Raw genomic sequence first — 137,771 nt, forward strand, 5'->3', positions numbered from 1 at the left:
ACCTGAGTGAACATTGTTTGCTGGGTAAAAGAAGAAAGAAGTATTTCTATGAGTATTCATAGATGGGTCTTTTCATACTTGCAGAGTTTTGTATTTTAGACAAAGCAAAAAAAAATATTGCTTGGTATAGAAAAGGCATTGTGAGTAGTCTTATATATTTTCGGGATGTCTTTGACATTCATCATGTGGACTTAGATTGTTAAATAAAGTGTAACACATAGTAGAGCGTGATTAAACAAGAAACACATGAGCCACCGTAGTGCAAAGAGATTATTACTTAAGGCAATTTGCTATCTGGAATCCAGAGAAGAACAAGAAACCAACAAATAGTGGAAAGTTAAGGATGTCCTTTTATAGCCTACAACTTTCTTTCAGTGCTCCCGTCAAACCTTCCCTTTTTCTTTAAGCATTTACATTTGGGCATTTGGCATACGCTCTTATCCAGAGCGACTTACATTTTATCTCATTACACATCTGAGCAGTTGTGGGTTAAGGGCCTTGCTCAAGGGCCCAACAGTGGCAACTTGGTGGTTGTGGGGTTTGAACCTGGGATCTTCCGAAACATAGTCCAATGCCTTAACCACTGAGCTACCCCTGGCCCCTGCATATGCATTGGCTGGATAGTATGAGGTCTGGCGACGTACCAATGGCAGGAACGGGAACCCAGATCAACAACCTAGAGCCACCAAACCGACTGAGCCACCATTTTTAGGTACTATACCAGAATTAAAGTTAGTAAGATTTGCATTTTTTCTACCTGCGGCCTATATGCTTCCTAAATTCACAGCTGAACATTATAGAAGTCTCATTAAGAAATCTGCATGGAGTTTTTTTTACTGCTGTCTTTACCAAGTACCACTAGTGGGAATGAAACTACATGTGCTTGGGCTCCATTGGGATTCTGAAGGCCAGGGTCTAAGGAGACTCAGGACATTAGGGACAGTGTTCCAGTCCACCGCTAGCAAAACACAAGCAAAACACAGCTGTGAAAGAGCCTGGAAAGACTAATTAGCCTTCTCTGCATGTCTTTGAACTGTTGGAGGAAACTAGAGTATCTGGAGGAAACCCACAAAGCACGGAGAGAACTTGCACACACCTGAGGTGGAAATTAAACCCCTCGACTCTGGAGGTCAAAGGCTACAGTAGAGTACCATAAAGCTCCCGTGTGGCACCAGAAGTGTGAGGATGTAATTTCAACAATGGAGGACAGAAAAGTCAGAATGGAGTCAGTGGAGGAAATGTGAAATCAGTGATTTGGTAAATATTTGGGGCAATGAACATTTTCTGGAACCTCATCCAGAAATAGAGTGGCATTTAAGAACTTTTCAAAGGAAATGACAAAACAAACATGGCTTCAGTGCCAGGAAATAGTAAACAACCCTAGGTCTAAGTCAGGGGTATAGGCAGGTTCGGTCCTAGAGCTGCAGTCTTGCAGATTTTAGCTCCAACCCTAAAAAAAATCACCTGCCTGTAGCCTTCATAATCCTGAAGACCTTCATTGGCTTGTTCTGGGGTGTTTGATTAGGGTTGGAGCTGAACTCTGGCTCTCTAGGACCGAACTTGCCTACCCCTGGTCTAAGTAAAAACATGAGCAAAGACAAATCGATATGTGCATATTGATGTGCACATTAATAATTATGAATGTGAAGCGTCATGACATCTGACCAAAATATAAACAAAGTGGCTTGTATAGTGAATGCCTTTTTCCTGAGTTAGCCTAAGATGATGCGAAAATGAAACGCATTCAGCGGAAACCATACTTAAAATTTTTTATTTGAATCATTCCCTGGTTAACGATAGGTGCAGTGCAATACACTCTCCTGGTGCTAGGTGTCAGCAGTGAGCAGTAGCTCCCTTTCAGCCATGCTATCACTATGGAATAGTCATATATAAATAAAATGATAAAAAGAAATAAATGATATAAGACTTTGGGTTAGATGATTTTGCTAGAGTTTAATGTTTGATGTGTGATGTTAATTAAGTTAGATGTACAGTAATAAATGCATGTACGGCATTCTCAGTACATAATGGGATTTATCAAGAAGCGATGGGGAGTCTGTGTGATTTGGTACGTTTTTGTTAGTTTACAGTGAACGCACACTTTTAGGAGGCGACACAAACTTCATGAACGACACTACACTGAAAAGAAAACCATGACCGCCCTCCGCCTTTCAGTTTCAACAAAAAGAATGGACCGAGGGTTAAAATGCACTTCAGGGATTATCCTCCTAATATTTCTCCAGATTACTTATCCAGCCAAAAAAAAAAAAAAGTTCTCACAGCTCAGTGACGATGCCGGTTTTTTATTTCAGATTTGAAAGTGGTAATTGAAAGGCTCGCTGGTTGAGCGCGCTGTGATTGGCTGAGTTGAAACTGAAAGCTTTGCACGGTAGTAACAATGTAATAACTGCTTTATAATATATATATGAAATATTAACACTTTCAGGAAAAACTGCGTACTTCGGTTACGCGGTTTTGTTTGTTGAGATATTTCTGTGTGTGTGCATGAGGAGAATGTGATATGACCTTAGCATGAATAAAGTCAGAGAGGATTAAGACTGTGTGTGTGAGAGAGAGAGAGAGAGAGAGAGACTTTTTTTTTTGACTTTTTACAATCCTTTATTTTACAAAATTTGTTGTATAAAAATAGAATGAGGATAGATTGATTAAAAATGAGAGAGAAAATAGATAAATAAATAAATAAATAAATAAATAAGACATTTTTTTAAACATTGTAATTATTCTTTTAAACATACATAGTTATTGTGTTTGTTGGGTTTTTTTTGTGTTCTTTTTTCAGTTTAAGTTTGGTGTAAAGATTAGTTCATTATCTTCTACTGAACACAGGGTCTCTCCACAACACCATATTGTTTTAAACATGTCCATGTCTTTCATGTTTTTGTAGAAATTGAAATCGATTAAAATTCTTGATTTAATAAGTCTGGAGAAGATCTTTTGGGGGTCACAGTCTGTGCTTTGTGCCAACTTATTTTTTCTGCTTATATATATTGCCATTTTGGCTTGACCAATGGTAAAATTAATAAGCTGGCATTTAAAACTCTTTCTTCGGACATATTTAAAACCAAGAATAAAAAACTGGTGATTAAAATCTACATGCAGTGGTAAAAAAATGCGTGTTAAAAGGTTAAACAAGGGCGACAATCTGGAACAATGTATAAAAGCATGAAAAACAGTTTCTCTCTGTGAACAAAAGGGGCATTCTTGTGTTATTTCTGGATTTAAAATAGAGATAAAAGAGTTCACAGAAACAATTCCATGTAAAATCCTCCATTGGAGGTCAGCAAACTTTCTGGTTAATGGTGGTTTATACAGTGCTCTCCACTCTGGTTTAATATCATTATTAAAACCCAGTTCAGTGCGCCATGGGGTGTCCACCCTCCCATTCAGTTTTTTCTTGTTTAAAACCTTCACACAAGCTTTGTACAGAACCTTACCAGACACTGTCTCAAAGTTCATCTCGTCCTCACCCTTGTGCTCCAGGAGGGGGCCGCCGTATCCCTCTAGGTCTGGAGTTATGATCAGCTGTGGAAAGGGTTCCTCTTCTGTAGAGCTGGTCTCGTTTCTTGTATATTCTATCAGCTGAACTCGTTCCTCCGACGTTAGGGTGGTTCTCCATCGATGCAGGAGTTGGTTGGCGACCCGTTGAGACCGGAGTCCCATGTGTGCTGCCAAGTCCTCTGCTCGAGACAGGTCTGTTCCAGTGATGTTTACCAGCTGCCGGAGTGTCACGATCCCTGCGGAGACCAGGGTCTTGGATAGTGCTGGGGTGGTTTCACTAGAGATGTCTAGATGTCCTCCACAGACTAGGGGCTCCTCCAGCAGCCAGTGTAAGGTTCTGTTTCCTTTTGCTTGTTTTTTAAAAAAGTTCCAAATTTTAAAAAGTCTTTGATAAAAAACTGGTAATCCAGTCGTGTCCAGTGCTGTGGGGTCCATTAAAAACAGAGATCTGTCCAGTCCGAGTCCTCCCACCGTGCGTAGGAGTGTGAAGGCTGCTGCTCTCCATCCTTCGTCACTGGCACCGGTGAGGAGTCTCTGGATGAACTGCAGACGGAAGGCTGCAGTTCTGCTGGCTAGCTGCACCAGGCCCTGACCTCCTTCCTCTTTAGGCAGGTGAAGCAGGCTTTGTGGTATCCAATGCAGTTTGTCCCAGAAGAAATCTACCAGTAGGGCCTGTATGCTCGCTAGCAGGTTTGGTGGTGGGTCCATACATGCCAGTTTATGCCACAGGGACGATGCTGCTAGGTTGTTGATGACCAGCACTCGTCCTCTGTAAGACATTTTTGGGACCAACCACTTCCATCTGTTCAGTCTGCCTTTTATGCCTTCAACAATACCCTCCCAGTTTTTGTTTAAAAACTCAGCACTACCCAAGTAGACACCCAAGTATTTAAAACCGCTCTTTTTCCACATTAAACCCCCTGGTAGTGTGGGCTGTTCGCCTCCCCATTCTCCTACTAAAATAGCTTCGCTTTTGTTCCAGTTGATTTTAGCCGATGATAAAATCTTAAAATCTTCTAAAACGTCAGTTAAAAAAGTCACATCCATCTGTGTGTTCACCATTACAGCTAGATCATCAGCATAAGCTGAAAGACAGGTTAAAATATTAAAATGAGGTATATTAAAACCAGAAAGCTGATCTCTCAGTTTGCATAAAAGAGGTTCTATTGCCAAGGAATATAGCATGCCTGATAGAGAGCAGCCCTGTCTAATGCCTCTGTGTACTTTAAAAGGAACACATAAACCACCATTAACCTTCAGTACACTCTCAATGTCACTATACAATGTTTTGATCATGGCTGTGAAACCTGGGTTGAACCCAAAGCTTTCCAGCACCTTCCACAAATATTCGTGTTCAACCCGGTCAAAAGCCTTTTCCTGGTCCAGCAAAATAAGACCAGTCTTTAAATCCAAAAGTCTAGAGACATCCAAAATATCGCGAATTAAATGTATGTTATCAAAGATAGACCTACCAGGCACGCAGTACGTCTGGTCGTGATGAATGATCTGCTCCAGTACCTTTGTCAGTCTTGAGGCTAATGCTTTTGAGAGTAGTTTGTAGTCAGTGCACAGCAGTGATACCGGGCGCCAGTTTCCCAGGTGCGTCAGGTCTCCCTTTTTTGGCAGTAAGGTCAGGACAGCCCTCCTGCAGCTCACCGGGAGCTTTCCTCCTTTCACGCTGTCCTGCAACACCTCTACTACATCCTGTCCTATTACTGACCAAAAAGTTTTGTAGAACTCTGCAGGGAGACCGTCTATACCTGGCGCCCGCCCGTTCTTCAGACCTTGGAGAGCCTCCTGAATCTCTGCCAGCGTCAGTTCTGTTGCCATGTCTGTGGCCGTTTGTTCTGACAATTTGGGCAGATTTTTTAAAAAGGTCTCCTCCATTGCATGTGCTTCTGACCACTCACTACTATACAGCTTTGAGTAGAAGCTGTTTGTCTGCTTGCGAATTTCAGTGGGCTCTGATACGAGATCCCCTGATTCTGATCGCACAGCATGTATGATTCTTTTCTGTCCATTTTTTTGTTCTAGACCAAAAAAGAACTTGGAAGGAGCATCCATTTCCGTAGCATGTTTAAAACGTGAACGAACCAGCGCCCCCTGTGCTGCAGTGCCCAGCAGGTCGTTCATTACGGCTTTTTTGTTTTTGAGGCTTTCAATATTTCCTCGATCTCCTGTGGTCTCCAAACTCTGGAGTTCCACTATTTCGGTCTCTAGAGCTCTCATTGATCTAACAATGTCTTTTGTGACATTAAGAGTGTACTGTTGACAGAAAACTTTTGTTTGTGCTTTAGCTAAGTCCCACCATTGCTGTAGAGAGCTAAAATCAGCTTTTTGTGATTTAAGACTGGTCCATAAATAAGTAAAAGACTCAATAAAATTGGCATCTTCTAAAAGTACAGTATTAAAATGCCAGTAGGCACTCTTAGGTTTTAGGTTTTTCCTACTGACTGTACACTGCACCATGCTATGGTCGGAGATGCCTACTGGGGTAATAAAACATTTCGTAAAATAAGACAGTTGATGTTTAAAACAATAAAATCTATCGAGTCTAGCCAGAGAGAGTGTGTTATCTACGGAGTGGGCCCAGGTGTACTGTCTTTGTTTTGTGTTTAAGTTTCTCCATATATCACTTAAGTCCTGGGCCTCAATCATCTCCCACATACGTTTACGGGAGGCCATGTGAGGTTCTTTATGGTTTCTGTCCAGATTGTCGGTTGTGCAGTTAAAATCCCCACCCAGAATTAAAATATCAGCAGAGTTACAGTCATTAATGACGCTGTTTAGTTTGTCTAAAAACATCATCCTCTCTACTGCCTTGGTGGGAGTGTACACACAAATAAAAACAAAAACTTCATTCTCATAAAAAGTTCTCACTTTTAAAAGCCTCCCATTTAAAAATTCTTCTACTGTATAAGAGTTCGGTATAAAATTGCGAGCAAAGAGCAGTGCGACTCCAGCACACAGTGGTGTGTTGTGGCTCAGAATTGCGAGCCCGTCCCACTCTTTTGACCAGTCCGCAGAGTTTTTGGAGTCGCTGTGTGTCTCCTGCAGTAGAGCCACATCGATGTGTTTCTGTTTTAATAGTTCGTAAAGTTTTGCTCTTTTTTCATATGTTCTTGCCCCATTAATATTTAAGCTCGCAATGTTTATTCCATTCATTAAAAGGTGTATAGATAAAAAAAACAGTCTTATATATAAGAAAGAAAACATACCAGTGTCCAGCGGAGAGGAAAAATCACTCTAAGAAGTCCTCCTCAGCGAGTTCTTTATTTATTTTAGTGATCCATTTCTTTATCCTGAATATTTCCCGGTCAATAAAAGCTTTGTGTTTTTTGTAGTATTTGACGTCGTGAATGAACTGTCTCTTGTTTGGGAAGTGTTCTTCCAGTTTGATTTTTGAGCCTCCTTTTGTTTTTTCTAAGAAGCTGTGTATGGACTCCTCGCTGTAAACCACTGGCATTCTTTCTTCCTCAGGAGTGAGAATCAGCACAGAGTCCGATATGTAGCCGTCACTGTCTGATTCTGTTTCGGTGTCTTTTTTGGGGAGTTTTTGTCCTCCTCTCTTGTGGTCTTTTTTCCTTTTGGGTGTCTTGAAGAGGGGCTCCTCTTCCATCTCTATGTCCGCCTCGTCCCCCTGCGACAGTGCAGTGGCTGCCGCTTCCAGTTGGCGGCTCTTCGCCCTTGTACCCATCGCCGAGAGGACGGGTGACTCCAGCACTGCACCCGAGCCCTCTGAGACCTTATCATTTGTGTTCGGCCTCGCCGGTGCCGGTTGGGTCACGTTGGGTTCCCCTCGGTCCGGTTTAGTCGAGCATGTTGCTTTTGGTGTCGATGTTGTTTCAGCTGGCTCTTGGGTTGCAGGCTGGGCTTGGGATTTATCTACTTTGGGCTCTGGTTCGGCAGCATTTCCGGGTCCCTCGGCGGGCGGCCGAGCCGTGGTCGCGGGGGGAATGGCCACGGCCGGCACGGTGATGTCTTGACCCGGTCGCACAGGAGCATCGGGATCATTCTGTCTTTCAGGACAGGCACGGACAAGATGGCCCATTGCACCACATTTAAAACATTTTATATCTGTGTCTGAGGAGGCGAATATGTTATAGTCAAAGTTTTCAACTCTGAATTTGAAAATGACGTTGAGCTCTTCAACACCCTCTTTAAAAATCATAAAAACAACTCTCCTGAAAGATACCAGGTGTTTTATCAGAGGGGATTTACAGCCAAGGGGGATTTTCTTTATAGGGGAGACCAGGCGTCCGTATCTGGACAGTTCTGCTGCTATCACACTGTCAGATATAAAAGGGGGGACATTAGACAGGACTACTTTCTTAGCTGGGGAGCTCAGGGGAGAGACCAGTATGTGCTCGTTATTAACACTGATTCCGTTTTGGACAATTTTAATCGCTTTATCTACACTATTAACAAACACAACAACAGCACTGTTCATTCGGGAAGCAGAGACGATGTTCTCATGTCCCACCACATCACCAACCGCTAACACACACTCCTCTAAACTCGCCGCGCACACCACGCGCACACCGTGCCGGCGAGTCAAACTCTCATACCGCTGTGTGTCCGGAGCCGCCATGCTCCAGCAACACACACACACACACACACACACACTCACTCACTCACTCACTCACTCACACACACTCACTCACTCACTCACTCACACACACACACTTACACACACAAAAAAAGTATATAAAGCCAAAAGATGTAATAAATGGCGAAAGAAAAAATGCAAAAAAAGAAAATTGGCAAAAAGCCAATCGCTCTCGCGCGCTCTACACGCCAAACTCGCTTCCCTGCCACACCGCGCATGCGCAGAGAGACAGAGAGAGAGAGAGAGAGAGAGAGAGCAAAAGAGAGAGAAGGGTCAGAGGGGGCAACAACAGCTTTTGCAGATTGTGGGGGGGGTGTTGTTAGGGGGTAACAGATGCTGTCTTTGTGGGACGTGGTTGGAGGGTAAAAACCTTTCCTGCCTTAGAGACAGCCAATGACTCTGTGTGCGCGTGTGTGCACGTGTAGTAAAAAAGACGAAAATCAAATGAACGTCTGCTGTTATTGCGTTATCCTCAGATGCCTTCACAGTAAAGAGTATTAAAAGCGTTTAAACGTTCAGGACGGACTTCCAGTGCTGCTGAGTCAGCGTCCTAAAAAACTCGGCAATGTGCCTTATTCAGAACGATGCCACACCAGGAACTGTTTTTGTACATTAGGTTTTGTGCCCTATAGTAACCTCAGTTTAATATATTTTTTCTGCTGTTTTTTCTTTTTTTACAGAAATTCATAAGACCATACATCCTTCCTGATAAAGACACACAGACGTTGCTTTTCTAGATCAAAGTGTCAAAAAATGTATTTCTTATTTTATAACAGGGATATTGTTTTTCCAATTAATTAATTAACTTTTAATTGGCTGTGTCGCTGATAACACTTCAAAGCATCAGTTTTAAAGTTGACTGTATATCATCAAAGTGTAAAGTTGGCGTGTTTGTACATTAAAGATATTTTCAGAAAAAATAATTTGGTGGGATGTGAGATGAGTGATAGAACACATCAAGATGGTTTTTCGAATTTTTTGGTTGTTTGTTTGTGCATACATCACGTAAAAACTACTGAACGAATTTAAACGGGATTTTAACAGGTGCATTTGGCCAATGCCTTGACTTATAGATAAAGATATAGAATAAATATGATAATTGATCATTCAAATTCTAAATGGAAAACGCCTTTATATCATTAAAAATATCAACCTTAAATGAATAGTTCATCTTAAAATTCAACAAATGGTGCTGTACATTTTTTAAAAACACGTTAATGAGTGTGCAATTTATTCCTACACAAATGAACTCGCGGGCACAGCTAGTCTCATATATAGCGTCATCACTTGAAATAAACCTACTTATATGTCAGTTTAATAGATTTCTTGTTAATTTCCATCTGTTGGTCTACACTCACAGATACACTACATAGAGCATGTACTGTATACACACATAAAAGATGGAGAAATAAAAAGATTTGGAGGCAGAGAGGATGATTGACAGGAAGGTTGAAAAGGGAGAAAAGAGAGAGAGAGAGAGAGAGAGAGAGAGAAAGAAAGAGGGAGAGACTGCTTAGCCTTGGGGAGCATCATGTTGGAGATTAAGCCTAACATATGTCACTAATCGAACCACAGCTGTTCCAAATGTCAAGTGTGTGTGTGTGTGTGTGTGTGTGTGTGTGTGTGTGTGTGTGTGTGTTCATTAGTGGCAATAAACTGTTTGTATGTGCGCATATATAGACCTCAGTAGAATGACAGAAGTGTCCTAATTAGTCCTTTGTGTCATGCGTTCTTTGAACCACACACTTACCTTTACAAACGCTTTTATTCAACCAATCAGCATCATCCTGTAAATCCTAAACCACGCAAACACACGAACCCAAAGGTTCCTGAATCAAAAGTAAGACATCATTTTAATGCCGAGCAAAATTAAAGTCTCCTGTCTCAGATTTCCAAAAAAAAAAACTCTCCAACTCAAATAATTTGAATCAAATTATATTTTCTTTTGTATACGGGACACAGAATCAAATCAAAATTTATGACACATTCAAATTTTGAATCACTCCCCTCCACAATATTAATATTTTTATTTGCTTTTGAGTTTTGTTCTTTTTTTATTTATTTATTTATTAATTTTTGGTGAATTATGCACCATTTGAACACAGCACGCTGACAAAAATATACAAATAAATACATTTGGTGGAAAATATAAGTAGTAACTGTATAGACTCATTATGGAAAACCTAGAGAGAGAGAGAGAGAGAGAGAGAGAGTGGTTAAACCTCCACAGGTGAGGATGTGTGTAACAGGAGCTTGAGGAGGAGGAGGTGGTGCTCTCAGTGTGTGGGTCCAGCTGGTTCTTCACGCTGAGTGGCACGAGCGTGCCAGACCACCCTCTGCCCTGGGGAATGCTGGGTAGCACCACCTGTGGCCTGTTGTCCTTGTCAAAAATCTATAGTACGTGACCAGCATCAAGAACTACAAAGACGAAGACGGACTAGCAGAAGGAAAAGCGTACACACACACACACACACACACACACACACACACACATATACAGTACACAGTGTGTAAGGGGAAGGGATGCTGAGGGAACATCTGGAAAAGTGACGGAACATCAACCTCAACTCCAAACACACACACACACACACACACACACACACACACACACACACACACACAGCCAACAGGCAGCTTAAATACACTGATCATCTATAACATTATGACCACCTGATTAATATTGAGTGGGTCCCCCAAACCGGTGTGTTTCTGACACTTTTCTATCACAACCAGCATTAATTTTTTCATCAATTTGATCTACACTAGCACTTCTATTGGATTGGACTACACGTATTGCTCCCCATGTGTATGATTGAGACTTGTCCACCCAGGACCCTGTCGCTGGTTTACCAGTTTTCCTTTCTTGATCACTTTTGGTTTGTCCTGACCACTGCAGCCTGGAAAGATCCCACAAGAGCTGCTGTTTTGGAGTTGCTCTGATCCAGTCATCTGGACCGTGTCCAGGTCAGCCACCTACTTCCATCACATCAAGTTCAGGAAAAAGGGTTCACTTGCTGTCTTATACAGTATATCCCACCCACTTCCACTGTAGCTATGAGAAGGCTCAAATTGTGACGACTAGACAGCTGGATCGGAGCAACTCCAAACCCGCAGCTCTTGTGGGATGTTCCTGGTCTGCTGTGGTCAGGACGTACCAAAAGTGATGAAACCGGTGAACTGGAGACAGGGTCATGGGAGGATAATTAGGCTCACTGATGCACATGAGGAGTGAAGGCTGGCCTGTATAGACTGATACAATAGAAGCGCTAGTGTAGATCAAATTGAGAGCAAGATTAATGCTGGTTCCAATACACAGTATGACTGACTATCTGATCTGTTATCACCCAGGTGAGGATGGGTTTCCTGTTGGTTCCTCTTAAGGTCTCTTCCTATTGCCATCTCAGGGGTTTTTTCCTTGTCGCCGTCTCCCTCGTCTTGCTCATCAGGGACAAACCCATTTTTCACGTTTTATACAAACTTCCATAATTTTTTTTTGAATAGTGAAGTTGCTTTGCTACAATAAAAAATGTTAAAAGTGCTATGCAAGTAAAATAAAATTGGACTGAATTCAATTGAAAGGTGTCAGAACACAGTTCATTACTGTCATGGTGGCAAAAGCCGGGACCTACTCACTATTAGGCGCGTGGTCATAATGTTATGGCTGGTCAGCGTATTTACAGAACACTGTTTCAACACTGATGTTAATTTGATGTATTTTCATTAATTCTGTGAGACGATAAGCATGTCCTGTGATGATGTCACAGGGAACAGTTACAGTGGCATTTAAAAGAAGGATTTTTTCAAAAATCTAAAACATTATTGAAAGCAGGCCAATAAATCCATGTCCTTAATTTCCTGTTAGCAATGTTAGCTTAAGAGCTGCAGTATATACGTATATCCCTGACACTCAGAACATCAAAGCATCAACTACTTCAGTTTTATGTTTTCTGACTCTTAGAAAGAATTTGTATGAGATTAAAACATTGATGAGGAAAGAATTTTAAAAAAAGATACGTGTGCCTTGACTGACACACTTCACACGGCTAAGCTTAGCATGGACTTAGCATTAAGGCCAGAGATTAGCAGGACATTGTGCTATTGAGTTTCTCTCATCTTTCTACGCTACAAAGCTTTTTTTTCTTCAGTTCTTCATTCTTCCTTCATCTTTCTTCTGCTGAAGTGGAAGCCGAGGTTCACGGAGTTGAAAAAAAAAAAAAAGAAGTCAGGCTTGAGTTAGAGAATTCATTCCTTAAGTGCTTTAAAGTACAGCCAAATTCAAATTCAAATGTTATTTGTCACGTACACAGTCATACACAGTACGATATGCAGTGAAATGCTTATACGACCGCCAGTGACCTTAAAAAAATAAAAAATAAAAACGTATACGTAAGAAATAAATATGAATAAAAAGAAATACTAAAGAAAATAAATTTAAGTAGTAAAAAACTGTATAATTAAACTGCATAATAAAAATATTACAAAATATAGAAATATAGAAGAAAATTTATATATATATATATATATATATATATATATATATATATATATATATATATATATATATATATATATAAAAATGTAAAAGTGACAGTGGTTGTGCAAATATGCATGAAAAGAGACTTATTAAAGTGTCTTGTGCAATGGTCCAGATGTATAAATATGTACTGTAGTGCAAGTGTGTATCCATGATTGTCCATGATTGTCCATGATTGTCCAGGGGGGCTAGGGCTAGGTGACCCCATGAACCCAGTGTTATACCAGTTTATTATAATTGTGGTCTTCCAGGTATCTCATGATCATTTTTGATAAAATAAAATAAAAAATGTTTGGTTCGATGAAAAGATTCAGAATAAAAGAAACAGAAACGTATTATAGGAGTAAAAGTAATGACTGTAATATTTGTGAAGTTGGGATGTGAGCATAAAAATTATTTTTTCTAAAGATGTTTGCTAACAAAAGTTTAATAATCTCTGCTTTAATGCATTGCAGGTATATATAAAATAAAAAATACAAAGTGCACCACTCATTAAGTGCCACCTAGTGGTCTCCTGAAAGAGCATGATAGAGCCATGCGTGAAATTTTATTTTATTTATAATAAAATAAGGGAAACCCTAAACTATTAAATTGTGCAGGTCAGTGATTGCCAGTGATACACAAGAGCCCTAATTTGGAGGTCACACTGTTACCGGTTGAACTGTCAGAGGGTGTAGGGCTTAATCAATATCACTTTAGAATAAACCTTAGGTCCAGTTGGCGGACCTCACTGCTCTTATCTCTTGTGGTTGTGGCCTTTCCGTTTACTGTTTACGATTTTTACATAAAGTAAAAGTGATACCTTAGGATAAATGGTACAGAAAATTTCATGCGTTTTTACCAAAGGGTGTATTAAGTCAAACTGGGACTTTTGCTTGTGCAAACAATGGAGAACATACAATATGACACAGATATGGGAGTACAATAAAAACTATCTTTTTTCTCTATATATAATCCCCTGCTACACTAATGCATTTATCCCAGTGATTCACTAGTGCTTAGATACCATTAAAGGTAGAAATAACTCCCAACCGTGTTTAATGTACGAGTGGTGTTGGTGAATGATTGTGTCTACAGTTCACACAGACAGATGTGTCTTTCCACAAGCTGGAGACTGCAGTGGGCTCTGAGCCATCGTGGTCAAGATCGTCATTCACAGACATACAGTCTTCTTTAAAATATTTGCACCATATAAATATTTCGAGGCACCTAAGAGTCTCATCATCGTACTATGCTGTAGATGTCAATCAGTTTTTCACCTTCATTCACCAGAAATCATAAGTCCCAATTTGACTTGAACGCCTATCATAAATCGTCAAGCTGAAACCTATGAGCTAAAAATATGTTTGGGTTGCATAAAGCATCATAAACAGACTTTTAATTTATATGGCAGACTGATAGAAAAAAGTAAATGATATTGAAGTAAATAGTAATAAATTCAGAGATATAGTTAACTAGGTTACAATACACTGTTTATGATGTATCTCTTATTGTATTGTGTTAAGCCAGTTAAAACAGAATTCTGGTTCTAAGCAGTTTTATAAAATGCCTAATAGAAAATGCCAAATAACTTCCTACGCAGTTAAATATATATTGGAACTGCACATGCATTCATTTACTCATTTTGACAAAGATATAATAAGCCATATTCTCAGCTTTAGAAATGAATGGTGAATATGAGCCTCCTCCAGCAGGGGGCAGCAAAAGCAATAAATCACAGAAATACTACGGGTCGTGTAGAACAGTCAAATCATTCAATTATTAATGCATTAATTGTTTTAATATAAAAAAGGTTAAATAGAAAATTTACAACAGATGTTGTATGATGGGTACAACAGATTCAAGCACAAATTATGTATTCCTAGCATTTTACAGTGTCATTTTGTATCAATAAATCATTTAATTGCAATTAAATGATTTATTTTGCTTAAAACAGTAAAAAAAAAAAAAAGAAATCATGAAGCACTGAGATTTCTTATGAGCTGTGAGACCCTAAATCACCTCTGTACACTGTATGTTACAGTTGGTCAGCGCTCTTTACCTTCTCAGGGGCTTTATGAACTGTTTTAATTATAAAGCTATTACTAGGCTATTGCCTGTATAATTGTGTGTATATTGAAGAAATATAGTAATAGTTATGTACATTTTACATTGTCTTCCTAAAGTTCCAGCTTAATTTGGTAAAAACAAAAGTGTTTATGTACGCCTCTCCTCATACATAGAACAATATGAGCTTATAAAACTGTCACTGGTTTCTTTGAGCAGACGTAAAGCTTTATTGCAAGATTTCTGTGCACTGTATTTTTTACTATTTCCCTTTTGGAATATTTTTATTCTGTTACTCAATAATTACTTTAAAGGTTGTTATGATATATTTGTGTTACTTTTTACTTGTTTTATATTCTTTGTCTGGAACATGTGTTGTGTTGCTGCCTGTTCTGACCATGACAGCTTTATACAGTAAAAGAGATTTCAATCACAGTGAGGTTTTTCCTGGTAAAATCAAGGTTGAAATAAAATTAGCATGAAATAAAAAGTCTTGAGAATGAATGAGAACATTAAAAATTCTTTGCAGCATTTTATTACCTCACAATTAACCACATTTAGAAAGAAAGGACGCAACAATTCTTTCTTGGTTTTTTTTTTGTTTGTTTTTAAATGGTTAGAAAATTAGGTTTTTAAAACTTGTCTTAATATAACTGAATTCACAATATTTGTTGGAAGGAAAATTCGGGATCGCCTTTATTTCTTTCTCCTCGTAAGCTGCAATTTAAAAGTGGAGACAAATTATAGTAGAGGAAAATGAATTCAGTTAGTGAATTTGGTTAACATGTTAACATCCAGAGTCCAGAGAGTGTAAACACTGAGCAGACGCATTAATATATCAAATATCCCTAAAATCAAAAATAGACGGAGACGTTGCAGAAAAACTTCATTACTTTCTAAGAAAAAGCCCAGTCTGAGTTCTCAGCTTTTTTAGAAGTGACTTAATACGTGCCTTAAAAAAAAGGCAGTGCAATTATCTAGCACAATATTAACATATTTGTAAGATAGGACATATTCTATATATTCTAAATTTTATTTGTCATGTAACAATCATAAAAGTGAAATGATTATACTACTGTTTGTGACCTAAAAATGGAAAGATAGAAAGGAATAGGAAAATAAAAACATATTTGACTGCAATAAAAGAAAATAAGTCAATTTAAAAAAAACAAAAAATTGATACATTAGGGTTTCAGAATTAATAATAATAATAACATCAGATGTCAGAGACCATATACGTACAAAATCCAATTTACTCACCACACTTCATATATACAGTACAGTATATGAAGTGTATATATATGCACTAAACCCAGACCTGACTGAGATTTAAAATCATCAGGAGTGTTATAAATTAATGTACCCCTGCAGAACCAGGATTGAGGTGCACGTTACCTGAGAGCAGTAACAGCAGCATACTGAGACACTTTTGTCTACTACAACCTTTTGTTCTGAACACCCTGAAGAACACTGAGTGTCATGCCTATAGTTTAACTTCAAGTAACACTGAAATTGATATTGTATACACAGTTTACACAAAGGATAAAACTATTGATTTACTATTGTCTTAAACAGATACTCACATTTTCCCGCTAATTATCTTCTTTTTTAAATTTTTGAGCCTCTTATTAAAAATTTCTATTGTTGCTTATGACACACTTAAAACTTAAAAAGTGTTGTCATTTGCTTCATAAGCTCTTTTTTCACAATGAAATTCAGAATGATGCTGTACTAGATAATTAACCTTATCCTGCTCGGACCCAACCTTTATTATAATTTAATTCCTACTCACTGTTACTGTCTATAAGGTGCAAGCAAGGCAAAACGGGACTGTGTCGTGTTATTCTGCACAATCAAAAAGGACAGAAACATGAGACGAATGAAGACAAAAGAGACAGATCAGATATAAATTAGACAAAAAAACATGAGCAATAGACCTGTCAAATGTACAGAAGAGCTCTATGTACATATCATTTAAATAATAATAATAATAATAATTAGACTTTATTTTCTCAAATTTATTCAGAATGTATACAACCCATCGGGAGTGTTCGTAAGAGTCAGGAGGTGCATGAGTCCTACTCCGTTTAAGACTGCCAACAAGGTGAGGCCACGCTTTTAAACAATGACATCATGGAAAATTTTCAGCATAACCAGTTTTGTCTGAATGCTTTGCACAATTTCACTACAGTTCTTTTTTTTTATTTTGGTTAAGGTCACGATGGTTCCAGATCTAGATCCCAGGAACACCAGACAACCAGACATGAGGTGAGAATACAGTCTGAGTGTGATGCCAGTCCATTTAAAGGCACCCCCATTCTGCCAAATACACACACTTAATCACTCCTAAGGGGAAATTAATCCTAGCCATTTTGGATAAGGGGGGGTGGGGTGTGTGAAACTGGAGACTGCAGATGAAACCTAGTTGGACCTTAGGAAAACTTGTGACATTCCACACAGTAACACAAGCTCAGTATCCTGGAGCTGCGTGACATAACATATTGCATCACTATGCCACCCTGTAAAAATTCATTCATTCATTAATCTTCTATACCGCATATTCTGTACAAGGTGCCGATCCACTGCATGGCACACGCATGCCAATTAACCTACCCTGCATGTCTTTGGAGAAAACCGGAGAACCTGGAGAAAACACACCAAGCATGAGGAGAACATGCAAACTCCATGCACACACAGACCCCAAGGCATGAATTAAACCCTTGACCCTATATGTGCGAGGACACAGTGCTACTACCCCACTACCCTGGAAAAGTATTGGATTTAATTTTTGCTTGCTTGTTTTGAAATCAATTTATTGTCTGACTTTTTAAAGCTTTTTTTTCAGCAATTGAAATATCCTGTTCATAACCAATATTTGCCATCTACTAGACTTTGACTTGCTGCCTAGCCAGCTATTGGAACTGATGTCGAACCTGGCATTAGCAAAGAAAACTTTGATAGCATGTGAAGATCATTACACCATACAGTTGTTACAGGATTAATGACAGGTTGTTTTTTTTTTATTGATTGGATGTTTTAAACTTTTACAGTCATCAGGCAAAGAAAACAACAAGGACACAGGCTGAAATTACTTATTGGAATTATAGGGTACGAATTGTAAAATGCCCTAATAAAACGTGTGGTGAAACACCATTATGTGTAAAGAAATAGGGTTGGGGGAAAAAATCATGATTGACCTTTACCAGAGATCACTTAAAGATTGCTTGCTTAAAATGCATTGTAAATTAGAGCTATGTTTAAGAGTGACTGTAAGAGCATAAATAATGGGACAAGAACTCAGGAATGGGACTAAACAGCTAAAATGTGGCATAGAAGAGCGATATATATATATATAAACTTTTTTTCAATCATAGCATGCATATACAGTGGCAAGAAAAATATGTGAACCTTTTGAAATTTCATGGTTTACAAATATAATGTGCCTTAAATAACAACACAAAAGAATATCTGATCTTTCATGTCTTTATTGAGCCATAAAAAGCATAAAATCCTCATGGAGCTAGTGGAAAGGGTTTGTGAAAGCTTGACTTGACTTAAAAAGTAGATTGAAGACAGGTGTCTTGTTAAGAAGGAGACTTGTTAAGAAAATGAGTTTGGAGATGTGGACTAGAGCTACTTTGACTGATTAAAAACCACTTTTCTGAGTTTGCTATGCAAAAGAAGAATATGCTAATATGAGCCATGCAATGTCAAAAAGAGCTTTCAAAAGATCTATGGTCAAGAATTTTACAGAGTTACAAAATGATTTCAAATACTTTAGAAATTCACCAGTCTACAGGTAGGCAAATGGAGACACTTTGAAACTGTGGTTACTCTACCAAGAACTGGGCGCCCAGTCAAATGACCTGAAGAACACAACAAAGACTCATCAGTGAGGTAAAGAAACAACCCAGAGGGAAAGGGGAAGATTTGAAGGCATCATTGAAGGGATCAACTGGATAACATCTGTGTTCTCAAGTCTTCAGCACATAAAATGATGAACAAGTAGGGTGTCCATAAAAGAACACTACAAAGGAAGCCTCAGCCTTCAAAAAAGGATATTGCTGCACGCCTGAAGTTTACAAAAGAGCACATTGACACTCCACAGCAGTATTGGCAAATGTTTTTATTTAACTAGATTTAAGATTTAACTATTAGAAGGAATTGTGAGAAGGTCTGTAAGTCAGCTGAAACTCTGTAGAAGTTGGATGATGCAACAGGACAATGACCCAAAACACCAGAGCAAGTCCACAACAGAACGACTTTAGAAAAACAAAATTCACCTTTTGCAGTTGCCAAGTCCGACTCCAGACCTCAACCCAATAGAGATGTGACGGAACGACTTGAAGTGAGTCATACACATGAGACGTCCAATATGACAGAGCTAAAGCAGTTCTGCCAGGAAGAATGGGCTAAAATTCTATACACAGCTATAAGAAGTGACTGGTGGAGGTTACTGCTGCCAAGGGGAGGTCAACCAGTTACTTGTTTAAAGAGTTTACGTACTCTAACCACTACCATTTTTAATATATATGGGTTTCTTCAATAAAGATTAGGATGGTGTTATTATTTTAAGCACATTATATTTGTCAATACCCTTGACTTAGATGAAGATCAAATCACATTTTATGACAAATGAATGCAGACCATGAAATTCCAAAAGGCACAAATACTTTCCCTTGCCACTGTATCAATTACTGATTTTATAATTTTCAAATCTATCGTTATATCTAAAATGTAAAATTATATTTTGCTTAGTGAAAGTGGTATAGCAGGACCATCCGTCTTACCATCAGCCCTTATCTTCATCTCTCACATTCCTTTCTACAATACTTCTACTTCCTTGCTATGTTCTCTTCTCTCATTTCCTCATTTCTTTCCTCTATGTTTCTCTCTCTTTATATATATATAGACACATAGGACACTTAGCTCAATAAGGACACTTAGCTTAAAGTCTGTTCATGGACTTCAGGATTCAACACAATTATTCCTCCTTATTAAATAAAAGGAAACCTGAACCTGCTGGGCCCAAGCACCTACCATTGCAACTATATCCCAGACACCCTAATTGGGAGACCTCTGTCAGTCCAGATCAGGTGCATCAAAACCACACGGAGCACTGGGCCCACCAGAGCTGTATGCTCAGTCCACTGCTGTTCACTCTGCTGACTCACAATTATGCAAATATGCACAGCTCAAACAACATCATTATCTAAGTTCACAGATAACATGACAATCGTCAGTCCTTTGAGAAAGAATGACAACCACCTGTTATCTGACAAAAGGTAATGGAGCATTCAGGCCCACGCACACCGACTGTGCAAGAGTGTTTTTTTCCACATGCCATCAGACTACTCAAAACCAAGGGACTGGAATGACACACACACACACACACACACACACTCTAATGAACTCTCTTCAGCTGGCTTGTACACTGTACTGTATTGTCCTGTAATACAGTTGCAAAGCAGCATGTTAAGTTACACTTACTGCATTTAATATCATATAGAATTTTTTTTTCACCATACGTTCTTCTACTGCTTTTTTCACTTTTTTATCAGAATCTTCATCCTTGTGCTTTCAGGAGACCAAACAGGTGAAAGTTCGATGGAACGAGATCAGGACTATAGGGACTGAGGATGCTTTAAGACCTCAATAGTTTGGGCAGAAGTGTGCGGACGTGCATCGTCATGCAAGATCACAACGCCCTTGGATATCAGGCCTCTGCGTTTAATCTGAAGTTTAAACATCTCACTGTAATGTGCACCGTTGATTGTTTACTGTTGACCTTTTTTTTTGATAATGTTCCAATACTGGCCCTTGCGATTCCCAGAAAACTGTAAGCATTAAGGAATTTTCCAGCTAAAGTTTATCTCAGTCGAGAATTGAAGATGTTTCAGTTCCATACTCTGCTGTTTACTCTCAGGCTAATAGTGATGATGTCTTGTCACCAGAAATTATTCTCTATTCCCAAACTTTTACCTTCCTTAGAGCATCTGTCCAAATTTTCTTTGCAAATATATAAACGCTACAGTTTATTCACTTCTGTGAGTTGTTTCATCACTAGGTACAATACACCCTCAGACCACTTTTTTTTTCTTTAATTAATCACACTTACAGTTTTCTGCATGTTACTCTTTTTTCATGCAAATCACAAGCGGGATATAACATGTTTACACCCTCACAGCAGTGACTGGAGGGACAGGATCCTTGAATGTAAAGAAATGATCAGACAGTGCAGCCAACAGAAGGTTTAATATAGTGGATTCTTTTGTTCCTACTATGTTACTAACCAAACTCAAAAATCTGGTCATCTAGTTTCCCACTTTATCTGTCAAATGTACTGAAGTCGAAAATGAACTCCTACCATAGTCCCCAGTTGGACTACAGAGGTTCCTGGATAGATGGAGTGAAATGAAAGTCTTTGCAACACATCCAGAAATTCAGTCTCGTTCACTACTAACAGCATAACACAACTTATCTTCTTGACTGTTTTGTTACTTGTTGTAATAAAGAAATATCTGTACAACCGACAACTAACAGCGATTTTGGTTTTACATTATGGAGATGCACATTTTAACACAGTGCTGCACATGACTACTGTATATGTTTCTGCAAGAATATATTGTTACATGAGCCACTTCTGTTCTATTTTTGTTGTTTTTTTAGACATAATATATATATATAGTGTTCTTTAATTATTTATTTTTTATTTAATATTTACTAGTCTTGTGTAATAAAATACTTCTTTTTTTTCTAAGTTTCTGAGCTAAAAAAAGCACGGAAACCTCTGACCTTTTACGCAACGTCTCATATTTTCATGTTTATTGTACCCAGATTTCACACACCACCACTTCTTTACACAAAACAGCATTGTTTCAGGTTTTTTTTTTTGAATGGACACCAATCAAAAGCAGACATCTTTTTCAGAAAAAGGACTCCCAGAACATGATACAGCCTATTGTCATCTCAATGTTCTGTAAACAATAAGTTTCCTGGTGCTGTAACACGCAGTCTCGTCATTTGAAACCTAAAACTAGAACAAATCTATTACATTCTGTCCACAAAGTACGTAGATTTGTGACTCAGCATAAAAATGGGGAATTCTTAAGGGACTTAGCAGGCATATATATATGGCAGGTGAAAGGCTTAGTACCTGCACAAGATCCTGAAAAGACAGCAGTATGAACTTTCATATCAAGGTGGAGATGTTGGTGACGGTGGCTGTACTGTATCTTGCGTTTGGTGTGAGTGATGGACGGGTGCTAAGCAAGTGTGAACTTCAGGACGATCTGAACTCAACTCTACCTGCAAACCTTTTGGCCAAGATTCCCAACCTGGTAGCCAAGAGTGAGTAAAACATGAAACATACAGCATATGCCTAAATGTTGAAATTGCATGGCTATATATCACTTTATCTGTGACTTGTCTCATAAACAAGACATTTATAGCAATGCTAATATATATATATATATATATTAGTGCTGTCAATCGATTAAAAAAAAATTAACTAATTAATCGCACAATTTTTTGCAATTAATCGCGATTAATCACAATTAAAAGACTGAAACTTTTTGGATATGTAAATGTAAATAATTAATGTAAACTCAAGACAATGAAACTATTTAAATTCAAATATGATTGTTTATTGGAATTTTTGTTTAACTTGTAACACAGATTTTCTCATGTAAACAACATACCTGCAATAAACCATCAATATTCTCCAAATTAACTGTTGGCTTGAAAGCCATATTTATTACATAAAAACACAGGTATGTGCCATTTGTGTCATTTGAATTTCAAAACAATCAATGCAATTTACATTGGCGAGGCCCTGTAGAGGTTGTTTCGGTGGGGTGTTTTGCTTTTAAGTGATATGTCAAAGACGAATTACTTCTCTGGTATTTAAATTCGGCTTTGCAAAATGTACAGATTACTTTTGTTTTATCCACAGAACCATCTGGCAGAGTTTTATACTGAAACTTTCCGTCTAAAAGTCCTTCCTTGGTCTTATTCATACTTCTTTGCACGTTGAACACACGTCGGCCACAACAGGAAATAAAAAAAACTGCAACCGCGTTAATTGCGTTAATTTTTTTTAATGCGTTAAATATTTAAAATTAATCGCATGCGTTAACGCACTAATTTTGACAGCACTAATATATATATATATATATATATATATATATATATATATATATATATATATGAAAATGACTATCCTTCCTACTCCCAGTGCTAGTGTTGCTTGCTAATCAAAATCTCTTCCATACATTTTTCAGTTGTCTGCTTTGTGAACTTGAGCTCTCAGTTCAACACCAGCACCATCACTTATGTTAGCTCAGTCCCTGGAAGCAAAGGTGCACAAAAGTGCAGACTTGCCGAGGGGTCAAGCAGTGAGGAGGACAGTCAGGAAACCACCCAGGTGCCTAATACTGGTTTCAGTGCTTCAACAGTCACGCCAGTCACTTCAGCCCAAGGTACCAACCCAACCAGCAAAAATCGTAAGAGACGCAACGTCAGATCTGTAGAGTCAAGCAGTGAGGAGTCCAGTGAGGAAAACATCCGGGGGCCTAAAAATGGTTTCAATTCTTCAACAGTTAAGCCGGTCGCTCAATACCTGGGTAACAACATAACCAGCAGTATTGGTGTTAAAGCACGCAAAGGCAGGTCTTTAGAGTCAAGCAGTGAGGAGTCTAATGGGGATGACAGCAACTCCTCCAGTAGTGAAGAACGGAGAAAAAGATCTGCACCTGGGGCAAGCAGTGAGGAGTCTAATGGGGATGACAGCAACTCCTCCAGTAGTGAAGAACGCAGAAAAAGATCTGCACCTGGGGCCAGCAGTGAGGAGTCTAATGGGGATGACAGCAACTCCTCCAGTAGTGAAGAACGGAGAAAAAGATCTGCACCTGGGGCCAGCAGTGAGGAGTCTAATGGGGATGACAGCAACTCCTCCAGTAGTGAAGAACGGAGAAAAAGATCTGCACCTGGGGCCAGCAGTGAGGAGTCTAATGGGGATGACAGCAACTCCTCCAGTAGTGAAGAACGCAGAAAAAGATCTGCACCTGGGGCCAGCAGTGAGGAGTCTAATGGGGATGACAGCAACTCCTCCAGTAGTGAAGAACGCAGAAAAAGATCTGCACCTGGGGCCAGCAGTGAGGAGTCTAATGGGGATGACAGCAACTCCTCCAGTAGTGAAGAACGCAGAAAAAGATCTGCACCTGGGGCCAGCAGTGAGGAGTCTAATGGGGATGACAGCAACTCCTCCAGTAGTGAAGAACGAAGAAAAAGATCTGCACCTGGGGCCAGCAGTGAGGATTCCAGTGAGGAAAACATTCAGGGGCCTAAACTTGGTTTCAATTCTTCAACGGTTAAGCCAGTCACTAAATACCAGAATAACAACGTAACCAAGAAATATTTTGGAGGACGCAGGTACAGGGCTGTGGAGTCAAGCAGTGAGGAGTCCAGTGGGGATGACAGCGACTCCTCCAGCAGTGAAGAATACAGAAGAAGATTTGTATCAAAGGCAAGCAGTAAGGAAACCAGTGAGGAATTCATCCCTCTAAATAGTTTTAAATCTTTAAGAGTGATGCCAGTCACTCGTCCTCCTGCTAAAAACAGTGGTAAAGGTTTAAGAAAACGCCCTGGCAGGTCTGCAAAGTCAAACATTAAAGAATGCAATGAGAAGAACATGTGGACTTTGTACGGCTTGTTCCAGCTGCCTGATCGTATCGCCTGTGCCTCTGGGGCAAAACCATCCCTCAACCTCTGCAATTTGCCCTGTTCCAGTGAGTATATGTCAATTTCATATTCCTTTATATGTGGCTATCACCATTTTGACATGACTGAAAATAATATAAAAGGCCTGCTTGTTGAAAAACATATGTGATTATAACACCAGTGTGAATAAGTTTTGTAAGATTCTGATTTGCAAATTTTCTTTTCACAGGTCTGCTTGATGACGATATCAAGGATGACATCACCTGTTTTGAGACCATCCTCAATAAAATGTGAGTTAATGTCAATTATATTAATACAATTTCAGCAATACAAAAAACAAATATAACAACCTGTGTAGTTCTCTGCTTTGTGCGTATAGGGGAGAACATTGGAAAACTTGAGTAAAACTTTCAGAAAAACTTATTTTTCAAGATAAATCTAGAACCCTTAAAGGTGAAAAGATTAGACGAAACATTTCCATGCATATTCATTGTCGTTCAAGATTCAAGATTCAAAGATTCAAAGAACTTTATTAATCCCAGAGGGAAATTGCTCAATGATCATGAAAAAGGTTGAGTGCTGTTTGTTGTCAGTTACTACATTATCATAGCTACTTCTTCTTAAAGCACTTTGATTCATTGTACACATCTCTTCCTTTTTAGGTCAAAGTACTTGAATAAATTATCAGGCTATAATTTATCAACAATCATTGTGGTATTAGCTTGGTGGCATGGTGGCATAGTGGTTAGCACTCTCACCTTGCACCTCCAGGGTCTGGGGTTAGATTCCTGCCTCGGGTCTCCATGTGTGTGCATGGAGTTTGCATGTTCTCCCTGTGCTTGATGGGTTTCCATCGGGTACCCTGGTTTCCTTCGACAGTTCAAAGACATGCAGATTAGGCTAAATAGCATTCCCAGATTGCCCATAGTGTGAGAATGTTGACTGGAGGTTTTTTTATGATCATAAAAATGGGAATACTGTAAATCCAATGGTAATCACTTTTGGCCTCCACAGTCCCTAGTTGGACTACAGAGGTTCCTAGATGAATGAATAGTTGGATGGTGTTTGCTTGCTTGCTTGCTGATTAATAATTTGTGTTTCACTGTGCTACAGCCTATCAGAAGAAAAACAGACCGGGCCAAATAAAGAAATTTTCAACAAATTGTAAGTAGACTGTTCATGCATGGCCATGTGTATTGAATCCTCCATATTCTCCCAGGAGAAATTACAAGTTGTGAAAAAATAGTTTACCTTAAAAAACCCTCCCATTTCTTGCTGCGTTTCATAATTTGTCATCTCTGTTGCAGACGTGCTTATTTCTTCAAGAAGGAGTGCGAGAAAGAGAAGGATTCCTCTTTTTCTACTTGTTAAAGCAGACAGAAGGTCTAGCAAACATCTCGACTCAGTTCTACTCAAAGAAAATTACTTTTTTTAGCTCCTAACATTTGACTTTTTGAGGTTATGGCTACTTACGAAGTGAATCACTGATGTCCCATGTCCTTCTATTATTTCTCATGTCTTCTTCATTAGCAATTTATTATTCCTGACTGATCAAGGTTTATGATGATCATGGAATTTAAGAGCTGTCTCACTTCCATCATAACTGCTCCGTTATAAACAATTTTATTAAAACGGCTAACAGGTAAGGGGAAGACTGTTGAAGTAAAAGGATCTCAATTGGCACAACATTGCAATTCATTTGCAAATTACACAGACACACACACACACACGCACACAGACATATACACGCACACAGATTTAATTTCGCCGACTAAAACAAGACAAAGAAGAGAGAACTGCTCTAAATCACCAGACAAGTGTTAAATTTAAAAAGAATATCCTACTAACTTGATGTTCGTTTCTGTCTTTTCATGTTCTTCTCATATCTAAAAGCATAAAAAATTTGTTTTGTTTGAATAAAATCTGACAAGACATTTATGGACTGATTTATTCATATTTTTTTTAACCTCAGAAACATTACACATCAACCCAATACTCCTGTATAAGCATAATTAATTCTCTAATTTTGCTTCCACTGGTGAGCCCTTGATCAAGGCTCTTAACCCTCTCTGCTGCAGGGGGCGCTGTACCCTCCCTCAACACGTATTCTGACCCCAGCTGCCTAACTGGAATACGCGGAAAAATCATTTCACTGTGCTGTAACATTCACGTGACAAATAATTTAATTATATATCAATATATTGGGTTTTTTTGTGTGTTTTTATTAAAGTGTGTTTTTAAAGAACTGACACAAAGAGATCTGCCGCAGAAGCCTGAAGTCACCTTAGATCCAAAACCATTTGACCATTATTTGTTTCCTCTACAGGTGCATGTTAAAGCATTCTAAAATAAACTTCAGTAATCTTACATTTAAGACTGGCATATCGGAACCAGACAAAAATGCTGCTTTTGTTGTATTAATTAATACACAAGAGAGAAATGTATCAATTTTCAAGTTTCGACTCCGTTTAGACCTTACAGTACATATCTAAAACATCTTCATTATTGTAAACATAACCCAAATATCCTTTTAAGCAAACTAATATAAGTATGGTGTAAAAGACAGAATGCACAGTGTATCTTATTAGTTGCGTAGTTAAAATAATTTTTAATATATGCATACCTCGCCCATGAATCAACATATGATATGTTTTGATATTAAAAGAAACTACAATCGACATTTGCTGTCTTAAAGAAAAAAACGAATCAATATCCAAGACACAAAGAACGATTCTGCAGAAGAACTAAGTATTATTGGAATACATTGCAGTAAACATGAAGAATAGTTACAGAAAGTCAGTATGATTGTGGTTTTATATGAAGGAGATAAAGCTGGCCATTTCATCCACATGTGGTAAAGTAAACCGAGGGGTCCACAGTCAGACACTCCTGTGTGAATATTTTTTCTATCCTGTGAAATACAGCAAAAGTTCAGTGAGAAAGTGAAGCCTCAGATACTTAAAAATAATAAAAATTAAAAAGTGCATAGACCTGTACATACAAGTGTGTTGTGTTTTGGGGTAAAGCTCAATTTGTTCTTGCTGAACATTACCAGGTTTAGCCTGACTCGGAATAACATTGTTTTTGGTCTATTCTCACACGTTGTGTTCATAATGTTCTAAAACATTATGTTCTAATGCATCCTAATACCTATTATGTGGTTCTTTGTGCTTGATAATCCAAGGTTAAGACCTCGAACCTGATCTTACTGCAACCCTAACCCCTAACCCTGAACGTACTGGTGCTGGAACACACTGAACAATAAATAATGTGTGTGTGTTTGTGTGTGGTTGTGTGTGTGTGTGTGTGTGTGTGTGTGTGTGTGTGTGTGTGTGTGTGTGTGTGTGTGTGTTTCATAACTTACTTTAAGTTAAGCAAAACCCTCAGGCAAGCGATGTCATCATTGATGTCATCATCAGTCAGAGCTTTTTTTAAAAAAAGAAATAAGGCAATTTTAGCACATGCGCGACTACTAGGTTGATAGATGTTTTAAGCAAAATATATTTCAAAGAAGGCATCAGCAATATAATGAACTCCAACTAGTTAGAAACAAAAAGACTTTCTCATCAAGTTTCACTTTAATTATCATAAAACATTGCAGGTTTGTATTGAACTGTTATAAATTTGTGTTGAAATTTTTTATTTCTGTAGAGGTCTCCTTTCCTGCATGTTATACTATAAGGGGCAAAAAAATAAATTATTATTGCATGAAAAAAAAGGAAAATATTTGCTCAAATTATGTTTCCAAAATGAGCACGTACATTCATGACATTTTTTCTTGTTTAAAAAAAAAAAGGTATAACCCAAGGAAAAGCCCATTCAGCTCATGAAATAATAAAACTTGCGGGCGACTTGGGGCAAGAAATTCTGCTTCATCCTCCCTACTCCTCGACCTCGCACCCAGTGACTTCTTCATCCTCCATCATTTAAAGAAAACCACTTTGTGGAGAGCGTTTCGAAGCCAATGCTGAGGATATGTAGAGAAGGACTAAGCTCACGACCAATGTTTGTTTTTATTACATTATTTTTTCTTAGCAAAAATAAAAAATTTATGACTGACCCTCATATAACATTTCAAACCAAATGGTTCTTTTATGGTTCCTTATATGGTTAACAGATCTAGGCCTCAGATCTAAGGGTTCTACATGAACTTCCCTCCCTGCCCTCTCCATTTCCCCGCATGCAGTACTTGCCGATTCCCACCCGCTAGCTAGTTCTCGCATTATACACCAACTGAGGAGGGTAAAGTTTAAAACGCACCAAGCATATTTTTCTGATCTGCTGTCATACCATGTAATACTCGCAGACAAAAGTGCTATCCGTTATCTGCATACCTCACAGACTCTTCCTAAATTCACTATGATTCACAGGAGAAAGAGAGAACAGCCCACTTTGCTCTGTAGGAATCTCAGTAATTGTGGATAAGCAGTAGCATTGTTGGGAATTCAAACTGCACAGTTTAAAGTCCCTCAGAAATCTTTAGGGTTCGGCCTCCGAGTGGTGCAGTGGTAAACTGCTTGCAATATCATCCAGAGATTGCGAGATCGATTCCCGGGTGATGCTGTAACCTCTCGCAGCCGGAGGTCCAGAGAGAGCTGATTGGCCGAGCTCCCTCAGAGGGGAGGGATGAGAGGTACCTAATGCTCCTACATTAATCACAGCCACTCAGAGGCATCTGTGAGGCCATGCAAGAGGAAGGAGCGGATAGCGCTGTCATTCTAAATGACGCCATAAGTGTATACTGTACATCATGTGAATATATGGTAAATATCATGATATATAAACCAAAATGTATTTCTTTAAGACAAGATTTGTAGTACAATATTTGTAAAGTAGCCACTATTTTGTAACTTGGCTCACCGGAACAGGATAATCCACAAAGATTCTGACTGGGGCTCGATCCTGATTCACATGCTATATCACTCAGTTGAAAGATTCCATAGAGTGTAGTCTGGGCTTTAGCATTCCGTTTAGATCTTTGCTCAACTTTAGACTCAAGATTTTTATTCTTTTCAGATTGATCAATTGATGCTTCGCCGGAGCCATCCCCTCCATCCATAGATGGGGCATCCCTCCGTTTCCTGACTTGCTTATCATAATAATCAACATGCTCCTCTGATGTGTCAGGTGGCAATGTTGTGAATCCAAATATCGTTTCAAAGGTATCGTTATATATAGGATCTGCAGGCTCCTCTGTCATCTCAGGTGGTGAAGTTGTGAATCCAAATAGCATTTCAAAGGTATCGTAATGTATAGTATCTGTGGGCTCCACTGTTGTGTCAAGGGGCAAATCTGTTGGCGCATAATCTACCTCTTTGTTCTCTTCAGATTGATCAATTGATGCTTCGCCAGAGCCATCCCCTCCATCCATAGATGGGGTATCCCTCCGTTTCCTTCCTTGCTTATCAGAATAATCAGCATGCTCCTCTGGTATGTCAGGTGGTGGAGTTGTAAATCCAAATATTGTTTCAAAGTCATCATAATATATAGGCTCCTCAGGTGGTAAAGTTGTGGTTGTCTCAGGTGGTGAAGTTGTGAATCCAAATAGCATTTCAAAGGTATCGTAATATATACTAGGCTCCTCTGTTGTGCCAGGTGGTAAATCTGTTGGACCATGATCTGCCTCTGTGTTCTCCGCAGATTGATCAATTGATGCTTCGCCAGAGCCATCCCCTCCATCCATAGATGGGGCATCCCTCCGTTTCCTGACTTGCTTATCAGAATAATCAGTATGCTCCTCTGATGTGTCAGGTGGTGGAGTTGTAAATCCAAATATCGTTTCAAAGTCATCATAATATATAGGATCTGTAGGCTCCTCAGGTGGTAAAGTTGTGGTTGTCTCAGGTGGTGAAGTTGTGAATCCAAATAGCATTTCAAAGGTATCGTAATATATACCAGGCTCCTCTGTTGTGCCAGGTGGTAAATCTGTTGGACCATGATCTGCCTCTGTGTTCTCCGCAGATTGATCAATTGATGCTTCGCCAGAGCCATCCCCTCCATCCATAGATGCGGCATCCCTCCGTTTCCTGACTTGCTTATCATAATAATCAGCATGCTCCTCTGATATGTCAGGTGGTGGAGTTGTAAATCCAAATATCGTTTCAAAGTCATCATAATATATAGGCTCCTCAGGTGGTAAAGTTGTGGTTGTCTCAGGTGGTGAAGTTGTGAATCCAAATAGCATTTCAAAGGTATCGTAATATATACTAGGCTCCTCTGTTGTGCCAGGTGGTAAATCTGTTGGACCATGATCTGCCTCTGTGTTCTCCGCAGATTGATCAATTGATGCTTCGCCAGAGCCATCCCCTCTATCCATAGATGCGGCATCCCTCCGTTTCCTTACTTGCTTATCATAATAATCAGCATGCTCCTCTGATACGTCAGGTGGTGGAGTTGTAAATCCAAATATTGTTTCAAAGTCATCATAATATATAGGCTCCTCAGGTGGTAAAGTTGTGGTTGTCTCAGGTGGTGAAGTTGTGAATCCAAATAGCATTTCAAAGGTATCGTAATATATACTAGGCTCCTCTGTTGTGCCAGGTGGTAAATCTGTTGGACCATGATCTGCCTCTGTGTTCTCCGCAGATTGATCAATTGATGCTTCGCCAGAGCCATCCCCTCCATCCATAGATGGGGCATCCCTCCGTTTCCTTCCTTGCTCATCATAATAATCAGCATGTTCCTCTGATGTGTCAGGTGGTGGAGTTGTAAATCCAAATATCGTTTCAAAGTCATCATAATATATAGGATCTGTAGGCTCCTCAGGTGGTAAAGTTGTGGTTGTCTCAGGTGGTGAAGTTGTGAATCCAAATAGCATTTCAAAGGTATCGTAATATATACTAGGCTCCTCTGTTGTGCCAGGTGGTAAATCTGTTGGACCATGATCTGCCTCTGTGTTCTCCGCAGATTGATCAATTGATGCTTCGCCAGAGCCATCCCCTCCATCCATAGATGGGGCGTTCCTTCGCTTCTTGTGTTGACCATTATAATCTTCAGGGAGTTCTGTGTCTTGGTCAGAAATTTCGGAAGAGTGCTCTTCATAATTGCCATGTAGAAAAGGTCTGTTGCTGAATTGATCAGTGATGGTAACAAGACTTGTATTGAACCCAGAAATGTGTTCTAGTGTGCAAACCACTGCAAAGAAAAAGAAGAGTTCTGTTAAAGGTTCATATTTTAGTTATTATCTCATACAATATCACTTTATGTTAATAATTAGTCTAACAAGCTTACATTTAGCAATCATTTCCTCATTATTCTTTCCTTGAAGATCAGATAATGCTTTCTCAAGCTGTGATTTCAGATCACACTTCTTTAGCAAGAGCCCATCACTCAGAGTGGGGACCAACGTCAGTACCAACAGCACCGCCAACATCTCCACTGACCAAGCTGGTTTTCCCCCTAGCAACATGCTGATATGACGCTCTTTCCTGTAGATCCCAAAACACAGTTTAATAGTCCAAATTGAAAAGCGTGTTTTCTTAAACATAATAAAGAGGTGTAGAAAATTATTTTCAAAAAATATATGGTAAAATAGTTGACTGCAGATAATTGTGAAGATTTTCATACTGAGGTTGTTCACTGATTATTGATTTTATTTCCCTCTCTTTAGAAGGATAAGATCATTCCAGATAGCTCTTATCCACCGATGATGAGTTTGTAAATAATTTCATTCAGAAATATACATGTGGCAATTTACATGAATAGATATTTACAGTAGGACAAAGTTAATGTTAGGTGAGGTTAACATTTACACAGCTTCAAGCAACATTATTTATATACATCTTAACATTATTAAGCTGTTTGCTTAACACTGCTGTGAGGCACACCAGTGTTTTTTTTATGTATATAGAGATGATCTAAAAGAATGAGACTGCATTATAAATCTATTTTATTATGAAATCATTATAAAATTATAAAAAATAATTAATTAAGAAAGAAATTCAGACTGTGGAAAGAAAATGCCAAATACGAAAGTTGGCAAAATTAAACTGATAGAAATGTCATTATATAAAATTATAAATACTGTATTTATATTATTTGTTTAATATTATATATATTATATAGGTATATACAAAAAAATAGATTTTTTAAAAGTATGTCATATTTGGAGTTTTTTTTTTTTTTGAGAAATAGTGTCCCAATAAATAAAAAATAATTTTCATTATGAATAAAGAAAAAATCTGATACAAATCCCCATGTTTCTATTTAAACTAAAATCCTACAAAATCAATCAGTTCAGGTAGAGCTCTTACCCCAGCAGTGTGTCTCCTCTGTCCGTTGGTTTAATCTTCAGTCTTTACCACCTATGTGTACAATAATGGATAAGCTTTTAGGGTTGGCAGTAACTCGACCACACATCACACACCACACCTGGTCCGACTTCATTTCCCTCTAGCCAGATCCGACATATGTGTGTGTGTGTGTGTGTGTGTGGGTGTGTGTGTATGCGTGTGTGTGTATGCGTGTGTGTGTATGTGTGTGTTTGTATGTGTGTGTGTGTGTGTGTGTGTGTGTGTGTGTGTGTGTGTGTGTGTATGAATGTGTGTGTATGTGTGTGTTTGTATGTGTGTGTGTGTGTGTGTGTGTGTGTATGAATGTGTGTGTATGTGTGTGTTTGTATGTGTGTGTGTGTGTGTGTGTGTGTGTGTGTGTGTATGCATGTGTGTGTGTGTGTGTGTGTGTGTGTGTGTGTGTGTGTGTGTGTATGCGTGTGTGTGTATGTGTGTGTTTGTATGTGTGTGTGTGTGTGTGTGTGTGTGTATGCATGTGTGTGTATGTGTGTGTTTGTATGTGTGTGTGTGTGTGTGTGTGTGTGTGTGTGTGCGTGTGTGCTAACCGGAGCTATATATTTAAAATTACAAATGTTTTTTTAGTATTTGCTCTGAACTTCACTCAGAGATTCAAATATTCAACAAACTAATAAGTCACAATGTTTTTGTGTTGTTTTCTTCGTCTTGCAAAGTTCATCTATGTGGATATCTTTTAGGATATTTGGAGTATACCAACTGTTTTAATTATTTGGAGGAAGCTTTGCAAGTTAACACAAAGTTGTGGGAAAAGTCATCTTTGTGAAACATTAACGGCCTAGACTTCAATAACATGATCATAGACATCAAATTTAGTATGGACGAAAAAATACAGACCTGGTCCACCATAACACACTAATCGATTAAACAAAAAAATGAAATAATAAAATAAGCTTTAAACAAGTGTAAGTGATTGTCAGACACACGCTGAGATTAGCAGCCTGGGACTCAAGTCTAAAACAGCCTCCTAAACAAATAGGCATGTTGTTTACCATCATTATTAGTATTGGATCTCGCCACTCATTACTCTTATGATACCTTGAGAATATTGTTTCTTATTAAATAGAAATGTTTGTAGGTATTATTCAATTTACCTTTGGAAAAGTGAGACTTCAGAAAGTACATTGCTGAAATGGTAACAATTTAAACAAAAATATTTCATTTTGTGACGTTTTAATTTCTATGTTCCAAGTTTTACAGAAAAAAGGGAAAAAATCTGATTAAATTAATTTTTAAAATATACTGTTAAATTCCATACATTTTGGTTCTATTTTGCTCAGTCGAATAAAAGAGTAATTTATCAAAATAGTTACATTTTATTACACTCCACAAAAAAGAATTTTTATTTTATTTCGAGCAAAACACTCAAAATAAAAAAATATTTGACAAAAGAGAAAAATGATGTCAAAGGTTCTTCTATGATTAAAGCTTAAATTGTTCCATGTGCACTTTTATATTTAAAGTACACACAAACTAATTTTATGTTAAACTGAAATATATAAAATACACATACCGCACTAACTTACAGTACATACTAGGACACACATAATTAAACAATAATCAACTGCAGGTCACCTGTAGTAACAGTATACTTGTAAAAATATATATATAAATTAACTAATTAATGTCTTACCTTGAATTAAATGCCTTTTTTGCAATAGTTGGAAATTGAATTAATTGTAACAAAATTATACACTGCATATGCAAATATCAGCATATTCCGAGTATGATTTTGGTCACTTAGGTAACCTTCTAAGGTACATTACATTGTGGACAACAAGGTTGGTGGAAAACATAAAGCTCTACTTTTGTTTTTCCTTAATGTTAACAGCATGCATAAACTGTGCTACTGTCCTATATGACCTTCCCCTGATTAGTTTACAATTACTGCCAGTGCCGCACTAATAATAATCATAATCATAATCATAATAATCATAATAATAATAATAATAATATAATTATAATAATCATAATAATAATAACATTTCAAACAAGCAATAATTTCATTAAAAAGTTTTAGTGATATAAATAAATTGAAAATATTAATTCACCATCCAATTTAATAATAATAATTAAAGAAAAAGGTTTACCTAATCAGGTTGTGCAGATATACACTGTTATATTTCTGTTCTTTTTTATTTAAACCTCTATCAGTTCCTACAAAGCAATAAGCCAAACCATGGTTTCAGCTGAACCCATGGTTAAAGGAAAAAGTAGGAATGACTCATTTCCACTCACCCTCAATCCTGTTCTGAAGTGTCTGAGCATCACTCATGCTCCAGTGCTGTCAAAAAGATCACCTTAAACAAGTTTGCTTGGATTGAAAGGGGAAAAAAACAGTTAGGCCTGACTGTTTGAGTATCCAAGGAGGGACGTATTTGCTTTGGATCAGAAACCTCATGAATATTTTTGAACACACATTTACATCTCTCATACTATGCAATTGTTAAGGTCCAAACTCAAACATCCGTCCTTCCTAAGAAGCGCAAAGTACACTTACGGGAAAATGTGATTAACCCTGAGGAGTTTGTATTGTTCATCAGATTCCTTGACTAGATAACAGCAAACCCTAACCAAACCCCAACATCACTACAAACTTGCACGTTACATTGGTTTTATTCCGACGCTTTCTTACTTGCTGCTACCTTGTTATTGGTAGCTCCACAGTCTAGCGTTTTGTAGTGTTCGTTCGTCTAGTTTAGTTTTCATTTAAACACAAGGTTATCCCAGGATACCTCCTCTCTTTCACTGTGTTATTCTCTGAAATTTACTTCTTCTTTATCTCACTTGTACAATACTTCATAATCTACTATGCTCACCCATCCCAAAAAAATCCGTTGTAATTATTTATATTTATTTATATTTTATTTATTGATAAAGTCATCACAAGGTCATCTCAGGATACATAATCTGTGTCTAAAGTGTTTGTATTCATTTCGATTCATGGAATATAGACATGGACATACTGTAAGCAAAGTTGCTATTTAAATATGTACTGTACGTAATGTCATAAAATACAAACAAGAACTGCGGTTCCAATGAAAACCGCATCACGTTTCATCACGATTACATCTTTCAGGAACAGTCGTCAAACTGAACGCTATTCTAGAGAACTTTACCTTCTCTGTGGTACAGTTACAAATGAATAAATCAGCCATAACATCACAACCATTAACATTGAAATCACCAGGGTTTTGTGCTATCCTTGTGCCAACGAAACAACTCAGGACCCTTGAGTATTGACTCCATATGCTCTCTGAAGGTGTGCTATGGTGTCTGGCACCAGGACGTTAGCAGCAGATCCTTTACCTGCTGTAAGTTGTAAGGTGGGGCCTCCATGGATCAGACTTATTTGTCAAGTCGGATTGAGTTCTGGGGAATTTGGTGACTGGATCAACAACTCTTGGCCTTCTAAGCTGTGGTGCACTGTGTCTTCTGACACCTTTCTATCACAGCCTTGTTTTCAGCTATTTGTGCTGCATTTATTGAGTCTTAATTAATGACTAAGCAAAGTCATAAGGGTTCAAAATTGAACCCTAGTGGAACATTTTTGGAGACTCTAGTAACCAGAAGGTTGTGAGTTTAAATCCCAGAATGCCAGACTTTCTTAAACTTATGGTTACTTTCGAGTGCTTTGCATAGTACTAGTGTCCGGAACAGGTTCTACATGGAATCCTGCCCGAAAGTAAAACATTCTTCTAACGGATGTATTGACTTTCCCTAAGGGACAAAAGTAAAAGAACATTTTGAGGGTTTTTTTTTTTTTTTATCCTTACATGACACATAACCTGGTTTTACAAAGAAAACAGTGTGTCAAGGCTTCTTTGCATGATTAACAATGATTAATAACATGATTCTTTGTATGCTTTAAAACCTTGATTTGTCATCATGGGCTAAGGAACGATTAAGAAGGAATTTACTGCTTCTTCTTACATGTTCTTATCATTCTCACCCCTGGTCTGAATACTCTGAGCATCACTCATGCTCCAGATCAGCTTAAACATTAAAAGATCAGCTTAAACATGTTTACTTGGTTTGAAAGAAGAAGAAAAATGAAGTCTGAATGTTTAAGTTTCTGAGGAGGGACATGTTTGCTTTGGATTATACACTTTTTTCCACATACGTACATTATTAAAAGTTCATCATTACGGTAGATCTGTTGACTAATCAAGAAGAAACCTCTCCTAAACCACAGCATCACACAACCATCAGTACACACTCGCACTTCACACCGCTGTTCATCAGATCGCACTTAGTTACTCGCTGCTGCAGTACTTTGTTCTCGATCTCACTGCTTAGTTCCTTCACAGTCTAGAGTTTTGTTGTTTTGTCTAGTTTAGTTTTATGTTTAAAACAGTCTCAGACAGGTATTAAAACGCCCGGTCATCTTAGGACGCTTTAACTGTTTCTTTTTAACAGCTTCGTCAAACCATGCTTCAACTTAATGCCTAGTACAAAACAAATTATAATGTGCAATATACAAAAAAAAATACAGAAATATACTGTATAAAAGGAACGACAGGAATATGTGCAAAATATAGGAAAATAATGATGTACTTCATAATCACAGGATCCAAGACCGATCCAAAATGAGATAACTGAGATATGGCAAATTAAAAGTGACAGCAGCGCAAAAAGTGAGTGGAGATCAAGACTGAGATAATGAAGGTCAATGTAGATTAGGGTGCATGATAAGTGGTCGAAGACTGTTACGAAAGGAGAGATAAATGAATAACTGAGAACGAGTAGTGGCTCAGGGACAAACAAAATGAGTTGAGAGACACTCACTCACTCATCGCCTATAGCGCTTTATTCTGTATTTAGGGTTGCGGGAGGCTGGAGCTTATCCCAGATTGGAGACTTAGGGCACGAGGCGGGGGACATCCTGGACAAGGTGCCAATCGATCACATTGGTACACTCATTTATACACTACGGGCAATTTGGGAACACCAATTAGCCTAATCTGCATGTCTTTGGACTGTGGAGGGAAACCGGAGTACCAAAAGGAAACCCACCAAGCACGCGGAGAACATGCAAACTCCATGCACACAGACCCTGAGGTGGGAATCGAACCTGGACCCTAGCGGTACAAGACAACAGTGCTAAACAGTAAGCCATCATGCCACTTATTCTATATTCTTATACTGTATATTGTTAAATAAAATGTTCTCATGATAATCTTTGTGTTTGTCCTCTACACACTCGTGAGCTTGAATGTAATCGATGCCTAGGGACAATACAGTGTTTTTCAAGCTGCAATCTAAACACCATTGTCCTTTGACATTTATCAAACATAGTAAATAGTTGTGCTTCACCCTAACTTTGGTCAAGCACAATGTTTGGATGAGACCAACAAGCTTTCTAGAAAGACACACAGACCGAGAGGCAACTACTATAACTCACTTTGCACTGCTACCTGACGGCTATAAAATACTGTTTTACTGGACTGATGTTAACTTTGACACAAAGTTGAAGAGCTTGTTGATTTAGCAGGGTTTTGCTCAGCATGTGTAATGAGTGTATAAAAAGGTCCTGTTATGCATATGAGTTTGTGTCAGCCTGAGCCGGTCTAGGCGTTATTCTCTGGACTTTCATATCAGCAGGTTTTTTCTGCCCAGTAGATCACACAGAGATCACACTTTTCCTCCATTCCGATGAACATTATCTGATGTTTTTGTGTGCATTGTGTTCCTGCAGCGCGATTGGATGAGAATGGTGGGTAGATTTTACAACTTGAGGTTTTGGTGAGGTGTGAAATGATAGCTCTGTTGCAGAGGAGCAGGATGGGAAATCAGGGTCATCTTGGTGTCATCAGGAGCTACAAAACAATAACAGCATAATCAATGAAAAATATTTTTTAAATATGACCAAGGTTTCAGGGAAGAACTACAAAAGCACTGACGATAGAGGTGAGCCTGGCGGCCAAACTCTTGCTGGTACACAGTGTGAGATGTCGGGTGTGTATGAGGTGTATGTGTTGCTTTCAGCTTTAAGGCCTGTAGCATGAGAAGGTCAAAACTTCGCTGGTAGGTTTGTTCTTCGTCTGCTGGACACGTCAGGTTCATCCTGAGGGAGAGAAATCTGACTCAGAGCTATTTCACATTACATAATTCCTAAAGGAAAAAATTATTTGTTTGAGTGTCATCTCTCTCTTTCTCTGATACCGCTGCCATGGTGAGGGAATAGTGTGAGCTCTGGCTAGCTGTCCAGGATACATTCCTCTCACGTCTCTGCCTGGACGCAAGACTCTGCATTTCAAAACACATAATTTTTTTTAACATCATATACACATTATTTTTTCACTTCCCATGTAGTAGTCACATTGTCACATGACTAATGGACACTACGCTTAAAAGAAATAATCACTACCATCCTTCATCCATGTAACAAAATTCTTCTGTACTCATATTAATTTATTCAAAGCAACTATTGGTCATTATGGAAAGTCTCCTGTGTCCCACTTAAACCTGTAGTCATGACCAAAAAAATTACACTTATTCATTCTGATTACTTTTTTTTTTAAAAAGAGAAAAAAATTGTACTCCCACAAAAATAAAGTTGGTTCTGCCTGACGTACCTTCAAAGTCCACTAGGGGGCACTAGTTTATGAATCTGTTATTTTAAAGGATTCCTCTATAAAAACATTTAATTGACACTATCATGCATTAACAGTTGACTTGATTGTAGAATGTTGTGGTTGTTGTCATTGTTGTTTGATATTCCTTTGTTGTTGTTTAATATTTTTCCTTAAACAGAGGGTTGGTTTCAGTCGTTCGCGCTTTTTAGTGTTTTTTCCCTGCGATTCCCCCGTCAGACAGAAGATGGCGCCAAAAACACAAAAAATCGACAAACCTTCAGCTCTTTTCGTTTTTCCTAATTTCTTTAATGTTTTGATGATAATACCTCATGCAGATGAAACTATAAACAGTTTTAGCAATAATTCATCGGGAGTGACAGGTGAAAAAAAATCTATTGTAATTTCATGCATTTAACAGCACTGTATTTTGTTGTTTAAGATACTGTACACTATATGGGTAAAAGTATTAAGCCAAACCTGTTACTTCTTATTGAATTCGGATGATCAGTCAATCAGGCCCCTTATCCCCAGTGAAGGGCAATCTTAGTGCTTTATCATACCAAGACATCTTAGACAATGCTATGCTTCTGCCTATGTGGCAACAGTTTTCTTTTCCAACATGACCGTGCCACAGTGCACGAAGCAAGCGCTATAGATACATGGTTTAATCAGTTCGGTGTGAAACAACTTTAATTGAGCCACGACCTCAACCCCATTGAGCACCTTTGGGATGAACTGGAACGAAGCTTGCTAGCCAGGCCTTCTCAGGTTTGGCCAAATACTTGCTTCTATATAGTGTATTTTTCCATCCATTACCTCGTATGATTAAATATTCACCTTGGAGGCAGAGGTAGCTCAGTGATTAAGGTATTGGACTAGAGTTTGGAAGGTGTCAGGTTTAAACCATATGACCACCATGTTGCTCCAGTGGGACCCTTGAGCAAGGCCCTTAACCCTCACCTGCTCAGATGTATAATCAAATGAAAAATATAAGTTTCTCTGGATAAAGGTTTCTACCAAATGCCGGTAAATGTAAATTGTTAAATAATACTTGTGGTTTTTTTTTCTTTTACAAGCATTTAGTTCAGCAGAAATAGGTGAAGTATGGTTTATACACAAAAATGTTTTATAGTGAGCAAGTTACACATCTGTTACACATCTGTCCACTGTGCATGGAATTGCGGTGAAACAACCTAAACACTTTGACCGGGTAAATTTATTTAAATATACCTCCTGAAATTTCTAAGGACAATGTCTTAGAGCAGGTTCACTTTACAGCATGAAAATTTGCTGAGTATCAAAAGCAATCAGGAAAATAGCTATTACCTCAACAGGAAATATGAGTTATAAGAGTGTTTGTTACTGTCAGAGAGAACAAAAGGCAAGCGGAATGTGAAATATTACTCCGCATTTATATAATGTCTGTACAACTGAGTCACTGACAGTCCTCAAGCGACAAATAAAGACCTATCTGTTTCTTAGATATTTGGGGTAATCCCCCCTCCCCCATCAAAAAAATGAAAAAAAAAAAAACTTGTAACCCAGTGTAATTACCTATCCAATGCTGGAAACCTCAAAGTACTTTTGTACATTGCTCGGGATACAAGCTTCTGCCAAATGCCTAAATGTAAATAATGTTTAGAAGTTTAAACACCATTTAATGCATCTTGGTGGTTTTATTAGTTGGAGTAACAGTATATCCTGAAGTCTTTTGAAGTCAATAGTTACATAATGTGTACTGATAGCTGTATCACTCACGCTCTGTGTCGCTGATCAGTAACACTTTCTTCCTTAAACTCATGAAGCCGCAGTGCTACTCCTGATCCCGCCATCCTGTAACATACAGCAAAATCCACATGGTCCAGATTAGCATTTACAATCAGCCATAAATGACTAAAGCGCATGTTTTTGATTTAGTGTTAATATGATTTTATGATTTTACTAAATTAAACTTAACTTTTATAAATGGAACAGCATTAATGAAGCAGTGTCTTATTTATAGTTCCCCTGCTGGCCACCAATTGAAATGTAATTAAGGTTAAATTACTGACAAGACTTCTTTCCATCCATTACTTCGTATGTTGGCTTTTTTTTTAAATATATGTTTGAGTGGAAAATTTTATGTTTCTGAACACAGAATTGTTAAGCTTCAATTTTTAAGCTTCATGGTACAAAAAACCTAGATGTCTCTATGAAAGTGTGTGTTTTACTATATAACCAACAACTTATCTAACATTAGTGCTTTCATATGGTTCTAACGTACTGACTTTCAAAACAGGTGACACCATGGTTTAGTGGTTAGGACTTTCACCTCACATCTTCAGAGTCTGCGAGTGTGGAGTTTGCATGTTCTTTCCCTGGCTGATGGGTTTCCTCTGGGTATTCTGGTTTCCTCCCACAGGCCACAGACATGCCTTGTAGGCTGAGTGGCATTTCCAAATCGCCCATAGTGTGTAAGTGTGTGTATGCTTCATATCCCATCCAGGATGTACCCCTAGGGTGGTGTTAGGGCTGCTGCAAACCTGCACAGGATAAGCGGAATAGATGACGCCCCCTACTGATGCACGACTGCAGGTGGGCCCAATTGGACTGTAATGTGTAATGCGACCTTTTTTATTTATTTTTTTTGTATGGTTGTTTGCTGTCTTGTCATTCATGTGTCTGTTGTGTGTTTTTGGTTGTGTGTCATTATTTTAACACACTCCAGTCTTGCATGTATTTGGTTCTCTGTCTGTTTTCACATCCTGTTCTTGTTCCTGTTTGGTTTCCTGTTTGTTTGTGTTTGTTTGTTTGTGTATAGGTATTAAAGTCATCATTCTTGTTTACGCTATGCCTGCGAGCCCAAATTATAATAATACCAGAATAACAGATAATGGATGGATGGATGGATGAGGTTCTATGAATCTACGCAGTGGAAATGATGTACAGTATAGATGAACCCTAGAGTAGCCTCATATAACTTCACAGATCTTTCATTTCATTCATTTCATGTCATCGTTCCCTAAATATGGTATAAGAACTATTTGTTATGCTTTTGCAATTACATTGTATAAGTTCTTAGACGTAATCTAAATATTATTTAAAGTATAGAGGAGGATGTGTATATAAGTTATATGCAAATGCTACATTCATTTATATAAAGTTAATATAAAGGTAAAGAGTTCTGGAACCAATCCCACACATATAAAACTTTTTTACATTTAAACCACACAAGCTGTACTGTGCTATTTCTTCAAATACATAGATAAATCACTCTATTCTTCTAATTATACTATGCATATGTGTAAGTGTGTGTGTCTGCAGGTTTACCTCTAGAAGAATCCAAGTCACTTTTTTTTTTTTTTAACTGTGCCTTTTGCCTGGTGCCTTTGCGATCACCAGTAAGATGGTGCAGTAAAGCAGACCTGCGGTTTCGACCTGCTCCTGTTACGAGAAATCGGACTCTCGCTGTCTTTGTTTTTGTCCTCTGCTACAACTGATACCTCCTCGTGCCTCATTTCCGTCATCTCTCTCGCCTGCATCACTGTCATCACATTCCCACAAAAGAGAGTTTACCAAGTTTGATCATGAACTACTCTTAAAAACATTTAAGCTTAAACCCCTAAACTATCCATGCTGATCACATGCTCATAGGGGTGAAGATGAAATAGAGGCAATAGAGGTTCCAAGTGTAAGACTGACGATCAACTGGGAGTCAAACTGTGAGTAATGGTGGGTAGAGAACTTAAGAATAATGAAAAGTAGGCAGGGGCAAAAAAGATTTCTCAGCAAGACCATGACCACTCACTCATCATCTATAGCACTTTATCCTTTATACAGGGTCGCGGGGAGCCTGAAGCCAATCCATCACAGAGCACACACATCATACTATGGGCAATTTGGAAATGCCAGTTAATCTGCCAATCAATCTTGTCTGCATGTCTTTGCACTGTAGGAGGAAACCGGATTACACAGAGGAAACCCACCAAGCATGGGGTGCACAGTGGTTAAGGCACTGGACTATGGTTTGGAAGGTCCCAGGTTCAAAACCCATTACCGCCAAGTTGTCCCTGTTCGGCCCTTAGGCACCTAACCTTCATCTGCTCACATGTGTAATGAAATACAAATATAAGCCGCTCTGGATGAGGGCCAAATGCGTAAATGTAAAAACATGCAAACTTCATGCACACCTCCAACACTACAGTATATACGGATGGCTAATAACACTAGCCATTGGTATTCATCTGAGAGAACATGTATGTGGAAGAGGACAGATAGAGCATTCCTTCATGCACAAAGAGGCAGGAATCGAATCCAGGCCCTGGATGAGCAAGGCAACAGTTCTAACCACTAAGCCACCGTGCTACCTATGAAATAATTCACATTTAAATGGTCAGAATCAAAAGAAAATTATGCAGACCGAAATGTGCAGAAACATATGCATGAATCAGAATAATCAGACTGATTTTATGATTCATGCAATGCTTTCTGGAATCGTAAAGACCTTTTGGAATTCTTTATAAAGAAATTATGTACCAACAAAGTTTTTTATTTTAATGCATTTATTTTTGAGGGGATTTGTCCTCTCCTACAACTTGTTCATACAGTTATACATCTTCTTATACAACTTATCCTGTTACATGGTCACGGGGGCTTGCTTTTTGGAATTAAGACCTTTTTAAAAGAATTATGAAATAACAAAGTTCCAGACAGTTTTTTATTATTATTATTATTATTATTATTAATTTTCACTTCACGCTGATGTGCCACTTTTTTGTTGGTCTATCACATAACATCTCAATAGAATACATTTACGTTTGTGGTTGTAACGTGACAAAACGTGCAGGGTGGGGTGTGAATACTTTTGCAGGGCACTACTGTAGTACTGTAGTTGTGCTACACCTTTAATCTTGCGCTCAGGGAGCTGGGACTCCATCATGACTCCTTGGTGGACTCTGTGCGTCTCTGGCAACCCTGTCCAGGCGCCTGATTGGTCGAGAAGCTCATCCCGGGGGCGGGGCTTGGGCGCGTTTTCTCTCTGCCTGCCTCGCCTTCGGTTGGGTTTGCGATCTATCTATCTCTCTATCCATCCGTCTAGCTGTCTGTCTCACCGTCTGCGCTCCCGTTCAGGGTCATTCGGTTCATCCGGTGCTGAGCGCGAGCGGCGATGGCGACATCACGGGGAACGTCTTCCTTATTTCCGTTTTGCTCGTGACAACACCGCTGGAGGATTCCTTATAAATAATTAATAATTGAAAAAAAAAAAGATATATACAGAGAGAGAGAGAGAAAGAGAGACGCATTGAACAGTGGAATAGGAGGAGGACGGAGCCCGGGACTGGAGAAGGGAGGGACCGGTGTCGGCGTCGCTGCAAGTGCGTGAGAGGTAACATCGACCACGAGCGGAATCCGTTAGGGATGTGTGTGTATGTGTGCGCGTGTATGTGTGCGCGTGGGTGTGTATATACATGGGTAGATAGATAGATAATCATGCTGGTCTGTGTCTCAAGGCCCGGATTCTGTGCATCAGTGTAAAGCCGGGATGTGCGCGCGCGAGTGTGCGCGTGTTGACTGTGCGCGCGCGCGTGTGTGTATCCGCCTTGATGCACACGAGCCGAGGCCTCGATGGTAAATACTGTATCACCTAATCTGTGTGTGTGTGTGTGTGTGTGTGTGAGGAGCAGCGCGCCACCGACCATTTTGTTTTTATTAACGCGTCACGATCACGCATTAGTCGTGAAGTCGTTCGTTCATACGCAGACGCGCGCGAGCACACACACACACACACGAGCACACACGCGCGCGCGCGCGCCTATTCCTGATCACGCGCCGCTTAACATTCATTTATTTATTTATTTTTGGTAAATTCCCCCATCTCTGTTTTTTCTTGTTTGTTTTTGTTTGTTTGATCTTTGCTGTGCTGCTGGTGTTGCTGTTGCAAGGCCCATTCAGCCGCACCCATAAATAAGGAGAGGATGTGCATGCACATAGAGGGTGCAGACTCTATGCACACACACACACACACACACACACACAGCTCTACATACACTGTGCATTGTTATTAGTATGATTAATACTGTTGATAATATTATGATTTTTAATTTGCATGCATTTCAGATCAAAGTGTTTTCCCCTCCTCCTGTCAATCTTGTATCCTTTTTAGGATGTTGCGGTGGTCCGGTTATATAACTGCAGGCAAAATGACACCACACACACACACACACACACCCTTTAGAGAGTGCTCCTTTACATTAACTTTATTGATCACCCTCCTGTTTATTCTCTCTAACTGAATGAATGGCAGGAGCAGTGTGTTTTGTGTGTGTGTGTGTTTTTTTTTTTTTCCTTCACATGGAAATGTTGAACAATAGCACAGGAAGACTTGACCACAGGAATGGCCGCAGCCAAGGCCGGTGGTGGATTTGTTGACATTGGCCGTCTGCTCACTTGTTTTCCTCTTAAAGCCGTCACTTATTCTGCCCTCCGGCCGCAATTTAACACTTGCTCTGTGTTGTCCGGTTGGTTGGTGATGTCTGTGGCTGGGTTTGGGTTTCACCATAGAGCTGAGCGATACAGTTACAGATATCGCATCGCGTCACGTCACCTTACCGTACGCCTGATCCAGCCTACGAATCGGATCCGTTCCGGAGGCGAGGTCTTAAGGAGACGTTTCGTATTGTGAATTTGGATTGTCCCATGAGAAATAATGTAAATGCAGATGATCCGTTCCAGCCACCCAAACAGTTATTACCAATATTACCAATTTCCAACACCGTAAGTATGTTTGCATATAAAAAACAGTCAAAAATACGTAAATTAAGTAAAATATGAAATAAATAGACATTAAACCTAACCTACCCTTAATTTATGATTCCCCTTGGCACCGACTGCTTTTAAAAAACGAAACCGAATGGGGCTCCGCTCCTTCTTCCTGCTATGCTTGATAACATTCTTGGGACCCATGGTGTTTTGTCTTCCCTAAATCTTGCACAAAACGCCCAAAAAATAAATAAAATACCTCTCTTGGCTTGGCTCACTGACGCAAACATGGTTTGCTGAAAAAAATTTGGTCGGCTACCAGAAGTGTGCAAAACCGAAAGTATCCTCGACCGCTCATATGCTGAAAAGGCTTCACATGCTGAGGCAAATTTCCAAGCATTCTGCAAGATTCTGCGTATGCCTAGGTGCCGCTGTGTTTAGCCTCGCATGAATTGCAGGAGCATGTTAAGAAATTGTGAGTATGTTGATCATGGGAATGAACAACAAAGGAGTACATGCATGCTTTCTGGAATTTCATTCTGGATCAATCAAGTGTCAGTCTATCTATATATCTGTCTACGGATAAGACGATGACCTGCCGGGATGATAACATTTGGGGATATACAAACTAATTACATTTGATGTCAGAATTTTACACTACATTGTTATCGTTAGTTTTCATTTTGTGTCTTTTTTCAGTGCTCAAGAATAGTATTGAGCATTTTCTGAAGGTTTATTAGCAAATCTTTACAATACGATGCATATAATGAATGAATAAATATGTATCTTTTATCTAATCTAGGATTTTCGTTTTTGTTTATAGATTATATATAAACATGGATGATTTGAGTCCCTATATGAAAAGAGTATCTACTTGTATATCTGTGTATCATTATTTATAAGAAAACCCAGACAGCGATCATCATGTAGAGACTGAGTGATGATTTCCATTGTTCCACTTTGTTTTGTCATCCCTTTAATGCTCTTTTTTTTTTAAATTCCTATCCATATGCATGTTGAAACATTTGCATTGTATCGATGCGTGCTGCCCTGCTGTTACAGAGGCGGGGGACGACGACCGGGGAAGATCTCCCAAGCCTCGGCCGAGTGGCAGCCCAGGGGGTCCATTGAGATGTAGAACAGGCCTTTTTTTAATCGAAAAACATCGGGCCTGGCTATTCTATAGAGCGGCTCCTGAATTGTGTGGGAGCGAGGGCGCTGTTTACATACAAGCTGAAATCTAACCCGAGCTTACTTTCTTTTTACAAGGATGATAACATGAATTGTATCAGTTACGTTAAAAAAAAAAAAAAGAAGAAAGTTTGCGATAATGGAGCGATCTTTGCATTGTTTCTAGAGTGACGGTTCTATACGGATGCTTTTTTTGATGAATGTGCACAATTAATACACCAGTAATCTAGCGGTTTTTCCCTGGAGGTGGGCGTGGCTATACGTGGCCTTGTACAGGCAGAATGTGCAGTAGAAACAGTAGAAAGCGCGACACAGAACAGCTCACTCCAAACAAAGGAAAGTAGAAAACTGAACCATCAAAGATGAACGGACTGATCGTTCTATGTTTGTTCTTTCTGAGGGAAGTTTAATACCAGTTTGTCTCATAATAAATAGCAGTAATGTGAAGCGCCTATATGAGACAAAACACAGAGCAAAAATATCCTCGGCAGTCCGAGGTGAGGGTGTGTAAGATACCTGAACTGAGAGCCCGGGGCGGAGCAACCAGAGTGCTTTCACATTCATATACAGCCAAATAAAGATTCACTTTTTTTTTTTTTATTAAAGATTGTTGTTTGTCTACAAGTTACTGAAAATGGATAATAAATATTATGGAAATTTTAAATTGCTTATTTTTTTATATGACTGTTTCTATAGCAATCTGAATTCGCACATTTTGCACGACTTTGACTTTTCACATTATTCTGCACATCGTCTTGCTCATGACGTGGATTCCATTTCCCAATTCCATTTCCGTTCTATTTTATTTTATTTTATTATTTGTATATAATATAATTTTTTACACCTAAAAGTTTATTTTCTAAAATACATTATATACTAAAATATACTAAAAAGTATATAAAGAATATAAAGTATGTCATTAAAAAAATTAAAAATATAAAAATATAGAAAAATATATTTTTATATTTGTAAAAAAAAATATTTCATACTTTATATTCTAAACTCTTATGAAAACTCTTCTTTATTTTATTTTTTAGATCATCAGCTTTTCACATATAACACATATCACAAATATACATACTGTATATCACAAATATTTCACATATATATATTTTCACATATTTTTGTTGTCATATAAGCATTTCACTTCATATCACACTGTGTATGTCTGTATATGTGGGAAATAAAATTAGAATTTGGACACAAAATTGTGAAATCCGGACCTCGACTCGAAGGGAATTTTATTGTCCTGACCGCCTTAAATTTAAATTCAGTCCCCCGATCTAGGGACATGTGATATGCGGAGGCGAGGCGATCTGTTTGGCGCTCGAGATATCTACGTAGATTTGGATCCGTATTCAGAAAGTGGGTGTAACTGGAAACGCGAACGCGGTCTCTGACAGTTCCTCGACCTCAGCTAGGTCACTCGAGTATATAAATGCTCTCGGTAAGACCATGTGTTTGCTCGTACAGTTAGTAATTCAGTTTATATCCGCGTTGGTCCTGTTTGCTGAGGAATATGAGTAAACTTGTGGCGTAGATTAATTTAGCACAACCCTGACCGGGCAGTTACTAAGGATGCGGTAGATGCATCACCGGGCACTGCGCACTCATCCTCATGGTCTTGTCATGGAAGCAATCGTGACCTTTTTTCCTGCGTCCCACAGGATCCCCGCCCGGAGTCCAGACGCCATTTAAAAAAAATCATTCTCCTTTTTATTAGTCTGTATTTGTATTTGTTTATAAAGCACTGGCTGATAATGAATTAAAAGACCAATATATTTCTATGCGGTTTCATGTCTAGTATCTGCACGGGAAAAACATTAACCGATCATTTTTGCTCTTTCACACATGAATATCCTGTTTTCACCCTGACATGCTGTAAATACGCTATGGGTGCACAAGAACCGCTCAAATTGATTGCTGTTTTAAACAAAGGTTCAAATCTCGAGACAGGAAGTGTTGACCTGCGAGGACCCGACGCCGTCGGGAGCTGATCCCGAGTCAGTCTCGTCACAGTCAGGGCTACGAGAGGGAGAGAGAGCCGCGCCGCTCTGGGGTCAGCGCTTTACATCACACCATAAAGAGCGAGAGAGGAAGAGCGGGCCGCGAGGAGACCGCCAGGGCCGGGGAGGGGCGGGAAACCCGCCTCGGCTCTTAACAATGACTTAATTTCTCATGCAAACGCCCGTGTGTGTGTGAGGGAGAGAGTAAGAGAAGAGGGATTGCTATTGGAGGGGAGAATGATGTGTGTGTGTGTGTGTGTGTGGGTTAAAATTTTTTTTTTTTTCTTTTGTCACTTCCTTCCAGGCTGAGTCACCCACCGCCGGAGCGCCCCGTACGCGGGGACAGCGAGACGTGGGGAGGGACGTGGACAACCCGAGAACGGACGCTGAAGCGTTGAACACAGGAGGAGAAAAAGAAAGAGAGAAATAAAGGAAGCACAGTGGCAGGGGTGGGACGAGCGAGCCTGAGAGAAGAGGACGAGCACTGGGCTCCCCCCTGACCCCTAAACCCCCGAGCTCGGAGTCATCATGAACGACCAGAACGTGGTGAAGGAGGGATGGCTGCAGAAAAGAGGTGAGAGAGAGAGAGATCTGACGGTTGTTGTTGTTATTATTATTATTATTATTATTATTATTATTATGTGAAATCCCTGCTATAAGGCTTAAATGTATTTGCAATAAAATTTGCACACACACACACACACACACACTTGGAATTTCTGACTAAACAAAAACAAACAAACAAAGAGTGCACCACCATGACTCGGAATCTCAGGAACGTTTCCCAGGCAACGCTTTCATTCCTCCATCTTTAGCTTCATACATCATCAACATCGTCTATCTATTTTCAAGAAGATATTTTTTACGAATGATGTCATACTGTACTTTAATTAAATATTTATAGATTTGTAGTATTGTAAGAAATACTGTACATGCTATAATAAGTACAAAAAAAAAGAATATTGGTGCACGGTGTGTTTCGTACTTTTTCCATTCATGCCAGTTTTGTTTTTGCTGAAAAAATGTCCATTTAAATACATTTAAGCGCTCGCCCTGTCGTCCGAAGATCGGAGGTTCGAATCCCGGGTGATGCTATACTGTAGCCTGTCGCAGCCACGGGAGCATAGAGCGACCCGATTGGCCCAGCTCTCTCAGGCAGGAGGGATGAGAGAGCTCGGCCAATCGGGTTGTTCAAAAGCGCCCCAAGGGCGGGACTTTCGATTGTGCAGTTATGAAAGTAAAAACTCCCTTTATTTCTCTATATAATCCCCTGATACACTAATGTACTTATCCCAGTGTCTCACTAGTGCTTGGACACCATCAAGGCAGAACGTTTTCTCAGTACACCAGAGCCATGATCAGACTGCCTGTCTAATTTATGTTCGAAACCCCGGCCTCCCAGGAACCCCTTAAACAGCCTTAACATGTGGAAATGTCTTGGAGCGAGGTCAGGACTATATGGGGGACGTGGCAATAACCTTCAGCCGAGCTCCTGTAACGTGCAAGTGGGATCAGGGGTTCCACTCGCTGAAAGTTCCCTGCAGTGCGCTCTGAGCCACCTCGGCCGGGATCGTTATTCACTGACGTACGGGCGTATTTAAAACGTTTGCAATGTTTAACTGTGGCTGAGAGTCTCATCACGTTGAGGGACGCTCTGGGGAACCAGTTCGGACCAACTCACTCCTGGGATATAAACTTTCAGCTGGAAAAGTCCCACAATGCGTGTTTGTTAAAGGGCAACACACACCAAAATGGATCAGGCAAAAGATGATCCTGTATAACAATAAAGCCGTGTGTGTGTGTGTGTGTGTGTGTGTGTGTGTGTGTGTGTGTGATACAGTAGCTTTATTAATCTACATAAAATAAATCAGCGTGTATGAAGCGGCTCTCTTATTCATCCCTGTCCTTCTACACAGGTACATGTAGCTTTGCAATGTAATTAAGTTTTGGCACCCTTAACATTCAAATTTGTCAGTGTGTAATGTGCGGTAACGAGGTAATACATGACATTTAACATGTTTTATTAAGTCCCATAATTTGCATATGTGTGTCTTTTGTCATTAGGGCAAAACAATGTGTGTGTGTGTGTGTGTGTGTGTGTGTGTATACATGTATTGTATAGTTCATTACTGTGGGCCTTCCATTGTTTCTCAAAGAGTGTATATGAAGTTTTGGAGGGCTTTATGTGTGTCTGTGTGTGTGTGTGTGTGTGTGTGTGTGTGTGTGTGTGTGTGTGTGTGAGAGAGAGAGAGAGAGAAAGAGGGAGAAAGATTCTGATTCTCTTCCTCTTGGCTTAGCGTAAGGGGGAATACCTAGAGACTTGTGTGTGTGTGTGTGTGTGTGTGTGTGTGTGTGTGTGTGCTTGGCCATGGTTTTATGTATTTGTCTCCTCAAGAAGGCTACATAAAGAATTATACATGTGTGTGTATGACCTTTTGATACTCCCTTGACAATAGTGGAGATGTGTGTGTGTGTGTCATGTCTTGCTTTGTTTGATTTATTTTTTTATTATTATTTTTTTGCTTTTCCGTCTCTACAGATGTCGTGTTTTTGCACATCTGGAGTCCTTTAACATCAGGTTTAATTGAAAACAAGTTTGTTTTACAGTAGATTCTTAAGTTTATAATAACAGATAACTGATGTTGAGTCCATAGATTTATATTTTTATTTTTATTTTAAAAATGTGAGAAGTTTTAGGGGTGGGGCTACGTATGAGTTCAAGTTGTGATGTTACCAAACGGGTTCCTAGCTTACAAGCAGTTGTATTCACTATAACTGTAGATGATGACAACGTGGTTCCTTTATCTGTAGAACCTAAAGATTAACCAGCACTAGGTCAGTTGGAGCTGGGCATGTAAGCTAACTAAGTAGACTGAATGTGTTTGCAAGAGTCATGATGTCATTATTCTAATTTTAAGCGCCTGTAAGCTATGAAGCGTTTTAGTGATGTCATTAACCGAACTCGTACATACAGTAGCCCCGCCCCCACTCTCCCCGCCGTCATACTGTAGTCTTATTTTTAAACAGAATTAGGACAGTGTTTTAAATGCCGTTTGTTCTGTATTTTTGCGAATCAATTTAGTGAGTGAGAAATATTACAGGTTAGACTACTGACACAGGGTGATTTGTATGATAGAAGCGAACCCTCCTCTCCCTCATCCTGTCTGTAATGGTCCCTACCTATACCAATAGAGAAAAGCGACTGTGCATCTCGTCAGTCGTGACTACACAGGCCGGCATTTTGCCAGGGCGGCTCTGAGCGCCTGAAAATAAAAGTTTAAAATAATGATAACATTTGCGCGATCAGTTGTCCCATCACTCATTTTTACGTTGTGTTTTTTCAAGTCACTGTGTGGGACAGTTAACCTCGTTATCGCTCTGATACTAGTTTGAGAGCGAGGCAGGAGACATTTGGATCTTATAAACCCAAACAGCTCATGTCAATTTACAGCAGAAACTCGGAATACGAATGTACAGTAATCGGTTCCGGAGGCGAGTTTTTAAGGCAAAATTCCGTATTGTGAAACACATTGTCCCATAGGAAATAATGTAACTGCAAATAATCCGTTCCAGCCACCCAAAATATTACCAATATTACCAATTTCCGACACTGTAATCATATTTTTCATTTAAAAAAACATTTAGGAAAGACGTGTAAATACAGTAAAATAAGAAATAAATAGACATTAAATCTCATTTAACCTTAATTTCTGATTCCTCTTGGCACCGGCTGCTTTAAAAACCAAACTGTAAGTGACTCCGTTTTCTTCTTGCTACCGTCCTTGCTAATATCCTAGGGACCCATGGTGCTATGTCTTCACTAACTCTTGTACAAAATGCAAAAAAAAAACAAAAACTTAAATTTACTTCACTGGGCATTCCACTGACGCAAACTAGTTTTGAACGTCTCCCATACGTACGCGCAGCTTAGCCAGCGGTCAGTTCAACTTGGTTCCGTTGCTCGTATGCCGAAAATGCTTCGTATGCCGAGACAAATTTCTTGCAAAATAAAAAAAAAACTCTTAACATGGGGAATTCATATTCCGAGGTACCATTGTGAAATAGAATAGGAAAATAATATACGAGGGTCGTGCAAATCAAACCAGGTAAAAATTCTTGTGAATTAAGGCGTAGCACCGACCCCATCCTCCCTTCGTCTCCTGTGCTTTATTTTTGGTTTCAGGGACTCCTAGAGCTAGTACATGGGTGGAAAAGAAGAGCACCAACAACATAAAAACAGGCTAATAGGTAGCTATAGGAAAACAACAAGTGTCTATATAGAAGCTTACAAGATGTAACAAACGGCTTCCAGAGGGCTTTAATAGGCTGCTTTTTTTTAATAGGATAGCTCCGCCTCTTTTGGTCGGGTCCTGGCCATCCCATTGGTTCAATCCCAATTGATGAGGACCGACATGAGGATCAGCCTATAGGAGGACAGCAACAAACTGAAGCGCAGACAAACAGTGGGGGAAAAAGAAGCATTGTTTGTGATGACTCAGCGTTTTTTTTTTTTTTTAGGATTTTCAAATAATACAAACACAATCAAACAGACAGACAAACGAACAAACAAACACACCCATCCAACCCACCCAACCGACAGCGCTGAAAAAATATAACAATATGCAATGTACAAGAAAATATAAATCTCTGCCTGCTGAAGGACTCAGCGTTTTTATTACCGTTATGGGATTTTTGACGAGTTACGGGACATTGGTTGTCTAACCGGGTTTTATACCAGTCTAAAGTTTGGACACACTTTCTAATTTAGTGTTTTTGTTTTGTTTTTTTTGTTTAGTGATTTATTTTCTACATTCTACAACAATAATAGAGATTTCAAAACTATGAAACAACACATATGGCATTGGGTAATTATGTTTGAAGACCGAAAGATCAGCTGTTCTGGAAGAGTTCTTACAAGAACATTATTGTGTCGAGTGTGTTTGCAAAACCCATCAAGCTCCATGATGAAACTGTCTCTCATGAAGACCTCAGCACCTCAGATTGGAGCCGTTATGAAGGATTTACAGAGCAGAAGTAGCAGATACATTTCAGTATCAGTATCAATATTAAAGGAGATTATTGTGTATTTCAGCATTTTTAAATCAGGATAGACCATGGAGTTAAATGGTCTGTACAAACTATTGACTGCACAACCCGTTTATATGTATTTTTACCATAGGAGCGTGTTCTCATGTCTCAGGTAGAGTGTAGATACTGTGTGTGCGTGTTTGTGTGTCACTTTCTCCTGATGGAGGGTTGGAGACGTGATTGATCTTGACTTTTCACATTAAGAGTCAACTATTTGTCACATGTACTTTACAGCACAGTGAAATCATTTATATTTTTTTGCATATCCCAGTGGGGAAGCTGAGGTCAGAGCACAGGGTCAGCCAGGATACAGCGCCCCTGGACTGCCTTAAGACCTTCCGATCAGTAATCCAGAGCCTTAACCGTTGATCCACCACTGCCTTTAGACGTCCTTAAGCATGGTGGATTTGTGTGTGTATGCGTGTGTTGACAAACCTTGTGTTCCTCTGTCTGCCCTCCAGGAGAGTATATAAAGAACTGGAGGCCGCGATACTTCCTCCTGAAGACGGACGGATCTTTTATTGGCTACAAGGAGAAGCCCCAGGATGCAGACTTCGCCTACCCCCTCAACAACTTCTCTGTGGCCAGTGAGCATCTCTTCTTTTCATTTTAAATGCTGTCATCAAAGGTTGGAGAATTTCTATGATGTGTTTATGCCAAGAACCCGAGCTTTCTGTTTTGAGAATATGGAGATGATGATGATGATGATTGAGTTCCCAAAAAGATTTTTCTGTCTGTTTTGTTGAGTTAAATCACAAGCTAAAACTTTTTCTTGACATGAGTCATAAGTGCATTTTTGGAAGGTGACTATTTTATTTTATTTTTTTGCCTTCGCTAGACATCACTGTTTAGGCTGGTGAGAATCTCGGCCCTTGAGCGCACACTTCACATTTCATTCCAAGATCCAAACAGACGAATGCTTCACATTTCATGCGGCATAAACACCGGATCGTTTACATCATCGCTTCTCTTTCTCTCTCTCTCTCTTTCTCTCTTTCTCTCCACACGTTAATCCTTCCGTCTCACTCACAATCCTCTATCCGTCTGTCTCTGTTAGAATGTCAGCTGATGAAGACGGAGAGGCCGAAGCCCAACACTTTCATCATCAGGTGTTTGCAGTGGACCACTGTGATCGAGCGAACGTTTCACGTGGACACACCTGAGGAGAGGTGAGCGAATCCGCACAACAAAAAGAAAAAAAAAAAAGATTTTGCAGCGCTTTAATTTACCCGAGTCAGACGATATTCAAAGACTGTATGTGTGTTGCCATGGTGACAGGGACGAATGGGTGGAAGCGATACAGATGGTGGCGGACAAGCTGGCCAAGCAGGAGGAGGAAGGAATCCTGTGCGGCCCCACCACCCAGATCGAGATCGTCAACGAGGAGGAGATGGACACGTCCATCAGCCACCATAAACGGAAGGTGAGACGAAGATGATGACGGCGGCGGCTCACCTTATTATATCATATACTGTAGACAACCTTTTTATTCCATTTCCTGCTCCGTCAGACAATGAACGACTTCGACTATCTGAAGCTGCTGGGAAAAGGTACCTTCGGGAAGGTGATCTTGGTGAAAGAGAAGGCCAGTGGAACTTATTATGCAATGAAGATTCTGAAGAAGGAGGTCATTATTGCCAAGGTGATGAACGACACCATTTTTTTTTGCGTATACTATATATACTGTACATACACTGCCCAGCCAAAAAAAAAAAAGTCACCACTAAAGAAGGATCAAATTATTAGGGGGATATAATTATTATTAAAATTGGGTTAAAAACTGTCTAACACATTATTATAACCTGTGATGAACCACTTTGTGAAAGAAACGTGGTCAGGAAATCCCTGTTCAGCTGTTAATCCCATTCCAGCTGGGCTTAATACTATATCTCTCTGATATCATACACCTGCTCTGTAATCGTATACAGAATGCTTTATGCAATTTATTGATTTTGTATTAAAGGTCCTATATTTTACTATTTCTTAGGCCTCTTGGCTCCCCCAAAGGGTGTAATAATTAATGCTCGAGTTAAAGTATTCATTTAGGTAATGCATTTTTCATACCTCAGACTCCTTCTGCTTCACTCCCTTTCCAAACACACCACTTCAGTGTCTATGTAAGTAAAATACCAGCCAAGACTAAAATAAAAAATTGACAGAGAGCAGCGAGTGTTATTTTTTCCTTCATTTTTGGTTTGTACACACACAGGAGGATCATCTGAATGCCTTAAAATGATTACCAAGTGACTTTCGCATAACAGTTTCCCTTAAAGAAACAAACAGTCTTGTTCAGACCCTTTCTATTTTGGCTGGTCATATTTATGGTCCTTAATCTCTTTATCATTTCTTTCTCTTCTCTCCTCGTTCTCTTCTTCTCCTTTTTCAGGATGAAGTGGCCCACACTCTGACTGAAAGCAGGGTATTAAAAAACACTAGGCATCCCTTTTTAACCGTGAGTGCTTTTACTGAACACGTACTCGAAACAAAAATCAAACAAATTAGCAATTTGAAATTTGGTGGGAATACAGAAGGTGCAGCGTCGCCTAAAATCCTCTTTATTTCCCACCACAGTCTCTAAAGTACTCTTTTCAGACCAAGGATCGTCTGTGCTTCGTGATGGAGTACGTCAACGGCGGAGAGGTAAGTCTTGAATTTAATTTTGGTTAGCAAATTTTTAAATCGATCATATGACAACACGGTAGTTGACCTAGATTACTGTTAAATGTGGTTACTACTTTACTTTCCTAAAATATTAGGTACTGACTACTAATGCTAGTGTTATACATCAGCTAATTGTTAGCTTGCACGTAAGGGAGATAATTCTGCTTAAGGTTTTTATTCATTATAAGTAGTATTTATAGTAAATATTTTTGTTTTTACATTTGACATGTATATAATGTAACTTTGCAATTTCTAATAAAAGTGTTTCGTGTATACCATTAGATTACTATCACTAGCATCATGTGTTAAGGCGCAGTTGATTTAATTAACTTTACCTTCTCAATCTTAAGGTTTTTGCTAGCTTGGTTCAACCTAATGTTAGCTACATGATAAGCGTAGCTAGTAAAGTTCACCTATGTAATATGAGCTAGCTTTTAAACATGTCTCGCTTAGTTACTAGCTTAAATTCTTAGCTTAGCAATTTCACAGGAAACTTCATGGAAACATGGCTATAATTAAAGTGGCAGCTAACTTGCTACTGTTTTTAGCTCGCACTTTAACATCACAAAGTTAACCTGTGAAACGTTGCACATTGGTTGGAAAGCTGTGGTAATTAGTCTGCCCATAAACGAAAAATTACCATGGTTTAGGTACCATGATAGTTTGATGCTACCTGTGCCAGTTTATTTTCTACAGTACCATGGTATGTATTTGCCAATATAGAGCATGTATCACACTATGACACAAGTTTTATAGTATGGTACATGGTTCTACAACGTTCCATATCACACCATACTGTGGTACTGTGGAGATCGCTGGTTCGATTCCCGGGTGATGCTGTAACCTCTTGCAGCCGGAGGTTTAGAGAGAGCTGATTGGCCGAGCTCTCTCAGAGGAGAGGGGTTAAAGGTACCTCGTGCTCCCACATTAATTACGGCTCTACAGCCGATCAGAGGCGTCTGTGAGCTCACAGAGTGCTGTCCTCCGAGTGTGTTACGCCGCCCCCAACGGTGCACGAGCAAGCAGTTCGAAAAGATGTGGTCGGCTGGCGTAACGTGGTTCGGAGGAAACACGTGATAGTCTTCGGCCCTCCCGACTGAGTGGTAGTACTGGTACTTAATGTGGGAGCCTCCTAGTGACGGGGAGGAATTGGACACAACTAAAGAGAAGAAGAAGAATATTCAATTATTTGTCACATGTACTTTACAGCACAGTGAAATGTCTTCTTCGCATATCCCAATTAGGAAACTGGGGTCAGAGCGCAGGGTCAGCCAGCTTACAGCGCCCCTGGAGCATATAGGGTTAAGGGCCTTGCTCAAGGGCTCAACAGTGGCAACTTGGCGATGCTGGGGCTCGAACCTCTGACCTTCCGATCAGTAAAACACAGCCTTAGAAAATCGGGAAAAAATCTGACAAATTTTTTTAGGTAGCGTAATGGTAATATTTGTATTACCTAATCATACCACGGTAATAACTGGGTAGCAAAGTGGCTACCAAAGTGCAGCAGGTAACTAATATGGTACTGCATGTGCTATACCATACTACTGTAGTACTATGTATTATTTTGTCCAATATGGTGTATGTACAAACACATCCTGCTGAACTTTGGTAGCCACTGTGGTACCCATTAGGTACCATGGTATTCAGCAAAATATGATGATACACATATTTTCATATCATAGTACTACCATGCTACCCACTGAAGTGCCACAATATCTACTGTGGTATTCTGTAAAAATCATGGTAATGTCTGAAGTACCATGGTAGTACTATGGTGTGTATTATGGTTTACCATAGTACACTATAGTATTTTTATTTTTTCGGTCTGTCCACGTGCTATCCAGTACATTGGACGACAGATACTTCCCACCCTGGAGCTATACCTGTAGTTTCTGTGACAATTAACGAAGGGTTTGAGTTGCCAGCTCGGTGCCCGATTGTCATTCACACACTACGGGCAATTTGGGAACGCCAATTAGCCTAACCTGCATGTCATTGGACTGTGGGAGGAACCTGGGGTATCCGTAGGAAACTTACCAAGCCCGGTGAGAACATGCAAACTCCATGTATACAGATCCGAGTTGGGAATAGAATTCTGACCATATAAGTGCGAGGCGACAGTGCTGATTGGCTGTCCCTGGTTTGTTTGTTTGTTTGATTGATGGTTTGTTTTTCTATTGCAGCTATTTTTTCATTTGTCAAGAGAGCGCGTGTTTTCGGAAGACCGGACCCGTTTCTATGGCTCCGAGATCGTCTCTGCACTGGATTATTTGCACTCTGCTAAAATTGTTTACCGCGACCTTAAGGTAAGCTCCAGCTGACTCGTTTATAACAACAAACACTGTGCGGAAAAATCACGTAAACACAGAAAGGTAATATACTGTAGACGCTCCGCTTACAAGATTTCTGAGAAGAATTTTCTTTTTTAATAGTTATACAAGCTCCTGTAATTCTCTGCTCCAGTTAGCTACTGTTTAAGCTTCTTACGTCATGTTTATGAATGCTGTTTTGTCGCTACAGTCAGCATATACCAAAGACAAAAACGTTTAAATATACAGCGGAACCTCAGCATATGCATTTAATTTGAGTCCTTAAGGTAAAAATTTGTATTACGTTTAAAATTTTCCCATAAGAAATAATGTAAATGCTGATAATTTGTTGCTGCCACCCAAAAAAATTGTAAAAAGCAGGGAAAAAAAGCTTTTGATCAGATGCCGAAGGCAACATTGGTACCTTGGGTCGACTCTTTTTCACGGCTTTCGCTGACTAAAAAATATTTGTAAACTCCTTTCGCTTGGCTCTTTACTGAAGCAAATTAGTTTTGAACGCCTCCCGGACGTACATGCAACTTAGCCTTAGGTGACTCCTTCGTATGCCAATGCAAATTTCATTCAAAATTTCAATTCTTCACAGTTGTTTCCTTGCCTCACCATCAGATACACACACTGAATTAAATACCATTACTCTGTCTAACCCTATTAATTTTGCACTGCTCATAACGTACTACTGTACAGATACTGTAATTAGGATTGCACTATCCATAATTGTGAATTAATTGTGATAATTCACATAAACTGTGAATTATCAGGATCGAACTGTTGCACATATTGTATATAATAACCTCCCTCACTCTTTTCTCCATAACAATTTGCACACGTGTATATAAAACCTTCTTAAACCACGATATTATAACCATGGTATACAATGTTTTCCTTCAGTGCATCCATCTATGCTCATTTGCACTTATTGTACTGTATATAACTCCTTCTTTGTGTATTGTTTACACATGCAAATCACTTTGCACTGCGACTAATGCACTTCTGGTTAGATGATAACTGTATTTCGTTGCCTTGTACCATAAATGTGCAGTGAAAATAAAGTAGAATCTAATCAAATCTAATCGTAAGTCGGAAATTCATAAGTGAGGGCATTTAAATGCTGACGTCGCACTAGATATTCTTTATCTGCTTGTGTGTTTAGCTGGAGAACCTGATGCTGGACAAGGACGGCCACATTAAGATCACGGATTTCGGCTTGTGTAAGGAGGGCATCACCGATGCCGCCACCATGAAGACGTTCTGCGGGACTCCGGAGTATCTGGCACCCGAGGTAATGCGTTACTCCCATCCCATTAGCCAACTCGTATCCTTAACCTGACACGCATCCCATATCCAGCTCGCATTTCATAAACACACAGCGTTGACTCATTCTGCAGTTTGACTCGTATCCCAGAACGGACCTGAGTCTCGTAACCAGCTCAGATCTCGTAACCGACTTGTGTTTGGTTATCGACTCTTACTCAGGTTCTGACACGAGTCCCACAGATGACTTGAAACGCGTAAATGACTTGCATTCCGAAGTCAAAGCATAATCAAGTGCATAATACATGCAAAACACCATGACACAGGATCAGCGTGAGCCCCGAGCTTGTTTTTCTGCGATGAGACTGTCCCATCTAGAAGTGATATGAGACAAACACTCCAGATGTATCTTCCACATGTCGCGTCTGCTCCGTAATTCCGACACCCCAGACACCCCACTTCACAAAGACAGGTTGTCGGAAATTGAAGCAGAATGTTCAATGCTGTTAATAATATATCTCGGGATGTTTTGTCTCAGACAGACACACTTTTAAAGCCACAGCTATGGCTCGGAGCGTGTGAATCACCTTCTGTAATAAACCTGTAATTTAGGTGAGACTCTTGGTGTTCTCTTTTAAATGCAGCCTTCGTTTTGTTGCAGGTCTTTAAAGTCTCATCCAATGTATCATCATTGGGAATTTTTCTCTTGTTTTTTACTTATTTCTACGTAGAGTTAGCTTGTAGCATTAGCCTAATTTTATCCAGCATCAAAACAGGCAATGGGTTGATAGTCAATAAAATGTAAATAAAATAAAAAAATATATATTTTTTAATTCTTTCTGTGCGGCCCGGTACCACATCAACCACTTCCCGGTGCCGGCCTCGACCCAGTTCTTAGGCATCGCCGCCTTAACCGACTGGCGTCCCATAACTGACTCGCATCCCAAGTGTCTAAATTGAGCATTTTTGCAGGACAAATTGTGGAAATTCCATTATCCGAATTATAAATATCACATATCACAATGTGTATTGCTGTTTCATCTTCCAGCTTAACAATCTTTCTAATTCTCAAGAATCCTGCTCATATAAGGTCTGAAACGTTCGAATGTTTTTCCCAGAAAGGACCGAGAAATTCTTACAAGACTCTTGTTTCACATGGGATCCTAGTGGATGATGTCATCAGTAAAGCATGACTTCATAATTTATAAGCAGTGCTGGAGTCATCCAGAGTGCAGTGCAGTGTGTGTGTGTGTGTGTGTGTGTGTGAGTGTGAGTGTAAGTGTGTGTGACTCATCACTTGGTTGCGTGTGAGTGTATGACAGCATGTAGTGGTTCAGTACAAGTGGATGAGGACTCCAGCACAAGTGTGTGTTCTCACACTGGCATCTCATAAGAAGGGGGACAGTAAAAAAATAATAATAATTTGGAAACCCCTTAAAAGGATTTATTATTAAACATACATCTGGTTTTACTGCTGTTGCGTTGCCGGTTTCTCCCAGCTGGAGGTTTGTGAGAAAGTTCACACATTCAAACCATTGTTTCATTTGTTTCACAAGCGATGATATGAATATCAGTGTTGTAGCTGGTAATTATTAAGGATAGAAATTTTGACCTCCCGGCAGAAGCAACGTAAATTTTGTGCTGCCATTTTTTAGTAAAGATTTAAAATCAATATAAAAAAAAAACTTCTTGGCGTTTAAGTTTTTTTTTTTTTTGGATTCAGTGCCTGTGTTGTTATACAAGACATTAGCCACAGGTTTAGTTTTCAAAAGTATATATGATACCGGTCGGTCCATAAGTATTGGAACAGGCATACAATCATGTTCAAATGTTCACCTTTCAACACCACCACAATGAGTTTGAAATAAAGCAATCAAGATGACGTTTCAGTGCAGACGTTCAGCTTCAGTCCCAAGTCTGGAGCCCGTGGACATCACGAAATGCTGAATGTCTTTCCCGTCACTGCCTTCAGCTTGTTTGCAGCTTTTGTTTGCCTTCGGTTTTGTCTCCAGTATGTTAAAAGTTGCTAATTTGTGTTAACTCAAAAGTTCTTTTTATTTGCTTTAAGAAGCTCTTGGTTTGCTTTTGCACTACATTTTGGGTCCTTATTCATCTGTACTGTGAAGCGCTGTCTTGTCATTCTTACAGCATTTGATTGGATGTTAGCAGAAAGTAGAGCTCTATGATCTATTCAGACGTCATCCTGATGTTTCTATCAGCACTCACATCATCAATAAACACCAGGGAACCAGGTTTCATAAGCCCCGCTGTACTTGTCCATGTCCTGACGCCATGTCCTGACACTGTGTCCACCATGTTTAATGCTCATGTGGTGTGAACATCTGCCTTCCTTTCCTTCTCCAAATTGTTCTCGTTCCATAATTTTGCTCCCGGCTTTAAAAAAGTCCTTTTTAAACTGGTTTTAACCATTGGGTTACATCTTGGCGTAAACCCTCTAGGTGTATTCCAGAGTGTTCTTCACTTGGATCGATGTTATGAAATTCTACGGTTTATCCACTGTAGTTCTCTTTTCTGGTCTTCAAGGACTTTTGCTGTCGCTTAACTCGCAAGTGCATTCCTTCTTTTTTTAGAACGTGCCAAATTGCCGATTTGAACTTATCCAGCCTTATGATGGCCGCCTTCAGATGCATCAATATATCTTTGGAACGCATGTTCTCATGAACAGCTACCCAATGCAAATTAAACATTCCAAAGGTTTTATCTCCTGAATTAGTTATTAAATAACTGAGAGATACGTCACAACTGGCCATCAGACATCTTCCTGGTCAGGTGTCCAGTTACTTTTGTACCTATAAAAATGTAGAGGGGAAAAAAAGATTGCAGTTCTTAAACATGTAACAGAATATTGTTGTTAAACCCCTTGCCTGATTTAAGCTGAAAGTCTAATCACGTCTTGATTGCTTCATTTTAAATCCACTGTAATGATGTACAGAGACTAAAAACTAATACTTACGGACCCGACTGTAAATAAAGGTGACCTGAGAAGCACATAGCGGTGTTAATCTTTGCATACGCTTCAAATTTAATTTTATCCACAGAGTCTGGAGTCGATGCTTTACATTATACAGTATATTCCAGTATTGATCCGGTTGTTCGGGACTCTCAAGCTCCTTAAAACAGCATCCAAAGATAGCGTTTTTTAAATTATTATTATTATTGAAGGGTGCCAATACTTTATCGTTGACTGAATATCTTACTTTGCGTTCACAGCACCGTGTCGTGTTTCTCGCAGTACTTTAGCTATTTGATGTGTTTCTAAAATAGTATTTCTGCTCTGGATATTAAAACTAGAAATAAGAATTATTTCGTATAATCGTATATCGTAAATGCCAGGAAACGTAAAAGCATTAAGAGGATAAAGCGCAGCACGTGCGAACACACACACACATCGAGTGAGTTCATCTGATCCTGTAAGTGCACCAATTGATTATTGCTCAGGAATTGGAGGATATAACGTGACCGGTTCGACTCGGGGCGTAACCGGATCCTGTAAGTGATCTCTCTTCTCGTGCTCAGGTGTTGGAGGATAACGATTACGGGCGAGCGGTGGACTGGTGGGGGCTCGGTGTGGTCATGTACGAGATGATGTGTGGACGCCTTCCCTTTTATAATCAGGTACGACTCGGATTAGCGCACAAGTCGCGGTCATAATCACTGTTACGGCATGTTTTTGGGGCTTTCCGTTGCTTTAGGTTACTTTTCAAACCCTGTGTGTGTGTGTGTGTGTGTGTGTGTGTGTGTGTGTGTGTGTGTGTGTGTGTTTTGGGGCCATGCTTGCAGGACCATGAGAAGCTGTTTGAACTGATTCTTATGGAAGAAATCAAATTTCCCAGAACCCTCTCCGCTGATGCCAAGTCTCTGCTTTCTGGCCTTCTCATCAAAGACCCTAACAAAAGGTGCGTGCGTGTGTGTGTGTGTGTGTGTGTGTGTGTGTGTGTGTGTGTGTGTGTGTGTGAGAGAGAGAGAGTAATGAGAGAATATGATTTTTGAATGGTGTCTGGCTCTAATGCACTTCTTTGATGAGACGGTCATGCTGTATAAACACTGAGGTGATGTGTGCCATTACTTTTGCACAATCGGCTGCGTGTGCAGACTGGGAGGAGGTCCGGACGATGCCAAGGAAATCATGAGACACAGTTTCTTCTCTACGCTGGACTGGCAGGACGTTTATGACAAAAAGGTACAACGTGGTCATGTTCTGTTCACACTAATCGCTAGGAGTTTATAAAGGCGGCTGTCTGTTTGTTTGTTTGTTTGTTTTGTTGTTGCTGTTTCTCCCCCTTCATCACTATTTGTTATGGTTTTTGTGTCCTGAGGCCTCGCCTTCCTAACTGTTAGGGTAAAATTGTACGTGAAAGGTTGTTGGTATGGTTATACTTAAATTAAAAAAAGACCATATCTGTAAAAGCACATCATATTACGTCCATTCATTTATAATTATATTTAGTGTTGGGGAACATCCGTGAGACGTGGCGTTATAGCAGCTGTAAACTGTCTTTCCCTCACCCGCTTCTTTTTTACTTTAAGGTCACCCGTTGTGTAAAATTTTACCTTTTTAGCCATTTTTAGATATCATTCAGACATTTTTACATTTTAACATATTGACTTGGCCTTAAAGAAACTGATTACATATTTTTCCCACTATTGTGACCTCATAAAAGTAAAGCCCCTCCCCCGGCTTATTGCTCGGCTCTCCAGTTTTTTTAAACTGGAAAAGTGTGTTTCGAGGAAAAGTTTAACAGAGACTTAAAGTTTAAAAAATATATTAACCGCGGACTAAAACACACACTCCCGCGCGCACGCACGCACGCACACGCGCACGCACGCACACGCGCACACACACACACACAATGTGGGAAGGCCCTGAAACCAGTGTTAACTTGTTAAAGAAATAGTAAAATATTGGACGTTTAACCATTAAGAATAAACTTGAAAAAGTCTTATAAAAAATATATCTCATCAGATCTGCTGTTCTAAAAATGAACCAATCAGGATCTAAGATTTAAACATGGCCATGGTGTAAAATGGTTTATTATGATTTTATTATCACCACGTGATGAAAGATTAGATACGTTTATTTAGGGGTTACCAAAAATCTCTCTCTCCTTCTCTTTCTCTCTCCTTCTCTCTCTCTCTGATCTCTCTCTCTCCCCCTCTCCTTCTCTCTCTTCCTCTCTCCAGCTCATCCCCCCATTCATGCCCCAGGTCTCATCTGAGACAGACACCAGGTATTTTGATGAGGAGTTCACAGCTCAGACCATCACGATCACGCCTCCAGAGAAGTGTAAGTCACAATTATTAGGATGCTTTCAGACAAATAGTCTGTCAACGTTATCATAGATGTTTGCTATAGTATTGAGAACGGCCATATACATATAAGTTGTTATATAAGTCATGTAAAATATATATTTAATGGCGTTCAAGTCAAACTAGGACTTGTGATGAAATTTCTGGTGAATAAAGACGTAAAACTGATTGACAGAAGACTTTGATCACAGTACGGTGATGAGACTCTGAGCCGCAGTAAAACATCTGAAGCGGTTGAAAGGAGGCCGTACGTCCGTGAGTGGCGATCCCTGTTGAGGAGCCCACTGCAGTCATTCCCGTGAACATTCAGTCCGATCCGATGGATAACTTGCCTAATCTAAAAGGTGCATCTGTCTGTGGAAACTCCATCATACAGTCCTGACCTCGCGCTAAGATATTTCCAAATTTTTCAAAGGAGTTCCTGGGAGGCCAGCGTTTCAGACGTGAATCAGGTGTTAAAGTACTAGAATTGATGGTGTCCAAGCACTAGTAAGACTGCAATAAGTGTAGCAGGAGATTATATAGAGACATAAATGGAGTTTTTACTTGAATAAATGTCTTCTGTGCAATCAAAAGTCCCGGTTTGACTTGAACACCCCGGGATATATTGCTAAATGAACACCTGTACAGTATGTGTGTTTAAAATTAGCTAATAGTCGTCACCAAGAAAACGGCGTTGTTAAATTGCTTAAAAGAGAAAAGACGTTGAAACAGCAAAGAGTTTGACTTTATTTGTGTCCAATCACGTTCCCATGGTGATGCTATGAGAAGTGATGAGAAGTGATGTCGTTCTCTAGAAGGAGCAAATCCACGTGTACTTTTTGGAAAAGTGTTATTCAAAATTTAAAATATACTACATATTCTAACACTTCTTTTTCTTCACCTTAAACATTTGTTGCTTTTTAATGGTCTGATCAAAGACAAACGAATTGTTGCATCTCATCGTCTGCAAAACAGGCCGTCTCTTTTCTTTCTTTTTTTCTTTCTTTCTTTACTGTATACAAAATTGTCGCTCAGATATGAACTCGTTGTCGTTTCTCACCTCTCTGCAGTCGACGAGGACGGCATGGACTCAGCCGACAGCGAAAGGAGACCGCATTTCCCACAATTCTCCTATTCAGCCAGCGGGCGGGAGTGAAGCCCGCGCGTTAACAAGGCGCCAGTGTTTTCATCCGGGGCCATTTAAGGAAATTACGTAGCCATGCTAGGAAAAAGTCTGCACTCTTTTCTTCTCCTCCTTCCTCTTCGTCCTTCCTCCTCCTCCTCTTCCTCCTGTTTTTCTCTTTCATTATTTAATGACTTGGGGAAGTTTTCATTTTTGTATTATTGTTTTTATTTTCCATGTTGGGGGGAAAAAGGGGTTTTGCACAGAGAGGTTCGACTAGTCAACCTAGTCAACCCAGATTTAAAAAAAAAAAAAAGGGAAGAAAGTCTTGTACATGTTCAGCATTGTTATTGTTTACAGCAGGTCAAGAGGTTTGTTTTTGTTTATGATGCGTCTTTTTTTTTTCCCCTCCCAGTGCATTAAATTATGTCCATCAGTATTACCATTGATGTTAAGCTCTTAGGTTTTTTTTTTTTTGTGTGTCCTTGTTTTAAAGAGCCTTTCTGAGGAACAAAACCAAAAATGTTGCCTTACGTGTGCGGACAGACAGACAGACAGACAGACAGACAGACGGACGGACAGACAGAGAGACAGGGTTCTTGGCTCGCAAAATCGTTTCTGATCTTCGTTTCTGCATCACACTGTATAACGTTTCACCTCTCGCACTCTGTGACGCTGCGGTGGGGGAGGGGGCGGGGCTTGGCTGGGCTGGGCAAGGCAGGGGCGGGGCATTGGGTGGGGGGGGCTGATGGAGGTGTACAAGAGAAAAAACACTACAGTTTAATCCTTTTATTATTTTGTTGTTCAGAAAGGAAAAAAAGATTTCATTTTGCAGTACGCAAAACTGCCAGTTACCGTAACGTAAACCTCACTCAGGCGACGGCGAGCACAAACTACTCAAACCAGAGAGAGACAGACAGGTAGAGAGACAGACAGACAGGTAGAGAGACAGACAGGTAGATGGAGAGATATGTGGAAAGGTTTGATGTGGTTTTGCTGTTAAACACAACTCAGCTACAGTATAAACAGAATGTCAGAGCGCTGGTCTGGGATCAGTTTTTCATTTTTTCCTGAAGGAATACATACATGGATTCCTCCTCTCTCATGTACCTACAGTTAAGTGCGAAAGTTTGCACCCCCAGTAAGTCTCAATTTTAGCTCTAGGACCGTTTTTATTTAAACCATTAAGTAGTGTGTCATACCAACGTTTTTTTTTTTTTTACTTTTATATTAAATAATTAATAGTTCCTTGTATTTGTTTCCCAACATATAGGAAAGCCTTAGTGCTACATTTTAAAAGCATCCTGTTATCTGCATCATCAGTGGATCTATGTCTCTTACGAAGGACACTTTATTCATTTTAGCCCAAGAATGAATCTGAAAAGACAATTAAACATAGCTTAGTGAGATCTGGTGGAAACTTCATTATGACTCGTTAAAAGTGTGGCTAAGCGGTTATCGCCATGGCCTCGAACCTCCAGGAACAAGGGTCCGATTCCCACCTCGGGGGTCTGCGTGCGTGCCATGAGTGAGATGGATTGGCACCCGACGAAGTGCCCCGAGTTCCCTGGAATAGACTCCAGGTACAGTATAGAGATCGAGTGTGAGAGGGAGTGAAGGTGTACAAACTTTTGCACTCGACCGTACGTACGACATCGCATATTCAAGATATCTTCGGAAAAACCTGATCCCGGATCAGGCCAGCTCTGTTTATCAGAAGTTTTATAGTCATTTACAGAAGTATTTAACAAAAACAAAAGGAAAAAAAAAATACAACAGAAATGAAAACATAAATAATATTTATAGATGATATATAAAATAATATCTAACGAATTATAATTGTGACAATATACACTATACTACCGGCAGCGCTCCAGACGTACAGGCGATACTCTGAGGAAACGTATCACGATACCGACCTCACGCCGATACATCGCCCAGCACTGATACACACCCGGTCGCTGTATGTACAGAAACCTCACTACACGAGCCTTTTTGTGGGTGTTTGTGTGTGTGTGTGCTGTTACACACCAGCGTTTGTGTGTGTTCGCTGTGTTCTGTAAAATCCTTAAAAAAGAGATCAAAAAAAAAAAAAAAAAAACAAGTCAAGGATCAGCTCTGATCACCTAACACCACCACGAACACCACTTTTCACAATGCAAATCTTACATCAGTTCTTTTTGTTGTTGTTGTTTTTTTTTTCTTGTTGTTGTTTTGGCATTACTCCAGCTGTAGAACGTGACCTACAGTGCCTGTCAGAATTATTGGCACCCTGCAAATGTGATAGTTTTATCTCAGAGTGCAACCATTGCGAGAGGCTGAGAGGATAAAATTTTTTTTTTTTTTAAAGGGACGCCAATTGATTTGCGTTCATGTCGGCCATTTGGGCAACCATGAAGGTTTAAGTGCGTTTCCTTTTCCGCAAAATGAAAACTTGCATCTTTTTCAAACTGCTCACGGCACCGCACCATCTACCGTCTTCCACATACCTGAGCTCGCAGACGTCTGTGATTGACAGGAGAGAACGAGGGCAAAAGAAAGAGAGAGACAAGATCCCGCCCACCTCAGAGAGCACAGTCAGTTTAGCTGTTTTGGCTCCCAGCCGTGGATAACTTGTGATATCTCGTTGTGCTGATTATAAGCCAAAAAAAAAAAATAGAACATTTTAATGACTGTGCAATGTTAATTCATACAATCTTTTTTGTTTATTTGTTTAGTTTTTTTTTTTTTTTGCTCAAGGTGCCAATAATTTTGGAGGTCACTGGAGGATAATGTGGGCACACGAGGCAAACGAAACTCAAATCGGATGACATTCACCCCGAAATCGCTTAATAGTACACTAGATACATAAGAATGATTCGCGAGCCCAAAAGTAATGGCGCCCCTGCATATCTGTGCACTACATACTGTTAAAAAATAAAATAATAATAATGACCTTTACTGCATTACCTGTACTGTTTCACTGTACGGATCAGTATTGTTCCACTCTGCAAGTTAGCGATACAGCTTCAGACTCGTCCGATTTGTCCATCAAAATAAGATTTTTTTTTTTTTTGGTCACAACAAACCTGTACCGTATGTTAAACAAATAAAAAAACCATAAAGCAATCGAAACAAAAGAAACATTGTTTCTGTGGTAATTAACTCTCGCGTCTTTTTATATCCGCACCCACGAGATGTACAATTTCCAATTTTCAAATGCAACAAAGCTACATCAGGCTTAAACGCTCAAACTTTTTCCCCCGTATTTTCGTACCACAGTACTACTCGCGCTTACGCCGGCGTTACGCTCCGTCTCTCGTCCTTGTGACGAAGGTGTGTCGTTTTTATGAATGGAACTAAGGACGCGTTACGAATATCGTTTTTGGTTCTTCAATTATACTTGTTGTTCTGTTTGTTTTTTGTTTTGTTTTTTTCTTTTTTCTTTTTTTTTTTTTAAACACCAAAGCGATCGGCAGGTTTACAGTGAACTGTCCTGCTTTATTGCTGTTTGGTAATATTTATTTTAAGTTATAATAAAATTATAAAAAAATAATGTCATGGTTGTTGTATTGATTTCAGGTGGGTGAAAAAAACTTTTAATTAATAACCTTAAATGTGGATTGAAAAATCTTCAAGTATGTGCAAAAGTTTGCATCCCCTTTTCAGATGAACCTGTGTACGAGGGTGAGTCAAAATGAGCTGGTTGAGGGATTTATTTGAATGAAGAAAAGACAAATCCATAATTTTTCACTGTGCTTTTCAACACACTTTGTCCATCTGTCAACAAATTTTCTTACCCCCTCATTAATTAAAAATGTTTACGGCTGAGCTGAGCACAATGCCCTCGGATATCCTTTATGTTTAATCCGAAGTTTAGTCTTCAGCTCTTCAATAAGCGTCTCGCTGTAATGAGCACTGTTGAACCTATATCCTGATAATGTTCCAATACTTCTGGCTCTAGAGAATCTGAGAAAACTAATCATTGATGAATTTTCCAGCTGATGGTCGAACTTTTTCTCGGTTGATGATTGAGGATGTTTCCGTTCCATATCCTGCTGTTTACTCTCAGGCTTGTAGTGTTGAATCCCTGTCATCAGCAATGATTCTCTTTAAGAAAACTTTTACCTTCCTTAGAGAATCGCGCCAGTGGTGAGACAGTAGCCTTTGAACGAAAAGTGCTGATAAGACGTTTTAGTATAACCGGGGTGTGGATAATTTTTGACTCTCGAATGTGTATTAAGAAATTTTTCCGCCAATTTTTTTCAGAGACCCTTCTTTCATAATAGCATAGCGCTAATTTATGTGTTAAAGTTAACAAGTTTGCAAATTTACAATTTCTTAAGATGTTAATAGAAGAAATAATACATGATACTTTTTTGTGTAATTACTATTTTTTATTGTATATAACATCAGGTTTAATGTCTTCTATTTTTGTAAATAATTTATAATGCAAAAGAGACAGATGTGTTCCCTTTTTCTTTTTAAAACCCCTGGTAGGATGCAAACTTTTGCGTGCAATTGTATATTTAGTTGATCAATACACAAATATGATGGAGAACATAGTATGCTTTGGGAGCAATCCACACTATAGATATGATGGGAACATTTGGTGGTTTATTAACAGAAAACAAACAAGATGATGAAACATCAGAAGCAACAAATTAAATTACAGCCATAATATTTTCCCCATCTCTTGTGTTTAAAAAAAACAAACAAAAAACTGTTTTTAAATGACCTATGAGTGGTGAGCCTTTTCAAGACCTTGTCAGCTACAAAACGGAAATAAGGCATGTGAACATATGGAGATGAGAATTCCCCAAAGATTTCCTCAGGATGGGTTTTCCCCGTCGCTCACTCGGGTACAGCAGGAGGCCAGTCCACGTCCACCGACTGACAACGATAACACACACACACATACACACACACACAGGAAACATGATGGGTCAAAAAAAATCTCAGCTTGTACTTCCAAAGTGCTACCACTGTTTAAAATTTTAAGCAAATAGACAGACAAATGTCATCAGTAGGAACATGTTAGCTGATTAGCGCTACCAGGCTAATTTAACCTCAATTTTACCTCAGCAGCACTTCACGCTTTCATTGTCAAACTGTAAAGGGAAAAACTTTTAGTGATTTAATGAATTTTAGTGATTCTGGTGCTCATGTTAATGCTATGAAAAGTTAGCAGTTGTCTGCCATGCTAGTGTGACAGGAGGGCATGACTAGCGCAAAAATAAATACTTTATTTTAACTAATAAACTAAGCAGACATGTTGATATGATGTCATGTTATGTCATGACAGGGTTTAGGGCGACTTTTGGACTTGACTTAGACTTAGTCTAAGTTTTTAGTTTTGGCCTAAGTTCTTAGTCAGATGTAGAGAAATAAGGTGATACCGGTTGCCACAGCCACTAAAACCACATCAGCAGATCTGTGTGTCACCACTGAACACCAAAATGTGGTTTAAAAGAGGATAAAAAAAGATTTAACAGTATGAAAATGTAAGGTTTTCTGTCTTTGATGGTGGCACCAATGTCTTCAGGAAACAAACATCAAGCACCAAAGATATTGTGTCTAATTGGCTATGTTTAAATTTACAGTTTGTCAAGAATCAAACAAACCTCCACGTCCAATTCTAGAATGTCCACCTCTGTCTCCATGAGGGCACCGAGGTTGGGCTTCGTCCGGCCGAAGTCTCCATGCACAAACTCTTTAATGTAGCTGTTTGGTGGCTTGTTAAGATCACACAGACAGACAGATAGATAGATAGATAGATAGATAGATAGATAGATAGATAGATATGGATGTTTTGGTGCCATTCTATGTTAATCAGCATTGACTTTTTCAGCAATTTGTGCTGCATTCGCTTTTCTGTGCGATTACACATTACATTTAGCCATTTGCCAGACACTCTTATCCAAAAGTGCTTTGAAATTTCCATCATTGGATCACATAGATACACTAAGTTAATACAGTAGGTTACTAACTAAGTACCATCAGTCAAACACTGTTGGGAAAAAATGTACCCATCCCAGAAAATATTTGGACGTTTGATGACCGTTGAAATGACGTCCCTCCAACACGTCCTGTCATGGTTGAAAAAACATTCCAAAATGAAAGCTGAATGGATGTGTTTGACGTTATCTGCTTTACAACAGATCAATCGTCCAAGTGTTTGCTTGGTGGGTATCTATTTAACAACACTTAGCCAAAAAGCAAAGTAAAAGCTTATCATGCAACCCCAGACAACTGTATTTTTGCAATGCAATGTTTTGGTAAAATTTTTACCAATTAATGCTGTCCCACCGCGGCTGTTTTTGGCCAGGGACACGACGTTGCCGTTGGACCAATGTTTGCTGGAAAGGATTGGAGAAACAGATATGTCTTAAGTTGTCATTTAAAGATTGCCAGCGACTCATCTAGAGAAAGTTCATTCCACCACCTAGGTGCCAGAACAGAAAACAGTCTAGGTGAATGTCTTCCTTGATGGGACCAGATCCCATCAGATCTTCCTTGATCTCTGAGCGCTGGTGGGACCAGCCAAGCAGGGCTAGAGGATCAGAGGAAACGTTGTGTGGTGCGAGGTGTAATTAGACCCGAGATGTAAGTGGGTGCTGGGCCGATTTCAGCTTTGTAGGCAAACATCAGGGTTTTGAATTTGGTGCGGGCAGCTACAGGAAGACATTGGAGGGAGCAGAGAAGTGAGGTCGGAGAACCTAGGAAGGTTAAAAACGAGACAGCAAGACCAGACAGGCACATGACCCTGTCTCTAGGTTACTGGTATATAATCAATGCTATTCAATTCACCTTTACGGTGGTAATGTTATGGCTGATTGGTGTATATACATACTACATCATGTAGTCACACACTCCAGATTTTCATTGACCGTTTTTGCTTTGATAAACTTCATAGGAAAAACTCCATAGATGGGATAACCTGGTCATTTAGTACATTTAGGTCGTCAGCTGACTTTACTTTATTACCACATACCGTTGCTGAGTCTAGACCTGAGCAACTGAAGCAACCCCAGATCATAACACTGTCTCCAAAGGCTTGTACAGTGGACACTATGCGTGATGGGTGCATCGCTTCATGCTCTTCCCTTCTTACCCTTTCGCGTCCATCGCTCTGGAATAGAATCAATCTGGACTCACATAATCTTTTTCAATTGCTCCAAAGTCAAATCTTTACACTCCCTAACAATTTTAAGCTTTTTTTTCCTTCCGAAATGCAAGTGCGTGCGCGTGTGTGTGAAAGGATACGTCCCGGCCTGCGTGCGCAGCTGCAGTGTGAAGTGTTGTGTGTCCAAGTAGGTCGCGCTCATGGAGTGGATGACTCTCTGTCTGATGGCAAGTGGTCTGCGATGGAGGACGCGGAGGGGGGTCTTCTGATCGATCTTCAGCTCCTACACATACAGACACACATACTTAATGTATGTCTTTAAATTAGGACATTTACTGGTGTGTAACGAAGAGGCTGTTTTACCAAAGAATAAAATTGGTTATTGGACAACAGATCCCTAACAAGAATTATACATGGTTAAAGTAAATAGTTATCATTTAATTTTATTAATATCAATAAAATTTCCTTCATTCTTATTCCTGATCAATATCGATACATTCATAATTATTATTATATATGCTGTAGATACATAGAAATGTATTGTCTATTATTTTTTTACATAAATATAAATCTCATGCTTCTCTAACACACCTGATATTTAATTTTTAACCCCTAATAAATTTATTTTTGATATTCATTTAAAAGCATACACTAGACAAGACTAAAAAATTAAAACAAAATTATATGAATACAAATATTACACCTAATTTATTAGTTTCAATGCTACACGTGATAAATAGTGAAGATTGTAAACCTTGATGTTTGTAAAGAAGTCCAGATCGCCTGGAGTTATCGGCTTTTGGGTCCAGATAAGGGCGCTGTAGGACTTGGTCTTTTCCTCTTCTCCTTCTTTCATACGACTTGTAGCTTCTCTACAAACATATACACAAGAGACATTTAGACATGTAGCCTAAATAACCTGGATGTGGTTTTTAAAATATGTATAATATAAAAGTTCCACTCTGTCGGACACACACACACCGGGTTACGATCTGCAGGTCTCGGACTCGGATTTTGTCAGATGACGTGTTGATCGTCTGCACAGATAGCAGTGATAGGATGAGAGAAAATAAATAATGAAGCGATTATTGACTGGAGAGAGAGAGAGAGAGAGAGAGACGCTTCGGTCGTCAGTTCAGTACCTCCTGGAGTTGTCTGATTTCGGCTTTGTTAAACCTTGCTCTGTGTGGATTCAGAAGCTCGATGGCAAACGGGCGTCCTGCAGGAGACACAGCATCAAGTATTTAAGCTTTAAAAAGGAAAAGCTTGTGATAAGACATCATTTAAGAACTCATGCTTGTTCCCGCAGGCTAAAATTCACAATTTATTATTGTTGTTGGTGTTTCCCATGAGGTCCACCATGATGTGTGAAGTATACAGCCCAGATATTTAACATTTCTGAGGCCGAGTCTCCCAGTAAAACTTTTCATACGGATGAAAGCAGTCAATTATACGGCACATAAACATAAATTCAATAAAGTCTCTCACGCACCATTTCCTAACGTCCGTACGTCCACGTCTTCTCTCCCGGATGAGCAGAAGTTAAAACCTGTGAATAAAACAATCTAAGAATACATACAGTACAGTACAACATCCAACAAGTATTAATTCCACTACCATGAAATGTACTACTAGAGCGTAAATCCTTACAGTATTTGGTGCCTGTATCTACCAACATGTCACGCTTAAGTGCTTTCTCCGTGTGCTTCCAGTTTACAATGTCCTGATAACAACTGGCAAGGGCTTTGATCAAAGAATTATAAAAATTCTGACTGTGGCCACATCTACACTACAGGCTTAGCAGCAATGCAATTTACTACCACCAGAAAAACTCTAACCTGAGAACCATATTCAAAGTGGTTTCTTTACACAATAATGATCTAACTGTACAAGGTCTCTGAAGAAACCAAAGACTCAAAGGCTTGCATCGAGGTGATCCCAGGAAGTAGACCAAATCCAGTTCATTCCACAATGACCTCTGGTTCCCAGAAGAGTTTGATTTGGAAGAAGTAATCCATCCCAGAGGCACAGCAGGCACAGGTAGAAGTGTGGGCAGGCGTTAGAGAGGCTAGAACCACCAGGATTGTTGGAATGAGGTACAATTTCGATGGGAAGTTGTTGAGATGCGCCAGTGGTACAAATGATCATATGCTCTTAAAAGCATAAACGCAGCACATCCTTATCCTGATCCACACCCTACATACAATTTTTCCCGGAATAACCCAGATACACCAGTACGACTACTGCTCACGGCCTGAGGAACAATTGTGAACTGGAGTTGCTGCAACAGAGCCTTCAGAGAACCATTATCATGAGCGGGTAAATCAAGTGGCTGAGAGTGATCACAAAGCTAGATCCAAAAGTGATTACCAAAAGCGGATCCTTGCAACAACTATGAACTGTAATTAAAAGTTGACCTAAGGATATGACCAGCACCACTCTCATACCGGTACTCTACCAAGACTCTGGTGACCAAAATAGACCAGGTCGAACAAGATGGAACAGCCCATGTACCACGTGGTAGAGCAGTGGTGCCCCACCAGCCGTGGAGTAGAAGATTTGTGATCCATGCACTTAGCCAAACGTACAGTCTACTGGAAGAGGCAGGGGCAAACAGGAGCAGCGTTATGAGGATAGCAAAGAGGTTTACTAGATTATTATGGTTTAAAAGAAGTGTGACACACAAGCCAAAACCTGCTCCACCCAAGCTGGTTCACCTGAGTAAAATCGTCTAAAGACCCGAAACACCTACTAACCCCTGGACAAACCACTGATGATGCGTTCCCAGTTCATGAGGGAATCAGCAAAACCATTCATTTGTATTCTCGTTCTAGTGTATGTAAATAATGCTACGTTTTCTATGCATGTCACACGAACAGTGTTGATCTGACTGACCGTCTGCTTTAAAGGCAGACAGCAGAGGATTGGCGATCAACTCCTCCACTGATCCCTCCATGCGTCTCTCTCCATCTATCACCCAGGGGGTCTGAGGAAGCTCCCGGGAGAACTTATTATACCTCCCTAAAGAAGGAGAAGAAAAAGTCACCTTTATCTACTACGGTTCTTAACAAAGATATTCAAGAGAGACTCAAAGAGAGAAAGACATTCAAGAGAGATTTGGAGGAAAATCGGAGATTTACCTGCTATGAAGACAGATGTATGCAGACATGTGGTCTCAAGTGGCGTGCACTGGCTGGAGGGTGAGACAGGTGGACATGGGTAATGTCTACAGAGACACATAGCAGAGACATCAGTCCGGTCTGGACGTACAGTAGCAAGCGCGCCCAACTCTTAGACAGTGAGAATTGGTGTTATTAGTTGCTACAAAAGTTAGAGTGTTCTGACCTGAGGAACTTTGTATCTGAGATCTTCTCCAGCGCTTTCACCACCGCCATCCTAGTGAACACGGACTGAAAAAGAGACACACAAACGCAAAGTACTACTCAAGCCCTTAAAAACACTCATTTCCTCAACACGTTAGCTTATTTTGATGTAACCATGCCAACAGGTTTTGTTGAAAATAGGAAAAATGTAGGGGAGCGAATTAGCAAAAGTAAAGTTCATTGATTTTAATTGTATTATAAGTACGTACAGCTTTGTTCTTCGTCGGCTTGAAGCAATCTGGACATTCCGTTGCTCTGCGAATCACACGACAGTCGTCGATTAACCACATTTAGAAATTGCTGCTAATGAGAAATAAATGGACGTGAAAGAAAAGCGTCAAAAATTAGACGTACAGGAAGTGGCAATCTCCGTCTGTTTCTGGATGCGCGAAACCGACGCTGACCTCGAATGCGCTCTAAGGAATAAAATAGGACAGGCTTTTAGATTTAGCGTGTGAAAAATTATATTATATGTATAGCAGGAAGAACCTGACATGAAGGTAGAAGTCGATATTAAGTGCTGTGTGCTGATAATGTGTTTTTGCTAAATTCCTTAATTAAGAGAAAAATAATTACATGTTGATGTAGGGGAGGGTGGGAGAGAGAGAAAGAAAGAGAGAGAGAGAGAGAGAGAGAGAGAGACGTGACCAAGGAACCAAGTGGCTAGGGACAATCCTCAACGTGATGCTACCATCACCATGCCTTACTGTTTTTTTCCCCCAGACCGATTAATTACTGAGGTACAGTATATCAGAGTACATTATAGTAACACTTTATGTTATATTTTATTTAACACCTATCTGATGCACGTGAAAGTGTTTAATTTCTTTTGTATCTTAGCGACTTGTCAAATGTGTAATTGTGTGTATTGTATTAGGTGCAACGTGATGTACATTATATCAATTTATAGTTGCCCTTCACTTATTTTAATTAAATTAAATGATAATTTCATCATCTAATCTTCTATGTAATCTAATCTATTCTGTTTTCAGGGTTGCAGCAACCTGGAGCCTATCCCAAACTGGACAGGGTGCCAATCCATTGCAGGGCACACACACATACCCCCATTTACACTACGGAGACGCCAATTAGCCTGTTTTTGGACTGTGGGAGGAAACCGGAGTCCCTGGAGGAAACCCACCCAGCACCGGGAGAACATGCACACAGAGACGGGAATCGAGCCCGAACCCTGAAGGTGCAAGGTGACAGTGCTAACCACTACACCACCGTGCCGCCCTAAATTGAATGATGTAGAATAAATTAAATAAATAGAACAAATGTTTTACTGCGACAAGCTGTAAAAGTGGGAAAAAAAATGCCTAAAAATACAATTTAATAATTGGTTGTTTATGCAAAAGCCTCAGCAGCGACCTCATTTCCCCTCTCATCTGTTCCAACCACTCAGCATTAAGCATCAACAGTATACTAATCACCGGCCTGGTCATCTGTCATCATCTGCACCTGTTTCTCACTGGTTCATACCTTAAGTTAGACGCTTAAATGATTCATAGGTCAGAAAACCATTCCTCTTTAACTGCTCAGACTGAACTGATGAGAGACAAAAAAAGTTTTCCAGGAAGCCTGGAGAACTATTCCTCGAGACTACATTGAAAAATACAAGAAAGTCCGGCTCATTGGAAACAAAATATAAAGAAATGCAGGCGATCTCGAGCCCTTTGATTTCCTTCTGGTTAAATCACCGCTTCGACTTTAACAACATAATCAAGTTCTGCACCGACTGGAGACTCCCTCCATTAATGTTAAACATGTCCTCATAAAAAACCTCACCATGTCATGATTGCACACTTTCCTAGATAAAAGTTCAACAGCACTGTTTGGTCATAAAGTCATGAAGCTTTAGACATGAATAAGAGTACCACTTACGTTAGTGAGTACCGACGCTCCCAGCTCTTTACCCACCAGCCCCTGGACGGCCCATTTAAAAGCGTCCTTCACCTGGACCACGTCCTCCTTATCCGCACACATGTTCTTCTCTCTGACACGATATATAATACATACGAACATTTAGTACAATACTACTCTCTAGGGGTGTTGTCCGACGTCAAGAGTTAAAGATTCCATTCCTGTGTAGATCTTGGGACACATTTAGGTGGAAAAAAAAATGACTAGACAACTTGTGCTGCTTGAGTACCTGAGTTCCTTCTTGACGTGCAACCAACAGGAATGCTGATAACAGAAAAAAAAAACGAGATGGTGACATACTTGAGTATGAGACGCAGTTTGAATGTGAATGAGTGCGTTGAGGAGGTTAGCGCACCTCTCTGACGGACAGCTGAGCAGGAAGAGAGACGGCCAGCATCAGATTGTCAAACTGGTAGCCGCCTTTTTTCACAACCTCAGACACCTTTTAAAAAAAAATGGAAGGCGCAGTAATGATCACACAAGAGTTATCTAACACGCCTTTCATATTTAAAAGTATCCCCCCTTTACACCGTTACACACCAGGGGGAGTGCTGTTGTGCACTTGTAGGCACTAGTGATGGGAAGTTCGGATCATTTCAGTGACTCGGTTCTTTGAATCTCGCTCATCAAAATTAACAAATCTTTTTTGTTTTTTAATCATTTAGTTTATTTCGTTCTTTTGATCAGAAATAAAATAAAATGTTACATATCCAATAAACAGACCCTCAACACATCTACATACACAAATTTTTTTCTATAGGTTCCCGTAATGAAAATATTACAATGCAGGTAAGGACATATCATGATAAACAGAATGAGCAGCTCACCTCTCATATCTTCTAGTCTGAGTCGTTTATTCTTTTAAATCTATTGTCACGTGACATAAGAACAAACGATTCGGATCAAAAAACTTAAAGGTAACTACTCAATTCTGTTTCCTGTACGTAACCTACGGGAGGTTTTGCGATGATTTGCGCATGCGCGCCAGTAGAAAACAAACGAATCACTCTCCGAGACGACTCGTTCTTCTGAGTCATGTTGAAGACTCCTTCAAAAAGAACGAATCTTTTATGAACGAGCCATCACTAGTAGACTCAAGGGGGCGGTACAACAGCACTGCCTTGAGCGTGATATCGCTTTTATACAACGGTTTCACAAACACCATTTAATATCAACAGATTATGATTGGTTTCTTTATTTAACCAATTATTTTGCTCCACGACAAACATCCTTCCACGACTGGAGGAACTAACTAACCGCAACTGGCAGAGCTGGCGTAATTACCAGGGGTGAAATTATTAGGTTTAAATTCTTACCCGTACTGTAGCCAAAAGGTTGAGTAGAATAAAACATGGAGGTGGTGGACAGTCCTGTAAACCTCTAAGGTTTCTCAACTTATTCCACTTTAGACTATCAACTACCAGTAACTTTCAGGTTCCGGGGTTAAACACACTGGTGCACTATGTAGGATGTACAATTATCCCTTATCCCACACAACAAGTAGTGGTTAGAAAGTGATTTGGAATTCAGCATCGTGTTAGATGACAGTTAGCATTTTTTAACTCACGTTAGGCGTAAATAAAACAAAACTGTTTATAATATCATGTTTTTTATAATTTTGTTTGTACTTTAATTGCCTTTTTTAAAGCAAAACTTCAGATGCACTTGTTTAGTATGGCTTTTAATATTTTTATTTTCATGTTTTTATAATTTTATAATTTTATGTGATTTATTTTGTTTTAATGATGTGAAGCACTTTGTTTCTGTAAGGTGCTATACAAATAAATGTTGATTAATTGATTGAGGCAAGTAAGAACGACTTAGAAGCAATAATTAAGAAAACATAAGTGTCGTTTAAGACGACATAATGTTTTCTTTCTGAAAATGTAACTGCCCTCTGTGACTGGGTTGTGAAAAGTAGTGCCCTTGCCCACTTCTCTATACCACGGACACATACAGACCTACTCTAACCCGCGCTGTGACCGGCAGTTAGTGTAATTAACGATTATTAGATCACCTGTGACCCGGAGTGATGCATATTGTAAATCGTCAAAGTGCTGTTAAGGTCTATTATCACCACTTATGGAATGCCTCTCATCATTACTCGATCCAATCCAACTGTTGAATTAGAAATGTCATTCTGGTCATATCAGAAATCATATAATTAGATGGTCAGTGTTTCAAAATCTTAGTATAAACACACCAAATCCATTCATTTAATTAATGTTTAATACGATGCAACCACCACCATGCTTTATTGTATGCAGCTGTGTTATTTTTTTCCACTTTTGTTTTAAATCTCTCAGACAACACAACATGATTTACTAAACAATTAATTCTGAATGACATTTCATCAAATTTCAAATGCTCACACGCACCTGTTTGGCATAACTCTGGTCGCAGAAGTGCTGCAGCACGCCAACACACGCCACACACACCCCTGAACACGCCTTCGGCTCTGACACATCCTCTGCACATGCTTTCTCCCCTGACGATTCCTCGGGTGATTCCGTCTTCATTTTCTTACACGGCGGGCCCCCTGTCTCTCCCGCCTCTCCTGAGGCACCATGGGATTTCTCGGCATCATCTTCACTGAGGAACGCTAAAAACGCTTTATGTATGTCCTACAGAACAGCACACAAAAATAAAGGCCATGTGCTGATGTTTAAAGGACAGATATTGACGTGAAGAAGAGAGTTACACACATACACACCTCAGGGGACTGCTGATACGAAGAATACTTTCCTACACAACAAAATCTGAGGACGCATCTTCCACAGCAGCCGGCAGCCAACAGCTTCCTGATGACCGGGCGGTCTTTATCTTTAAGCGGCAAAGTCATGAAGGGAAAGATAACTCTAAGAGACAAGAAAAAAAGGGAGACAATCTCTAGGATACCTGTGAAACTTGGACACATTTAACTTGTTTGTTTTTTTTGTCGTTCACAGGGTAAAATAAGCACCAGTTTTCACCCCTAACAGGCCCTGGAACTCCTATCCATTCTACAGCTTAGTGAAATTATAATCACCTGTATTACTTCTCAGAATTTATATGCAATCTTGTTAGGGTTTGTTAATGTCAGATAAACAGACAGACAGACAGACAGATAGATAGATAGATAGATAGATAGATAGATAGATAGATAGATACTTTATTTATACAAAATGAAAATTCAGTTTTAAATTATTTATTATTTTTTTTTTTTTTTAGATAGATGGACACAACAATGTGGTAATCCTCAAGGTTCTCTTTTAGGCCCACTATTGCTTTTTCTCAGAAGCATAACACTTGCTTTTACTTTTATGCTGATGATTAACCATTATAGTAAGTTTTTTCTATCTGTATCTGATAATGCAGGAGTCATCAAGGTCAAACTTTCTACATCAAAGACGCACAGACACCCACGGATCAAATTTAAACATCAATACAATACAATTTATTTGACCAGTTATCCGAATGTGGGATCCTAAAAATGGTTTCTACACTAAAATGAAATTACATAATTTTAGTGGTTAACAGTGTGTGTGTGTGTGTGTGACCTGCAAATTAGGCTAACAGCATTCCCAAGTTGCCCCGAAGTGTGAATGAGTGTGTGAGTATGTTCCCTGTGATTGAAATATTTTCCCTGTGAAGGGAAATATTATTTGCTTCCATCTGCAGCATCGGGATCAGTGACTCTAAGAAACTCAACAAACTCATCAAGAAGGCTAGCTCAATACCTGGTACTCCCCTGGAATGTTTGGAGCTGTAGTGGAAAGAAGGATACTACCTACACAAACAGTTAACCATCATAGAGAACACCTTACATTCCCTCCAAAATCTACTGGATAAACGGGAACCTACTGGATACTTTCAGTAAAAGAATTCTTCAGCTCCACCGTGACAACGAACGCTACAGGAAGTCAAGTGAGGGATCTCCTTCTCCTTCTCCTTCTATCACAATAAACAGGCTCATATACTGTACATTCTGTCTTCGATGCACCATGGGCACATTCTTCATTCATTGCATCCTCTTTTTTTATTTTATTAGTATTTGCTGTTTATAACTTGCTGGTTTATTCTCTCCATTAATACTTGCTGGTGCACCTTATGTACAGTTTCATTCCCACTCATATTTTTCTTCCTCCCTCATTGTAATTCCTGTTTTGCTGCTTATTGGTGTATATTATGTAAAGTGGCTGCGGTAACGATACATTTTCCCCTTCGGGATTAATCAAGTACTTTATCTGTCTACACTCCAGATCGTCCTCAACACTGTATGCAGGATGAAGCTGTATAGACAATAAGTGAGTGATCGCCGAGGTTGTTGCCCTGATTCTGATTCTGATGACTCATTGGGCCAGGACACATTCTGGATCCCTGGACCTCATTATAAGATTCACACAGATGATGCTAGGATGTAAATATTACAATGCACCTCACAAGACAATGACAGGTGTCACAGTGTGGAAATTTACACACACACACACACACACACACACACACACAGCCTACATATAAACCACTAGGTCTTATATCTTGTATATGGATGTTTTGGGATTGCGGATCTGGCAACCCCGGCATCATATAAACGCTGAAATAAAGGTTTTCATTTTATTTACACACTAGTGCTCAGATTCTCAGATCAATGCATTAATGAAGTCACTTGAGCAAAACACGTGATTATTTCATTCAGCAGTTGCATTGACAGTTTATCTCATATAAAACAAAAGTACCAAATTACCTTTGAGGCGGAGGTCTTTAATACGTTCACGATATTCTCCAAAATACTCTTATTAACATATAAACATTTGTAGAAATTCAGTATCACACTCTGCTAGTGCTCTACTCAATATCCAGTGCTAGCATGTGCATGTGTGTCGATTTTAAAATATTTATTAGTAGTTATTTATCAATAAATGAGCCATAGTGTTTTTTAAAAGACGTTTACACAAAATAATACTTTTTAAAAAAACACAATATTTATGCGCTTTTAATTATTTTTATTATTTAAAACAATTTAACCTGGCATAATTATCGCTGCCTATTCGACGTCATCAGCGTGCGCCGCACCACCAGCAGCCGCAGCCCAACCCTGCTTTTGGGTCCTTTCGCTCCTTTGGTCGCAGCCGGTGGTTCTGGAAGGTTCTGTAGTAATTTAACGCAGGCAGAACCGGAGCGAATCCGCGTCCATCCGAGCCGAGGGAGCGGTGTGCCGGTCAGCACGCAGCGCGGACGTCTTCCGTAAACACTGAAAACAAATAATTTAGTGTGATTTTCCATTAAAAATAAAAGATAAAGTAAAGATGCCCGAAGCCGCGGTTGCAGTGCCGAAGGGAGGCAAGAATAACGGAGGCACTTATGTGGACCGGGACAAACCGGCTCAGATTCGGTTCAGCAACATCAGCGCGGGGAAAGGCGAGTTTCTTTTTAATTATTTTATAGACTTTATTTGCGGGCTCGTGCCGAGTGTGCAGGTGATTATAATTTTATGGTATAACAAAGGAACACTTCGCGATGCTGAACGGAAGTTTGTGACGTAATATAAGTAAAACGGAATTGAGAGTGCATTCTGGTGTGTGTGTGCAGCATATCGTTTATTTTATTAATTTATGTAAAATAAGAAAATCTCAGGGTTAGCTCCTGACAGCGCCATGTATGGTGATGATGCAGCAGCAGCGCGCGCCATGTTCCTCTGCCTGAGGGCACGCGCGGTATTATCGGTCTGTGTCATATCACGATACTCGATATCTGCGATATTAAGCACAATCTCGATATCAGCATCCCGGTGGCGCCCTGCTGTTGTTCAAATCAGTTAGTGTGTGAGCTGTCAAGTTATAGGTTTTCAGGAAGCAGAAAATATCATCGGTACATGTAAGGAAGTGTTTGTTTATTTGGGGTTGATCGATTATCATCCTAGTCAGGACAGATTTTTATAGTAATTTTATATATTTATATTATTATTACCTAAAATTTTGCTACTTTGGCTCTAATGCAGCTACTGCTTTTCTCGCACTATCTCCGATCCCTCCCACAGCGATATCTCATTGATTAGGTGTCACTAGTAACCACTTGGGATGGGAATCACCAGTCACATCCCAGTAAAATATATTCACAACACCCCGGTGACCATCTCATTTAAATAGCGATTATATAAGTATCGCAAGGTGATATTACATTGTTACAATTTTTAACTTAAAAAAAAAAGTTTAAACATTTAATCACTGCAAGCTAACTTCAAATAAAAGAGTTTAACATTAAACTTCAAATTAAATTAAACAAAAAAAAAAACTGAGCAGGGTGTGTGCGGTTTCTTCTTTTGGCTGCTCCTCTTAGGGGTCGCCACAGCAGACCATTTGTCTCCATCCAGCTCGGTCTACCACATCTTCCTTTGTCACTCCAACCTCCTGCATGTTTTCCCTCACCACATCACGGCCAATCAAACTAAAAACCAGCCAGTTCTCGTTTCTGGCCAATTGACAGTTTCATCTCTATTATAAACGTACAAATAGTTAATCCGCTGTGATTTAAGTGCATGCGCTAGGGGGCGTATGTAGTGTGTAAGTAGGCTGTGTGTTTTTATAATCGTTGTATTTGATGCACGTTTTTTTGCAGTCGGATCATCTGGGGATTTGGGTCATCTCATTGAAATAAAACACACAAACAATAATAATGTATGTTTTTCCAGTGTAAACCTTTTTTTTTTTTTTTTTTTTTTCCTAAACCAAATCTGAGTGTTTTCTGTCTGTGTTTGATGACGGATTGTGTTTAGCTCTTTTCAAAAATATCAATTGATGGGACAGAAAACTAATCACAAAGGTCGGCTGTTCTGGACCAGTTCTTGCAAGAACAGTATTGTGTCAAGTGCAATTTGCAAAACCCATCAAATACAATGACAAAACATGGCTCTCATAAAGGCCATCTCAGGAAAGCAAGACCAAACATTACCTCTGCTGCAGAGAAGTTCATTTAGAGTTACCGCCTCAGAAATCACCATTTAACAACCAGCAACTCAGATTACAGCCGTTATGAAGGATTTGCAGGAGCTGAGTTCACGGTGTGATTTCTGGCTGGATCTGATAACCTAATGGTGTTTTCACATTAGGGACTCGAGCCTGTTAAATCTTTGATTCATTTTAATCCTCATGAACATAAGCATACCCACTCTTAAAAAGAAGGCCTTGAGCACGGCACAAATTTAATCGGATATGGAAGCCAATCATACCTGAGAACAGAAGTAGACTGCTGTTTAGAGCAACATCATCAGTGCTGCTTTCTCCTCCGAAGTCTGTTTTCACATACCATGCCCCGATCGCTCTTGGTGTTTGTTTGGTTGTTTTTTTTTTGTTTGGTTTTTTTTTTTTTTTTTTTTTTTCAAAAAATATCAATAATATCAAAAACAGGGAAGATCAACTTCTTAGTTCTCGGCTTTTCTTTGTTTGCTGGCGGCTCACAAACAAACTAGATGCATACTGCCACCTGCTGTATAAGAGTAAAAATAGCCAAATGAATAGAAAATAATAAAAATAATAATAATGTTAACGATGTGGAGGGGCGGAGCAATCAATCCTGGGCATGGTACAGATCAGTAGTGTGAAGACTCCCTAAACTTATTTTACAAAAGCTGTTAACAGCCATGAAGAGGGAAGGCCACTAGGTTGGTCTAAGCTTGAAAAAAAATTATTAAATTGTCCCAGTTCTAGTGTTAAACAGATTATTTTAAATTTTGTTGTTTCTATTGGTTTTAATTACGCTTCAAGTCTTTTCTTATTAATAACTGTCATCAGTACCAAAGAAAAAAATTCTATTTCTTCCATTAAATTTACAGGACATGTATTATTGATATTAAAGATAAAAAAATAATCAGTTTTCTATTTTACTTGTACCTGTAATTTTTCTCTAGTTTGTAATTACCGGCAAAGTTGGTCAGGATTATACATTAAAGGATGGATAAATTGTAATGTTTTAAGATGAGTGTTGATAGACTGCTGTAAAAATATCCATGTGATGTTTCTTGTTCAACAGCCGTCGCCGATGCCATCAGGACGAGTCTCGGGCCCAAAGGCATGGACAAAATGGTACATCTTGTGATTTTTATTTTATTAATTTTTTTTTTTTTTGTCCCTACATATTTTTGTCAAATTTTTATTACAGATGTAGTTCAGGAAAGTGATGGTGATGATGATGATGATTTTGTGTTGTAGATCCAGGATGGGAAGGGAGACGTCACCATCACTAACGACGGCGCCACTATCCTCAATCAGATGCAGGTCCTGCACCCTGCTGCCAAAATGGTGAGTCATTTAAGATTCCTGTTTCTGGGTGGATCTTGTAAAGGAAATATAATGTGTAATAAATTATGAAAGCACTTATATGTAACGAAAATAAAAAGCACTTATTTTATTATTTTGTTTTGTGTGTGTGTTAGCTGGTCGAGCTGTCCAAGGCTCAGGACATTGAGGCTGGAGACGGCACTACATCTGTGGTGGTGATTGCCGGAGCTCTCTTGGACTCCTGTGCTAAGCTGCTACAGAAAGGTACGCAAACGCCTTGAATCAGATATTTAATGTAATCGTTCAAGATACGTGGGCGAGGCTGTTGCGTAACGCACTCATCATAATATAAGCCAAAAAATGTATACACACTTTAACATGACGTACACCTCTCCTCAGACAGTCACATGATCACACCAGGCTAGTAATATGTCCCGCCCCTTTCATTCCGTCATAGATAAATTAACACTGATTAACACGTTTCCAGGCATCCACCCGACCACCATCTCTGAGTCGTTCCAGAAGGCGGTGGATAAGGGCGTGGAGATCCTGACCTCCATCAGCCAGCCAGTGGAGCTGAGCGACCGCGAAACTCTGCTTAACAGTGCCACCACCTCCCTGTGCTCCAAAGTGGTGTCCCAGTACTCCAGCCTGCTCGCCCCCATGAGCGTGGACGCTGTCATGAGGGTCATCGACCCGGCGACCGCCACCAGCGTCGACCTCCGCGACATCAACATTGTCAAGAAGCTCGGGTAAGTCGCACTGGCGCGTGCGGCGTACACAGGCTTCTGATTTCAGTTATAAATTGTGATTTTATTTATTAATAATTATTTCATAAGTGTCAAAGGCTTTTATTGACAATTAAATTAAGCTTATATGAGGAGTCAGTATTTGCAGTGTTAAGCCCTTCTTTTTCAAGGCCTCTATCCCACATCCTGACTCATTCTTTGTTCTGAGTTTGTCAGAATTTGTGCATTTTTGTTTGTCTTCTCGCTTCTTGAGGATGGACCACAGGTTTTTATTGAAGGAGTTTCCTGGTCATGGTTCCATGTTTTGTTTTGTTGCCTTATGGCGAGGTAAAGGCGTTGTAGTTGTCTTTGACACGTATGAAATGCTTGTAATTTTACTTCGGTGTACCAGAGTAACTTGATCTAAAAACACTGAATCGGCAGACTTTGTGAAAATTAATTTTAATTCATATACACACTCATACAAGGTATGATGTCTAGTGAAATGCTTATAGGACTGCTGAGTTTTCAATTAAGAGATTTTAAAAATATAGAAATATATTTTACATTATGTACAACTAATAAAATTGCTAAGGAATTGGAATGTAGAAACCATGTCGGTCATGAGCAAGATAATGTGCTAAGTCAAGTTCATGAAAGCAATTTAAAAAACGGGTAATTCTCAAAACAATTAGCCACAGCTGTATATGTAAGTGTGTGGGTGCATGTTTGGAATTGTCTAACAAAGTGTTGGTGTTTTCCAGTGGGACCATAGATGACTGCGAGCTGGTGGACGGTCTGGTTCTGACCCAGAAGGTGGTCAACAGTGGACTGACCCGTGTAGAGAAGGCCAAGATCGGTTTGATTCAGTTCTGCTTGTCTCCTCCGAAGACTGACGTACGTACAGACGCCACGATTAGTCGTGATTTAAAACTCACAGATTTTTATTTATTTATTGTTTGTCTGTTATATGTAATAAGACAAAAAAAACTCTCACATTACAGAGAAATTTGACTCTGTGCTGAAGACAGTCTTGTCCTAAAAAAAGTTATTTTAAGTGACTTAAGTTTAATAGTATCACTGCCAGTAGAAAACGGCTCTGAGACAAAAATGCGTCTGCGATTCCCGTCACGATTTAAGGGCACAGGGACATCACTTACATTTAACATGTGAGATTCGTTTCTTTAGGCACAGTTATGGTTTTTGGCCACATGATGGCAGTGTGATGAAAGGTGACACAGATTTAGTCAAGTAAATTGCCTCTATATTGTAGCTTCGTGTCAAAGGCGTGCAAGGCTCACTCTGTCCGACTTAAGAACAAATCGGACTTAGGAATGGGCTCCTGGGATGGAATTCGGGGACTACCTGTATAATCGGATTTCACCACGATGAAGTTAATCTTGTTCTTGTTGTTTCCTCGTGTCTGGACAGATGGATAACCAGATTGTGGTGTCGGATTACGCCCAGATGGACCGCGTGCTCCGTGAGGAGAGAGCTTACATCCTCAACATGGTCAAACAGATCAAGAAAGCCGGCTGCAACGTCCTGCTCATCCAGAAATCCATCCTCAGGTACAAAAAGATTTAGTACTTTGTACTAAATCAATAATTAAAAAAAAATATTAATTAATTATATAATTATTATTATAAAACGTTTGTATACAAGTCTGAATAGCGGTACGTTCATGTTGTTTCAGGGATGCTCTGAGCGACCTCGCTCTTCATTTCCTCAACAAGGTGAAGATCATGGTGGTGAAGGACATCGAGAGGGACGAGATCGAGTTCATCTGCAAGGTGAGAACACGGCCTGTAGAATTTAGATTACCTCGTAATTTTGGCATAGTTCAGAGTGTAATGCTTTATCGCTACGTTGCAGACGATCGGCACCAAACCCATCGCCCACATCGATCAGTTCACACCGGAGATGCTGGGCTCGGCCGAGCTGGCTGAGGAGGTGAACCTGGACGGATCGGGGAAACTGGTCAAGGTGAGACACGCTGATCTGAGGACAGATTTAATCTCAAAGTGATGGATGGTTTGTTAATTGAACACTTTTATTTGTTGATTGTGTAGATCACCGGTTGTGCCAGTCCAGGGAAGACGGTGAGCATCGTGGTGCGCGGCTCCAACAAGCTGGTGATCGAGGAGGCTGAACGCTCCATCCACGACGCTCTTTGCGTTATCCGCTGCCTCGTCAAAAAAAGGTGATGCAGACTATTATTTTAACCTTTTTATCGCTTAGGACAAACGGCTAAAAGTAGCAGGAACGAAAAAAAAAAACTTTATGTTAATGGGAGTCTCCTATCGTACCCACAGGGCTCTGATTGCGGGCGGCGGCGCTCCGGAAATCGAGCTGGCCCTGCGCTTGGCAGAGTATGCCCGGTCCCTGGCTGGCATGGAGGCGTACTGCGTGCGCGCCTACGCCGACGCCCTCGAGGTCATTCCCTCCACGCTGGCCGAAAACGCCGGTCTCAACCCCATCTCCACAGTAACCGAGCTGCGCAACAGACACGCTCAGGGTGAGGCGACGGCCGGCATCAACGTGCGCAAGGTGGGCACACCAACACCTCCACTGAAACTATGGCAACCAGGAACAAAACACTTGAGAGGAAAATCTGTGTAGCATTAACCACCCTTATTAAAAATAATTCATTAACAAGCTTGTGCTTGTTTTTTTTTTTGTTTGATCTTAAAGTGATTAGATGTGAGAATACTGTACGTGCCATGCCGTGTGTAGCTAAACCACGGTTTTCTTTCTCCATCAGGGTGGCATCTCTAACATCCTGGAGGAACTGGTGGTCCAGCCTCTCCTGGTCTCCATCAGCGCGCTCACGCTCGCTACGGAAACAGTGCGCGGAATCCTCAAGATCGACGATGTCGTAAGTGTTCAGTATAAGTAGCGATGTGGCTCGTTCAAGCTGTGCGATTAAACACACTTATGATGATGCTCTCGTTCCTCTGCAGGTGAACACACGATAAGGTGTGTGTGTGAAGAAGGAAGGCACTGATGGGACTGAAGCGCTGCTGCTCAAGGATGTGGGGACCTCGCCGAACGCCTCGCCATGACAAAACGCTCATGAGCTGTCTGTAGATGTTACGCTGCGTAATTTAATAAACTTTTTTTTTGGACACTGGTGTTCTCTTTGCATTAATTTATTCTGTGTTGTATTTAACACCACGCTGTGTGTGCTTGTCAGATTTGTCCAATGAATACACACCTTGGAGGGGGTGTATCTGAAACTGAGATCTTCAGAACCAAAAATAAACAAAATCCACTGCAAGATTTTTTTTAATTATTAAAGGCATTGAAAAAAAAACCACTTTGTACTAGTGTTAATTTTGTTAATGAAAACAATGACGGAATATTCATTGACGACCTTTTTTCCTCAACGATGACGAGACGTCACGAATATCAATGAACAGTGACGGTGACAAAATCAGCATGCGACATTGTTGAGACTAAAATGTGGTTTAAAAAATAAAAACTAATAAAACATCGCTCTTTATTTTCGTCAATATTTAATTTTCGTCACACTCCGCTGTGTTCGTTCATTGTGGCGCGAGCGGCAGTGTTTCCCGGGTCACGGCACGCGGCATATCTTCAGTAGTTTGCGCGCGGATGTTTTTCAGCTGAGTCATGGTTAACTCTTCACCATCACAGCAGTATCACTCTTGCCGAAGAGAAGAGATGATATTTGGGCCTGTTTTTTTCATATTGAATCGGAGATTTAAAAAAACTAAAAAAAAAATGATGTGTCGTAATATCGGAGGGGAAACAGTGGGGGAACACAATCGCTGGGGAAAATACTACAAACCAGAGACGGATTAAGGCACATACCATAATAATCACCCAGTTTTCCAGCCTCTTTGTGGTAATTGTTACCACATGTTAACATAATTATGTTGAGATGTATTTTATTTTATAGTTAAACCGTTGCCAAACACATAAAGCTAATAGGTTAGCAAATGATTTTGACCCTGAGGAGCTCCAACAGTCCAAGTGTGTAAATAAAAGTTTCAAAACACTGTATTGTCCGTGCTGCTCCTATTGTTTTGTAGTTGAAAATATGGACATGTAGCATAAAGAAATATAATAGGCTGAAAACGTCAGATGAAAAGATAAATTTAAAATTATTTTGTGCAAAAACCTAAAAAAAACTGATTTTGGCTCGACTAGATTGACTGTGGGTTTAATTAATAATAATCTTATCGCTAAAATGTTAAATTTTCATTGAGTAAAACTAGACTAAAATACTTAAAGGTTCCTCTGACGAAGACTAGACTAAAATGTCCAGGTTTTTAGTTGACTAAAACTACACTAACCAAAAATAGGTTGGCTAAAGATTGACTAAATATATATAATAAAAACTAACAAGGACATTTGTCCTGGGACTAAAACTGAAACTGACGAAATTAACATTTTACTTTGTACCTGCTTTTTGGGAGGTTAAAAGTGCATTTGGTCATAACCTGCTTCTGGAACCACCTTGGTAGCATGAGCGAGGTTGATCTGTAATAACGTCACTCTCAGAGGGAGATCAAAAAAGGAAAAGTCAGCCAGCTGTTCCGATAGTGGTAGCTACACAGTGTGCCTCCAATAACTTAGTAGCAACGTCAGCCTTTTGCAAAAATTTATGCATTTTGTTTTATCCACTACATGCGGTATAAAGTGTATAAGCGAAAATTTAAAACCTGGCAAAAATATACTCCTGTTTTTATTGCTACTTTAAATTTCTACCCAAATCTTGAGCAAATTAGCAAAAAATAATAATACAATAATTCATCTTAAACTTTACAATGTTGTGGCCCAGAGGAAGTGCAGAGGCTAATGGACTAGTGTAAAGACAACAACCTTTCTCTGAATGTTGACAAGACAAAGGAGATGGTTGTTGACTTTAGGAGGACACGAGGCGACCATTCTCCGCTGAGCATCAACGACTCCTCTGTGAAGATTGTTGAAAGCACCAAATCCCTGGGTGTCCACCTGGAGAAGAACCTCACCTGGTCCCTCAACACCAGCTCTCTGCACAAAAAGGCCCAACAGCATCTCTTCTTTCTGAGAAGACTGAGGAAGGCCCAGCTTCCACCACCGGTCCTGAGCACCTTCTATAGAGGAACTATCGAGAAGATCCTGAGCGGCTGCATCACTGTCTGGTTTGGGAATTGTTACATATCGGACCGCAAGACCCTAGACCGGATCGTGAGGACAGAAGATCATCGAGGTCTCTCTCCCCTCTGTTGAGGACATCTACAACACACACTGCATCCGCAAAGCCACCAGCATTGTGGCTGATTTGACACACCCCTCACACACACACTTCACACTCCTGCCATCTGGAAAAGGGTACCGAAGCAACACACATCCAGACTGTGCAACAGCTTTTTTCCACAAGCCATCCGTCTCCTCAACTACCTTAAAACATTGAGACTGGACGGATTAATCAACACAAGCTCAAACACACTGATCTACACCACCAAACTATCGTACACACCAACCTATAAATGCTCTTTTGCACAATATTCATTACTGGATTACTTTTGCACTAACTTCTTAATTCTTGCTTCTACGTTAAGGAACGATAATCTTCCTCTTTCAGTTAGCTAGTTAGTTTTTGTTCATTTATGTTGTTAATTTATGTTGCAGCCCCTTGGTCCTGGAGGAACACTATTGCGTTTCACTGTGTAAACTGTATATGGTTGAAGTGACAATTAAGTCAACTTGTACTTGAACTTGAACTTAGTCTTCCATCTCATCCAAAAACTCACCTATTAAACAAAGATTAATCTTTATAATAATAATAATAATTATTATTATTATTATTATTATAACAATAATTATAATAATAATAATTATTATTATTATTATTATTATTATTATTTTATTATATTTTAAACACACAATAACATGCAAATAACATAGCCAGGGAGGATAAAAGGAGTCAATATTAAATAAAAGACCTAAAAAGGGAAACGTAAAAGAGCACCACAAGTCACAACTATAAATCGCTCAAATTTGTACAATTCTCACAGCCTCACTCGCTCATCATCTATACCGCTTTATTCTGTATACAGGTATACAGAGTCGCGGAAGGGCCTGAAGTCTATCTCAGGATGCGTAGGGCATGAGGCGCCCTGGATGTGGTGCCAATCCATCACAGGACACACACACTCCGGGTAATTTGGAAACACTAGTTAACCTAATCTGCATGCCTTTGGACTGTGGGTGGAAACCCACCAAGTGCAGGGATAACATGCAAGCACCATGCACACACACACACACACACACACACCGGGAAATTGAACCCGGAACCTGGAGGAGCTAGGCGGCAGTGCTAACTGGTGTTCCCAAATTATATACCGGAGTGTGTGTGTGTGTGTGTGTGTGTCCTGTGATGGATTGGCACCCCATCCATGCCCTACACCTCCTGGGATAGACTCCAGGCCCCCCGTGACTCTGTATACCTGTATACAGAATAAAGCTAGTTAAATTTATTTTCTTTCGTGATTCTTTTTATTCATATTAATTTCTTATGTATAAGCTTTTATTTTTAAGGTCACTGGCAGTCGTATAAGCATTTCACTGCATATCGTACTGTGTATGACTGTGTATGTGACAAATAAAATTATGTATGTTGTTCTTCAGATATGGCAGGTATGTGCACACACGTTTCCTTTGGATTTTTTAAACAACACACACACACACACACACACACACACACAAAATGATGAATGCAATAACTTCAGGTTTGGGTCTAATTGCTACACACAATTTGTCCACTAGATGCCACTACAGCGAGCTTTTAACAGACGCTCCACGAAATGAACATTCTGTTAAAACTATAAGCCGGAAATCACCGACACCTAAACGAGGCTTCGTCTTTTAAATAATAACTCGTTTATTTAAAAAAATCCTGTAGATTTAAAATAGGTTTGGTGAGTGTGTGACTGATTTTGACAAACACGCGAGCTAGATTTTTAATTATTTAGAAGCTAACACATATAAGCAACGAATCTGTCGCCAACTAAGTACGTCATTAACCCGCGTCCACTGTTGCCATTGGTTACAAGACGCAGGCGCTGACCGCCGTTGGTGTACTATTTGTTTTTTTTGTTTTTTGTAAATGCACTGAAAGATTTAAGCTCTATGACGTAATCAAGATGCCGAAATGGTTACAAAGTTACAATCAAAAGCTCAGCTGAGTGTTTCAACACAATGTTGCAGGAGAGAGCTAAAGGTAAGATCCCTCAGTGGAGCAGCTTCAAATAGGATATAAATAAAAATAAATAAATACAAATCTAATGGCTCTAGTTAGTAGCAATAATACACTGGATTATAGTACAGTTAGTTTTACATGTTTCACTTCCATAATCAGAAAGATATTAAAGAGAGTTTAATTGTATAATTTCATTAATTAATTGTATGATTTAATTGTATATTTATAACAACATTAAACAAATTAATACAAATGTAGCAAACTGATTTTTAAAGATTAAATAATACACTGGATCAAAGTGCAATTAGGTTGACTTGAGTAACTCCTATAGCAAAAAGTTTATGGAATTTTGATTCTTTAATTATGTCCTACTTTGCACTCATACAGTTATAGACTGTATCAAAGTGCATTTGGATTCATACATAACTTAACCATTCAAATAATGTTTCTTAAATAAAAACGAAAAAACACACACACTCTGACTATTATTTAACAAACGTTAAATGTTAGCGTTAGTATCCCTAATTGACGGGAAAATAGTCTGTAGAAATCGGGTCCGGGTTTGATTCCTATCCCAGGAAATCGATTCCCATCTCTGTGTGCGTGGAGTTTGCATGTTCTCCCCATGCCTGGTGGGTTTCCTCCGGGTACTCCGGTTTCCTCCCACAGTTCAAAGACATGCAGATTAGGCTAATTAGTGTTCCCAAATTGCCAGTAGTGTGTGAATGAGTGTATGTGTGTGTGTGTGTGTGTGTGTGCTCTGCGATGGACTGGCACCCTGTCCAGGAGGCGGGGTACACCCTGTCCAGTGTTTCAGTATTTATACTGAGATAAAATTACACACTTTTCAGATTTTTATTTGTAAAAAAAATTGAAAATGATTTATCATTTTCCTTTCACTTCACAAATATCTACCACTTTGTGTTGGTCTATCACATAAAATCCCAATAAAATACATTTACTTTTGTGGGTATTTTACACGCCTTCACCTCGGAATTCTGTGGATATGTTTGCTTGAACGACCCGTTTTTTATCTCATACTGGCGCTTCACATTATTGCTTGTTATTACTGCGATAGTTTCGAAAACATATGAGACAAACTGGTTTTGAGGACGAATGAACATAATGAACATACATTGATTTGCCCATTCATCCTTGAAGTTTTAGTAGTCATAGTCTACTTTTCTTTTTCTTTTTTTAAGTAAGCCATGCTGTGTTGCACTACAGTAGTTAGTAGCAGAAATTTACTCTCACATCAGTCTGTACTTCCTTGATATCTATACGTCTATATAAACCTATCGGAGGTAACATTTCCTGACATACTGGTAGACTGACCAGTATGTCATAGGAAGGTCATTCCTGGTATTGTGCCTCTTGGTTCCTTATATGGTAACGCTTCCTTTAGGCCGTGTCCTGACGAATATACACAAATATCTCATATCTGCTGGAACCATTTCGTCTAAGTGGAAGAGTGACCCAGGGCACGTGGCCCAAAGCTTAAATACGCTCTCTTAATGCTGATAATAAGGAACTTCAGACACATCATGTGTGTTTGTCCCTCTCCAGGTTTGGGACACCGGTATCGATAAGAGTATCGCGGCACAGCGAACGCATCAAGCAATAATTCTTCTCTTCATTCATTTTAAAACTTAACCATTTAGGCACTCGTCTTGAACCGAACAGGTGGAGAAAAGAAAAGCCGCTTAATCTCATTTACTTCTCTGGTCAATCCCTGTCAGCTCGATTCCAAGCGCACTGCTGTTGTCCATCTGGGGCACTACATAGTGCGCTAAGGGCACTCTGATGTGCTTTATAAAAAGCCAGTGGAACTAGGATTAAGATTGGGCGACCGGTTTCCTCGTGCGACGCCGTTGCTAAGAGATGCCGAGAGGGTTGCATTCTAGGCTGCTGGACTAGTAGGCGACAGGGCTTGTGTGAGTTTTATCTGGCGTTAAAGTTAATGAAACAAATGGACAGTTCTCATCGAGCTAACATACTCGTTACATCCTGTCTGAAAACACCGGTGGATCCACACACCAAAGTCCCGCTGGCTTTATACGAGAGGGCGTGTGTCCCTCCAGGAATAACAGATAGAGAACAGGTGGGTTCGGTGATGCACATCCGGTTTAGGGTTTGGACCGGATGTGGGTACTTCCTTTGTCCTTTGTGTAGTGTAAGGAAATTGAATAAGCTGATAAAATGTTTAATGTGATTAATTAAAGTCTTAATGATCGAAAAAAAAAGGACCATTTGTTACTTGTAGAGAATAATCAACAAATTATTGTTTAAACCATGACCTCTGGACGAAAGTATTATGGTGCTAAGAAAACCAATGGAGATGTGATTCCGGTCTGGAAAAAAATGGCAAGGCGACAGTGCTAACCACCAAACCGCCGGGCCGCCTCCATACTTTCAATCGTTTTTAAAGCTCCACTTTACAAATCATGAAAGAATTTAGTCTAACTTATATCATAATTCATACATTTCATATGGTATGTACAAGTGGAAATGTAGAAAAATATGTACTATGCGGAAGGCCTGGGTTCAAGTCCCAGACATTCTGAGGCCCAAACCTTAGTTACTGGATGCACTGATAAAAAGTTTATTTTATTAAATGGATTAGTATTGACAGGTCGTTCCTGTAAGATAAAAAAGAGTTAGCAGGATATATACCCCTTGTTGTTGTTTTTATTTTTATTTATGACAAGAATGCAAATGGTGTAGAATCTAAACAAGATGATTATTATTTCCAGAATGAAAATGTTTTTTTTTGTTTTGTTTTTTTGTGTTCACTTTGTCCAATGTCATTTAAATCTCAGATTCCTTCCTCTCTTTTTTTCAGGTGGAGTCTGACTCCGAATTAGACCTGGGACCTGATGATACTCACTCTGAAGTCAGGTGCGCTTTGCCATTTACAGATCAGTATAAAATGGGCGATCGCATCGATCTGCATGAGCTGTACTTCTCTAATGAGGAGTACTACCGCAAGCTGGAGCAGCTGAGGAGAGCCCAGCTTTGCACCATGGTTGGTCTTAAGCTCATGTATCTCAAGAAACCTGAGCTGAGGAGAAATGCACCTCCGAGCAACTATGACAGAACCTGCCAGTGAGTCACAGTTTAGTTTTCTCACATCGGTTACCTGTTGATGGAATTGAAACATAGACACGGAAGTTGTTCGAACTTCATTAATCGCATGAGATGTCTGGAGAATCTTGCAACTTCCTAGTGGGATGTCTTTTTTTTTCACGGTGCTGAAATGATTTTTGTTGTTGTTGTGTTTGGCTATAGGCTGCAGAGTCATCGGTCACACCATACACCTGGAGGAAAAATTAAAAAGGCTTACTCAGCCCACGAGCTCGGAAGCAGCTACATGGACGATGACCGAGCTGAGCGTGTCAAGCAAAATTTTACAAAAGATCTCAGCTCACCCAAAGAGCGCGTCAGAAACATGTGGCAAGGCTTCCATGTTGACAAAATATCTTCAAGTAAGCAGCAACCTTTCTCAGCATGGATAACAAACTATCCAAGTGACCATCAAGCCACAGTGAAACCAAACGCCATGGCCGGGGTTCCCAAGCCCAAAAAAGGAAAGCGGTCAAAAGAGGAAGGCTGGCGTCCTCGGGTGACGGTGCCCAAGCCCTTCCAGATGACGCTCCGGGAGACAGAACAAAAACGCAAGGCGCTTAGGTCTCGCTGTGAAATCGAGCGAGAAAACGAAGAGCTGCGAAGGGAACAAGAGGAATTGACGGAGTGCCAGCGCAAATTCCGCGCCACACCAATGCCTGCTCATGTACGCCTCCCACTCTATGAGGAATTGCGTGAGCGAGACGAAGAACGTCGTCGACAAGCACGGGCTGCGGAACAGCAGCGCCTCTTGGCCACCCAGAGGCCGTTTAGCTTTGTGGAAAGGGAGCACATAAAGAAACAGCAGAAGGAGTTACAGATGCTCCTCACCATTAAGAAGCAAGAGGATAACGAGAGGCGTCCTTTTCGGGCCAAACCTGTTCCTCGTTACATTAAGGAGGCAGCGTTGGGTGAGCGCCAAAAAGAGGAACAGCTCTACCGGGAGATCAAGAAAGAGATGCGAGCGACAGATATGCTCCTGAGTGCCACAGAGCCACCCAGCGTTCTGGCCAAACGTCTCAGTGAACGTCGTGCGAAGAGGGAAGACCAGTCTACTGACGGCACCAACCACAAGAACAGGTTTAGCCCCCATGTGCCTGACTTCGATGCCAGGTATAGGTGCTTCCAGAAGCAGCTTGAAAGCAAGCGGGAATGTCGAACTCTGACAACGTGTGAACCTTTCAAGCTGTGCACGTCTAGCACCTCGTGTAAAGGGCATCTCACAGCCAATCCTGAGGTGGAGAGAAAGAGCCAGAGCACATTTAGGAATCTGTGTCTTTCTAATTCACCCAGAACACCTTTGTCCTCTCTGTGTTCTTCGCTCTCTGGGAGTTTTGAATACCTGCCTTCAAAAATTACTGATGCAGCCAAGAAACGTCAAGAGGCTGTTAGGTAACTGCACCCAGCCTGGTGATTGGTAAACCATGTACCAAGTCAGGACCTTCCATCCCTCTATTAGCTTGACTATTTTTAAATGTGTGTGTTTGTCTGTGCTTCCCTTAAATGCTTAGACCCATAGTTGTATCCCCTTGTTATGGAACAAGACTTTGTGATCAAGTATAAGATCCCAACCATCCATCAACCAAACATATGTGAGCATGATCCCTTCCATTGACTCTCTGATGAACACCCAGCCCTAACCAGTCCCTCCAACAAGATAGTGTGTGAGCCCCTGCCTCACTCATCATCCCTTTTAGAAATCCGTCCTCCCAGGTCATCTCTGTCACTCCAGTACTGAAACAGATCTTCTCCTCTCTGAGCAGGAAAGTTCTTGAACAGAGAAAGAAAGCTGACCAAGAGGAGAAGAAATGGAAGGAGCGACAGAGGCAGAAGGAGAGGAAACTACAAAAGCTGATAGCCAGGCGTGCTCAGGCCAACGACCCACATGTGGCCCTGGCACAGATTTGTGAATCCAAACTTAAGGAGTTCAGGTAACCTGTGCTTGTAAATAACAGAGATGGAGAGAGAAAACTGATGCATGTAATTTATATAATTGAAATTTGTCTCATATACGGTATATTTATATATATGTAAATATACAGTACAGGCCAAAAGTTTGGACAAACCTTCACTTATTCAATGTGTTTTCTTTATTTTCATGACCATTTACATTGGTAGATTCTCACTGAAGGCATCAAAACTATGAATGAACACATGTGGAGTTATGTACTTAACAAAAAAAGGTGAAATAACTGAAAACATGTTTTATATTCTAGTTTCTTCAAAATAGCCACCCTTTGCTCTGATTATGCTTTGCACACTCTTGGCATCCTCTCGATGAGCTTCAAGAGATAGTCACCTAAAATGGTATTCCAACAGTCTTGAAGGAATTCCCAGAGGTGTTTAGCACTTGTGTTTAGCACTTGTTGGCCCCTTTGCCTTCACTTTGCGGTCAAGCTCAACCCAAACCATCCCGATTGGGTTCAGGTCCGGTGACTGTGGAGACCTTTTTTTGTTAAGTACATACCTCCACATGTGTTCATTCATAGTTTCGATGCCTTCAGTGAGAATCTACCAATGTAAATGGTCATGAAAATAAAGAAAACACATTGACAGATAGATGAGAAGGTGTGTCCAAACTTTTGGCCTGTACTGTACATACATATATAAATATGTAAAAATAGAAATTTTGTTTGTTTGGTGGCCGGTAGGTGTTTACACAGGTAATCCTATCACAGGCGGTTCCTCGCTGAAAGAAACAGTAGGTGGCGGCGTCATCAACTGTTTTATGTCATACTGTGAGGGTGTTACAAGCGTTCCTCACGATCTACGCTGAAAACAGGTACATCAGGCCGAGCTCCTGAAACCCCAGATCAGACTGTAGAGCGTCTACAGGGACAGCCCGTACGGTATGTTGCTACAGAAGTAAGGGCAGACGAAACATTGGAGCAGCATGAGGAACGGCAGCAAGTTGATCGCACACTTCGCAAACAGGTGTCAGGATCTGAATGTAGGCGGAGTCACGGGTAAACCTCACGTATGGGGGATAAACCTTTCGTTACATTTATAATCGAGATGCACCAGTCGATCAACCAGTGCCCGGAATTGGCTGAATTTTTTTTTTTTTAGCTTGATTAACCATGGCCTATCCACCTCAGATCTGTTTTACCCAGATGAGGATGGGTTCCACTGTTGAGTCTGGTTCCTCTCAAGGTTTCTTTTTATTACCATCTCAGGGAGTTTTTCCTTGCCACCGTCGCCGTCGTCCTCGGCTTGCACATCAGGGACTATCTGACCATTTTGATTCATACACATTCACATTTCATACAAACTTAAATAATTCTTTTAATTGTATAAAGCTGCTTTGCGACAATGACAATTGATAAGCGTATATACAAATAAAATTTTATTGAATTGAAGAGATATATCTGACTCTATGTCGAGTGCACAAGCTTCTGGGTGGTGCAACAGAAATTAGTCCCCACTCAAAACCCACTTATTACACAAGCTTACGCTGGTCTCAAAACACACACAAGCACTATGTAAGTTCGAAACACATGCGTTATAAGCTAAGTTTGACCGTTCGCGTGCCCGCAACGGCTTATCATGCGCTCAAGACTTATGAGGCAATTGAGGTGGTAAAATGTGACCGTGTCCTTAATAATCCTACAGGTGGTAAACACTCTGAACTGTTCCCACATGTTCATCCCCATGGGGTAGGAGTTTGTTTAGAAATAATAATTATGGTGGATGACAGAGATACAGTACGTGCTGCTCAATAAGAAGGTAGCTTTATGTTTCGTGTAATTTAAAGCTAAATGTTAAACTCTTGTATTTGAAGTTTGTTTAAATGCTGCATTTGTTTTTTAAGTGAGAAAACTAATGTTATACAAAATGTAGTGCATTTAATTACTCCAAACTTTTAATTTAGCTGTGAAGGTGTTGAATAACACTAATGTATAAGGCCTTTAAGGTATAAGAGTGAACTGTAGAGGTTCAAGGATGGAAAAATGTGATATTGAACCGGCACCTGTGTATCATGATAATGTTGTATAATAACTTTATTGACTATATAGCAATGGATATTGAATGAATTTACGTGTTTATAAAATGGAAACAAGTGTTATTATATTTGGTAATCATCGACATGCCAGTACTGAAGATCCTCTACTAGACAATTAACCTGCTTTATTCACACAGTATCCAAATGTACAAAGCTTACAGTATAGAGGCAATTTGTTATTACACATTTGTTCACATTTGCTGTTATTATTTGTTGTGTGTGTTTGCGTTTGTTTGTGCACAGGAGGCAGGACCTGCAGAGACGCAGGGAGTACCAAGAGGAGATGAGAGAAATACAAGAAAGAGTGAAAAGCAGACCTCTTTTATTAGAACGAGTTACACAGGTGTTTTATCTAACTATCTATCTATCTATCTATCTATCTATCTATCTATCTTTGATTAGTATGATAGTGCTCATGATGATGTCTATATGTGTATCTGTAATATAGATGAACGCTAGGAAGGCGGCAGAGAAGCGCTACACTGAAACTCTGCATGCTTTTGGTCTCAGTGAGGACTTCAACAGGTAAATCTCCAAATGCAAAAATAGGATTTATAACATAAAACAATTTAGCTACAACTGTGGCTACTATGATTTATATGTAATGCACAAGTACAGTACAATAAAGCAGTGCAATTAAATCAAGAGGCAAACTCTAGTTCTGAAAAACAAAGACAACGTGAAAGCTGAGTCTCTGGCCATCTTTAAACGACGATTTAAGTTGTATCTGTTTCTTTAATACTTTTTTTGATACATAATGTAGTTAGTAACCTAGTAACCCAGTGTAAAGATCTATCCAATGATGGAAAATGAAGCACTTTTGTAAGTCGCTCTGGATAAGAGTGCCTGCCAAATGCATACATGTAAATATATGTGCTAAAAAATTTACAATTCCATGAATGACCAGGCTCCAAAAAAGTAGGATAATCCTCATAGAGCCCCATGTTAAAATGCTCAACTTTACATCAAAATAAACACGTCTCTGGCCTGGTACACAAAAATGTTTTGGTCTCCATTGCTAGACTTCACATTCGTGTTTTATCCAGTTTTATGGATTTAATCAGATATGCAATTTAGATTAGAGTAGATTTAATTCAGATACAGTGAAACCTTGGATTACGAGTAACACGGTTTACGAGTGTTCCGCAAGAGAAGCAAAGATTTGTTCCTTTTTTTTAAAGGTTAACCGCAGGTAAATTTGTTTTATTTTAACTTTATATTTTGTATTAATTATTTTTATGTTTTTATTTTTTTGGGCTGTGGAACGAATTATTTTAATTTCTATTATTTCTTATGGGAAAATTTGGTTTATGAGTGTTTTGAAATACAAGCCCACTTCCTGAACGAATTATGCTCGTAATCCAAGGTTCCACTGTATATTGTCACAGCACATTTATGGTACAAGGCAACGAAATACAGTTAGCATCTATCTAGAAGTGCATTTGTCGCAGTGCAAACCTTTTGTTAAATTTAAACATTTAAAATGCTCTAATAATGATAAATTCCTCAAAAACATGAACTGCTTCCATCTTCCCCCAAATACGAGAATATTGCTGCGTTTTCTACTTTCAAGTTTAATTTATGTTTAGAGTCAAGTCTTTAAAAAAAAATGACGTGTTGGTGAATGTGTTTTTCCAGGAAAGACCAAAACTCTGACCATCAGGAGGATGCTGTTTTAAATGATTATTTACCTTTCAACTATTCTGCTGATTATGATGTTGATGAACAAGACATTGAGGATGCACTGGTGGACGCAAAGATAAAGAGACAGCACGACGATGAGGGAGAAGATCTAAGTGAAGAAGGTGACCCCAGTGAGGATGGAGATGGCAATCAAATCTATGAGGACGATCTGGATTTTGATGATCATGAAGATCATGATGGGGATGAAAGTGAAGAAGGGTCTGGTGAAAGGAGCAACAGTTGCCATAGTAACAGAAGCAGTGTAAGTGATGATGGAAAAAGAGACATAAGCCCAGTAACTGATGAAGGAAGGACAGAAGACGGGAAACAGACACATGGTAATCAGGAGGCTGTAAGTGCCGAAGAAACAAAAGGGAGAGAAGGAGGGAAAGAAAAGAATGATGATGCAGAGGACTGAGAAATTCATTTGTTTGTGTCACTTTAGCTCCTCTTGTGTAATGGTTGGGATATTGTGCGTGTTTTGGATCTGTTTATTTGATTTTTATGGAGATTCTGAGATCTTAATATAATAAAGATTTGCTTGTATTTTGTATTTTTTTTTACATTCTAAAACAATAATGGAGATTTCAAAAACTGTTTAAAAACACATGATATAGTATGTTGTGGCCATAACTTACTTTGGCATGGAAATGAGATACTACAGTATGTTGTGGCCATGACTTAATGAGCTCATTACTAAGATTTAAGGACTTACTAGGATCATTCATGTCCCAGATGTGACACAATGATTGTTGTTTTAAAGGTATGCCGTGTGTCAGTGAGTAAATAAAGGTAATCATCCATCTTTACTAACAGTTCAGAAACGTAATAAATTTTAATTTGCCCATATTTTAGAAGAGCATAAATCCTGTGAGCTTAGTATTTCGTGGCCATGCATTAGTAAGTCATGACTTTGGAATATATATATATTTTTTCCCAAATGTTACCAGAGGGTCTCTGCAGGTTTGGAATAATTCTCAGTGTTCTATGGTAAAAGCTTTCAACAGGTGAAAGCATTATATATACAGTGAGTGAAGCATGCATGTACAGTACTGTATATACAGGCATTAAAGGTGGCAGCAACAAGTTTCTTTTTAGCTTTGAAAAAAAAACCATACAAAAATAAAAACTTTAATTTTAGTTTTGTTTATAACAATTGCTGAATATGAGGCTTAAAATATTGCATTAAAAGTTATATAAATCCCAGTATATTTGTAAACTGAGGGACAGATAGTGTGTGTCTTCCATGCATGCACCGTCGCTGTTTTGAATAAACTCTAAATGTGTTTTTAAAAATGGCGGTCAAACTTTTACTTGGTCGTCTATTTAAAAAAACCCGCCTCCCAGCGCATGACGTAATCCGTTCTCGGTTCAAGACTTGGTGCCGCTGTCAGTAATTTTCCATCGCTAACTCAGTCCAGCCCACACCGCGCTGACCGTGCATGGGGTCTTGAAGGCAGCCCGTGCGCGCGCGCCGCACGAGCCGCGAACTCGGAGCGACGGCCGTGCCGTCCAATGGGCTGTCAGGGAACCGCCTCGCGCCGCCACCACCCACCAATCCCGCGAGACGGCGGGCGGGGTCAGGCAGTCCAAATTTTTACGCGGCGCTACGGGCTGAAAACTAAACCGAGATGGAATATCCCAGTCTGAACCGGTTTCAACCGGTCTTGGGTTTGTTTCATGCACGAGCTGAGAGAAGAGCTGGTTTCCAACATACTCTTTCTTGTTTATTAATTTGTTTGTTTGTTTTTTTTTTTTCCTGATATAGATCCAATAATAAACTGGCGTCCTGTTTTAATTTGTGACCGAGACTAGCAAGATAGCTTAGCAACTCCAGGCATTATAATCAGTGACATTAGCAAGCTAGCTAGCACTCAGGCTAAGTTGTACCAGGGGTCACGCGAGCTCGGATTAATCGCTAGAGGAACATCATTCAGTGTTAGCTTAATAGTTAGCATTGTTTTTTCAAGATTTAATGTACATGATTAATTCGCTCTGCTAACAGTAAAACAAACTCGCTTTGGTATTTAAACAGCAAGATATCTTGGCGTTGCTCATGTGGATGAAGTTAATTGGTGATGTTCATTAGCTAGCATATTGCTAACGCGTCATCATGAGATAAACGGACTCGTAAAACGTGCGGTTTATTTGAATTTTTTTGCAATTGTAAAGCGCGAGCGCCTGCGAGTTTAATCCGCCACGCGCTTGACCACCACTGCAACGCCAACAAGGAGTGTGTGCATTTGTTTCATAAAGCAGGTAAGTCTGCGAGTTCTTTAACACATGCCATGCTTTTTTTTTTTTTTTTTACTTTATAGTCATTGCATAAAGTCCTCCAGTAGTGGAGTAAAAAGTGATCATGTTCAAATTAATTGCATTCTGACTGACCATTTTATCAACTTTATTATAAGAAAGTTTTAGTTGTGCAAAAAGTTACAAATTGGAAGTAATTCCAGGTTAATAAAAAAGCATGCATAAATCTGATTAGTCATTACATGCATGCCTTGTTTTTATCTATAGATGTGTATCAGAGATACCACTCATGTAATTTACCTAACAAACCATGGAAGCTTTTAGGAACCAGTTTTTAGCACATCAGACACACGCACATCACTGTTAAACTATTCACACGAGGCCTCATTCCCAGGTCCGTCTATGAGCATTTTTTTAAACGATCTAAAATATTTTCTTCGAACCAATATAGTTTAAACATACTGGTTATTTAAGTAATTCTACATCATAATCATTACTTGACATGCTTTTAAGAAGTACAACATTTTAATACGAGCAAGCAAATTCTTTTAAATTTTGGAAATAAGCAAATCTAATTTTTTTTTTTTTTTGAGACCACTCACCCAACATGCTCCGACATTGACAGGCCATACCCACATGTGCTCCACAGGAAACTTCATCTCTAGGCAGGGTTTGAGAGCAAGGTTATAATAACCTGCTTAAAAGCCATCATGCAAAAATGTAATTGTTGTGTCTTAGTGACTTTCTTGAGACATTGAAATTGGCCTGTGAGCACGGCAAATCAGGTGGTGGCACAATGCATAAAACCTGTGGCATGAGTGTTGGCGGCGGATGGGCTGGTTTCAGTATTTCAGAATGCTCCCTGACAACAAGTCTCTGGGGTTGTAATAGAATGTTTATAGGAAAAAAATGGTGAGCAGAAAAGCATCCTAAAATGCATGAAACAATAAATGTTAAGATCCACCACAACAAAAGAAAAGCACATAGAACAAGGATCACGGGCCAGAAGCTTACTAAAACTGGACAGTGGAAGACTGAAGAAGACCAGTTTGACTTTCCAGTTTGAGTGAGTCACGAAGATCACACTTTTTTTTTTCACCACCCCTTGTTCGGTTTGCCTTTAAACACTACTTTAAGCCCTTTACCTGTATCTTCATGAATAATTGTTTTTTCTTTTTGCACTGTGCTGCTGTCACATGATTGGCTAATAAAGGCTTCCTTGCTTTTGACATTTATCACGTTCAAAGACCTGTGGCCTATAAGCAGTTAATGACTGTACTGGTTTCATATTCATTTGAAAATGAATGAATTTGAAAAAAAAAAAAAAAAAGGGGAGGGGAAAAAAATGTGTGACAACGTGCCATAAAAGTAAAATCAGGTACCCAGAGGCAGTTTGTGTTTTGTTGATACAAATCTGCCCATCCAAAGATGATGAATTGAACCATTTCAGTTTTTATAAAGAAAAAAATAAATAATTGGTACTTAGGAGGGCAATATATTTTTTTTTAATTAAGCTTGGAAAATAAGAAATGGGTACGGTATTATATACACCTTCCCCTCACATGTAGTCTACCTATATAAAGATACAACTTTTGAATCCATAGACAGAAATCCTAACTAGCTAGCTATCTAATTAAAAGATCAGTCAGTGTATAGCAACATTGCTTAAGCTATAGCTGGGTAGTTAATTGAATGGTCAGTGTGCGTTTAAAACATGTCTGCCCATGTATATGTTTTTTTGGATTATGATAAGCGTACCTTAAACTGTTATGGATACCTAATAAAAGTAGTCACGTGTATAAGTACATGCTTAAATGTACATGATTAAAAAGAAGCTCAAGTTTTGGGTCTTTATCTTGCACTACTCAAAATCATTTAAATCTAGGCGTGGCCCTAACAAAGGTAAAATTTGTGATGGTAAGTCCCTGCTTACAGTAGTAAGACTTACCTACTGTAAAACAGTCACAAATTATCTGAGAAGCATCTTTTCAGTGTTTCGTATCTGGGGAGGGTCAGCATGAGGGGACAGATGGATAAAAAGTCACAGATGTGTGGTAAAAAACTGCTGGACTGATTTCCTGAAATAACTGTGACTGATTCGCTTGTTTAATTCAGCGTAATGTCAGTTATTATTGACATTTAAAATCAAATTTTTTTTAGTCCTGTCACTCTGCACAAACGGCAGACTTGGATAGGGGGTGTTGTCTTCGAGGTTAAAAACTAGGTTATATCTCATCAGATTGTTCAGGTACAAGTGTTTCCTTTTCTTTATTAGATGCTTAACAGAATTTAATATCTGCTCATGCTGCATCTTTTTAAGTGCCATGAATAGGCTCTAACTGATCTGCTTAAAGACGTTTATATTAAGACTGATTACTTCTGCACAGTTGCGCGTACTGATTTTGCTTTTACTTTGCTGCCCAACAGCTCTATGCCAGCAGAAATGACAATGTTAGCGGACCATACAGCCCGGCAGCTGCTGGACTTCTCTCAGAAGCTGGACATCAACCTGCTCGACAACGTTGTTAACTCCATGTACTACGATGTCGGCTCTCAGGTAGGAGGGGCACAGTTGGGGAGTTCTACTCAGAAACACCCATCCCTTTCCGGATTTTTTTTTAAACACTACTGAGCTTACATCAATTTATTTATTTATTTTTTTCCACTGCCTGGCCCAAAAAATTATAATAATGAGAAGGGTCAAATTATTGGGTCAAGCAAAGAAAACAACTAGATTTTAAATGACAGGATCTGGGTTAAAAGGATGAAAGACGAAAGTTATGATGATCCACTTCTACAGCAGTGAAAATATTAATGATCAATATAATTTTTTTGATCAATATTATTACGTTAGTGAGTCTAATTCTGCATAAACTTGCATATCTTACAAGAGTAGTATCTTAAACACTCGTACATCCCCTGGACGTAGTGATTCGCAGATCTAGTAGAAAAATACTCCTACTAACGATACATCAAAATCCGATTGGCTACTTAGTCAATCGGTCTTCAAATTTTTTTTTGATCTTCAAATTTTTCTAATCATTTCTTGATTTACACGGCTGGCCAAGTTCAGAGCGCGTCACATAAAGCCTCAGGGGAAGACTGAATTGACAAGTATATATGCTGAATTGTGTATAATTTTAAGACATATGCCTTGTGTGTAAAGGCCTTTCATTGCCTCCACTGCCATAAGTGATGGTGTAGCTGTATTTTCAGCTGCTCATTTTAAACCTGATGTGATTTTGGGCTTTGGGCTGCAAACCTCAGCACTCTGAGTAACAGAATTGAATATTTAAGAGGATTTAATGTCTTAATCCTGGAAGCTAGCGATATAGTGAATAAAATGGCATCTGCAAAGGCCTCATTAGTTTTATTTCTACAAATAAAGGGGAGGGGAATTAAGGAAACCGTTGTGTTAATTTGCACTCGTTTACAAGTCACGCTTTTTGTCTTATTAATTGTTTTATTAATTACTTGTTTTTGTGTGTGTGTTTGGTGAGAAACATGATTGTGGTCTTGCTATTCTGACTGTCGCCTAACTTCAGTTGATTAACACCTCCCTCCCCTCCTTTATCTCTCTCGCTTTCTCTACATTCTAGCAACGCCTGGCACAGGAAGTGTTGACTAACTTGAAGGATCACCCGGACGCGTGGACCAGAGTCGACACCATTTTGGAATTCTCTCAGAACATGAAGACCAAAGTATGTGTGGAAGGATGTAAATGTGTCTTCAGTTTTTATTGTAGAAGCAAGACATTTTCATTAAGGTTTCATTAAAGATACACTTCAGCAATGGGGAAAATAAATATCAGAGAATTATTTTATTGTTTTTGTTATATATTTCAGACTTTTTCCCCCCAAACTTTAGCAAGATCTGTCCGAAATCAGTATCAGGTTTTAAAATCAAGTTGTAAAATGACTTTAGGTGCTTTGTCTTGGACACTGATGAACTGTATTCTCTGCTGCTCTTATTGAGACTATTGTAGTTGAGCAAAATCACCAAAAAAAAAAAATAAAAAATAAAAAAAAACTTACATTCCAACGTATTTACTGATAGCTTTTAAAATTCTTTTAAGCTCCTGGGGTTCTCCTTATCCAGACTCTTAATGTTTTGTTCACAGTACTACGCCCTTCAGATTCTGGAAACTGTCATCAAGACGCGCTGGAAGATTCTCCCAAGACACCAATGTGAAGGTAAAATAAATAAGAGAAATGAATCAAACATGGAGTATTCTCTCTGCAGTTTGTAAAGCTACATCGGTTTTTTTGTACCTTGGTTAATATTTTCTCTACGTGAATTAGGAATCCTTTTTTTTTTCTTTTTTTCTTTTTTTAGGAATTAAAAAGTACGTCGTAGGACTGATCATTAAGACGTCCTCAGATGCGGCTGTAGTCGAGGTAAGGTTTTCTGAGTTTTCAATGTCTTTGTTCTCTTTTGTTCTTGTGTGGATGAACCAAGAGAGACAAAAATTGTACAAGTGAGGTGTACAGTACATAATTTGTTTCTATAAACACTGTTTACCAATGCTTCTTTTTTAGAAAGAAGGAGTTTACCTGGCGAAGCTAAATATGATCTTGGTGCAGGTGAGCAGTCATCCTGTTTTCAACAGTCCAAAAAAAAAAAATAGTTAATGTCTGTTAGCATACTTAACATAGTTTTTGTTTTTCAGATACTAAAGCAGGAGTGGCCGAAGCACTGGCCGACGTTCATCAGCGACATCGTGGGAGCGAGTCGCACAAGCGAGAGCCTCTGCCAGAACAACATGATCATTCTGAAGCTCCTGAGCGAGGAGGTGTTCGACTTCTCCAGTGGACAGATGACTCAGGTCAAAGCCAAGCACCTGAAGGACAGGTACTCAACTGCGATGGATTTAAAGTGGAACTGTTTTTCCTACACGCTTCATGCTTTAGAACACATGATTGATCAATGTTTTCTTTCTTTTGCAGCATGTGCAACGAGTTCTCACAGATTTTTCAGCTCTGCCAGTTTGTGTTGGTACGGATTTTATAATTTTACACGATAAAGCCTTTTTCATATACAGAAAGATTCTCAGTGTACAGATAGTCCCCTACTTACAAACATTCGTGATACGAATTTTCGCTGAAACGAACAGACCACAGGTTGGGGGGGGGAGAAATGAGTCGGCCTCACCCGTTTCAATGAATCAGTCTGGGGAAAATGTCTGGTCTGTAAAGCTGTACTAATGGTGAATGATCCTAATCTTGGATAATCCTCAACAAAACTGGATTCACAGACCGATGTAGTGGAAAACAGCTCTGAGACAAAATTACAAAATGCCGTCTGGAATTCCCCTAGCCATTTAAAGGCGCAGAGACAACACTGTTACATTTCAGTGAGGGTCATTTCCTCACTCGCAGTTATGGTTTTAGGCCACATGATGGCAGTGTGGGGAAAGGGGACAGATTTAGTCAAGTGGATTGGTAAACTTTACGTTGTGTATTCATTTCAAAGGCGTAAAAGACTGACTTGAGAACAAATCAGACTTACGAACGTGCTCCCCGAACAGAACTTGTTCACAAGTTGGGGACTTCTTGTATTTTGCGTAGTTAAACTTGTACTGTGTGAGAAATTCATTGCTTTCTTTCCAACTCATTTGATCACAGAGGTATTTTTATCAAAGCCCAACTCAAATAAAATGATCAAAACCTATAAGGGATTACCTCTTGATGTAAATTATTATTTTTTTAACTCTGTAATACTTTAAAGTCTTATGTCCTTGTTTTTGTCTGCTATTTTCCAGGAAAATTCCCAGAATGCTCCACTGGTCCATGCCACACTAGAGACTCTCCTGCGTTTCCTGAACTGGATTCCACTGGGCTACATTTTTGAGACCAAACTCATTAGCATCCTGGTTTACAAGGTAACGCTGCATCATTATCTGTTCTCAGCTGGATTAACCACCATTCTGTGGAAAAAAACATTTATTTAAAAAGAAAGTGACGCAAACCTTCAGAATGTTCAGTAATTTCAGGGCCTGGGTATGGCAAGGGAAAACCACACAAATGAAGGAAGATGAAGTGTCGTACAAACATGTTTTTAACAGTACTGTATACATTTTCCAAAATATCATTCTCAGAAAGTATAAGCTTATCTTTCAAATCTTAATTTTAGGCACAGAAGGATTTTGGAAATTGTCCACTTTGCTGCTATAGCTAACTTAAAGCTCAGATCTCACATGAGGACTTTAAGAAGTATATATGTGGCTATAAAATTGTTTCTGGTTTGCCTGAAACAGTCTGAAGTTTCTAAACAGTAACTGTTTTTCATAAAAAGATATAAAAAAATTTTTTAGGTTTTAAACGGGGTTTGGGGATTTTTTCCCCCTCTAAATGGTTGCTAAAATGGTTTGACTTGTAATAAATCAAACCTTTAAAACACTTTTTTCTATTGCGAAACCGCATCCTCTCACAAAGGCGCATTTGCATTGATGCTTGCAACTGCGTAAGAACCAGAGGAACATTATATAGAGTGCAGGCTTTTCTGTTATAACCTCCTGCTGCTGGTGTGGTGGTTTAGCTGGCACTCTGACACACCCACAGTTCTCACTCTGTCTGAGTTAAGGTATTTTATTATTACGATTCTTTTAATAGTGGTATTTATTTATTTTTATTTTTTTTAGTTTCTGAACGTGCCGATGTTTCGAAACGTGACTCTGAAGTGCTTGACAGAAATCGCTGGCGTCAGCGTCAATCAGTACGAGGAGCAGTTCGTCAATCTCTTCACTCTAACCATGATGCAGCTCAAACAGGTAACTCGCGCGCACACAAACACTGACAACATGCTGCAGTGTCTCACCATATAAGCATGAAATTTTTTTAGGTACATAATATTTTCTTATATACAGTATAATGTTTTTTTCTTTTAATTGACAGATGCTGCCTCTGAACACGAACATCCGCATGGCGTACTCGAACGGAAAAGATGACGAGCAGAACTTCATCCAAAACCTCAGCTTGTTCCTGTGTACCTTCTTAAAGGAGCACGGGCAGCTGATCGAGAAAAGGCCCAACTTACGGGAAACACTCATGGAGGTGCGCACCTACACATACACTTACACCTACAGCATAGCTGACAATGTACAATGGAACCTTGGATTGCGAGCATAATTTATTCCAGCAGCGTGCTTGTATTTTAAACTACTTGTATATCAAAGTGAATTTCCCCATAGGAAATAATGGGAACGCCCATGATTTGTTCCACAACCCAAAAATATTCATGTAAAAATAAAACAAATTAACCTGCACTTTACCTTTGCAAAGAATCGTGGCTGAAGTAGGACTAAGGGGAGAGTCTCACTTCTTTTTCTGTTGTCTCGTCTCAGGCGCTGCACTACATGCTGCTCGTGTCGGAAGTGGAGGAGACGGAGATCTTCAAGATCTGCCTAGAGTACTGGAACCACTTGGCAGCCGAGCTGTACAGAGAAAGTCCGTTCAGCACCTCCACCTCACCGCTACTCTCTGGCAGCCAGCACTTTGACGTGCCCCCACGCAGACATCTCTACCTGCCAGTACTCTCCAAGGTGAGGCTGATATGCATACACTCACTATTAATATTACACTACTGAGATGACCATGTATAGGTCTGTCTACTCACTCTAACACACTAATACCATTTTTAGGTGATATATGATTGTATATTGGTGCATGTGTATGTGACGTGCTGCTCTGCCTGTGACGCAGGTGCGTCTCCTGATGGTGAGCCGCATGGCTAAGCCGGAGGAGGTGTTGGTGGTGGAGAACGATCAGGGTGAAGTGGTGAGGGAGTTCATGAAGGACACCGACTCCATCAACCTCTACAAGAATATGAGAGAGACTCTTGGTGAGCAGCATGTCCAATTAGGACGTGAAAGTGATGATAAAATGATCAGATAAACAGTCGTTTTCTTCAGTAGTAGCAGTAATGAAAAGCTTATAAGTGTGGTTTTGTGTTACGCTATCGTTCACAAACTCTGGTTAAATGTTTGGAGAGATATTAAAAAGAAAACTAAAACTTGGTCTTAGTCTGTTAATCTGCAGATGAAGTTGGTTTTTAGCTTAGCGTTCAAACAAAATTTACACACAGATTACCATGATGTTTTATTTGTTTGACTGCATCCTGAGTCATCTACAGGTAGTCCCCAACTTGAGAACATTCGAGTTACGAATTTCCAAAGATACAAACGAACCGCCGTTTTACAAACATTTGTATATGCGAACAAATCACAGTGTATTGTACAAAAAAAATGGACACTGCAGTGCACCAGATACCAATATTTACAAGAAATGTAATGCTGTCCCGATAGTGAATAAACCCAATTTCGAAAAAATTCCTTAACCAAACAGAATTTAGTATAATACAGTGACACCCTCTCAATTTAAGGGGGAAGAGACAACACTTAGATTTGACAGTGAGATTCAATTATTAGGCGCGGTTATGGTTTTTGGCCACATGGTGGCAGTGTGGGTAAAGGGGACAGATTTAGTCAAGTGGATTGGTATGCTTTACATTAAATATTCATATCAAAGGCGTACAAGGCTTACTTTACCGGACCTAAGAACGAATCGGACATACTAACATGCTCCCGGAACAGAAGTGAGGGACTATCTGTATTAATACTGACAATGTATAATATTAATTTTAAACTCTGAATTTAGTGCCTTATTACTCTGCATCCAAAAGGTGTTGGAGCATCATTTAATCTCAGGATCGCTTAAAAAACTAAAAATATTTTCTTTAAAGAGCGTGGATCTCTCAATTGTCTGTAGTGTACCTGACCCATTTGGACTACGCGGATACGGAGAGGATCATGACGGAGAAGCTCCATAACCAGGTGAACGGTACGGAGTGGTCTTGGAGAAATCTGAACACGCTGTGCTGGGCCATCGGATCAATCAGTGGAGCCATGCACGAGGAGGATGAAAAACGGTTCCTCGTCACAGTCATTAAGGTGACCTTTTTTTTTTTTTTCTTTAAAAAAAAAAAGATCATGCGCAAATCAGTTTGAACATATATGGGATGTGTGTTTCTGATCATGTGCGTATGTGTATGTTAGGACCTGTTGGGGCTGTGCGAGCAGAAGAGAGGGAAAGACAACAAGGCCATCATTGCCTCCAACATCATGTACATCGTAGGCCAGTACCCACGTTTCCTTCGTGCCCACTGGAAGTTCCTCAAAACGGTCGTCAACAAGCTGTTCGAGTTCATGCACGGTGAGCGGAGGAAGAGTGACGCTCTCTTATGTCGCTACCACGCGTGAAAATGATGTTAAGAGACATTTTTACTTTTATCTTGCAGAGACACATGACGGCGTCCAGGACATGGCATGTGACACATTTATCAAGATTGCGCAGAAGTGCAGGAGGCATTTTGTTCAGGTGCAGGTTGGCGAAGTCATGCCCTTCATCGACGAGATCCTTAACAACATCAACACCATTATCTGCGACCTGCAGCCGCAGCAGGTCTGTACTTTTTCACCAAAACGATGCTTAAAATCTAAACAAGGCATTAAAAAAAAAAAAAACCTTTGTCGGACTTATTAACAAATCCAACTTATGAACGTGCCCTTACTCAGTGACTTACTTTACCTGTTTTCCAGCTAACACCCTCTCTTCCTTTTTATTTATTTATTTATTTATTTAGGTGCATACGTTCTACGAGGCTGTCGGCTACATGATCGGCGCTCAGACAGACCAGACGGTGCAGGAGCACCTGATAGAGAAGTACATGCTGCTCCCAAACCAGGTATGGGACAGCATCATCCAACAGGCCACCAAGGTAGGAAATAGGACAGTGTCTCGTAAGTCGCTCAAATTTGTTAAGATGGTTAATTTTTTTTCTGATTAAGAAAACGTTTGATTGCTTTTGTCTTGTCAGAACGTGGACATCCTGAAGGACGCAGAGACTGTGCGTCAGCTCGGGAGCATCCTGAAGACCAACGTGAGGGCGTGTAAGGCCGTGGGTCATCCGTTCGTGGTGCAGCTGGGACGCATCTATTTGGACATGCTCAATGTGTACAAGTGTCTGAGTGAGAACATCTCCTCTGCCATCCAGACCAACGGTGAGCAACAAGTCATGAATAAAAAAAAATTCCTAAAACATTCCAAATTTATCTCAACTACACTGGTTTCCAAAACTTTTTGGTTAAAACCAATCTGACAGCTCATCTCTCTCTCTCTCTCTCTCTCTCTCTCTCTCTCTTTTTCTCTGTCTGTAGGTGAGATGGTAACAAAGCAGCCTCTAATCAGGAGCATGCGCACGGTAAAAAGGGAAACACTGAAGCTCATCTCTGGATGGGTCAGCCGTTCCAATGATCCCCAGATGGTACGAGATTTAAAATATGTGATGCTGCTAAACACATCAGAGATGTATCATAGTAGAGCTTTCGGTCCTTCTTGTAGTTTTAACAAAAAAAACTTTTTTTCTGCACTTGCGTCTGAATGCTGACCCTTATTTCTGTCCCCCTTTTCAGGTTGGGGAGAACTTTGTTCCCCCTCTGCTCGAGGCTGTGCTGATCGACTACCAGCGGAACGTCCCTGCTGCTCGCGAACCCGAGGTGCTCAGCACCATGGCGACCATCGTCAACAAGCTCGGAGCTCACATCACGGGAGAAATCCCCAAGATTTTCGATGCTGTTTTCGAATGCACCTTAAACATGATCAACAAGGTTTGAGAACCTTTTTAGGATTTTTGCTCGCTTTCGGAGATGGCACAGTACCACGTTTTCTTGTCCGATGCCAAATATTGATCTTTTGAGTATTAGTTGAGGACAAATGGTATAAAATATTAATCGCGACAAGGAAATATGATTTGTAAATATTTACCCAATTCCTATCTTTTGCTGGGGATCAGATTGTGTCATCTCTTGTTTTGGCTCTAATTTGGAAATAGGTTTTGATTAGTTGTTGATTTGATAAATATATAGGGTGCTTGAATCATCTCTTTGTGAGGGGAAATTAATGAATTAAAAATAATTCATTGTCTTAATGATTTTTTTTTGATAACAAGGACAGCTTTTTTGTTTATATTCTGTGGTAGACTGATTTATTTTTTTAATATATAAAAATTATTAATTGTGTAAATTCTATAACACAATCAGTAAAAAAAAAGTTACAGAGCTTAAATTAAACACTGGCAAAATCTATAAACAATTAATGTGTCTAGAAGTATTAAGTGTAAACTTTCTTTTTTGTTTTCTTTTAAGGACTTCGAGGAGTTCCCAGAGCACAGGACAAATTTCTTCTACCTGCTGCAGGCGGTAAACTCGCACTGCTTCCCCGCATTTCTCTCCATCCCGCCGGCGCAGTTCAAACTGGTATTAGACTCAATCATCTGGGCCTTTAAACACACCATGAGGAATGTAGCTGACACAGGTGAGTCTGTGGGGTCCTAGCAGGTCCTCCCAGGTGTTGTGGTCATTTGGATGAAGAAAAAAAACTGTTTGGTGGATTTTAAAGAGTCTTATTTGTTTGGTGGATTTTCTTTTAGAATGATGTTGATGAAATTGCTACTTTATATTCCCAAATAGTTTGCCATTTGTATGTATACAAGCGGCGTTCAAGTCAAACCGAAACTTGATGAAATTTCTTATGAATAAAGGCATGAAAATTATAGGACAGAAGATAGATACAGAAGACTTCAGGGAGACAGTACAGTCTGTTTAAACTGTGCAAGTGGAGCCCACTGCATTCGTTCTCATGGACCTGATCGTACTGAGAGAACTTTCTATCTTGATGGTATCCAAGCACTAGTGAAACACTGGGATTAGTGTAGTAGGGGATTATATAGAGAAATAAAGGGAGTTTTTACTTTCATGTTCTGCACAATCAAAAGTCCCAGTTTGATTTGAGCACCAAGAAAGAGACCCTTGTCAAGCCTGTTGAGTTACAATTTAATGTTTGTATTTTTCTTAAAGCTTGTACTTTACAATAATTCTACATACACCCTGTTTCTCGGCCATTTCCGTCAGGTCTGCAGATTTTGTACACCTTGCTGCAGAACGTGGCCCAGGAGGAAGCTGCTGCTCAGAGCTTCTATCAGACGTACTTCTGCGACATCCTGCAGCACGTCTTCTCTGTCGTCACGGATACGTCCCACACAGCAGGTGAGCCACTGCTTGGACCCAGAGCCTTTGTTTTTTATTAAATTTTTTAATGGAGTTTATAAAGTCCCCGACTTATGAACGTTTGCGTTATGTAATATGGCAGGTATGAACGGACCGCGGTTCTACTTTCGGTTCAATCTGGAAAGTAGCTCACGTGTATTTTACATAAAATAACTAACAATATTTACAATTGTGTACAATATTTTCAGTGTGTAAGTAAATGTATAAAATGTCTACAAGTTGGGGTGGGTGCATTGTGGAAGAAATTAGTCGATCTCCTGATATAATCCTAATTTAGGAAATAGAGTTTACCGTGGAAAACAGCTTTGAGACAAAATGGCGTCCGGAATTCCCCTCGCGATTTAAAGGCGCAGAGACAACACTTAAGTTTGACGTGGGAGATTAATTTTCTTTAGATGCGATTATGGATTTTGGCCACATGCTGGTAGTGTTCGAAAAGGGGACAGAGATTTAGTTGAGTGGATTGGTATGCTTTACATTGTATATTCCCGTCAAAGGCGTACAAGACTCACTTCGTCGGAATTAGGAACAAATCAGACTTACGTGCTCCTGGGACGGAACTACAGTACCTAAATAACTGAACGAATACAAAGCCTTTTGGTGTGTTAAAACAATGATGGAGTATCCATGGATGTAACTGCATATGTAAATCATTCCGTCTCTTGACGTTGTAAGAGTAATACTTTATTGTAACTTTAATTGTACATATTTCCCCCCCCCCCCCAGGTTTAACGATGCATGCTTCCATCCTGGCCTACATGTTTAACCTAGTTGAGGAGGGAAAGATCAGCATAACACTGAGCACAAGCGCCCCCGTCAACAACCAGGTCTATGTCCAGGAATACGTGGCCAACCTGCTGAAAACCGCCTTCCCGCACCTGCAAGAGTAAGAACCACACACACACAGATTATATTGTCATTTTTCCCGGCACATGTTGTACTGGGCGTGGTCCTCCACACCTCATGATGTAACTGTTTGTTTTTTGTTTTTTTAAATCCAGTGCACAGGTGAAAGTGTTTGTAACCGGTCTGTTCAGCTTAAATCAGGACATTCCTGCCTTTAAAGAGCACCTTCGGGACTTCCTGGTGCAGATAAAGGTATCTCCCGCACACAATACTGAGAACAGCTGATTGACCATTTGACGTTTACAGCATGTCCACTCATGATCTAGATTCAAAAACATGACGTAAAGTAACTTGGTCTCATTTGTGATGCACAAGTTTACATAATCTTTAAATAGAAAGGCTTTTTTTTTTGGTATGACATTGAACAAGAGCATTTTACCTCGTGAACAGGATGTAGACTTACGAACGAGTTCTGTTCCAGGAGCATGTTCGTAAGTCGGATCTGTTCTTAAGTCAGACAACGTGATTCTTGTATGCCTTTTACATGAATATATAATGTAAAGCATATCAATCCACTTGACTGAATCTGTTCCCTTTTCCCACACTGCTATCATGTGGTCAAAAAAACTTAACTCCACCTAAAGAAAATTATTCTCACATATTAAATGTCTTTGCGCCTTTAAATTGCAAGGAGAGTCCCGGTACTTTGGTAATTAAACATATTACTTGTTTGATATAAAATCGTTTCATTTTAGACATTGGATATCATCGCTCGTTACTGACCAGAATAGATTTATGCTAAGACTAGAGAGAGAGAGACTTTTTAAGGGACATCTGACAAGATTTCCTGTTCTTTTAAGAAACCGTGTTTATTTATTTATACTGTGTTTGTGTGTGTGTGTGTGTGTGTGTAGGAGTTTGCTGGTGAAGACACCAGCGATCTGTTCCTGGAGGAGCGAGAGACGTCGCTGCGTCAAGCTCAGGAGGAGAAACATAAACTTCAGATGTCTGTACCGGGAATCCTCAATCCCCACGAACTCCCCGAGGAAATGTGCGACTGAGCTTCACAAAACTTTCTGTCGCAGGGAAAAAACCAAAACCACGAACAAAAAGTGTGTGTACATACTGAGAGATTGCAGTAGGATGAAGATGGGAGAGGAGTGTAAATTTCGACCAAATCGACTCCCATATTTTCGTCACCATTCTCGTGTCCCATCAAGTCCCTGCCCGCTTTTTTTTTTTTTTCCTCATTTTTTTTTTTTTTTTTTTTTTTAATGAGTGTGTTTTATAAATAGAGAACTGATGCACTGTAATTATTACTCCCATGTTAATCAGTTGTACTGGGTTTCTTTTTATTTTCTTTCTTGTTCTCACACACGGTCACGTGTCCAAGGACGATTTAAGCCCCACCTCCCTTAAGCTCTCCAGGCGTCTGTTTTAATTTGTAAAATAGATTAATTAACACAGGATAATGAAGAGATGTAAGGAAGAGGAGCGAACCGCAGAACGAACGAAGAAGGGATTTCTCCTGACAGGCACAGCAACTGAATGTGTGGTGGCTGATGTGCAGAACTGAAAGATATGCTGCTCTTTTTGTTTTCCTTTCGCTTTATATTGTTCCTTTTTAATTTTTTTTGTTTGTTTTCAGTTTTGGCTGTATGTATGGTTTGGGGTGGGTGGGTGTGATGCGGCTCTGTTCCGGGTCTCGCTCTGCGTTTGTTCAAAATGAAACGGACTTAAAGCGGATATTGCCAACAGCGATGAAGGGTTTGTTCTAATCGTCCTGTTTATAACACTGTCTTAGTACCATGGGAACATAAAGTTGGATATTTTTACAAAAAAAAAAAAAAAACTCTCTTGATTATTTATTGTACAAATATACTTTTTTGCCTAATGTGGAACTTAATACAAATATTTAAACACATTAACAGAAACGCTGTATTATTTGATTTTGAGTTTTGCAGATTTATTTTTTTTATCATCTTTGATTTTGACTTAAATTTAGAGGTCACATGCAAACACTGGAAAAGTAATGTTTTTGTTTGCTGTGTGAGGATTTAAACGTATACTTGCAAACAAATGCTTGCTTTGTGCACAAGGTTCATATCCTGCAGGCTTTGTCCTCTTCATGGAAACGGTTTGATTTAAAACGACATATGGGTTTGATAGTCCAGCGTCCATAAACTTTTGCTTATGTAGCAAATTTTTTCTATAGGGGCCATGTCACGCCCTCCTGGCAGAGACAACTAGGTACGGTATTTGGGCTAAAATACCCCTGTATTCACCCCAGATGTCAGTCTAAGCTGTCATTTGCAAAATGACCACAAGGTGTCACTCATGTCCACATTTATCCCTGAGTCTGGGGCCTTTCTTTTGATTTGCAGCCCTATATTTTAGTAATTTTTGGTTTCCTTTACCCTTGCTATGCGGCTTAATGATTCCAGGAGACCCTTTTAATGAAGTTCACAATTTGTGAGTTGGTTGTGTAAATCATAATTTTTCTTCTGGATGGGGTGTTTACAAGAATTAAAAAATAATAATAAACTTGATAGCGGGCGGAAAGCTCACTGGGTGGAAATCTAGCCAATTTTTTTAAATAGTAAAAGTGCAAATGGGCTCCATCTTTACAACACGTGTGGCATTGTTTACCTGTTTGTATTTGTGTACATCTTGAGATTAAAAATTTTTCTAGTCAAACTGTAACGTTAACTTAAAAAAAAAATATTTATATATATATAGTTTATTTACAACAGCATTTAAGACTGACATTCAGTTTGTCTTGAAACCTTGGGCTATTAGACTGATTTGTATCTGAAATTAAAAACCCTTACTGTACATTCAAAATGTTACATTTTAAAAGTAGTTTGCAAAACCATGCTGCTACACTGCCGCCACTGTTTGTGTATATGTATTGTATCATGAGGAGATAATTAAACACCAGATGACTGCAGGGTACAGACATGTCTGTACATATGGTGGACAGGAACAATATGGGGAGGAATCAAAAATTATCTGCACTCTGTATTTAATTAACTTTTATAAAAGACAAATACAGTTACATAATTTTTGCCGAAAAGAACGTTGTATTCCCTCATTAAAAAAATATTTATGGCTGAGCTGTGAGCCATGAATGCACTGCTGTCTTCACCTCATGCTCAAAGTTTTGAGTGTGTCATGCAAGATCACTATGCCCTCGGATATCAGTCCTCTGCGTTTAATCCTCAGCTCTTCAATAACTGTAACGAGCACTGTTGATTGTTGAACCTTTTTCCTGATTGTGTTCCAATACTTCTGGTCTTCGAGAATCCCCAAACGATGTAAGCGTTGGTGAATTCTCTAGCTGCTGTTTGACTTTTGAATTGACCATCGGTTGGCGATTGAGGATGTTTCCGTTCCATACTCTACCGTTTACTCTCAGGCTCTTAGTGATGAATCCATCCCTTGTCACCAGTAATGATTCTCTTTAAGAAGCTTTCACCTTCCTTAAAGTATTGATCCAAACTTTGTTGACAGATATCCAAACACTTCGGTTTATGCTCTTCCATCATGTTGGCACCAGGTACAGCCACAGACCACAAAAACAAACCACTGAATCACTACACGCTGGTCTTTCTTTCATCTATTTTTGTTCGTACCATAGTTACAGATGAACTGATGTAACACGTTCACACCTGCACAGCAGTGACTGGAGAGACAGTGGCCTTGAACAGAAAATGCTGATAAGACAGAAGTTTTAATATAACCGGAGTGCAGATAATTCTTGACTCATCCTTGTAAAAATTAGCCGGAACGGCTTACCCATGGACTGGTCTGGTGTGTCGCTCTAAGACAACATTGAGATCCTACAACAGCCCATAACGTCATTGACAACGTTTCAACTTTAAGGAAACAATTTTAGGTGACGTTCAAAGATCTTGAATCTCAACAGACACTCAAACGGCATGAAAACGTCTTTCTGAAAGGCCTGGATCATTACCCCGCGGATGTTTTATCATCTGTTTTTTAATTGACAGATGTACCCGGACGTATACCCATTCCAATCTTCCCCAAATCCGTAATACTCAAGCTGCACAGATCCATGTCAGCAACACAGCATAAGTCAATAACGATTAAAAAATTTACACAGTGTGTGTAAACAGGGAGGCTTTAGATATCAAACTGTGCCTTTGAGTTTTCAGATATGTCAGGTAGAAACAAAGTTATCATTCGAATATAGGAATGACATTGCAAACAATGTAAAACTTTTATTTCAGTTTGTGAAGGGCTCACTTGTTTTTTTTTTGTTTTGTTTTTTTACAGCATCCCAATGGCTTTTTGGAGGTCTTAACATGTTTATTTACATTATGGCATTTCACCAATGCACTTATCCAGAGCAACATTTTTTACTTATTATACATCTGAGCAGTTGAGAGTGAAGGGCCTTGCTCAAGGTCCCAACAGGGGCAACTTCATGGTCATGGGATTTGAACTTGGGACCATCCGAACCATAGTACGTTGCCTTAACCACTGAGCTACCCCTGTCTTTCCAAAAGTCCTGAAAATCAGCAAATGGACCGAAACTTTCACACAAGATTTTGCTGTATACCATAGCTCATACACCTTGCATGTGAACATATGATACCCAGTGCATGGCAAGGGATCTATTCAACAACTCAAACAGTTCAACTGTCACAATGCTTTAAACTTATGCCGAAAATTAGCTAATACCTTCCTGAGTAACATCACAGTGTCATGCAAATTTCCAGCATGTGGGGATTTTTAGAGGTGTCCCCACTGTCTTTCTGTTGTGCCTGGGCGGAGATGGCACAGGTGCGTGGGCTCAATCATTGCTGCTGGCAACTATATTTATTTTTTGGGTCAAAAAAATATATATATATGTGTATCTGTCCTATTTCTTTGCCTGTGTGACCTATTTTTAAATATTTTGCTCAGTCATGTTTGTATAGTCGGTTAAAATGGTTATTCTAGACTGCAAAATCCTGAGCCCTATATATGTTTATATGTTTATAAAAAAACTAAACATCAAAACAAATAATGGCTAAAATAATCTGAGCTTTGACTGCAAAATGCTATAAAAACAAAACGCGCAAACACACTGATCAACAACCATCTAACAACCTGTAAATTGCTCTTTTGCACAATATTAATCACTCGTTATTTGCACAAAACAATTTTACCTTCGCTGCTTCTCACAAAAATGTTTACTCTTTCTCCTCCCACTACATCAACTCATCACCACCAAGTGTTGAAATGTGTCACTTTGTCGCTCTTGTTTGCATATTAGCACATGCACTTTATGTTGTCTCTTTTATATAGAACTTAGACAGTTTTCTGTTCACTTAAAAATGTCAATCTGTCTTGTCTCAGCTAGTCGGATAATCAGGTCTCTTAGTAAGCCATTTAGTTTTTGTCAATTTCTCTTGTTAATTTCTGTTGTATGTAGCACCTTGGTCCTGGAGGAATGTTGTTTCGTTTCACTGTGTACTAAACATTGTGGTTAAAGTGACAATAAAAGTCAACTTGAACTTAAAAACAGGGAAGTATTTCCGGCTTTAGGGCGAATCACTGGATTGTATGAATGCGTTCGATCGAATGCGTCATGGTTTCTATGGTAACACGGTTTACAGGGAAGCTCATGTACGTCCCCCTTTAAATTTGTATTTTTTAATATCTTTGATTTATTTTCTTAAATCGCATAATTTTTGTTTCTTTGATATAAGAACTAAATTTATGATTACAATATTGAAATAATTAAATAAAAAAATATATAATAACAATATTGAAAGAATTAAACCGTATTACATTTTATTCAAAGTGTATTAAATTTTAATTCAACAATAACCTGTCAGAACAGAACAACAGAATTATTATTATTAATAATAATAATAATAATAATAATAATACCATAAACAAACATCTATAACATAATATCATATTGGTTTGTATAAATTAGATAAATGCTTAATATTTATCTGCCATGAAGTAGCATGTGAAGGTAATATGGCAATAAACCCTAATACAAATAAACAAACACAAATAGTATTAAAAAAAAAAAAAAAAAACGTCGCGTAATAATTTTACCACGTGGAAAACGGGTTGAAGTAGCTGGACACGTGACAAAGCCCCGCCAGCCCTAGCCCCGCCCCTCCCTCGCCGTGCGCGATGTTGATGATGATCGGAGCGATCGCGAGATTTCCGGAAAGTGCCGAGCGCGGCGGAGGAGACGCTCCGGAAAGAGCCGATCGTGCCCCTGATCGCCGCTGCCCCCTTTTCAACATGGCGGCTGTGTGTGCTGTGTTCAGCTGCGCTCCGGCTGGAGTCTGACTCCCGACTCTCCATACTGTCTCTGAGCACCTCCTTACAGCAAGGAGGGAGATTATTATTTCTCCTCCGGAGCGTTTCCTAAATACCATTTATTCTTGCTTTATTTTTTTGGAGAAGAAACGAAAGGAGCATTTAATCCAGCATTGCGTCGGGGGGGCCTATTTCTCAATTTTATTTTATTCCTTTTTTTAAAGCAAAAAACAAAACAGAACACTACAACAAAGACTTCCAGCTGGCGGAATGTTTAGGATCTATCCATAATCTCCAATGGTTTGACTTGTGCACTAGAGTTTTGTTTTTTTTGTTTTTTTCTTCTCTAATTAAATACACTCCCTTCTTCCTTACTTCTTCATGAACAATGTGTGAGAACTGCGCCGAACTGGTGGAGGTGCTGAATGAAAGTAAGTAGTATTATTATCAGCATTATAAGCATTATTATTTCTAGTATTATTATTATTAGCAGTATTATTCGCGTGTGTATTTTTATTAGGAGTGTGTGCATCTAAAATGCAATTCCCCCCAGGTCCTAGGCTTGCACTAACTTCTCTATGGACTTCTTGCAATCATGCAACACAGACACAAACACACACACATGTAGTTTTTATTCGGTTTTAGGCCCAGATCCTTGATTATTGCGGTGCTTTTGATCTGAATGTCAAATGTTGCACGCATGTCATTGATCAGTGTGCTCGTGGCTACAATCTGGTCTCTCTCTCTCCGTGAGTGTGTGTGTGTGTGTGTGTTTCTGTGCATCACTCAGGAGACCTGCTTATTTTCATGATTTACTTTATTACACACACGCAAAAAATAAATAAATAATAATAATCACCTACATCCTGACCATCCCCGTGCGCGTACACTGTCTTGATAACGTCACAAAGCACACAGCAGTAACACACGTTCACACAGCATCATATCATTAATGTTAACTAAAGCACATCAGCGTTAACTTTCTACAAACTTCTTCATTCTTCTTCATTATACTCACTTATATATTTGCCCGTATTAACACTAATCCGTCCACATTTAGCTTCCCCCCGAATCACACTTTTATTTTATTTTCATGCTTTTTAAAATATATATATTTACGTTAACTAGCATTAGCCCTATTAGCCATATCAACAACATTGCTTCTTTTGTTTGTTTTTTTGTTTATTTGTTTTTGACCTCACTATTAACCGTGTCTCTACAATAATTATACAAGCTTTTACACCGTCCCAGCCACTCATGAAGTTATAAATATATATATTAATTTAGATTCGTGGTTATGACAATAAAAAAATGACAGCTAGCTTGTTTGTGTTTTCGCTAGCTGACTAGCCTTTCTTTGCTAGCAATCAAAATGGTCTAACCTTTAAAGAAAAAAAAGAGGGAAATTTCTTGCTGTTTTTTTGCATTGAAATGTTTAAAATAACATCCATGCATTTTGTGCAAATATGAATTTGTTAAATGCTGGATGTGTTGTCGATTTGGGGTTATGTTTTATCCCCCATGGTACAAGTGTTAGCTAAATTAGCTAACGAACTCGTTAGCCGTAGAAGCTAACGGCGCTTGTTGCCACCAGCAACCGTCTGGTTAAGATTTTTTTTTAACATCATTCAGAGTTGACACGGTGTTAAGTCATTATATCTGTAATATTTATGATATTAATGCTTTTAATATTATAATTACTATGCGTTGGCGTTGTCTGTGTTGGTTTGCTAGCTGTGTTGTAAGTGTTAGCCTGCTAGCTAACAGAGTATAAGGTTATAGGCAGAACTACAAAGGAGCTTATGGCCTCCATAATGAGAAACTTTAACAATACACTGCGTTGTGTTTAGTGAAATAAATAAAAACATTTTAGTGAGGTTACCGTATGGACTGTTTTACAATAACACTGAGTTTGCAGTATTTTTTTTAAATGTACAGGTGCACAGAGTTGTAGTAAAGGTTGAATTGTGATGATAACTGATTAGTTTATACACAGTCTGAGTTCATATTAATTAAATGTCACGTCATCGTTATTGTCATTCTGTTTCTCCAAATCTCTGTGCATTCGTGTATCTACTTCACCTTCTGTACATAAGTCACTCTCACCCCTGTACACATGAACCCATACCCTCATGTACCACATTATTTATTGTCAATAGGCCACTCATGGACTTCTACGTTTCATTGGTCCCGTACATGCAAAAAAAGGTGTATGTAATCTTACACACACACACACACACAGTATAAATACATTGAATATACCTACAAAAAAGAACAGTGCTGGATTAGTGGTGCTGTGTGTGTAGAGATAAAATGTGTATGTTAATAGATTGAAATTGTGACGTACACAACATTTGAGTCGCGGTCTTCTGAGGTTAAGATCTATTTTTGCCCTTTTCTTGGTGATGTGCCTTATAAGTAAAACTTCAAACTCTGAATTTTCAAACGCAAAGAAAGAAAGGAAAACCCCCCGCTTCCTTTTATTCCTCTCCTCCTCCTCCGCTCCTTAACTCGGTATGGTCTCTTGTGATTGGTTAGCATGCAGACGCTATATTTGCGATTGTTTTATCTATACCACAAATACATCACTCATCAGTTAGGCCACATTTTACATTTATGGAATTTAGGCAGATGCCCGACTTAGATTTTTATATCATTATATATTGGAGGAGTTCAGGGTTAGGGTGTTGCTCGAGAGCCCAACACTGGCAGCTTGGTGGTGCTTGGGTTTGAACCCAGGACTTTCTGATTAGTAGGCTAATGCAAGAAGTGATTCAAATGCATTTTTTTTTCCCTAATCAGACAATCTTTATTTTTCTTTATTTTTCTTTTTTTTTCTTTGTCTGTCGGAATGATCTGAGACTTTGCCACCACCTATAATCAGATATATAAGATATATAATGATATATGTCTGATCTGACCCAATAGGAGTCAATAGTAAGTTTTTACATTATAGATCCCGGATAGTTTCTAAGAACACTTGACCTAGAAGTCTGGTTCATTTTGAACAGTAAGAACACAATTGTTCCACGCTCGGGAACCGTGCCCTTGTCTACTTGATGAGGTGGTCTGGGAGGAGTTTGACTGGGGGCGGTACAACCTGTCCAAACATATCCAGGGTTTTCTAAGGCGAGCTCAGGGTGGACAGAAACCTCATGTAGAGCAGAAGGACAAAAGCCTGCTTCATCTTGATTTTCATTCTAAATGCAGACAGTGAAAGCGGGGACTCGCAATCCTTCTGGGTTTCTGGGTTTTAAGCAGGAGGTGTCAGAAAAAGTTACCACAGGGATAACCATTTTTGGATACTTTGATGTCAGCTCTTCCTGTCATTGTGTAGGGATGAAGGGCACGGATCAAATCAGATATAGAAGCCAATCGTATCTAAAAACAGAAGCGGACGCCTCAGTGTCTCCTCGGAAATCTCTGTGTGCACGTGCTCGGACCTACACAGCCGAAGTTGATACAGCAAGGAAGGAGAGCATCGTGAGCTCTTGACTTTTTTTCCTCTGAAATATCAATAATAACAGGCATAACGCGAAGATTAGCCTCCTCGTTCTCTTCTTCTGTGTTTAATGCTGACTAGATGCATACTGCCACCTGCTGTATCGGAGAGTGTCAACGCGCAAGTGAACGACGCTCTCCCACCCGTCTTCACATACCTACTTTCATCCACCGGGTCTCTGGCTGAGGACGGAGCACTGATTGGCTTTTTATATTAAACGTAGTAAAGCATCTAATCAGGTGGACACGAGACTGAATCCTTGTAGCCAATCCTAACGCTTTGAAAACAATGGGAAGCCTAACCTAAACTCAAAACTGGAGAAAAATACTAGTTATATTTCCAGCAGATGAACAGCAGAACCACTAAATACAACAGCACTAGCTTTTCAGAGGTGTGTGTCAGTTTACTGGCTCTCTTCTTGCTTTCAGTGTGCATGTGTGTGTGTGATAGGGAGAGAGACAGCGACAACAGACACACATGCATTTCTCTTTGTTGAGTGGCAGGCCCATGTGTCCACATGTAGCTTGATCTTTGACCTCTAAAGCTGACATATGTGAGCAGTTATCTCCCCCACATGTCGTTGTGTGTGTGTGTTGATACAACTGATAGTAAATGAGAGATCTGCAGGTTGTGGTTATCTAACACTGACTACGCTCTGAGAAACAAATCAGGCTTGTTCTCCACATGCAGGCGGCTTGACAAGCGGGGCACGTGGCGGGTCACACACCACTCTCACACACACGCACACACACACACACATATCCCTCTCTCTCATAGATTTTTTTTTCATCAGTAATGCGAGCGACAGCGGTGTAAGAGATATCCGCGTATTAAGAACGCTGTTATTGAATCAGACAAATTTTTAAAGCTTAGAAGTTTTATCTCTGGTTACCATAGAGACGGTGACCTTATGACAAGGTGGCACTTTTTTTCCTTTTTTTTTTTTTTCGGACTGTAACTCGACGGCGAAATATGAACGACAGAGTTAAAGACATGACGTCTCACATCTTTAGTTTTCAGACGTTTATAAGAGAATGTAAAACGTCACGAATTTAAAATTAAAATCACTATCCCTGGTGTTTAGCCTCGTACGTTTACTGTACAGTAGTTCAGAAACCATTTCTTAGATATGTAAAGCAGTCTTGGAGTTGGGGAAGGTTAAAGCGAGTGTGTGTGTGTGTTGGGGGCGGGTAACTAACCTTAAATGTATAAGTGTGCCTCTGCTTCATTGAAGTCCTGTGAATCAGATGCACATTAAGCGCACATGCATTTTAATTTTTATGTTTCTGCTTATATTCTATAAGTATCACAATTTTATTAATATCCCAAATCGATATTAAAAGTTTCTCAGATTTTCTAACAGTTTTAAGTTTAATGAGTAATTAAATTAAAGTAATTAAAGTTTTCTCACTTAAAATCCAGGCGCGGCATTTAACCAACTGTAAATACAAGAGTTTAACATTTAACTGAGCAGCGCGTATCTCTGGCCTCCGCCATAATTATAATAATTTCTAAACAAACTCATCGAATAATTCACTTCTACCATACGAGATGATGTGTAAATAGTTCAGAAAGTGAAGAAATGGCAACGTTTTATCACCTTAAATTCCTCCAAAGTCTCAAAAAGTAGAGGGTGAGCGCTCAGGGTCGAGCGGCCGCGAGCGCGTGTGGCTTCTAACGCACCTCATCTTGAGCTGGTTAGTGCTGCTGATGATTAGAGGCGGGAGTGTAATGAGTTAAGCTTCTGCACTCGCTACAGGACCGTTTATATCCGAGGCTGATCACCGTCACGGCCAAGCAAACTGAAAACCCAGACAACCCTGGTCCCTGACTCTTTAACTTCAGATTAAAATTTTCTGTCTCACACACGGTACGATATGCAGTGTAACGCTTAAACGTCCGCCTGTGATAAAAAGATTATTAATAGGAAATAAATAGGAAGTAAAATAAAAAGTAAAATGTAGAAAATAACTTTAGCTAAGGAAAGAAAAATGTATCTATAGAAGATGAGACAAAATATACAATATGAGAAAAATATAAGGAAACTCAGCTGTACTAATAAATATAGAATTAATAATATATAATAATATATAATGAAGAGTGCGCTGGTGTATGAGTGTCTAATGTGACCGACTGATGCTGATGTGATGGAGGGAATCTGGACGAAATCCGGGACGGAGAATTTTTTAACGTTTATTAGTCCAGTAGTTTTTTGTGAGGTAAAAAGTATCAGCCCAAAGCATGCTGGGTAACGGTTCAGCACTCAGAGTGACGTCGGAAAAAATATCAGACACGAAAATGTAGTTCAGCGGAGGGACTGAGGGGTTTAGGTGACTAATCTGGACGAGACAGGCCAGAGACATGAGCTAACTTTTCTGCTTGTTGTAAAGTCAGTCGTCCAGATCTCTCTCTCTCTCTCTCTCTCTCTCTCGCTCTCTCTCTCTCATTTTTTTTAAATCCCGTTTCTATAGTTACGCATTTGCAAAATAAAAGCTTGACTAGAATCGTTTTTATTTGTTTTTTGTGAATATGAATATCTGGACGTGGAGTGTAGTGTTCTGGCCCAGGAAGTTCTCACCCGTCCCCATCATTATGTCCGGTGTGAAAAACTAAAAGGGACGGAAACGCAGGATCGAGCGAAAACGTCTCAGCGAGAACAGACGGCTCAAAGTTTTTTTTTTTGTTAAGAGGTTGTGTGTTGGAGCGAGTGTGAGGAGGCGAGGCGGACGTTTCCGCGGCGTGTCATATGACCTGTTGTTAGTGCGCGTGAGAAGCAGAAAGAGGGGGGAGAAGAAGAAAAGGACGGGATTGTGAGCAGGACGAGGTCAAAGCCGTCCAGCTGCTCGAGTGAACCTGAGAACCTTACCCAAGTCCAGTGACTCCCCTGTTGTCATGGTAACTGTGAGCCGGGCCTTTACCGCCTTATTAGTGTTCGGGATAAATCCCTCTCTCTCTCTCTCTTTGTCTGTCTGACACTGTTTTCTGTCTGTCTCTCTATTTGTCTGTCTCTTTCTGTCTACCTCTTGGTTTCTCTCCCTCTCTCATTTCTCTCTCCCTTTGTCTCTCTCTCTTCCTCCCTGACTGGATTTCTCTCTCACTTTTATTTCCTGTCTGTCTTTCATTCTATCTGACTTTTTCCTCTTCTGACTCTCTTTCTCTCGCTTTCTCTCTATATTTGTCTGTCTCTCACTCTGTTTGTCTGTCCCTTTGTCCGTCAGACTTTTTATCTCTTTGTTTCTCTCTCTCTCTCTCTCTCGCTGCATCTCTCTCTCTTTCTCTCTGTCTGCCTGTCTCTTTCCTTCAGTCCCACTTTTTCTGTCTCTCTTTCATTCTTTCTCTCTTCTGGAGATTTGTGTCTGTCTCTTTCTGGATCTCTCTTTCTCTGTCTGGCTCTTTCTCCCTCTGTCTCTCTCTCTCTTTCTCTCTCTGTCGCTCTGTCTCTCTCATTTTTTCTCTCTCTCTGTCTCCTTCAAAAAAAACAGATGTTACAGATGGGCTGTGACATCACTGCTGTCTCTCTTTTTTTTTTTCTTCCCCCCAAACCCCCCCAAACATCAGTAAATAAGTCATGAATTTATTTCTAATTTAACCGTGTGTGTTGTTGGGTGTGAGACAAAGACTGAGCAACAACACCCTTCAGGTTGTGCTGTTGGAGAAAAATACTAATCTTCAGGGCGTTGTGAGGGGGCGGAGCCCCGGCTGTTTCCTGGAGCTGATTAATTTCCTACAGCAGCACATCACAGAGGGGGTTACCGCTCTTCCCAGCTCCTGACACGGTGGACACTCGGAGACTCTACTTCATGATCAGATCATAGTATTTACCTTCATCCCACCCATTTGGACTCGACGGAAAGCAGTGGTCGGCATGGCGACCGTGACAAACCCTGGTGCTCGCCCAGTTTATCGTACAGTTCGAGTCCAGAGGGAGTCAAACGTCCTGATTCTGCCTTTTTCCCTTTTTTTTTTTTTTTTTCACCTTAGACTTAAGGTGAATCCCAATTCTACCCCTTACCCCTACACTTAGCCCTACCCCTCCGTTTGGCGCGTTCACGTGAAGGGGTAGGGGTGTCTCATTTCTCTTTTGGTTGGAGGGGTAGGGCTAAGGGGAAGGGCCAGATAGCCCTCGAAACGAAGATTTTTCGGGACCTCACTTCAAACGAAGGGCTAACGAAATTTTCAAGATGGCCGCTCACTCGAGCAAGCAGACCCGTACATTTAACGATTTTTTGCCATTAATAAGGATTTTTATGACAAGTTTTTATTATATGTATATTAATTTTAGTCTTGTGTTTGTGTTTATGGTGATGTTTTGTAAAAAAACGTTTGCAAAAAAACCGCTAAAGTTTGCTAGCGGATAGCGCCGATTGCGCAATATTACAAAAATATATTTTTATGTCATATACACTTTACTACATGCTACAAACAAATATGAAAGTTTAGTAGCACGGCAGTTTGCCGAGCTTTTGGTAACGCATTGATTGTTTTGCTTACGGCCATACTGTATGTGTACATGTAAATGAACGGATACGTATGATGACGTATAACAGTGTTGTAGTGGTGTCTCATTTCTTAGGGGAAATATTTTAACCCTTCCCCTTTCCACTTCGTTTTAAGGGACAAGGGGAAGGGGCGAGGGGTAGGGGAAGGGGAAGGGGTAAGGGGTAGAATTGGGATTGGGCTTTAGTCTTTTTCGCACGCCTGTGTGTGTGTGTGTGTGTGTGTGTGTGTGTTTTTCAGGAATGTGTAATCTCACCCACACATCCTATATTCTGCATCTTTTCTCACTGCTAACCACTCTGCCTCTGCTGTGTGTGTGTGTGTGTGTGTGTTTGTGTGTGTGAGAGAGAGAAGGAAGATTTGTGGTTTAATAAGCACCTCTGTGTGTTTGTGTGTGAGAAACCAGAGACATGTCATGACTGTCAAGGTCATTAAAAAAAAAGCCCTGAAGAACATGTTATGTTTTAGTTTTATAGTTCTACTTGGTACATATTCACATTTATATACACACACACTTTACACACACATACGCACACACACACACACACACACACACTTTGGGGGGAAAAAAGTGGGGTAGTTTAATAAAGCTCAACCGAGCAAAACCAAATCCCTCCCTCTCTCTATCTCTCCCTCCCTCTCTTTTCTCTCTCCCTCTCTCTCTCCCTCTATCTCTCCCTCCCTCTCTTTTCTCTCTCTCTTTTCTCCCTCTCTCTCTCTCCCTCTCTCTCTCTCTCTCTCTCTCTCTCTCTCTCGGTCGTATCTTGTGAAACAGTAATGGTAAGCGAGAGATCAGTGTGTTAGTGTGTTAGTGATGTTTCTACTGCACTGAATTAAAGCCACGTGAACCAGGGACAGGTTTAACAATCAGACAGGCAACTAATAAAGGCAGTAAGAAATACAGCATGGGGGAAAGGCAGCGGGGACAACAGGAAGTAAGGCAGCGAGGACAACAGGAAGTAAGGCAGCGAGGACAACAGGAAGTAAGGCAGCGAGGACAACAGGAAGTAAGGCAGCGAGGACAACAGGAAGTAAGGCAGCGAGGACAACAGGAAGTAAGGCAGCGAGGACAACAGGAAGTAAGGCAGCGAGGACAACAGGAAGTAAGGCAGCAAGAGCAAGAATGGCAATTTAGTGAACGAGAAAGGACGGTGTCAGAGAAATAATGGGGGAAAGGGCAGAGGAGGGGGAAAGGGCAGAGGAGGGGGAAAGGGCAGAGGAGGGGGAAAGGGCAGAGGAGGGGGAGAGGGGCAGGAGGGGAGAGGGGCAGGAGGGGAAAGGGGCAGGAGGGGAGAGGGGCAAGAGGGAAAAGGGGCAGGAGGGGCAAGACGGGAAAAGGGGCAGGAGGGGCGAGAGGGCAAGACGGGAAAAGGGGCAGGAGGGGCGAGAGGGCAAGACGGGAAAGGGGCAGCAGGGGCGAGAGGGCAAGACGGGAAAGGGGCAGCAGGGGCGAGAGGGCAAGACGGGAAAGGGGCAGCAGGGGCGAGAGGGCAAGACGGGAAAGGGGCAGCAGGGGCGAGAGGGCAAGACGGGAAAGGGGCAGCAGGGGCGAGAGGGCAAGACGGGAAAGGGGCAGCAGGGGCGAGAGGGCAAGACGGGAAAGGGGCAGCAGGGGCGAGAGGGCAGCAGGGGCGGGAGGGCAAGACGGGAAAGGGGCAGCAGGGGCGGGAGGGCAAGACGGGAAAAGGGCAGCAGCGGCGAGAGGGCAAGACGGGAAAAGGGCAGCAGCGGCGAGAGGGCAAGACAAGAAAGGAGCAGAAGGGGCGAGAGGGCAAGACGGGAAAGGAGCAGGAGTGACACGAGGGCAGAAGGGGCAAGAGGCCATTGCAGGGGCAAGAGGGCAGTGGAGGGTAAAGGTGCAAGAGGGCAGTGGAGGGGTAAAGGTGCAAGATGGCACCAGGAAGGAATGGTAGAAAGGCAGCAGGAAAAGCGGTAAAATTTAATTCATCAGGAAAGACGAAGGTGGGGTACAGAAAGGCAACACGTAACGGTGTTCAAGAGAAATGCAACATGCGAGGAAGGCAACAAGGAAGTAAAGCAGAAAAAGCGTATGGCAGCTTAGTGAAGAATAAATAATGGCACCAAGGAATAATGGCAGCAGGAAAAGTGGCCGAAACGCTGTGGTAGAAAATGAGCAAAGAAGAAGAAGGGCAGCAGTTTAATAAAGCAGGGGTGTGTTTTTGTCCTCTGACTGTTATAAAGTCTCTTATTAAACCCTGGCAGAATCTCACGGATGTTGAAACGTCTCATCAAAACACACCTACTATGGTGACCTGTCTTTTAAACCATGAACGAGTCTCTTACGTGTCTCTGTCCCCATCTCCAGTCTCGGATGCAGACAGTTCTGACGGCCTGCAGTTAAAGAAGGACCATGCCTTAAGAGTCTTCAGCTACATCGGCACATGGACACAGAGGTCAGCTCCTTCTTTCATTCATCATTTATTTCCTGTTTATTCACCCGTGTATTCAGTGTTCTGTACCGTCTACACACACAGCAGTGATTTCCTCCGTGCTGACTCACAGTCGCTTTACTCTTCTTTATAGTTGACTCTTTTTTTTTTTTGTGTTTGTTTTTCTTTCATTTCTCTGAATGGCTGAGTGTTGGACAGTTGCGTGACCTTTGGCCCACTTCTCCGCTCGTTAAAGCCGTTCGGTCCGGGACGCGCTACAGGGGAAATCCCCGCTCGCTTAATTATCCAGCCGGCGTTTATGCAGAAAATTACCAATCGAAACAAAACACACACACCTGCCTGTGTGAGATCTGAGTGTGTTGTTGCTCTAACCAACGGGATTACGTTTGTTTTTTTTAGCTTAATTTTAACTCCTTTTGCAGTTATTTCCTGAAGTCTTGTTTTATTCTTCCTCCCTACACTCGTCTTCTGTCTCTCTTAGTTGTTTTTTTGCATTTCTCTTCTGATGATCCCACCACCGCTGGTTCTAAATTTCCCCTCCCTGTTTGAGTTTGTTTCCCTGAACCCACATGCGTTTCTTGAAATCGCTTTTGTTCCATTTCCGTTTTTTTCCCCCCCGATCTCACCTTTTCTCCGTTTATTGTTTGTTCTGTGGAACTTTCCCGCGTTTAACTAGAAGTAGTTATGATTCCTTATTCTTTAGTGTGGTGATTGACGTGTCGCCCCACGCTCGCTCAAATCGATAGAAAGTTAGTGTCGTCTGATTTCCGGTTCGACTGGCCGTGACCAAAGGTTTCAAATCGTCACAAAATCAGGTGAAATTCCAATATCGAGTCGAGAAATTTATAAAAGCGTGATACTTACGGAAATCGCAATTTCAATCGATTGTCCACCCGAGATGTTATGAGGACGTGACTGGTGATTCCCATCCCTACTTTAACTTTTTATTTATTTCCGTTATCCGTTATCACCCAGATGAGGATGGGCTCCCTGTAGAGTCCGGTTCCTCTTTTATCTATTTTTGTTTCCTGAATTTACCTTTTATCATTTTTGTTTGACGTAAACTCAATTTTCAATTCGGACCTCAAGTGTTTTTACTTATTTATTTAATTTCTTCTCTGAACAACTTTCTCTCTCTACATATTTTTCGATTGCTTCCTGATCAATTGTCCGCCTTTTTGATTACCTTCACCTTTTCTTCCTTTTTATTCGCTCCCTTAACTCCTCCTCTTTATGTCCATGTGCTTTTCACTCGAACTCATTATTTTTGTTAGTTTTGTTTTTCCTTAAACTTAGCTTTTGTGTGTTTTGTTTTTTTCCTGAACTTTTCTCGTACTTGCTTCACGTTTTAATTCTTTCGCAACTCTTATCCCTCTAATAAATCATATTATTCTCTTCTGATGGAAGAATCTTGAGTAAATAAA

The 137,771-nt window shown here is 39.8% G+C and overlaps 9 protein-coding genes and 1 long non-coding RNA gene across 13 annotated transcripts in view; 6 read left to right on the forward strand and 4 right to left on the reverse strand.

The window, feature by feature from the left end:
• Nucleotides 1-21,856: 21,856 nt before the first annotated feature.
• Nucleotides 21,857-26,351, forward strand: LOC128506776 (dentin sialophosphoprotein-like). Its single transcript, XM_053477361.1, has 5 exons — nt 21,857-22,058; nt 22,991-24,496; nt 24,658-24,718; nt 25,542-25,592; nt 25,736-26,351. Exons 1-5 carry the CDS (start codon nt 21,893-21,895, stop codon nt 25,797-25,799), a joined length of 1,848 nt encoding a protein of 615 aa, XP_053333336.1. The 5' UTR covers nt 21,857-21,892; the 3' UTR covers nt 25,800-26,351.
• Nucleotides 26,352-26,440: 89 nt separating this feature from the next.
• LOC128506996 (uncharacterized) lies at nt 26,441-29,859 on the reverse strand. The gene is made up of 3 exons (XR_008355763.1): nt 29,289-29,859; nt 27,793-27,853; nt 26,441-27,339 (listed from the first exon to the last, which is right to left on the reverse strand). It is a non-coding gene; the product is annotated as an uncharacterized LOC128506996 (long non-coding RNA).
• Nucleotides 29,860-30,634: 775 nt separating this feature from the next.
• wu:fj19g03 (uncharacterized) lies at nt 30,635-33,845 on the reverse strand. The gene is made up of 5 exons (XM_053477646.1): nt 33,829-33,845; nt 32,681-32,731; nt 31,659-31,855; nt 30,776-31,562; nt 30,635-30,665 (listed from the first exon to the last, which is right to left on the reverse strand). The coding sequence occupies exons 3-5, from the start codon at nt 31,834-31,836 to the stop codon at nt 30,635-30,637; spliced, it is 996 nt and encodes a 331-aa protein (XP_053333621.1). The 5' UTR covers nt 31,837-31,855; nt 32,681-32,731; nt 33,829-33,845.
• A 4,616-nt stretch (nt 33,846-38,461) lies between these two features.
• LOC128507026 (uncharacterized protein C1orf100 homolog) lies at nt 38,462-46,257 on the reverse strand. The gene is made up of 5 exons (XM_053477647.1): nt 46,150-46,257; nt 41,071-41,145; nt 38,900-38,983; nt 38,638-38,801; nt 38,462-38,553 (listed from the first exon to the last, which is right to left on the reverse strand). The coding sequence occupies exons 2-5, from the start codon at nt 41,142-41,144 to the stop codon at nt 38,462-38,464; spliced, it is 414 nt and encodes a 137-aa protein (XP_053333622.1). The 5' UTR covers nt 41,145; nt 46,150-46,257.
• akt3b (v-akt murine thymoma viral oncogene homolog 3b) lies at nt 44,349-67,697 on the forward strand. 2 transcript variants are annotated; one of them, XM_053476830.1, is made up of 15 exons: nt 44,349-44,677; nt 49,552-49,821; nt 54,797-54,922; nt 55,393-55,504; nt 55,614-55,758; nt 55,846-55,977; nt 56,722-56,787; nt 56,907-56,975; nt 59,180-59,302; nt 60,477-60,605; nt 64,115-64,213; nt 64,379-64,494; nt 64,691-64,778; nt 65,780-65,882; nt 66,958-67,697. In XM_053476830.1, the coding sequence occupies exons 2-15, from the start codon at nt 49,776-49,778 to the stop codon at nt 67,041-67,043; spliced, it is 1,440 nt and encodes a 479-aa protein (XP_053332805.1). In that variant the 5' UTR covers nt 44,349-44,677; nt 49,552-49,775; the 3' UTR covers nt 67,044-67,697. The 2 variants fall into 2 exon arrangements, with proteins under 2 accessions (XP_053332805.1, XP_053332806.1); XM_053476831.1 differs by having other exon boundaries at nt 44,349-44,666.
• A 3,679-nt stretch (nt 67,698-71,376) lies between these two features.
• Nucleotides 71,377-84,309, reverse strand: pus10 (pseudouridine synthase 10). Its single transcript, XM_053476829.1, has 18 exons — nt 84,145-84,309; nt 82,135-82,279; nt 81,800-82,045; nt 79,777-79,863; nt 79,651-79,685; nt 79,383-79,494; nt 77,853-77,914; nt 77,708-77,753; nt 77,461-77,525; nt 77,256-77,341; nt 77,011-77,136; nt 75,608-75,664; nt 75,258-75,334; nt 75,097-75,152; nt 74,870-74,987; nt 74,256-74,398; nt 72,614-72,713; nt 71,377-71,882 (listed from the first exon to the last, which is right to left on the reverse strand). The coding sequence occupies exons 2-18, from the start codon at nt 82,261-82,263 to the stop codon at nt 71,844-71,846; spliced, it is 1,584 nt and encodes a 527-aa protein (XP_053332804.1). The 5' UTR covers nt 82,264-82,279; nt 84,145-84,309; the 3' UTR covers nt 71,377-71,843.
• Nucleotides 84,310-84,509: 200 nt separating this feature from the next.
• On the forward strand, nt 84,510-91,529 carry cct4 (chaperonin containing TCP1, subunit 4 (delta)). The gene is made up of 13 exons (XM_053477485.1): nt 84,510-84,818; nt 87,426-87,478; nt 87,605-87,694; nt 87,829-87,937; nt 88,161-88,425; nt 89,166-89,298; nt 89,833-89,972; nt 90,098-90,194; nt 90,277-90,387; nt 90,474-90,604; nt 90,717-90,951; nt 91,166-91,279; nt 91,365-91,529. Exons 1-13 carry the CDS (start codon nt 84,707-84,709, stop codon nt 91,377-91,379), a joined length of 1,605 nt encoding a protein of 534 aa, XP_053333460.1. The 5' UTR covers nt 84,510-84,706; the 3' UTR covers nt 91,380-91,529.
• Nucleotides 91,530-95,559: 4,030 nt separating this feature from the next.
• On the forward strand, nt 95,560-104,969 carry fam161a (FAM161 centrosomal protein A). Of its 2 annotated transcripts, none has more exons than XM_053477260.1 (7): nt 95,560-95,635; nt 98,457-98,719; nt 98,903-100,129; nt 100,501-100,668; nt 102,984-103,083; nt 103,189-103,265; nt 104,379-104,969. In XM_053477260.1, exons 1-7 carry the CDS (start codon nt 95,567-95,569, stop codon nt 104,839-104,841), a joined length of 2,367 nt encoding a protein of 788 aa, XP_053333235.1. In that variant the 5' UTR covers nt 95,560-95,566; the 3' UTR covers nt 104,842-104,969. The 2 variants fall into 2 exon arrangements, with proteins under 2 accessions (XP_053333235.1, XP_053333234.1); XM_053477259.1 differs by lacking the exon at nt 95,560-95,635 and adding an exon at nt 97,443-97,715.
• Nucleotides 104,970-105,969: 1,000 nt separating this feature from the next.
• xpo1a (exportin 1 (CRM1 homolog, yeast) a) lies at nt 105,970-121,567 on the forward strand. The gene is made up of 25 exons (XM_053477334.1): nt 105,970-106,682; nt 109,104-109,233; nt 110,276-110,377; nt 110,797-110,869; nt 111,012-111,073; nt 111,215-111,259; nt 111,346-111,527; nt 111,623-111,671; nt 112,438-112,557; nt 113,317-113,445; nt 113,570-113,728; nt 114,019-114,216; nt 114,377-114,515; nt 115,442-115,623; nt 115,729-115,885; nt 115,971-116,134; nt 116,316-116,450; nt 116,550-116,733; nt 116,890-116,996; nt 117,145-117,339; nt 117,877-118,045; nt 118,642-118,776; nt 119,524-119,683; nt 119,799-119,895; nt 120,558-121,567. Exons 2-25 carry the CDS (start codon nt 109,108-109,110, stop codon nt 120,702-120,704), a joined length of 3,216 nt encoding a protein of 1,071 aa, XP_053333309.1. The 5' UTR covers nt 105,970-106,682; nt 109,104-109,107; the 3' UTR covers nt 120,705-121,567.
• Nucleotides 121,568-125,914: 4,347 nt separating this feature from the next.
• usp34 (ubiquitin specific peptidase 34) overlaps nt 125,915-137,771 on the forward strand; it is a 73,860-nt gene continuing 62,003 nt past the window's right edge. For both annotated transcript variants that reach the window (XM_053476669.1, XM_053476670.1), the window contains exons 1-2: nt 125,915-126,368; nt 136,263-136,350. In XM_053476669.1, coding sequence (XP_053332644.1) covers nt 126,326-126,368; nt 136,263-136,350 — 131 coding nt within the window. In that variant the 5' untranslated portion in view covers nt 125,915-126,325. The remainder of the gene's footprint in view (nt 126,369-136,262; nt 136,351-137,771) is intronic.

This window comes from Clarias gariepinus, chromosome 18 (genome assembly GCF_024256425.1).
Source record: "Clarias gariepinus isolate MV-2021 ecotype Netherlands chromosome 18, CGAR_prim_01v2, whole genome shotgun sequence".
In the NCBI taxonomy this organism is placed as follows: Eukaryota; Metazoa; Chordata; class Actinopteri; order Siluriformes; family Clariidae; genus Clarias; species Clarias gariepinus.

Bases quoted from the DNA above. Each gene is read 5' to 3' on its own strand.
- wu:fj19g03 (XM_053477646.1), bottom strand. From the start codon at position 31,836: ATGTTGCTAGGGGGAAAACCAGCTTGGTCAGTGGAGATGTTGGCGGTG. The intron at 31,563-31,658 runs GTAAGCTTGTTA...TTTTCTTTGCAG, and splicing joins TGAGGAAATGATTGCTAAAT to TGGTTTGCACACTAGAACAC. The intron at 30,666-30,775 runs GCAAGTAAGGAA...ATGGTCCAACAG, and splicing joins CATGCTGATTATTATGATAA to ATTTACCACCTGGCACAACA.
- cct4 (XM_053477485.1), top strand. From the start codon at position 84,707: ATGCCCGAAGCCGCGGTTGCAGTGCCGAAGGGAGGCAAGAATAACGGA. The intron at 84,819-87,425 runs GCGAGTTTCTTT...CTTGTTCAACAG, and splicing joins CAACATCAGCGCGGGGAAAG to CCGTCGCCGATGCCATCAGG. The intron at 87,938-88,160 runs GTACGCAAACGC...ACACGTTTCCAG, and splicing joins TGCTAAGCTGCTACAGAAAG to GCATCCACCCGACCACCATC.
- pus10 (XM_053476829.1), bottom strand. From the start codon at position 82,263: ATGACTTTGCCGCTTAAAGATAAAGACCGCCCGGTCATCAGGAAGCTG. The intron at 75,665-77,010 runs GTCAGTCAGATC...TTTTATTCACAG, and splicing joins GTCTGCCTTTAAAGCAGACG to GTTTTAACTTCTGCTCATCC. The intron at 74,988-75,096 runs GTGTGTGTGTGT...ATATGTTTGTAG, and splicing joins GACCTGCAGATCGTAACCCG to AGAAGCTACAAGTCGTATGA.
- akt3b (XM_053476830.1), top strand. From the start codon at position 49,776: ATGAACGACCAGAACGTGGTGAAGGAGGGATGGCTGCAGAAAAGAG. The intron at 55,978-56,721 runs GTGATGAACGAC...CTCCTTTTTCAG, and splicing joins AGGAGGTCATTATTGCCAAG to GATGAAGTGGCCCACACTCT. The intron at 56,976-59,179 runs GTAAGTCTTGAA...TTTCTATTGCAG, and splicing joins AGTACGTCAACGGCGGAGAG to CTATTTTTTCATTTGTCAAG.
- LOC128507026 (XM_053477647.1), bottom strand. From the start codon at position 41,144: ATGGCGGGATCAGGAGTAGCACTGCGGCTTCATGAGTTTAAGGAAGAA. The intron at 38,984-41,070 runs GTGAGTGATACA...TTTGAAATGCAG, and splicing joins ACTGATCAGCGACACAGAGC to AGTCTTGCGTCCAGGCAGAG. The intron at 38,554-38,637 runs GTCAGTGCTTTT...ATTGTTTTGTAG, and splicing joins CCGCCAGGCTCACCTCTATC to CTCCTGATGACACCAAGATG.
- LOC128506776 (XM_053477361.1), top strand. From the start codon at position 21,893: ATGAACTTTCATATCAAGGTGGAGATGTTGGTGACGGTGGCTGTACTG. The intron at 22,059-22,990 runs GTGAGTAAAACA...TACATTTTTCAG, and splicing joins TCCCAACCTGGTAGCCAAGA to TTGTCTGCTTTGTGAACTTG. The intron at 24,719-25,541 runs GTGAGTTAATGT...ACTGTGCTACAG, and splicing joins GAGACCATCCTCAATAAAAT to CCTATCAGAAGAAAAACAGA.
- fam161a (XM_053477259.1), top strand. From the start codon at position 97,575: ATGAAACAAATGGACAGTTCTCATCGAGCTAACATACTCGTTACATCC. The intron at 98,720-98,902 runs GTGAGTCACAGT...GTTTGGCTATAG, and splicing joins AACTATGACAGAACCTGCCA to GCTGCAGAGTCATCGGTCAC. The intron at 103,266-104,378 runs GTAAATCTCCAA...GTGTTTTTCCAG, and splicing joins CTCAGTGAGGACTTCAACAG to GAAAGACCAAAACTCTGACC.
- xpo1a (XM_053477334.1), top strand. From the start codon at position 109,108: ATGCCAGCAGAAATGACAATGTTAGCGGACCATACAGCCCGGCAGCTG. The intron at 110,870-111,011 runs GTAAAATAAATA...TTCTTTTTTTAG, and splicing joins CCCAAGACACCAATGTGAAG to GAATTAAAAAGTACGTCGTA. The intron at 116,451-116,549 runs GTAGGAAATAGG...TTGTCTTGTCAG, and splicing joins TCATCCAACAGGCCACCAAG to AACGTGGACATCCTGAAGGA.